This window comes from Emys orbicularis, chromosome 1, assembly GCF_028017835.1.
Source record: "Emys orbicularis isolate rEmyOrb1 chromosome 1, rEmyOrb1.hap1, whole genome shotgun sequence".
NCBI lineage: Eukaryota > Metazoa > Chordata > Testudines > Emydidae > Emys > Emys orbicularis.
Genome location: NC_088683.1, coordinates 31,561,472 through 31,683,367, shown reverse-complemented (window position 1 = coordinate 31,683,367; position 121,896 = coordinate 31,561,472). Strand labels below are relative to the sequence as shown.

Sequence of the window (121,896 nt, the reverse complement as noted above, 5' to 3'; positions counted from 1 at the left end):
TTTATCCTTTAAAGTTTTACTTCTGGGTTAAAAATAGTATTTAAAAATTCTTTTCCTGTGTTACTAATAATGCCTTAGATTACTGAAACTGAAAACTTCTAACTTTCACCATTTATATTGTTTGTTTTTCTTCATTACATTTAGCTTTGACAATGAAAACAGACTGGTCAGTTTCTCTTCCCAGTGCTCATATGCTGCAACATCACAAACTGCAGGGGAACAATTCAGTCCAACACATACACAAACCCTATTTTCACTGAATTATTTCATGAAAACATTTGTATTAATATCAGGCTTTGTAAAACCTTTAAAACACACACACACAAAATTTGAGACCTAAAACTATCTGACAGTACCACTTTATATGTCCAGCTAAGGAAAAATAGACCCACCTCCTCAAAACAAATCAAAGACTAGAACTTTCCATATATTTAACCCTATTTCACCTTTTAATAATTGTGTGAACTTTATGAAGATGAATTTTACCCTCAATAGCAATAAAAATTAAGGTAGCCTCTCTCTGCTTATCCTCCCTTTTAGGGTTAACAGGGAAATTGTTGCCCATGAGTGTTTGGGAGCTTCAGCACCTTTCCATGACTCACCTCTTACAAATGTATATGGTCAAGTCAATGGTAGCTCTCCCTACCCCAGTCAGACTATACATATCCCATCTACACAGGCCCCATCCAGCAGCCAGGCCACAGCTCCACCAGCAGCCCATAGCAGTGGGTATCTGTTGCCCCCAAGGTCATGATTACCTTGGGAATATGGATCATGACAGAAAACGTTGGATGAATGAATGCGCTGATTGCCCTTTGTGATGACCAAGGCAGTTATGTTTAAAAACGTGTTAGCTGAAGGGTTAACTATGATCCACTATCACATGGTGCAACACACCTTGACCCTGTCTATACTAGGTGCTAAATTGCCTTTAACAATGTTAGTTAAGGCGGGTGAGCTATCAGGGTGTCTAACCTTGTCCATTTCCCCAGCGCAGACGTGGCCCAACTGAGGAGCATGGCCAAGCGCAGTGCTGCAAACATTTGCAATAGCCTGAAGGAACTCTGCACTTTGTAAACAACTAGCACGATTTAGCGTTGTGGGCAGAAACAAAGGCGAGGACTGGAGCTGCTGTGGAACCCACTGTAGCTGCAGCAGCAGCTCTCCTGGGTCCGGGGCTGCAGCCCCCACCCACCTTCAGCGCCTGCGTGAAGGCGCCTCCCAGTCCCTCTCCGGCTGAAAGTTTCTTCTCTCCGGGGCAGTGCTGGGCTCGGGGCTGGAGGAGCCAGGCGCTGGGGGTGAGGAGAGCGGACACGCCGGTTTCCTGTTGGACGCGACACAGCCAGGGACCGTCTCCTTCGGAGCTCATCGTCTCCTTTGCAGGCACATAAGGCGAAGCCGAGCGGCGCTTTCTCCTGCCTCCCTTCCCGGCGCGCGCGAGGAGATGGGCTGGCTCCAGGCGTACCTTGGCGCTCTCCTAGGTAATTCGCACGGTCCCTGTTTGCCTTCTGTCCCCCAGGGCAATAGCGGGCGCAGCTTCGTCAGATCGGCCTGTCTCGCTCAGCCCAGCCGTGGGTTGGGATCCCGGATCCGAGGGTCTCCCTAGCTGGGCTGAGCCCAGCGGGCTTGGTCGCCCAGAGCCCAACTTGCTTCGGCTGGCAAGTTCCTGCCCCACCCCCGCCAGCTGCCCTTGGCCTCTATGGGCACGTCCCTGCAGCTGCTCCGGGCCAGGCAGCCCGGCCAGGTTAGGACCAGCGTTGCCTCCCGCGCAGACAGCAGGGGCAGTGGGTTCCTGGCGCGGTGCAGGCAGCTTACCTGGGGGGCGCGCTGGGCTGGACGGGGGAGCCCCGGGGAGCGGCGGAGGGGGTGTGTCTCCTCTGCCTCCCCCCATCATATGGGAAAATCCCCCCCCCCCCGCAAGCGTCGGCCCCGGGGTGTCCGCGCTCCTCGCACCCGGGACCGGCTGCGCCCTGCCCGGCCTCGCTGCCTGCCTCACCAGCTCTGCCTTCCTCCGTGCAGGGCTGTGGGCCGCCGCCCTGGCTCAGGAGCCCGAGTACAGCTACGGGTGCGCCGAGGGCAGTTGCTACCCGGCCACCGGCGACCTGCTGATCGGCCGCGCCTCGCAGCTGTTCGCCAGCTCCACGTGCGGGCTCCACAGGCCCGAGCCCTATTGCATCGTGAGCCATCTCCAGGTAAGGACCCGGCCGGCGGGAGGGGCCCCTGGCTGCGCTGCGCAAACAGCTGGCGCTGGGGAGGGGGCGGAGAGGAAGCCGAGTGCATCCCTGGGGCTCAGCTTTGTTTGCACAGTTGCATCCGTCCTGCGTTTCCTGCCCTGGGTTGTCTGGCTGCCCGGTTGGAAGGAAGCACCTTCTCCCAGGAAAGGAGCGGGGGAGTTGGGCGAGAGCACAGGGGCAGAGGCTGTCCCTGCCTGGGAATGCTGTCCTGAGGGGGGCCAAAGCACCCCCCATCCCACTGCGGGGGCTCTGCGCCCGGTGCTAGCCACTGGCACCTCCCATTCCCCTGTTCCCCCAAGCTCTGATCCGGAATCGGAGCCTTCCTCGGCCCCAGCTTTGCAAAACAGTGAGCACCCAGCATGGCCATGAAAGCCATGAGCATCACCCAGCCCTCTTGAGAGATTCCCAATCACATGTGACATTTAAAACTGGACTGCCCAAAGCCAGGAAAATTCTGTATGGAACAACCCTGCAGGGGCTGGGAGCTGGATCCCTCCACCCTCTAACAGTGATGAATCTTTTGTGCTAGTCGGATTAGAAGTATAGTAGTTCAGATGAATATAAACACAATGCCTGCATCTGTAACTTTCACTCTATGCATCTGAAGAAGTGAGGTTTTTACCCACGAAAGCTTATGCCCAAATAAATCTGTTAGTCTTTAAGGTGCCACCAGACTCCTTGTTGTTTTTATAAACACAAAATGTTCTTATATGTAATCTCGCCAATATAAAAATACTACCAACACAACACATACAAATACATTTATAAAAACTCTACATTAAATAAGATGAACAATATATTGGGTGTTATATTAAATCGGAGGCCCTTGAGTTGCTTGGGGCCCTAAGCAATTGCTTAGGTCTAGTGCCACCGCTGGCAGTAGTATTGTTGAAAAGGATTGGGGGTTATAATGGATCATATATTAAGTATGAGTCAACAGTGGGATGCAGTTGCGAAAAAGGCTAATGTCATTCTGGGGTATATGTCATATACAAGACACAGCAGGTAATTGTTCTGCTCTACCTAGCACTGGTGAGATCTCAGCTAGAGTACTGTGTCCAATTTTGGGTGCCACACTTCAAGAAAGTTGTGGACAACTTGGAAAGAATCCAGAGGAGATCGACAAAAATGATAAAAGGCTTAGAAAACATGATCTATGAGGAAAGGTTTAAAAAAATGAATATGTTTAGTCTTGAGTAAAGAAGACTGGGGGGAAGGGAGGTAAAGGAGGACCTGATAAGTTTTTAAATATGTTAAGAGCTGTTAAGAGGACAGTGATCAATCAAATGTTCTCCATGTCCACTGAAAGTAGGGCAAGAACTAATGGGCTTAATCTGCAGCACAGGAAATCTAGGTTAGATATTAAGAAAAACTTTCTAACAGTAAGGATAGTACAGTACAGGAATAGGTTTCCCAGGGAGGTTGTGGAATCCCCTTAAGAACAGGTTAGACAAACATTTGTCCTGCCTCATTGTAGGGGGATGGGCTAGATGACCTCTCAAGGTCCCCTCCAGCCCAGATTTCTCTGATTCTGTGATATAGAGGCAGTATAAATAACATGCCTAGTTATTTGCACCCCTAGTGTACTTTTACATTTAAACCCAATTTAACTTGATAAGTTAAGTAAGAATGTGGCACAGGGAGTTCAATTCATACTTCTGCAGGCTTGTACAGAGCCGTCTAGACTACTTCCTGAATCAAAGTCAGTATGTAATTATATTTATAGTTTAAATTCTGGCATTTGGGGGGGGGTAGTTAAATCTGTATGTGTCATCAAGCAAAACAATGAAAATATGAATTTATGTGGAAAAATAGTCTAGCACATTCCAGGTTTCCAAGCAGGGCCGGCTCCAGGCACCAGCCGAGCAAGCTGGTGCTTGGGGCGGCAGATTGAACGAGGTGGCATTCCGCCCAATCCTAGGGTGGCACGGCCGCTTTTTTTGTTGTTGTTGTTCCGCTCCGGCCGCCCTGTAGGGGGCAGCGGCGCGGAGGACGGGAGCGCCCTGCAGCAAGCCCGGCAGGGCAGTCCTCATCCTTCGTCGACCGGAGCGGAGCCCTCCTGGCAGGCGGTGCGGCGCGGCGGGAGGGGCCGCGTGGCAGCACCCCGCTGTAGCCCTGGCCGCCCCCCTTCTCTCTCTCTCCCGCCCGCTCCCTTCCCCCCCCCCCCCCCGCTAGCCGGTCCGCGCCGCAGGGTTGTTTTTTTTTTTTGCTTGGGGCGGCCAAAAAGCCAGAGCAGGCCCTGTTTCCAAGACAGAAGGGACTATGGATATGTGTAAAAAAAACAGTCAGTATAAATGGAGCTATATTACATTTGAAAGTAGATAAATAATCTCAACCTGAGTTTACAATGTCAAAAACACTAGCCCAAATTCTGTTGTTTTAAGTGGAGCAAGTATCAGAGGGGTAGCCGTGTTAGTCTGGATCTGTAAAAAGTGACAAAGAGTCCTGTGGCACCTTATAGACTATCAGAGTATTGGAGCTTATGCTCCAATGTGTCTGTTAGTCTATAACAGGGGACGGCAACCTACGGCATGCATGCCAAACACAGCACGCGAGCCGATTTTGAGTGGCACGCAGCTCCCTGCCGCGGTCCCGGCCCCCAGCCCCACTCAGCCCCACCGCTCTCCCCTGCGGGGACAAGAGGCAGAAGCTTGGTTCTGCAGCAGCAAAACTTCCCCCCTCCCCCGCTTCTGCCCCCAGCCTGGTGCTTTCCTGCCCCTCCTCCTCTCCGTCCCTGCGCCAATCAGCTGATGGCCCTAGCGAGAGGTAGGGACGGAGCCTGGGGGAAGGGAGTGGAATAGGACATATCCCTTCCAGTCCCCTGCCCTGAGCCACTCAGGGCAGGGGGCTGGGAGCACCCCCACGAGCCGAGCACCCCAGCCTTCTGCCCTGCACCCCCCCCACACCCCAGTCCTCTGTCCTGAACCCCCCCACCCCAACACACACCCAGCCTTCTGCCCTGCACCCCCACAGCCCCATCCCTCTGCCCTAACCCCCCCCACACACTCAGCCTTCTGCCCTGCACCCCCCAGCCCTCTGCCCTGACCCTTGAACCCCCCCACACACCCAGCCTTCTGCCCTGCACCCCCACACGCTCTGCCCTGAACCCCCCCCACCCCAACAGACACCCAGCCTTCTGCCCTGCACCCCCACAGCCCCAGCTCTCTGCCCTGAACCCCCCCACACACTCAGCCTTTTGCCCTGCACCCCCCAGCCCTCTGCCCTGACCCTTGAATCCCCCCCACACCCAGCCTTCTGTCCTGCACCCCCACACACCCCCAGCCCTCTGCCCTGAACCCCCCACACCCCAACACACACCCGGCCTTCTGCCCTGCACCCCCCCCCAGCCCTCTGATCTGACCCTTGAACTCCCCACACACCCAGCCTTCTGCCCTGCACCCCCCACACACCCCCAGCCCTCTGACCAGACCCTTGAATGCCCCCCACACCCAGCCTTCTGCCCTGCACCCCCCACACCCCAGCCCTCTGCCCTGATCCCTGAACCCCCCACACACACACCCCAGCCTTCTGCCCTGAACCCCCTCCCCCAGCCCTCTGCCCTGACCCCTGAACACTCCCCTCCCCCCCCCCCCCCCCCCCGGTCTGGGGTCCCGGCCATAGGCCCTGCTCAGCCCGCTGTCAGCCTAGGTGAACAGAACCCCAGGCTGGCAGCGAGCTGAGCAGGCTGGTGGCATAAGATCAGCATTTTAATTTAATTTTAAATGACGCTTCTTAAACATCTTGAAAACCTTGTTTACTTTACATACAATAGTTTAGTTATATAATATAGACTTATAGAAAGAGACCTTCTAAAAACGTTAAAATGTATTACCGGCATGCGAAACCTTAAATTAGAGTGAATAAATTAAGACTCGGCACACCAGTTCTGAAAGGTTGCCGACCCCTGGTCTATAAGGTGCCACAGGACTCTTTGTCACTTTTTAAGTGGAGCAAAACTCCCTCTAAAAGCAATGGGAGTCTTGTTTCATTTAGGACCATAGAATTTGGCCCAAAGTATATTGCTTCTTAGTATACTTGAACAAACGTGTCATGTCAGCTCGTTAGTTTGATAGTGTGTGCTCAGCACTTTGCAGGATTGGGCCCCAATATGGCTATAGTAAAATTTCTGACATAACTTGCAAGATTTCAAGTGTTCCCTTATTTTTATTCTTGCAATTAAATATTCGGAGTCAGCATTGTATCCTTGGTTGCTTTTGTCCCTCCCCGCCTCCCCCTCAAAGGTGCAGAGTGTGGCAGAAAAGACATGGTTAGAAGGGGGATTCTGAAAGATGCTGAGACCCCTCACCTCTCTCTGGCAAACCTTAGGGAACAGACAGCTTTGACCCTGATTTCACCGGCGGGAGGTTTGGGGCTATATTTGGGACCCCTACTCTGGCTGGTTTGGGAGTGCTCATATAACGCCAAATAATCTGACTATATGGGAAGATGATAGGGACATGCCTAAGGAATTGGGAGGATACACAGACCACAGAGACTTGTCTTGATTTGTTTGCTCATGGCAGGAACGACAGAGGGCTTGTGGAGTATGAACTCTGTGACTGGGGACTACCAGGAAAAAGGCACCATAATTGGCACTTAATTCTGTGAAACAGCATCACTTACTTTATACTATAGCAACATCTCTAATGCTCAGATCCTTGACTGCTGAGGTGCTGTTTTATTAAGGGCTGAGTGAATGTGAATGTAGTCTCCACTCTGCCAACAATGCCATCCTCAACTGTCTATTTGTCCAGTTTCTGGATATGCCCCATTGTGCTTTTTCCCATGCTGCCCCTTATGCTTGCTTGGAAGGAGCACCCAGTAAAAAATCCACAATACCACCACATTGTCCTCTTTTGAATGTCTCTATAAAACCCACCTGAGCCATGATGCTCACATAACACTTGACAATAGTTAGTGGCTCCTGGACTGTGACCAGCTGCGTATTTAAGCTGTTTTACCGTTATCTCGGGCTCCCCCTGTTGGTCTGTCATATCCATCTATTGTCTCTCATCTTAAATTTAGATGTAAATTTCTTTGGGCAGGGACTGTCTCTTTGTTATGTCTGTGCAGTGCCTATCACAAGTGGGCTCTGGCATATTAGGCACCTTTACAATACAAATGAATAGATAATAATAGCTGTTATGTTACGCTTGTTCTGTGGAGGAGGGCTAGTCACTGAGGCCCATGATTTCAAACAGGTGCAACTTGGGGCTGCATGCACAAGTTAGGGTTGCATTTGTGCTCATAACCATGTGTGTGCTCAACCTAAGTATGTGCTTGAAAATTTGGACTCAATGGTGAAATTCCACCCTAGTAAATAGGACCTACACTAAGGGTATGTCTACACTACGAGGGTATTTCGATTTCACTTAAATCGAATATGTGGAATCAATATTGCAAAGTCGAACTTGTGTGTCCACACTAAGGACAGTAATTTGACTTTGTGAGTCCACAGTAACGGGGAAAGCGTCGACATTGGAAGCGGTGCACTGTGGGCAGCTATCCCACAGTTCCCGCAGTCCCTGCTGCCCATTGGAATTCTGGGTCGAGCCGCCAATGCCTTCTGGGTAAAAAAAAAAGGGTCGAGGGTGCTTTTGGGTAATTGTCGTCATCCGTCTGTCACTACCGCCCTCCCTCCCTCCCTGAAAGCGCCGGCGGGAAATCAGTTCGTGCACTTTTCGGGTCAGTGACAGCGCGGACGCCACAGCACTGCGAGCATGGATCCCACTGCGACCATCGCTGCAGTTGTGGCACTTGTCAACGCCTCGCAGGTTATCATCCACCTTTCCCAGAGGCAGATGCAGATAAACCAGGCGAGGAGGCTACGGCACCGCGGTGAGGGCCTGAACTCTGAGAGGGGCACAGACCTCTCAGAAAGCACGGGACCCAGCTCCGAGGACATCACGGTGACAATGGGTCATGTGGATGTTGTCGAACGGCAATTCTGGGCACGGGAAACAAGCACGGACTGGTGGGACCGCATAGTGCTGCAGGTCTGGGACGAATCCCAGTGGCTGCGAAACTTTCGCATGCGGAAGGGGACTTTCATGGAACTTTGTGAGTTGCTGTCCCCTGCCCTGAAGCGCAATGACACCCGGATGCGAGCAGCCCTGACTGTCCAGAAGCGAGTGGCCATAGCCCTCTGGAAGCTTGCAACGCCGGACAGCTACCGGTCTGTCGCGAACCAGTTTGGCGTGGGCAAATCTACCGTGGGGGTTGTTGTGATGCAAGTAGCCAACGCAATCGTCAAGGTACTGCTCTCAAAGGTAGTGACCCTGGGAAACGTGGAGGTAATCATAGATGGCTTCGCCGCGATGGGATTCCCAAACTGCGGTGGGGCTATAGATGGAACTCACATCCCTATCCTGGGACCGGACCACCAGGCCAGCCAGTACATTAACCGAAAGGGCTACTTTTCAATGGTACTGCAAGCACTGGTGGACCACAGGGGACGTTTTACCAACATCAACGTTGGATGGCCGGGCAAGGTTCATGACGCTCGCGTCTTCAGGAACTCTGGTCTGTTTAGACGGCTGCAGGAAGGTATTTACTTCCCGGACCACAAAATAACTCTTGGGGATGTGGAGATGCCTACAGTGATCCTTGGGGACCCAGCCTACCCGCTAATGCCCTGGCTCATGAAGCCCTACACTGGCGCCCTGGACACTGAAAAAGAACTCTTCAACTACCGGCTGAGCAAGTGCAGTATGGTGGTGGAGTGTGCTTTTGGACGTCTCAAGGGGAGATGGAGAAGCTTACTCACTTGCTGTGATCTCAGCGAAACCAATATCCCCATTGTTATAGCTGCTTGCTGTGTGCTCCACAATCTGTGTGAGAGCAAGGGGGAGACCTTTATGGTGGGGTGGGAGGTTGAGGCAAATAGCCTGGCATCTGATTATGCCCAGCCAGACAGCCGGGCGATTAGAAGAGCCCAGCGGGACGCGCTGTGCATCCGGGAGGCTTTGAAAGCCAGGTTCCACAGTGAGCAGGGTAACCAGTGACTTTTAAGTTTCTGTACAGAGAAGCTGAACCTGCCCCCGTTTCTTTACCCAGTTAAGGATGACTATCCTCTCCAGTTACAGACCCCCTCCACCCCCTTCCAAAAAAATAAAATCAGTTTTACTTTTGTTATTGAACACCGTTGTCTTTAGTACTGTTTTCGCGGGAATCTTTGAAACCGGGGACGCAGACTGTGGTGGGGAGCAGGTGTAGTGTACTGATGCAAATGATCCTTCTAAACTCCAGGAATGACAGGATTCACAGTGGCGGACTGGTTGTTTCAACGGAGCCTGCCAGCCCTCCTGAGTGGGACTGCGTGTATGTGGGGGCTATGTGACTTTATGGCAGGGGGAGGAGGGTTACAGATCCCCTGCTGCGTGGCTCTGTGATCCAGGACAAGGACCGCTGCATACGATCTGTAACTGCCCTCCCCCGCCACAAAGTCACAGAGCAACTAACCCCCCCCCCCCGCCCCCCACAGAACATGAAAACCACCTCCCAGACTGACCAGGGTAAATAGTCACTGCACTGTGTATGTGCCCTGCTGCTGGACCTGCCCCCGCCTCTGTACCCTGCTAAAGGTGACTGTCCTGTCCAATTACCAAGCCCCTTCCCCCCCTTCAGACAGACTCTCCCTCAAAAGAGCCAGACTGAAACAGTAATGAACAGAAACGTATTTTTTATTAACAACCAGACAGGAAACTGGGGGGTGAAAGTTGGACGGGGGCTTAGGTGAGGCGGGCAGGAAAGGACTTTTCAAATTTTGGGGAATGACAGCCTTCTGGTGCTTGAGCAGTCTGCAGGGGTGGAGTGAGAGTTTTCACGGACTCTGCCGCCCCTCCTTCTTTGGACTTTGGGCGAGGGGGGTGTGGGACTTGGTGGCGGGGAAGGGCGGTTACTGATAGACTGCAGCGGGGCTCTGTCCTCCTGCCTCCGTTCCTGCAGAACATCAACAAGGCGCCGGAGCGTGTCCGTTTGCTCCCTCAGAAGTCCAAGCAGCGTTTGAGTCGCCTGCTGGTCTTCCTGCCGCCACCTCTCCTCACGTTCCATGTGTGTCCGGTGCATTTGGGACAAATTCTCCCTCCACTGGTTCTGCTGTGCTGCCTGGGCTCGGGAGCAGCCCATTAGTTCTGAGAACATGTCCTCTCGCGTCTTCTTCTTCCTCCGCCTAATGTGCGCTAGCCTCTGGGAGTGTGATGCCAGGCTGGGTTGGGAGACAGTCGCAGATGTGGCTGTGGGAATGAGGAAAAGGCAGTGAATTCCTCCGAAACATAAATGTAGTTGTGAATCAAGAACATAGTCTTTCTCTGTGAACAAGACCATGAACCACACCTATCACATGCGCACTCAGGACAAGGTCGAATTTTCGAACCTCGCCTTCAGTGCCTGGGCTTTTGCACTGCCAATCTGGGAACCGGGGCAGGACACGGTACTCTCTGTAGCAGGCAAACATGGTAAGCCGTAGACTTGTGGCTGCTTAAAACTTTAGGAGTACCACTGGCCTCCTTTCACATTGAAAGCAATGCCAGTCTCTGCTGCCAGCAATCGGCCAAGCAGGAACTCTGGCCCTGTCCCACCCCCTCGCGGATGTGCCAGGGAAAGATCCCTGGATGCTGGCCCTCTCCCGCCCCCACCGCGTGGCTGTAAACCAGCGGTCACAGTTCTGTAAAGGAACTTGTTGCAAGCAGTCCCAATACTAACAGTCCCCTACCTAATTCAAAGCAGGTTGTCATGAGCGACATTACTCTCATGAGGATCCCGGACACCGAGATCCAACGGATGCTTCGAGAAAGCCTGCAGAGACCGGGGCCCTATGCCGCCATGCTATGCAAGGCACTGATACCAGAGTACCTGCTTGTCTCCTGGCGCGGGAACGTCTCGTACTTCGGAGGACCAAGTAAAGCCGCTCTCCCCAGGAACCTGATGAACAGGCTATCCCATTACCTGCAGGAGAGCTTTGTGGAGATGTCCGTGGAGGACTATTGCTCTATCCCCGGACATATAGACAGTATTCTAATATAGCTGCAGTAGCAGGGACTAAAGAGTGGAGCAGCTTGGGCAGCACAATCATGCACAACCGGACACTGTTTGATTTTTTTAAAATAGTTGTTACTGATTACTTAAGCGCCCAGGGGGAAGAAATCATGAATCACAGATTGTTCTTAGTCTTAATATTCAAGTTTTGTAAAAAATAAAGGTTTATATGTTTAAAGCACTTACCGCTTGATCCTTCCCCTGAATCTGTGTCCGGGTTAGATGCTGGGGACGGTTGGTAGGGGATCTCTGTAAGGGTGATGAAGAGCTCCTGGCTGTCGGGGAAATCAGCTTGGTAAGCGCTGTCGACTGCCTCGTCCTCCTCATCTCCTTCCTCATCTTCCCCGTCCACTAACATGTCCGAGGAACCGGCCGTGGACAATATCCCATCCTCAGAGTCCACGGTCAGTGGTGGGGTAGTGGTGGCGGCCGCACCAAGGATGGAATGCAGTGCCTCGTAGAAACGGGATGTGTGGGGCTGGGATCCGGAGCGTCCGTTTGCCTCTTTGGTCTTCTGGTAGCCTTGTCTCAGCTCCTTGATTTTCACGCGGCACTGCGTTGCATCCCGGCTGTATCCTCTCTCTGCCATGGCTTTCGAGATCTTCTCATAGATCTTTGCGTTCCGTCTTTTGGAGCGCAGCTCGGAAAGCACGGACTCATCGCCCCACACAGCGATGAGATCCAAGACTTCCCGATCAGTCCATGCTGGGGCCCTCTTTCTATTCTGGGATTGCACGGCCATCTCTGCTGGAGAGCTCTGCATCGTTGCCAGTGCTGCTGAGCTCGCCACAATGTCCAAACAGGAAATGAGATTCAAACTGGCCAGACAGGAAAAGGAATTCAAATTTTCCCGGGGCTTTTCCTGTGTGGCTGGTCAGAGCATCCAAGCTCGGACTGCTGTCCAGAGCGTCAACAGAGTGGTGCACTGTGGGATAGCTCCCGGAGCTATTACCGTCGATTTCCATCCACACCAAGCCTAACTCGATATGGCCATGTCGAATTTAGCGCTACTCCCCTCGTTGGGGAGGAGTACAGAAGTCGAATTTAAGAGCCCTCTATGTCGAACTAAATAGCCTCGTGGTGTGGACGGGTGCAGGGTTAATTCGATTTAACGGCGCTAAATTCGACATAAACGCCTAGTGTAGACCAGGCCTAAAGCTTTACAGGGGACTTTGAGCTGCACAGGGCTTTGTCCAGGATATCTGTAATTGGGAGAAGCAAACATTACTTTACAGAGCATTTGAACTTGTTGTTTTCTGGGTCTAAGTTTCAGCATAAATCAGTTGAATAGTTTTCTGTAAACATTAATATTTACTTATGAATTGTGCTAGAGAGTACTTATTCCCAGGGATAGTCTCTGGAATTAGTTTTAAGTAAAACATACTTCCAATAAAACTAAAAGCTTATTGAATTCCTGTCATATTTTCCCCTTTGGCCTTCAATGTACATTAATTTAAGAGTAAATTATGCTTTCTTTAATTTTTAAAGTAAAAAATAAATCTTTTGGAGTCACTCTACAAAAGGCACAAAGAGCCAAACATAACATTAATGCAAAATACGTTTATCTTCAGGGAACAACTATTACTTTTTTTTGATACAATAACCAACGCTAAGTTAATAAGTTAATTGTCTTATTATTTCAGGAGGACAAAAAATGTTTCACGTGCAATTCCCAGTTCCCCTTCCACGAGACTCTCAACTATGATAGCCATCTTATTGAAAATGTGGTCACAACATTTGCTCCAAACCGTCTCAAGCTGTGGTGGCAGTCAGAAAATGGTATGTAGTTCATCTGGGGATCATTTCTAATTGGTCACCCTTGATTGATTTAAAGGTTCCAGTGTGTTTTGTTATTATTTGAAGGGTTGTCTGCCTAGTTGTTAGTGCTGCATGGAGCATTAGCGTGTTAAGCACAGATCCCTTGGTAAAGCTAGATTCTTTGATTTATACTTGAGTGGTGTTTTATTATAAACAAAGTCTTATGAACTTTAGGAGTGCTGGAAAAAGTATAATATAAACTTTAAGGAATCTCTTATTACGGTTTTTTAAAAAATACACAGATTTTGTATATTGTGCCCAAATCTCTTGTGCTTAGTGGAGTGAGCAAAGGGGGAGGAAACAGCCCCCAAGGAACATCCCAGTGCAGAGCAGCCAGAACAGCGGTACGCTGTTGTTCCTCCCAGCCTCGCCTACCATGTCTGTCAGTGGAGGGAGGAGGTGTGGCTAGAGTGCACAGTGCTCCAGGTACCCTGAGGCTGGTCCAGCTTATGCCACGGGCTGGACAGGACTCCTACAGCTTAAAGCCACTTTGGCCTCTGCCTTCAGGAGGATGGAAGAATCAGGGCCACTCTCTCAATATTCACTATCCCCTCACTTCTCTACTCAGGCTATGTATTCATCTGCCAAACAATATAAATGAACAAAGCAAGCAAATCAAAGCAAATAAAAACCACACATATTACGGTCGTTTTGTGGGGGGGGGTTCCCTCTAAAATTTCTTTCCAGCCTAAGCCATTCCTTTTTCCTTTTACAGCTATGCTCTCAGGCTGCCTGAATTTCCTCAAGATAGGCCATCTGATCCTAAAGCTCCTAAGATGCCCTTTTTAAAAAAAAGGAGTATGGAAGGCATAGTATTTGGCAAATATGTTGGCAAAGGCTCTTATTATAACTTAACGAACACTGTGATGTTTTGAAAAACTCTTATTAGCCCACTAAAAAGAAGTTTACATGATGTCCTTTTTAACAAGTGAGATTAATCCAGCTAGCTATCGGTCTCCACTGTTTCTAGTTTAGCATTCCAGATAACTCATGTTTTTTGCGATAGACTTGGCAACTTACCAGCAGAAAAGTTTTAGCTTATAAGGTCATGCAAATGTCCCTCAAAAATAAACAACAAATGATTCTTTCTTTCTCCATGTAGACATAAAGCAGCAAGGATTGTTATATTACTGTGTGTTCCACACAAATTTATAGCTGTTTAAAAATTGGAAAGTTCCATACTTTCCTTGGGTTATTCTACTTGTCTTCCTCCCCTCCCCCCCTTTAAATCATCTTATTTGTTTTTTATGCTACAAACTAGAATGTAATGAGTTTCCAGCTGTTTTAAAAGATCTTTTCACATGCATCAAATAACTGTTCTCTTCCTTCAGTATACAGTCCTAAAATTTTGATAATTTATAGTTATACGACTTGAAAAATCTCTTTCTTGCTGCTGGTAAATTGGAAAGCTTTCATTAGTGAGTGAGGGGACCTGAATAGTCAATTTCTGTAAAATTTAACCTTTCATTTGAAAAACAATTGTAGGTTTCTATCCCTTACGGTTACAAAAATAATCCCGGCAATGCAATCTCTGACTGTGTAGACAAAGGGCTCCTATGCTTCTGCTTCTGCCCATAGTTTCCCCAAGCAGCCGCTGAGTGAAATTAGCAAGAATCGGCTGGGTTTCACTGCTGATATTCAGGAAGTTGTAGGCAGGTGTAAAACTGACCAGGACAATGGCAGCTTCATTATACAGTACAGCCTCAGAGTTATGAACACCAGTGTTACGAACTGACCAGTCAATTACATGCCTCATTTGGAACCGGAAGTATACAGTCAGGCAGCAGCAAAGAGAAAAGAGAAAAAAGCAAATACAGTTCAGTATTGTGTTAACTTTCCCTTTATTTTTTAGTAGTTTAAAAAAAAAATACAAGCAGAAGTTGGGGGGGAGGGGTGTGTGTCTTACAACTGGAGAGACCCACTGCCAGAGGCTGATACTAGAACTGGAGCCCTCAGCCAGTGTCCAGCATCACCGCTATGGTATGAATTCCATCACCCTCAGTCTTATCAGCAGCTGAGGGAGGGGTCAGGGCTTCTCATCAGGGCATTATAAGGGAGGCCACTTCCAGTCCCCCACTATCTTTTTGTATCTGCCTCTATCTAGGAACTTTAGTTCTGTTATGCAAAACAAGATAAAGGTAATCCAGTCTCATGCTTTGGGTGTATGCTGATTGACACAGGGGACAGGAAAGAATCCCCCAGCTCCTTCTGTTATGCAGCATTGCGTAACTGGCTATAAGTGTAATCGATATCCTTGTAAAACTAGAATTAAATGGGCTTTGGGCAGAGGACCTACATGGGGTTTAGGGAAGTTTGTTAGTACTGACCAATAGGCTGCCCCAAACACCCATGTTTCTAGGCTGAGAGCCATTTGCAGAATTCCAGAATTCCCCTGCACGAGATCTCAGCAGTCCAGCTCCTAGCAGAAAGAATTATGGTTCATTTCCATTGCACGTCAGGCTTTTTGCCCATGCAGAGTGAAGTGAGGGCCAGGGCTTCATCCTTGGTGGACTGTAGAGTTTTTCATTTTCTTCTAAAGCATCAGATAGAGGCCTCTGCAGAAGGCCTGATACCAGACTAGTTCTGCATTGTGTGTGATCTTGTGTGTGAATCACTTAACCTTCCTGTACCTGAGTAATGGGGTACTGTAAAATGTAAATGTAAAATGGGGTAATGATACTTGAAATACCTCAAGTACGGGGGTAAAGTGAAATATGCTAAATGTCATACAGACCAAATACACGTACAGCACTGTATACGAAATAATATCTCCAATTGGCAATCCCATGTAATGTGATGTTTAGGAAGTTTGCAAACACTGTGTCTTCAGTGTCTTCACCGCAATTCCCTAATGTTTGTTATAGTGCTAATCCATACGTTGTTCTATCACAACATAACAGCCAAAGTCAAGAAAAAGGTCCTTATACTACCAGAATGAGGGTCTCTTAGGAAAATGATGAAGTTATTGCTGAGAAATGTTCCTGTTTACCGTAGAATTTCCTTTTTCTGCCTTTAGGTTTAGAAAATGTAACTCTCCAGCTGGATCTGGAAGCTGAATTCCATTTCACTCATCTCATTATGACCTTCAAGGTAAAGAATCCATAGCATTCTCACAAATCACAAACTGGAGCACTGTGTAATCTAACATCTGTCATGGAGGGCAGTTGTGGGCTTAACTGGTTATATATAATGTTCCAGTTTTGAAGATACAGGCTTTAATAAATGCATTAAAAATGCTATTAATATTGGAATGCAGGGGAGATGGACTTCATAAATCTGTTGGACTTCATAAATCTGTTGGTTTCAAATTTTTAATTGATGATCTTTGTATAAACAGATAAATTTCTGCTTTGAATAAATCCCAAAACTCATAAAATAGAAGGAGATTAAAGCTCTCTTCTGTTGCTCACTTGCATTTTGTATTTTGGGCTTTTGTAGCAAAAATGGAACTGTGGGATCTTACCATCCTTTTAGACTTCAAGATTGTGGAAGTGTGCAAAAACTGTGCTTTGGGTTATTTGTTTGCTCTTTGTGTGTTGTTTGTATTTTACAAGATCATTATCAAAATCAACATAGCAGCAAGTTTTTGTTTTGTTTTGTTAGCAACCATTTTCACTTGACAAATGAAAATGTCTCCGAGAGGACATCTGTGCCTTTGTTTCCTTCCAAACAGATGTCCTGGAATGACAGATTATGTACCATGTGTCTTAAAGTACATTTTATTATGGAGGCATTAGTAGTGACTCCATAGTTGAATGTAATCTCTACATTTTACATGCTAACTTTCTAGGACAACTGAATACTCTATAATATTCCTGGGCTCCATCTCAAACACACACCTCTGCTTCCACCACGACCCATCACATGTTGCTCTCCCACATGGTGGCCCCCCACCATGCCCCCATATTTCCTTACCAAACTCAGCTTTTAAACACCGGTATGTATAAATGTCTGTGTGTATTAGGATTTAAAAACTGAATGTTGTAGGGCTGTATGGGGTCATGGCGAAAGATGGAAGGAGAGATTTATTAAGGAGGACTGGATTGGGACATGAGGGAACAGGATCGCTCAAGGGGAGTGAGCCTGGGGAAAATTAGTCTATGCACGGAGGATTGTGGAGCAAGGGACAGGACTGAGAGTGGCAGGAGGAAGAGTGCAACAATGCAAGGGGTTGCAGGGCTATGTGAAAGGCATAGTAATAGGGTTGCCAACTTTCTAATCGCACAAAACCGAACCCCCTTCCCCGAGGCCCTGCCCCCGCTTGCTCTATCTCCCCTCCTCCGTGGCTCACTCTCCCCCACCCTCACTCACTTTCACCGGGCTGGGGCAGGGGTTTGGGGTGCGGGCTCTGGGGTGGGGCTGGGGATGAGGGGTTTGCAGTGAAGGAGGGGGCTCTGGGCTGGGGAGGGGAAGGGCTCTGGCTGGGGCCAGGGATGAGGGGTTTGGGGTGCAAGAGGGGGCTCAGGGCTGGGGCGGAGTGTTGGGGTGGGGGTGTGGGCTCCGTGACTGAGTTTGGGTGCGGGAGGGGACTCTGGGCTGGGGCAGGAGGTTGGAGTGCGGGAGGGGGTTCGGGGTGCAGGGTCCCAGCGGCACTTACCACGGCTCTCAGGAAGCAGCCACCAGGTCCCTGTGGCCCCTAGGTGCGTGGGCGGCTGGGGAGGCTCTGTATGCTGTCCTCACACCCACAGGTGCCACCCCCACAGCTTCCATTGGTCGCGGTTCCTGGCCAATGGGAGCTGCGGAGCTGGCACTCAGGGCGGGGGCAGCGTGCAGAGCCTCTCTGGCCACCCATAAGCCATGGGGCCGCCAATCGGACTTTTAATGGCCCGGTCAGCTGTGCCAACCAGAACCTCCAGGGTCCCCCTTTTCGACCGGGCATTCCAGTCAAAAACCAGATGCCTGGCAACCCTGCATAGTAAGGATCCTTAGATTATAAGATCTTTGGGAAGGCACTGTCTTTTTGTTCTATTTTTTTACAGTGCCTAACATAATGGGGCTCTGGGCTAATACTGGGGTTTCTAAGTGCTAATACAAATTATGAATAATAATACATATAATTGTTGATGGCTATTCATGTGACTAGTCATCAGATACTTCCTAAAAAGCCTGGGAAATTCCCTTCCACCAAAAAACTTGGTTAATTTTGAATGAAGGCTGCTTTACACTCAAATGCAAAACTTTACTCTGATCTTGTATCTTTTTTATGGACAAATACCACAATAGACCTTTTTAATGCTGCATGTATGCCTATTGGTTTGATGTATGATAGTCTGGGTGAAATCTGGGTGCCTTCTATGATGAGATAACTGGCTTTGTGGATGCGGGGAAAGCAGTGGATGTGTTATTCCTCGACTTTAGCAAAGCTTTTGATACGGTCTCCCACAGTATTCTTGCCAGCAAGTTAAAGAAGTATGGGCTGGATGAATGGACTATAAGGTGGATAGAAAGCTGGCTAGATCATTGGGCTCAACAGGTAGTGATCAATAGCTCCATGTCTAGTTGGCAGCCAGTATCAAGCGGAGTGCCCCAAGGATCGGTCTCGGGGCCGGTTTTGTTCAATATCTTCATTAATGATCTGGAGGCAGATGACAGAACAAGGAGCAGTGGTCTCAAGTTGCAGTGTGGGAGGTCTAGGTTGGATATTAGGAAAAACTATTTCACTAGGAGGGTGGTGAAGCACTGGAATGGGTACCTAGGGAGGTGGTGGAATCTCCTTCCTTAGAGGTTTTTAAGGTCAGGCTTGACAAAGCCCTGGCTGGGATGATTTAGTTGGGGATTAGGTCCTGGTTTGAGCAGGGGGTTGGACTAGATGACCTCCTGAGGTCCCTTCCAACCCTGATGTTCTATGATTCTATGAAATCAGAGTGAAGGGTTTGCGTTTGGGTGTGATTGTGAGGAATTAAATATGTGCATTTTGAGTGCTCCTTAGTTCAAAGTGGAAGTGAGTTTACTGTGTAGTTGTGGCTATGGAGAGCGTAGGGGTGGAAAGGCGTGAAATTTGAGATTGGTGTGGATGTGAATGTTGATTTCAGTGATGACATTATTGATTTTTAGTAATTGCTTTGGTGGGATTTGCTCTTGAACAATTTTAACTCTTAAATTATCAAATTTTAGTTTGTAGGACACAAGTTAGTAATGTGGATGATCGTTTCAGCTAAGCAGTAATACATTTTAAAACTGTGATAGAAATACTTTTGTGTTTGGCTTTTGGAGGATCTTGCCTACATATATAAACCAAATGAACAAACTATTGCTGACATTGTCCTCTAGGTGCAAGCCATATATTAAACTGATAATTGAATGTTAAAGTTCAGTTCATATTGTGAATGATCCTAATCTTTCAAAGCTTTCTACATTGGGATTTTTAAGGTGGGGGTTTGGGTTAAGAATCTTTTTTTATTTATCTCATTAGCTAATTATAATTAATTTAGTTGTTTAAAATGCTGGTAGGTAAGGAGAAAAGCTATTCATACAATCTAATCATTTCTTTATTTTATATCAGACCATGTCAAAGTTTGGTCAAAGTCAGTTAAAGCAGAGTCATTATGGATCCTGGAAGTAGAGTCTTATAAAACTGGCTGAGGATGAACTTCTCAACCTGGTGGGGAAAAGACCAGTTTCAGCTGCCTATTCAACCAACAAGACAATTGTTAGAGCACTAAGAAAGATAATGCAGACAGATTAGGGTTGCCAACTTTCTAATCGCATAAAACCGAACACCCTAGCTCCGCCCCTTCCCCGAGGCCCTGCCCCCCCCGCTCACTACATTCCCCCTCCCTCTATGGCTTGCTCTCCTCCACCCTCACTCACTTTCCCTGGGCTGGGGCAGGTGGTTGGGTTGTGGGAGGGGGTGAGGGCTCTGGCTGGGGGTACGGGCTCTGGGGTGGGGCTGGGATGAAGGGTTTGGGGTGTAGGAGGGGGCTCCAGGCTGGGGGGTGGGGCCAAGGGATTTGGAGTGTGGGCAGGGGCTGCGGGTTGAGGCGGGGGTTGGGATGCAGGAGGGGATGAGGGCTCTGGGGTGGGGCCAGGGATAAGGAGTTCAGGGTGTGGGAGGGGGCTCTGGGCTGGGATGGGGTTGGGGTGCAGGGGAGTGAGGGCTCTGGGCTGGGGGTGCGGGCTCTGGGGTGGAGAAGGGGGCTCTGGGTTTGGGGGGGCTCAGAGCTGGGGATTGGAGTGTAGGAGGGGGTATGGGTGCAGGCTCTGGGCTGGGGGTGCAGGCTCTGGACTGGGGCCAGGGATGAGGGGTTTGGGGTGCAGGAGGGGGCTCTGGGTTTGGGGCAGGGGGATGGGGCTTGGGGTTGGGGCGCAGGCTGACCTCAGGCAGCTCCCGGTCAGCGGCGCAGCAGGGCTAAGGCAGACTGCTAGCCTGTCCTGGATCCGTACTGCGCCCTGGAAGCAGGTCTGGCTCCTAGGTGGGGGTGGGGAGGCTCCGCGGCCACAGGCACCGCCCCCCCAGCAGAGAGCCGGTGCTTGGGCAGCACGCTGAGCCCCATGGCCCCCCCCCAGGAGCCGGACCTGCTGGCCGCTTCCGGGGCACAGCGCAGTGCCCCAGGACAGGTAGGGACTAACCTGCTGAAAACCAGACCCCTGGTCACCCTAAGACAGATACCACAGAGGCAGATGGAAAAATATTACCATTGTTCTGTATGTGTGACTTGACAAGAGACCAAGGCTAAGGAAGGGGAAATACAGTATGTATAACTGGATTCCCCTCTCTGTGCTCCATCGTTCCAGGCCCCGCCCGGTGTGACAGGAAATGAGGGGCCTGTTAGATCTTCCTGTGAGCCAGGACTGACTGGGAGATAAAATGAGGAGCTACAGTAACTGGGGAATCTGCACTTTTTTCACTGACCATAAAAAATAATAATCTTTCTTCAAGTATTTCTCTCTTACCTTCATTTTAAATAGGAATTTGAAGTCTTAGTAGCTTACAGTAAACAATCCTTTATTCTAAATTTGTGTGTTGCATTATGAGTATGTTTAAATGTCTGCGTACCTATAATTACTAAATATCATTATCATTCTAAAGATATTCTCTGATTTGATTTACATGATTCAAATGAAGGCCTTACCATAATCTGTCTCCAAAGACTGAGTGTGTAGTAGCAGTAGTAAAAAGAAAATTGGGAAGAAATAAAAAAAATATCAGTCTATAGAAGATGTCTTGAAATTCAGGCACATGAGTTGCTCCTTCTAATAATTGATTCCAAATAATATTTAATAGTATATTACCATTTGCTGTTCTTTGTTTTTTGGGGTTTTTTTTTGTTTTTTTTAAAGACATTCCGCCCAGCTGCAATGCTAATAGAAAGATCATCTGATTTTGGAAAAACCTGGAAAGTATATAGATACTTTGCATATGACTGTGAGAACTCCTTCCCTGGTGTTTCAACTGGACCCATGAAGAAAGTAGACGATATCATTTGTGATTCCCGATATTCTGACATTGAACCTTCAACTGAGGGAGAGGTTGGACGTTATTTTTATATATAATGAAGACTTTTTCTCTGAACAGTTCAAGATCCCTTATTTTAAAGTTGATGCTTTCATTTTTCATTTTTCTTTAGGTCATATATCGTGCTTTAGATCCAGCTTTTAGAATTGAAGACCCATATAGTCCAAGAATTCAAAGTATGTACATGCTTACTTTTCTTTCGCATTCTAACTAATTTTTTATTAATTTTTTTCATTTAAAAATACAAAAGTTACAAGCAAAAAATCAGCCCCAGTACTGCCTCAGAACTGCACCAGGAACCAGGAGTCCTCTCCACTGACTTTAACGGGTCTCCACATGGGAATAAGAACCAGTGTTGCCAACTCATGATTTTTTATCATGAGTCTTGTTACATTTGAGCTTTTCTTAAAGGCTGAACTCCTGGTGTTATGGGATTATGTGAGAATCTCTACTTCCATTTTTTTTAAAAAAGGTGTGTGTGGGGAATTCTAAACCTCATTGTTTCAGAGAAGAGCTTGAAAATGTGACCTCTCCCCCAAAGAAAGCAGATAAATACAACCCCAAGTTTATGATTATTTTTTTAAATCTCATGATATTTTTAGCTAAGCTAAAGATTTTTGTGGGTCTGACTCATGGTTCTTGGAGTTGGCACTACTGAGTGCCTGCCCACACTGATCTGATTGTAGGACTCACTCCTAAGACATTAAAATTAATGCATCAGTTATTTACAGTTATTGGGACAAAGGAATGCAAACATACAAATCTGCTGCTGTATGAAAGCATACAGTTTGAAAAAGAAACTTCTTTAGGCATTTTACCTGAATAAGGACAACAGGATTTGGCTTTAGTTTAAGTTAGTATCTAACAGTGTAAAGCTGCCTGGATGAGACAGCAAAGGAAAACAACTCAAGTAGAAGGCTGTGTGCTGGCTGCTACATTGATTCAATGTTTTCTGTTTAACCAAAGTTTAAAAAGAGAAATTTATAAGGTTCTATTTTTATTAGCTTAGGCCAAGGGTATTTTCAAACATGGGAGAAAAACAAGGTTTTAATAATGTCAAGGCAGAAAGAGTCAAAGGTCAAATTAATTGCTATAATGTTGTCTTCCTGCGAGACCTCTTCCTATGAGAACAGTTACTTTTTATTTGGTAGGATCAAGATGGTTGTTTTTCCCATCAAAATACAATTAATTATATTCAAAGGGTGTGAGGACATATAAAGAAGAGAATTATATTTGCATCCTAAGTGTTTCTGCAATTTCCAACTCAAGTTCTTCCAAACATGCACACAGTCCTTGAAGCTTGTACTCCACTTGTCAGTACTTTCTTAATATTAACCCGGACCCATTTTACATTTTAAATCCGAAATGTGGTTGAAAACTAAGGCATCTGTTGTGGCACTGATGCATGTGCCATTAATATTAATATTCTGTGGATGTATGTATTGACAGCAAAATAGATCCCAGTTTTGTTTAAATTAATCTAGCATATGTAGTGATCATATTGGGGGTGGGGGGAAACAATTAATCTCTGGCATTTGTAGTGGGAGGATCCAGTGAGGGAAATTTGTATTTAAACAAGATGAAGTCTTGTTTACAATTCCAGATATTATATTATATCTTGACATAGAAAATTGCTCTGTGTGAGGTTTCCCATAATTTATGATCTGCAGTTTTCTTGGTTTCCTTCAGTTCATAGAACTCAGTAGCTAATTCAAGAAACTGTTTGTTTGCTTTTTTCCCTGCAGACCTATTAAAAATCACAAATTTAAGAATCAGTTTCACCAAGTTACATACATTGGGAGACAACCTCTTGGATTCTAGAATGGAAATCAAAGAAAAGTACTACTATGCCATTTACGACATGGTCGTTCGTGGGAACTGTTTCTGTTATGGCCATGCCAGTGAGTGTGCACCAGTGGATGGTTTTAATGAAGAGGTGGAAGGAATGGTAAATGCTCACACTTTTTCACACTAAAACCATGTTAATATGCCTTGAGCCTGATTCTGTCCCCTTTATTCACATTGAGAAGATATATTAAAGTTAGTACTAAGGTACATCAGTAAGAGTGGCAGAATTTGGCCCTTTATTTTTCTTTTTAATTTCCAAACAATAAAAAAGTGTTCACCATTTTTGTTGTTGATCAGACACCGAGAGCTGAGACTAGTTTAAAGTTACTTTAACATCTTGAAATTTCTTCTTTCTAATTATATTAAAGACTTGATAAAAATAAAAGGCAACAGTATTGTAATGGATATAAGGGAATGTATTTTTATGCAACATTGAACTAACCTATGGACCTTGTGGCTGAAGGTTTCTATTGAAGCAAATAGCAGGGTCAAAAGGTGAGACACTTTAATGAACAAGAACAGCACTGCATTTATATTAACGAGTATAAAAAGAAAACTACAAGGGCTATCCATTTTCAGAGTTCAGTGCACATATTGATCAACAGCAGGGCAGAAGAAAATCCTGCTGCCTGCATATTATAATATTGTATAACAGGTCAGGTAAATTTTCCTTTCTTCTGTGTAGTTTTCCCCAAGATTTTTCCAAGTGGATGCAGGTAGGACTTTTGCTGGACAGGGAAAAGATTGGGTGAGCTGCCAGCCTGAAAGCAGCGTTTGTTGGGTTGCTGTTTTGGGAAGTGGAGTTGTGTGCGAGATAAGATTGTCTTGGTTAACGCAAAGTGTGAGGGAAACTTTTGAGCAGATTCATCATCTGGGAGGAAATTTTGGTCTTGTTTATGAGAGTGTAGCCTACCAGTCAGCATGCAGTGTGTATCCCCCTCTGTGCTCAGCCCACAGTAGCTATGGGTCTGTTTACAGCCCCACCTGCAGAGCTCAGATTCTAGAGACACATTCTTCTAGCTCTGGAGTTCCTCCCAAATTCAATCCATGGTTATCCAAGATGGCGGCTGTCACTGTCACAGGAGCAAGTTGTCTGATTTCCCCAGTAATTCTGTAAATGTTGAGGCTTGAGCCAGGATTGTGATAAATATCAATTATGATGTGGAAGAGCTTTGGCCCCCTTCCTCTAAAGCTTCTGTATCCACTGCTGGAGAGAAGGTATTAGACTAGATGACCCTATGTTCTGATATGGCTAATCCTATGTTAATGGATTATGGACAAGTAATGATTTTGCCCTAATAGGTTACTAAGGGCATTTTGGGTCAAACGGTGTGCTCTGTATTCACATTGGTGAGTATTTATTCACACAGGCAATTCCACTGAAGAAAATGGGACTACTTTGTGTGGGTGAGCATTTACTCACACAGGCAAGGAACTCACAGTCTGGCCCTTTTTGTATATGATTATGTCCTCTTTAAGTGTTTTTGATGCAATGGTAGTTGGTAAGGGTATGCCAAACACTCACTGGTTATACTTTAGATAGGTGGGAAATGGTGAGGTACATTCCAATTTGAATGCACTCTATGTATTGCATTGGCTTTTTCCCCTCCTTATTTTCTTTAACCAAACATATTATATTTGTTTTTTATTCTTTTAAATGATAGGTCCATGGGCACTGCATGTGCAGACATAATACCAAAGGGTTAAACTGTGAATTGTGTTTGGATTTCTACCATGACTTACCATGGAGACCAGCTGAAGGACGCCATAGTAATGCATGTAAAAGTATGTTTAAATACAATACCAATTCTAAATCCTATATTCTTATTTGCTTTTAAAGTTTGATGAATTTTACATAGGTGCTTCATGAGGTTTTTGTTGCATTAAATGAACTGTAAAGATATTATTTACAAGACTAATACTTCTTTGCTGAAAACATATTACTTCAGTAAAGCTGCTCTTTTTGTCTTGTATCTTAGAGTGCAATTGTAATGGACACTCTATCCAGTGCCATTTTGATATGGCTGTATACATGGCAACCGGAAATACCAGTGGTGGAGTGTGCGATGACTGCCAGCATAACACAATGGGACGCAACTGTGAACAATGCAAACCATTTTACTTTCAGCATCCAGAGAGAGAGATACGAGATCCTAACATTTGTGAGCGTAAGTGCAGTGCCATCACTCAGAATGTTGAAGCACATTGTGTCTATACTTTGATCACTAAGGCATTCAGTTAAAGAATTCCAAAGCAGCTGCACCTGTATTCTTGGGCCCCATTCCTCTCCTTTGAGTTACTGAATGTTCATGAACAGATGTTCTCTGCTTCTGATGGAGACCTGGGGTAAGTGTGGCCTCTCTTCTTTGCTTTTTGTTTAAAAAGCGGGAAATAGCGGCCACTTGGTGACTTCTTCACATGCAAACAAAGCCATGTCTAATGAGCTATAGCAATCAGATCTGAGAACTGTGTATTTCTTTTACTGTAGTTAATAAAGGTGTATGCAATGCTTCCTTTTTTAGCATGTAACTGTGACCCACTTGGCTCCCAAAATGGTGGAATATGTGATCGCTACACTGACTTCTCTGCTGGCCTTATTGCTGGACAGTGCCGCTGTAAATTATTTGTGGAAGGGGAACGTTGCGACCTCTGCAAAGAAGGGTTCTATGGATTAAGTGCAGATAATCCACTTGGTTGTCAATGTAAGTAGAAAATTTATGGAATGGGAGTACACTAATGTTACTTTATGTATGAGCCAAAGCACTTCCTGGAATTGTTAGGGCTTGAAGAGGAACTTCTAATTCAGCCCTTGATTTTTATTGAAGGAAGGACATGATTTGAAGATTTCAAGTGGCTTGGATTCCACCCACTTCCTTCAGAAGTCCCAGGTGATCTTACTGTAAACTCAGTTGAAACACTAGAAAGCCTGTCTTGGTTTCAATTTAAGTCCTTCACTTAGTCTACAGAAATCTGGCAGGGAGGTAGGGGAGGAATACAGACAGAAATGTGCAATAAAACTGCTCACTGAGAAATGAAGGATGGTCTTCCTGTAAATATTTGTATTAAATACTGTGAAAAATATAAATAAACTCCTATGTTCTGATTTATTTACTTGCATTTCCCAATAAAGCTTGTGCCTGTAACCCTTTGGGAACTCTTCCTGGAGGGAATCCTTGTGATTCAGAGACAGGAAGCTGCTATTGTAAACGTCTAGCAACAGGACGGCACTGTGAGCAGTGTCTGGTAAGTAGCCTTGCAATAAGAATAGATTTGTAATAGAAAAACACACTAATATGAAAGAGGCGGTGTGGCGAGTCGGAAGTGTAGCATGAGATGGTGCCAGACTTGGGTGAGTGATTGAGAGCAGACGCATGGAGAAAGAATAGATGGAAATGGGTACTTCTGAATGTAAAGTGACAAAGAACGGGTGTTGTGACGATGGATTGGAGAGTAAGCAAGACAGTGAGTGAGCAAGCCAGGAATATTGGAACACTAGCTTTCAAAGAGTCAATTTTTCAAACCAGACTTGCATTTTGAGGAGCACGGTTTTGCACCGGAAGTTCATTGTGGGAGTAAATGTTCATGTTCAGCTATCTAGCTGCCTGACTTTCCTGCAATCAGGCAGTTTACACTGGGATTATCTAATACTTGTGCTGCCCATTAACCGCAATCGCAAAACTGCCCCAGCCAAAAAGAGAGGCCTGCTGTGAAAATCAGGCCCAGGGTGCTGAGTATCTTCCCAGCCATATCCCTGTTTTTCATCAGACTAACTCCCATTACCCAAACCTCAGTCAAGGTTATGATAGCTAAGGAGTATGTGTTGTGCTGCTTTTTCCCTTATATCTAAAAAGTGAGACTTGATACTTCCCTGCTAGCACTTTTTGGGGATTAAAAAACGTGTACTAACAAAACCTCATGTGAATCAGGGCACTAAGACATTAGCATCTCAGGTACGTTGGTCTGCTTTCATAGATGACTATTCCAGCTTTGCTTTGTGTCTGTCTATGGTTATCTGCCCATAAACTATGTGGGAAATCTGAGCATGTCAATCTGTCTCCTGAGCATACTGTAGAATACTGAGCATACTGTAAGTTGGGGACTTGGCTCCCTATGAAAATTCCTCTCTTTTCATGTAAAAAGCAACAAATTAATTAAAGGGAGGGGAGAGCTGTTGGAAGGGTGCTATCCAGGAGCAACCCTCAGCTTTGGAACTGGCTCTCACCTTTACTTTGCACTTCAAAGCTTAGATTTGTTAACCTTTCAGACTTGCGGCAAAGCATATCCTCTGTTCTCAGGCCTTTGGGTAAAAGCAAGTTAATGGGGTGGAATATAGTGGTTCTGTCTTGAGGCTGTTATGTGATAGACTAGGTCTATTACTTGTGTGAACAGCTCAGTGGCTTTATAATAGCTTTGCAATGTTTTTTGTATTGTTTTTAAAATTGGGATGTGCCTAGAGTTCAAACTGAGTGCTTTTAAATCAACACCTCATTACAGCATTAATGGCCTATTGTTCTGCAGCCTGAACACTGGGGCCTGAGCAATGACATGGATGGATGTCGGCCTTGTGACTGTTACCAAGGGGGAGCAATAAACAATAAGTAAGTCTCATTTCAGTTACATTCTTGTAATCATTCACTCACTGAGCTCCACTGCATTTGCAGTCGCAGCACTCAGGCCATGTCTACAACATAGCTGTAGCAGCTATGGCAGTGCAACTGTGCCACCATCGTGCCATAGTGTAGGCACTTCCTACATCAACAGAAGAGATTTTTCTATTGATGTAGTTAATCCAGTTCTCCAAGAGCTGGTAGCAAGGTCAGTGGAAGAATTAGTCCATTGACTTAGCCGTGTCTGCACTGGGGTTAGTTCAGCCTAACTACGTCACGCAGAGTGAAATTTTTCACAACCCTTAGCAATGTAGTTAGGTCAATCTAATATTTACATGTAGACCAGGCCTTAGGGTTTGTCTGTACTAGGGAAAGTTGGAAGCATTTTTTGCTCTGATGGAAAAGGAGGAAGCTGTAGTGTAAAAAGATGGTGGTAAAAATGCCTGCCCCCTGTCTACGCTAGAGTTTCCTTCTTCCATAGCACTAGTGCATCATAATGCTTACAAATGGTTATAGTGTAGACAAGACCTTAGTCTAGGGACAAGAGTGGCTTTGCTATAAGCCCTGCATACGTAACTGCACTGTGCCAAGAGCAGTCCAGGAATTGAATTGTGACTTGGAGAGTCACAGTCTGCTTCTCGTTTTCCTCTGCACTAGTCCTATAGCTGATGCTGACAGGGGTACGCTGACGGGTGCATTGGGGTGGTGGAACCAAGGCTGTGGCTGCCTGCTTCCAGCTACATGCATGGGAGTGGATATACTAACTGGGGCTGAATGGAGACTCCTGTGTCCTCCATGTTGCTGTCTGCAGTATGGGAAACTAGTGCAGCACAGTAAGGGAGTGCAGGGTGGGCGACTGGCTGGCCCAGTATAACTTAGAATCTCATGAGGATTTCACTGAGCAATTCTTTACGTAATTAATGCACATAAGCAACACTCTAGCATTCTCATGGTGCTACTAATGGCAAAGTTAGTCATGAAATATTAAACCCACTTTTAAGTACTTTGACTACACTTATTTTAATTTGGATGATAAAGATTTAACTAAAATAAACAATCTTTAAAAAAAATCATCTCTTAGGGGGTGTTTACAAGAAAGCAATTTCCTACCCTGAGACAATCTTACTTTCCTTTTCACTCTTACCAGTCTCCTTTCCCATCAGTGGCTGAGTGATTTATTCGCACTCAGTAATGCTAATGCCTGTTATGTGGCTATTTACTCCTCCTTGCTCTTTCCTGTGCAGATATCAATTCACTGCAGTTCATATGAACACATTCAGCTCAGCAACTTTTTATGGTGGTTGTGGGAAGGTGGGGAGGGCTGTCAACCATTTTGGAGCAAGGAGTTCCAGTCTCATCCTCCTGTGTTAACTGCAGTGATTGCGAAACCATCTGGAGAGAGGGTATCATTGACTGGCGGGAAAATGAACAGATGTGCTTTCCTTCTGGCTCTCTAAATCTCCTTAGAGAACTGTGCATTCAGCCTGAAACAATGCAGTCGAACTGTCTGCGTTTCACAAGTGTTTTTTCTAACTTTACATTAGTCTTTTGGGACTGGGTGATGTTTGCCCAACCTAGGGTATTCTGTTAAATAGCTTAATAACAGTTTTCTGGTTCCCTGATTGTGGTGTGTGGACAGAACAACTGAAACAGCCAAAACTGATGTGAAAACCTCCTGTGTAATTTTGAACCTTGGACTACCACCTTGGAAGCAGGAGGGGTCTGGCCCAGGCAATGAAATCCATATCCAAATATGGAAAACATCCCTATAATGTTAAAATCTATCTTAGAGAGAACTTCCTTGATTCCCCTTTGGGACAGCTAAGGCATTCCTTATTTTCTTTCATTAGAAGGGCTTTTCTTCTTGGAGGAAATGAAAAGCAGAGTTTAAAGTTGTGGCCAGCGTCACTATTGGCTTCTGTTGCACTTTTTCAAATATTTGCAAATAAGCCTCGGAATCAGAGCTGGTTGAAAAACGGGGAAAAAATTGTAATTTCTTTTTTTCTGTTTCACATCAATATTTTTATTAAAATTTTTCATTTATCAAGAAGTATGCTGTGATTTTTGTTTTTTACTGAAAGCCAGTTTATTTAGTAAGTGAAGAATTTCAGTAATTTCAAAAATGAGTTTCATTTAAAAATCGTTGATTAAAATTTCATGAAAAACAACATTTCAATCATGTCAACAGTTTTTGTTTTGTTTTTTGCAAAAAGTTTCATTTACAAGAAAAGGCCATTTTTCATTTTTTTTGTGTGTGAAAAATTTTGACCAGCTCAATGCAAGAAAAGATCTATTATAATATTGTATGGAAACTTCCAGGACAATAAAATTAACAAAACAGACAGTCTTGGGGAAAAAGTTAGTATCTTTACTATTTAGAAAATAAAATAGCTGGTTTTGATAAAAAGAAATTTGTTGTGTTAACCTCTGTTTCAGCCCTTCTCCCAACCACCTCCATCCCCTGTGCTTGAAGAATGACACTGTCTTCTTCAGAACCTTTGGGCCCTGATTTCCCAATCTTGTAAAATATTGACTTCACAAGCCCAGAGGGAAAAAGAATATTTGGATGAAGTGCTGTTTGGAGGTGCTTCTTCCCTCACATAGTTTATAATGTAACAGTTAGAGATAAATATAGGAGTTCAGTAGAACCTCAGAGTTATGAACCTGACCAGTCAACCATGCACCTCATTTGGAACCAGAAGTATGCAACCAGGCAGCAGCAGAGACAAAAAAAAAAAAAAAAAAGCAATTACAGTACTGTGTTAAACTACTACAAAAATGAAGGGAAAACAGCATTTTTCTTCTGCATAGTAAAGTTTCAAAGCTGTGTTAAATCAATGTTCAGTTGTAAACTTTTGAAAGAACAACCATAACGTTTTGTTCAGTTACGAACATTTACGAGTTATGAACAACCTTAATTCCTGAGGTGTTCGTAACTCTGAGGTTCTACTGTATTTTCTATCTGCTTGGAGCTCTCCTAATATATGCACAACATAAATTAATTCGCCTTACATTTCAGCTGCTCAAGTGAAAATGGCCAGTGTCAGTGCCGACCCCATGTGATTGGACGCCAGTGCAATGAAGTGGAGTCTGGCTATTACTTCATGTCATTAGACCACTACATCTATGAGGCGGAGGAAGCCAACTTTGGTCCTGTGAGTAGAAAATTTTAATATGCAGGTTCAAGAGAAATGTGGAAAACTCTGCTTACCCTTTAGTTAGCATCCCATGTTTCAAAAAAGGGCCAATGTTGTAACTATTTAGTTTTTGCAAAGATATCACTGAAAAATGTAGAATTAGGTCCTGTCAGAGAACTGTCAATTCACAGCTGGTAGGCTGGGTATCGATGATAATGCATGTGGTAATTTAAAGGGAAAAGGTATTTTGCCATTGTTTTTCTTTTTAAATCCATTTCCTGACCCTTGCTGTGTTAACATACATGAAATCTGGCTCCTGGCCTAGCAGCTCTTTTATTCCACTGCACCTAGATTTGTAAACACAGCATTTCTCAAGAATCCAGGGAATTCTGTCATTGGGTCACTTTGCTTGTTTCAATAAAAATCCCACATAGAGAATATGTGGCTTTTGCAAACAGACATTTAAGCATCATAGCAGCTGTCCATTTTTGGTGTTCTACACCTAAGTGGGGTTTCTTTTATTAATGAATAAAGAGGGAGTTAAGAGACCAAAGAAGAGATTTATAGATGTTGTTAGTTATCTCTAGTTTAGTTAGCCCTCTGTGCCCAGACTGCATGTCCCTTTTCCTCCCCTGCCCCCTTATTAGTCATGAATGCAACCTTACTCTTAATTCATAGTCAGCAGCTAGACCATTATATCAATTATACCTGCCTCCAGCAAGGAAACAGGTAACTCTCTCCAAAAGCAGCAGATAGTAGTTTGCCTGAAATTAATTAACGAAGGCAGTCACTTTGCAGCATTAGACAAATTAGGCTTTTTCTACTGAGTCCTAACTTATGGAGAGACCCTACAGAATAGGGTTACCATATTAAAACATTTTAAAAAGGGAACACTCCACGGGGCCCCGGCCCTGCCCCTTCCCCGGCCCCGCCCCAACTCCGGCCCCATTCCAACCCATTCCCCCTCCTCCTCCCTCCCAGCCACGCGAAACAGCTGCCCGAGCGCTACCGGCTTCACGGTTTGCCGGGCAGCCCCCAGACCTCCAGACCCTGCGCCCCCGGCCGGGCGCTTCCCCTCCTGGGCTCCGGCTGCGCTGGGGAAGCGCCTGGCTGGGGGCGCAGGGTCTGGAGGTCTGGGGGCTGCCTGGCAAACCGTGAAGCCGGTAGCGCTCGGGCAGCTCGACTCTTTAGCTACACAGAGCTGAGGTGTCTGGGGGCAGCAGCAGCAGCCGCCGCTGCCGGAGCCGCTCTAAGGTAAGCAGGGGACAGGGATGCCGGCAAAGCATTTTCCCGGACATGTTCGGCTTTTTGGCAATTCCCCCCGGATGGGGATTTGAGGACCAAAAAGCCGGACATGTCCGGGAAAATCCGGATGTATGGTAACCATACTACAGAAAGAAAGTCAATGTAGAATAGAACTTGAAACACAACACAGGGTATATAAGCTAGTGCATGAATCTTGGTTACTGTGTAAGGATTTGCCCTGTGAATGGAAGGGTAGCTTAGGGGAAGTCTGCAGATAAACACTTGCTTGGGAAAAGAGCCATTTGAAAAATGCAAACCTATTTTTCTAAAAAAAAAAAAAAAAAAATTCAAAATTTTCAAGTGTTTGCTAATACTTACAAATGTTTCTACTAGGCAGAGTGAGATGAAATAACTGCATTTGCATGCAGGGTTCTAACACTAGACAGTGAGTTGTCTGCAAGATCCTAGGTCCTGTCCTGACTCCTTGTCACAAAGCGCCATGAGTATTCATCTCAAAACATGCCCAAAAGCTCCCTTCTCTCAGACTGCATGCGGGTAGTGTGTGACCCTTCTTGGAGGACTATGTCCCTTTGCCCAAAGCCTGGGTAATTTATAGCCATGCTGTCTTTGGAGAGTGTGAGAATGCATGATGGGGCTCTCACAGTTCAGTTGCACGTGAATTCCCCCTCTTTAGACTAGCAAAGGCACCCGCTCTCAGGCTTCTGGCTCCCTTGGCCATCACCTCTGACACAGTGGAGACCTATGTCTCACTCACTTCTGACTGGGATACTTCCAAGGTGCACAGTTGTTTCCAGCTTTCACTGTGTTAGTCCCAGCAGAGACCGGCTACCCAAGCACACCTGCTTGCTTTTGCTTCTGAGATGGTTAAAACTGTGACTGCCCAGAGCTGTAGATACAACAAACTTTTTTATGTAAGGCAAGCCCATTTTATTCTCAAGGTAAAAGCACTACAGAGAAAACATTAAAAACAATAAAAGACCATACGCTCGTGCTTACCAGAGATCACCTCAACTCTAGCATGGGCTCTGGCAGGTAGTTAGTCCTTCAAAGCCCACCAAACGACTGGGTGCTTGTTCTGAGCTGAGGCTGGTATGAACTTCCTGGTCACAAGTTCATAACGGCCTCTGCTCAGAACAAGCACCCCATCTTATGGGGCCTTAGTAGGCCTAGTCCTTCCAACCCTACCCTAAGGATTGGGGCCCTCCTTGGACCGGGGTCCCTGTCCATTTGCTGAATCAGAAAGAAGGCCCTGAGCCCGTTTAAAACCAGGCTATTTGTCCAAAAGTCCTTTCTTTGTCTGAGGATCTGTGGAGAATCCATTCTGAACTGGTCTGTGTACCTCTCCGAGGGGAGGGAGTGGCTTCAAAGGCATTACATTAGCATCCCCTTCCTACTAGAGAAGGTACATACAATGCCACAATAATACATACACAATTGCATTTTTGGTACAATGGACTCCAAAGGTATTAAACCTGATTCAGTAAGATTGAACTTTATTCAATAAAGTTCATTCAGGATATTGTGGGAAATTGTCAGTTTGTCACTGGGGCATCCTGATGTAATAATCATATTGACATTTCCTTAAAATGCATGCCTTCTTACTAACCTGACCTGAAGAAGAGTTCTGTGTAAGCTCTCACCAACAGAAGTTGGCATAATACCTCACCTTCTTCTACCTTGTCTTTCACCTTCTTCTACCTTGTCTACCTTCTTATTAAGACAGTTTTCTTTGGCATGTGCAGGATGTTGTCTTATTTTTATACAGACTCATTGGTTTTGATCTCTTTCAAACAGGAACGTTGAGTATCAAATACTTCCATATTTTTATGTAAAGTACCAGATAAAAATAGAAATTCTAGACCAAAGGAAATGGCCATGTTTTTAGTTCATAGGTTTATGCCTGTCTGCCCTGGATTCTCTATCTTTTAATGTCCCTCTTTTGTCTGGATGGTTATTGTCTGAATTTTTAAGAGGAGCCCCTAACTGCTGGTTTGGGTTGCCCAGTTCTAGTCAAACAGGTCTCTAAAAGGTAATTACACTAGCTGCCCTATTTGAATGGTAACAGGTGTGTGTTGCATGCTGGATGTGTGAGTGCTCAGCAATGATCAGATAAACTCGAATAATTACAAATACAACATGAAAAAACATGAGTAAAGCTACATCAATTACACTCTGGATTGTAGCAATAACTTTTATTGACTTTATTTATGTTTCGGTTTTGTGCAAGCTTGTTTTTAAATATGATCAATGGTATTTAGTGGTAATATCAGTGGTATTTTAAATTTAAAATCTCATTACAATGAATAATTTGATGGAGAACTGTGCAATAATAGTTTCATTCAGTCTCTGTGCAATGAAAGAAAAAGTGTTGTATTTGCAAACAAGAAGGCAAGGTGTAGATATGCCTACATCTGTGTGTACAAAAGAGAGCTTATCTTCTATATAACACGTGACTTTAATAACAAACCAAGCAACCCAGAAAACATAAATACAGAAATAACCTGTTAATCCACAGTTAGTCCGTGGAGTTTCTGTGCCTGTGAATTTCTGTTCCCACCATTGAACAGGAATGTTTTAGCTATGTTTGATTTTTTTTTTTTTTTTTAAGTATTGCAATAACTTCCCCCTCTTCCTTAGGGAGTGAGCATAGTTGAACGCCAGTATTCTCAAGATCGTACCCCATCCTGGACTGGAGTAGGATTTGTAAGAGTCCCTGAAGGGGCATATCTGGAATTCTATATCGACAATATTCCATATTCTATGGAGTATGATGTTGTGATTCGCTATGAGCCACAGGTAATTGGCCACTCTTTACATACATGTTTATCAACATTGTTACCTCTTGAGAGGGCGATGACGGGTTGTAGATATATTTAACAAGGCCTGAGTTTTCCTTGTGGAATGCTAGGAGCTGACTGGTGCAATGATAGTCTTTTTTACCTAAAAATAACTTAGAAATGCGAAAGACTTATACTGACCACTACTGTTGTTTGCATCACAATCACAAACATTATTTATTATCTTATTATAATTGTGCTATTGAGGTGCATGATGCTTACTGGACAATTAAAATTTTTTTGACAGACCCCTTATGGGACAGCTGAGGATACAAATTAGGCATAACACAGCAAGGACGACTAATAAACAAAGGGTGTGGAAACGATTGCTATGTGACATTAGGAGACCAATTGCACATGTCCCACAAGCAATCCATATGCTGAAATAGATTTACATAAAATATTAATGGGATAATTGTGAACACAGGAATAAATGTGAACCATTCCAAGGAAACCTTGATCTGTTTGTGGATAGTTCACAAACAGGACAAACCCATCAAATAAATTGTTCTGTAACCAGACCTGCGTGAACTGTATGTACTGGAGTGGAATGCCATGAATTGTGATTGTTACATGTGCGTCTTGTTAGTTCTCATTCTCATGCAGTTTTGATATCAGAAGTTTAATCACTTATCCATTGGTTAATGATGACAAATTTTTCCAGTTACCAGATCACTGGGAAAAAGCTGTTATTACTGTTTCACGCCCAGGCAAGATTCCTACAAGTAGCCGATGTGGTAATACCGTTCCTGACGATGATAATCAGACTGTATCATTATCACCAGGCTCAAGGTCTGTATAACTGTTGTATCATTCATTTTAGGATTGATAGGCTTTTTAGGATTTGGTTGCACAAGCTTCCAAACATTCTTTTCAAAACTTACCATTCATTCTTAGTAAAAATCAAACAAGAAGAGGCAAAATATTATCCTGTATGTTCCATAGAGCCATCTGAAAAGCTTTATTGCATTCAACATTTTAAATGAAAACCAAACGTTCTGTTTCCAATCCAGATATGTCGTCCTTCCACGCCCCGTATGTTTTGAAAAGGGACTGAATTACACTGTACGCCTGGAGCTATCACAGTACTCCTCCTTCGATACTGAGGTGGAAAGCCCATACACACTCATTGACTCTGTAAGTGCAAGTTACTTTATGGATGTTTTTAAAGAAAAATTAAACTTAAAATACTAAGTGTTGTATTTTCCGTTTGGGCACTGCTACGTAAATCCCACTGAAGTCAATGGGAGTTGTGTTCACTTATCCATTGGCTAAATTTGGCTATACATTTACAACAGTTTCCAGCACTGTACACATCTTCAGATTTAAAGTATGTGCCCTGTTTGGTTTCTTTTCTGATATGCGTTCTTTGCTGTATATTACAGGATCACTAACATGTTAAGTGCTGAACTGCTAAAGTTTGTATCTTTGGAGAGGCTTATTTATACAAGTGAGGCAGACACATCTTGAATATCAAACCTGATCTTCCATATTTTCCATAAAATATTAGTTTTGTGGATGCTAGACATTTTTCTATGAAAATTAACAAGATCTTGTTGTTGTTGCTGGGTTTTTTGTTTTTCTTTTACTTTAAAAAGCCAGCGTAATAAGAAACAAAGTAATATTTCGTTTAGACAAAAATGGACTGCAGCATTATAAATGGTAACGTTTTGTCATTTTATAATTGTTTCATAGCTCGTTCTTATGCCTTACTGCAAATCGCTGGACATTTTCACAGTGGGGGGCTCAGGCGAAGATGTGGTCACTAACAGTGCTTGGGAAACATTTCAAAGATATCGATGTCTGGAAAACAGCAGGAGTGTTGTGAAAACCCCTATGACTGACGTCTGCAAGAATATTATTTTTAGCATCTCTGCACTGTTACATGAGACCGCGTTATGTATGTACAACTTAATTGTAGCAGAGTAAATCACAATTTTCCAGTTGTTAGTGTTGTTGCCAAGATGTGGGTGGGAGGTGTGGGTGTATGTGTGGAGAGATGCTGCTCAAACCTGTTTTATGAGCTGTGGTGCTCTCTTTTCCAAATTCTGTCCTCTTTTCACTATTCAGCTTGCCAGTGCAACCCTCAAGGCTCATTAAGTTCAGTGTGTGACTCTAATGGAGGACAGTGCCAGTGTCGTCCTAATGTTGTTGGAAGAAGATGTGACAGATGTACTCCTGGCACCTTTGGGTTTGGACCTAATGGATGCAAATGTACGTTTAATCCATAATCTCCACATATTCATTCTAGTTAGGCAATGGCAAATCGAATAATGGGGAATATTGGTATCTAACACTTTCTAACAAGATATTCTTTAAGGTACTGTTGTTCTCTGGATCTAAGTATAACCTAGGAAATCCAGTTTAAAGTCTCCACTCTGTCGAATCTTTATATTCTAATACAATGGTAGGGTCTGGTTTTTCAGCCTTTACTGGGGCAAAACTCTCATTAGCTTTTGTGGGAGTGCTACTGGGTAATGACTGCAGAGCCAGGTCCAGAGGCTGCAACTGCATAAATGGAAGAAGAGAAGTTTTCCAACTATCATTTCTTTTTAACTGCATTTTTATTTTATTTTATTTTATTTAGCTTGTGAATGTCACTTACAAGGTTCTGTCAGTTCCTTCTGTCATCCTGAGACGGGCCAGTGCTACTGTTTCCATGGAGTGTATGGCCGTCAGTGTGATAGGTGCTTACCTGGATACTGGGGATTTCCAAGCTGTCAGCCTTGCCAGTGTAATGGCCACACGGATGACTGTGACCCATACACTGGGGAATGTTTGAATTGCCGCGATTCCACCATGGGACACAACTGTGAAAGGTATGGTCTCTTCTTATAGCTGATTTACTGGTACATTATTATACGTTGTAAGCAATATCCACTGAACCTCCCCAGGCAAAGCTAACACCCAGTCCTAAAGTCATTACTCAAGTAAGTCCCATTGAAGTCGGTGAAATTAGCATGATCAAGCACAAAACCCTGATTCTGCACTGGGGTGCCCCACCCTTATTACCGGACAGGGAACCTGTGTCTCCTGTTTATAAAGGAGAAGTGGCCCCTATGTAAATATCACATGTCCATCTTACTTGGATTTCAGCACAGAGAAATAGGAATGAATAGAAATGTCTTGGTCTGCCAAACTGGACCACCTGGGTTCAGGACAAGTCTAAAGGCTTGTTTGGGGGGGGGGGGTGGGAGGAGCTGTCTTGAAAGTGACAGTGTCCATTTATAGGAAGAGGGCCAGCTCTCACTGCAAAAATTCCTCTCATAGTGTCCACTTTGTAGTGGCAGCTGTGCAGTGGAGAGCAAGGCAGAAATTTTAAGGAGATGAACAAATCCAGGATTGTTTCAGACACCTAGATTATCACTTAATTTTAATGAGGGCAAAATGGCAGGACCAATTTTCTTCCGTCCCCAGCAAAAGAGCAATGAATATATGTTTAAAAAATGCCACTGTTGGTGAGAATATGTACAGCTGAAAGAGCTACAGAGATGAAAAGTCTGTGTAGAGTTATCACAACTAGCAGCCAAACCTTGGGCCCTGGTGCAGAATTGGCCAGAGCTGCATGGACTCTGGCCGGTTTGCAGCCATGGAGACCAAAGCAGATTCTGAAGGGAAGAGGTGAACCCCATCCTCTGTAAGCAGCTGCTGGGCACCTGTGTGGCCTCTTATCTTTGCTCCAGGCCCAGGGGCACCCATTTGAGCAAAGGAGTGTGTGTTGAGGAGGCATGAAACTGATTTCTCCATATAAATGTACCTAAACACCTACCAGAGGAGGTTTTAAAGTGTGATGATCAGAGGTAAGACATAGCATTTGAGATGGAATGGTTTGGTTTGGCATGGCATATTACTTGTAATGCTAGTATGAGCCAAAGAAAACATCTTTACAGTAGTGTTATTCATACTGTGAATAACAATTGGAGACCTATAAAAGATGTCTGTCTCCCTCATCCCTCCAGTCATTGAAAACCATTCTAGTGTGATTTCACATCAGAAGAAATAGTTTGTTCTGTATCTGCTTGCGGTCTCACAAGCCTTTATTTAATACAGGTGCCTTGGTGGCTATTATGGAGACCCTGTCCTGGGATCAGGAGATCATTGTCGGCCTTGTCCTTGCCCAGATGGCCCAGAAAGTGGGCGTCAGTTTGCCAGCAGCTGTTATCAAGATCCTGTTACTCTGCAAATTGTGTGTGTCTGTAACGTGGGATACATAGGTAAGTACCATGTGCTTTAAAGTGCATCTACTGAGTTTTAATCTGGCTACAGAGAGGGACTATGTAGTGCAGGGCCGGGCAAACTTTTTGGCCTGAGGGCCACATCTGGGTATGGAAATTGTGGGTATGGGGTGCAGGAGGGTGCTCTGGGCTGGGACCGAGGGGTTCGGAAGGCAGGAGGGGGATCAGGGCTGGGGCAGGGTTTTGGGGCACAGGAGGGAGTCAGGGTGGCAGGTTCCGGGTGGCACTTACCTCAAACAATTCCCAGAAACAGCGGTATGTCCCCCCTCCAGCTCCTACATAGAGGCGCGGCCAGGCAGCTCTGCGCGCTGCTCTGTCCGCAGGTGCCGCCCCTGCAGCTCCCATTGGCTGCGGTTCCTGGCCAATGGGAGCTGCGGGGGGCAGCGCTTGTGGTGGGGGCAGCGTGTGGAGCCCCCTGGCTGCTCCTACTTGTAGGAGCCAGAGCGGGGACGTGTCGCTGCTTCTGGGAGCCATGCACCCCGACCCTGCTCCCCAGCTGAAGTGCCGGAGCAGGGCAAGCCCCAGACCCAGACCCCACTTCCCGGCGGGAGCTCAAGGGCCAGATTAAAACGTCTGGAGGGCCAGATGTGGCCTCCGGGCCATAGATTGCCCACTTCTGACGTAGAGGGAAGTAGAAAGCACCAGCATAAGCACTGGCAGAAATTACTGTAGTACCAGTATTTGTAAGTGTTGTCGTTTTTATTTACAAATTAAGGGCCAATCTCTGGCAAGCAATGCATGTAAGCATTCACTGGAAAATCAGTGGGAGTGAGAGAAGTTACCCACCCCTATTATTCCTATATCTGCCAAATCTCTCCACCTAGTGTTTGTTGTTCAGCTTAATTTAAATTGTAAGCACCTTAAGAGCAAGTCTTTGATTTTATGCATCTATGAAGCACCATGTACCCCTGTAGCAATATATAAATAATGAAGTTATAAGAACCACTCCCAGCCAGCAGGCAAATACTGCAGGTAGGAGTGGCACTTTGAAAAAGCTAGGAAAGAACGTCTTGCATAGCAAAAATTTCTGTCTCTCTATACATTTTAATGAATGTTTATGATGCTAGAAGTTATTTGAGTCCCCAGCTCAAGCAAAGCATCCCTATTGAGGACAGTACTGAAGTCAATGCACAGGCTTAAAGCTAATCCTATGTTTAAGTGCTGTCCTGAATAGGGATGCCCATTAACACATGTTGCAAGTTCTTCCCTGAATCTGGGCCTTGAATTCTGAAATCCATGAAAAGGAGCTGTATCCTACCCTGCTATAAGTTGTCTCAATTCCATTGAAATCAATGGATCTACTCAACTTAGATTTGCTGAGGATCCAGACAAGTATTGTATTTTGTTTCTCTGAATATATTCAACTCAATTTCCTTTCAACTACTCACCTTCAATCTCTTGTCACACTGTCTTGCTGTTTATTGACTTGTTTGTTAACAAGCTATAATAATAATTCCTTGGATTGTTTGTTTAAACAGGAAGCAGATGTGATGAGTGTGCTTCTGGTTTCTTTGGAGACCCTGAAGAGACAAGTGGAGTCTGCCAGCCGTGCCAGTGTAACAACAACATTGACATGACTGATCCAGGGGCCTGTGACAAGCAGTCTGGAAAGTGCCTGAAGTGCTTGTATCAGACAGAGGGTGAAAATTGCCAGCTGTGTAAATATGGGTACTATGGACATGCATTGCAACAGGATTGTAGAAGTAAGTGGGGGGAGGGGTCTTCCCATTCCTCACTTCTATAGCACTGGCCAGAATTCATTTACCTGCACTAAACTCTAGAATATCATTAGGCGTAATAAACTGTGAAGCTGTTGATTTTGCAGGTGGCCTCAGGACATTAATGGAGAATGGCAGATAACCTAAAGTATTTTAAATTTACCAGGAACCATTTCTGATTAAACGGATGGTAGAAACCTAATTACCTCTGGCTAAACATTGGGTTTGCAGCTTTTCTTGTGTTCAGTGTGATTCTTCAGGGGGCAGGAGTCGTTTAGTGTAACGGGGGAGAGACGAGACACCTAGCATTTACGTGCCCAAACATCTGAAAGGATGGGCTCTTGTGGGATAAGGATTTCTTGCCTTCTTGTTAGCATTCATTGTTTCCCTCTTATCAAGAGATGGAGCATGGCCATTTCCTGCTGCTTCTTAAGCCCTGAAGACATGGCTTTTGTTTACACAAACATTCCTGGGATGTTAAAGAACAGCAGGGGTGGGTTCCTGAAAGCTCAGCAGGAAGGGCTGCCTCAGGGAATGATAAGTGTTAAGTGGGGTTATAGTCCCATAATGGTGTGTTGTTCTGTGTTTTTTAAAAAGGGAATCTCTTACTCCAGAATGCTACTCTGTGCTTATCCAGAAAGTTAGTCAGAAAAAAGTGTTTTTTCTTCTTCTTTTTTTACTATTTCTATTAGCAGAGCAAACATCTCCTGGAGGGAGGGAGGGAAGGAGCTGAGTTCTATTGTGGGTCACATACCATCCCCCGAATTTTTAGAGATCTGTGTTGCAAAGTCTCTGTTTCTGGTGGTTATGTGGGAACCAGAAAGAATACAGCCTGACTTGCAGATCCCAGGGTGTGTTTGCAGGGTTGGCACTTGGAAACTAATAATCTCTTTCACTTTGTAAAGAGAGCACATTTATATGGAAGACAATGTATACCCCAAATTAAGAAAAACAGTAAAAGAACTAAAAAAGAGCCACCGTGACTTAACAACCATGTAAAAGAAGCAGTGAGAGATAAAAAGACTTCCTTTAAAAAGTGGAAGTCAAATCCTAGTGAGGCAAATAGAAAGGAGCACAAACACTGCCAACTTAAGTGCAAGAGTGTAATAAGAAAAGCCAAAGAGGAGTTTGAAGAACGGCTAGCCAAAAACTCCAAAGGTAATAACAAAATGTTTTTTAAGTACATCAGAAGCAGGAAGCCTGCTAAACAACCAGTGGGGCCCCTTGACGATGAAAATACAAAAGGAGCGCTTAAAGATGATAAAGTCATTGCGGAGAAACTAAATGGATTCTTTGCTTCAGTCTTCACGGCTGAGGATGTTAGGGAGATTCCCAAACCTGAGCTGGCTTTTGTAGGTGACAAATCTGAGGAACTGTCACAGATTGAAGTGTCACTAGAGGAGGTTTTGGAATTAATTGATAAACTCAACATTAACAAGTCACCGGGACCAGATGGCATTCACCCAAGAGTTCTGAAAGAACTCAAATGTGAAGTTGCGGAACTATTAACTAAGGTTTGTAACCTGTCCTTTAAATCGGCTTCGGTACCCAATGACTGGAAGTTAGCTAATGTAACGCCAATATTTAAAAAGGGCTCTAGGGGTGATCCCGGCAATTACAGACCGGTAAGTCTAACGTCGGTACCGGGCAAATTAGTTGAAACAATAGTAAAGAACAAAATTGTCAGACACATAGAAAAACATAAACTCTTGAGCAATAGTCAACATGGTTTCTGTAAAGGGAAATCGTGTCTTACTAATCTATTAGAGTTCTTTGAAGGGGTCAACAAACATGTGGACAAGGGGGATCCGGTGGACATAGTGTACTTAGATTTCCAGAAAGCCTTTGACAAGGTCCCTCACCAAAGGCTCTTACGTAAATTAAGCTGTCATGGGATAAAAGGGAAGGTCCTTTCATGGATTGAGAACTGGTTAAAGGACAGGGAACAAAGGGTAGGAATTAATGGTAAATTCTCAGAATGGAGAGGGGTAACTAGTGGTGTTCCCCAAGGGTCAGTCCTAGGACCTATCCTATTCAATTTATTCATAAATGATCTGGAGAAAGGGGTAAACAGTGAGGTGGCAAAGTTTGCAGATGATACTAAACTACTCAAGATAGTTAAGACCAAAGCAGATTGTGAAGAACTTCAAAAAGATCTCACAAAACTAAGTGATTGGGCAACAAAATGGCAAATGAAATTTAATGTGGATAAATGTAAAGTAATGCACATTGGAAAAAATAACCCCAACTATACATACAACATGATGGGGGCTAATTTAGCTACAACGAGTCAGGAAAAAGATCTTGGCGTCATCGTGGATAGTTCTCTAAAGATGTCCACGCAGTGTGCAGAGGCGGTCAAAAAAGCAAACAGGATGTTAGGAATCATTAAAAAGGGGATAGAGAATAAGACTGAGAATATATTATTGCCCTTATATAAATCCATGGTTCGCCCACATCTCGAATACTGTGTACAGATGTGGTCTCCTCACCTCAAAAAAGATATTCTAGCACTAGAAAAGGTTCAGAAAAGAGCAACTAAAATGATTAAGGGTTTAGAGAGGGTCCCATATGAGGAAAGATTAAAGAGGCTAGGACTCTTCAGTTTGGAAAAGAGAAGACTAAGGGGGGACATGATAGAGGTATATAAAATCATGAGTGATGTTGAGAAAGTGGATAAGGAAAAGTTATTTACTTATTCCCATAATACAAGAACTAGGGGTCACCAAATGAAATTAATAGGCAGCAGGTTTAAAACAAATAAAAGGAAGTTCTTCTTCACGCAGCGCACAGTCAACTTGTGGAACTCCTTACCTGAGGAGGTTGTGAAGGCTAGGACTATAACAATGTTTAAAAGGGGACTGGATAAATTCATGGTGGCTAAGTCCATAAATGGCTATTAGCCAGGATGGGTAAGAATGGTGTCCCTAGCCTCTGTTCGTCAGAGGATGGAGATGGATGGCAGGAGAGAGATCACTTGATCATTGCCTGTTAGGTTCACTCCCTCTGGGGCACCTGGCATTGGCCACTGTCGGTAGACAGATACTGGGCTAGATGGACCTTTGGTCTGACCCAGTACGGCCTTTCTTATGTTCTTATGTTCTTATGACAATTAACCTGGAACCCCATGGTGTTCCCCTTCTTACAAAATTCACTTTTCAGAGTATAACTGCTCCCTGTATCTGCTTATTATATGTAGTCCTAGTCCTGCAAGATGTTAGAAATCCTCAAGTCACGTACTGTGCATATTACAGGAGCACTTCACAAGATTAAGCCTTAGTTACACGATTGCTCAAATTAACTTGGAAACCAATGTAGCAATACTCTGAGATCTGTCTGCATCTTTGCAAGGTTAATAACTTGCAGCATAAGTTATGAAAAATTAATAGAGGCATTTGAATGAGAAGGCAGTTTACCATACTGGGTATTTATACTGCACTTGTCACCATGGCACATGTACCCAGACAGGCTTTAAAGGATGCTTCATTAGGTTTTTCCTCCCAAACCATCTGTTTTCTAAGGCTGTGTCTACACTACACAGCTTTTAGAGACAGGGCTGTGTCGCTGCAGCCGTGCTGCTAAAAGTTGTGCAGTGTAGCTGCTGTTTGTCGGCTCTCCTGCCGACAAAGAACTTCATAGAATCATAGAATATCAGGGTTGGAAGGGACCTCAGGAGATCATCTAGTCCAACCCCCTGCTCAAAGCAGGACCAATTCCCAACTAAATCATCCCAGCCAGGGCTTTGTCAAGCCAGGCCTTAAAAACCTCCAAGGAAGGAGACTCCACCACCTCCCTAGGTAACGCATTCCAGTGCTTCACCACCCTCCTAGTCAAATAGTGTTTCCTAATATCCAACCTAGACCTCCCCCACTGCAACTTGAGACCATTGCTCCTTGTTCTGTCATCTGCCACCATTGAGAACAGCCGAGTTCCATCCTCTTTGGAACCCCCCTTCCACCTCCAACGAGCGGCGGTTTTGCTCTTCTGCTGACAACGCACTGTTCACACTGGCACTTGTTGCAGCAAAACTTTTGTCTTTCGGGGAAGTGGGGAGTTTAACACCTCCTTAAAGACAAGTTTTGTCATTCAATTGCCAGTGTAGACATAGCCTAAGTAACTTACAATGTCAGGACATGCCGGTAGGGATGTCTGTGTAACTTTCCCCATTTGAATAGGATCACATCTCCCTGGAAACCATCTCCTCTTTTGGTAATACATCAGTAACCGACATTTAGGTTTGGACTCAATTTAATGTGGTGTTGTGCTAGCATAGCAGAGTTAGGCTGCCTGCTCTTCCATTACAGAGTGCGTCTGTAATTACTTGGGAACAGTGCGAGAGCACTGCAATAGCTCAGAAGACTGTCAGTGTGAGAAAACAACCGGTCAGTGCCAATGCCTTCCCAATGTGACCGGGCAGAACTGCGATCGCTGTGCACCAAACACTTGGAGACTGGCCAGTGGAACTGGATGTGAACTGTGCGAGTGCGATGTTGCTCGTTCCTTCGAGCTATCATGTAATGAGGTAAGAAATGCATAGGGCCTCATTAGTCTTATCCAGCAAAATACTCCTCTGCATAGTTATTGGCTGTATTCATAGGAAAGCTGCACAATGGCTCAGTAAATCAGATTGCAAATGTTGCCTTCCAGAAGAGAAGGTAACGTTCTCAGTAGGCTGTATAACTTCTAGGGCTGTGGGAAAGTCATGACAAAAATGGCAGTTCAGGGACAAACACCAGAGGAATTTAAAGACGGCACAGGCATTGTCTCTATGCCCCAAATAATATTTCTTTCCCCAGTGCACACATGACAAGAAAGGCTGGGTTGTCAGAAGTGCTGAGCACCCAACTCTTATTTTTAAAGTCAAGGGGCACTGTAGGGCCCTGGCAATCATGAAAATTTGTCTCTAGTCATTCAGTTCTAAAGATCATGTTCTGCTAGATAGTCCACACTGGGGCGAGCTTTTTAGGATTGGGTCCAGAGAGATAGGAAGCATCACAATTTTCTTAAATTGTTTTTATCGTTCAGCTTCAGTCTGTGTCCAGCCGTGTTGCTTTCTGTTAGTGAGCTCGGCTGCTGAGTCTTTGTCAATATATGAAGAGACCAAAATAACACTACCTGAGCATGTTCCTAACAAGCTGCTGGGAATAGTTCCAAGAGCTTTGCTGGTGATGTTCCCTTCCATATAGGAAAACCAATTCACTTTCTGTTCTACTCCTATTTTTAACAGTTCACTGGGCAGTGTCAGTGCATGCCTGGGTTTGGAGGCCGCACCTGCAGGGAGTGCCAAGAGTTTTTCTGGGGTGACCCCAATGTGGCATGCCAAGGTGAGTCTAATTTCCCTGCCCTCTATTCCCTTGTTGTGTTCTGAATTGCCCATGTACACTTTCAGTGATTGGAACCCTTAAAACATCTATTCACCTTCTTTTAAAGGGGTCCTCCTGACCAGTTTGTGTAAAAGTTGTTTATGTTGCCCTGAATGTTGCAAGCTCTGGTCTGGTTCTCCAGAGCGATGTTGACCACTTTAATTAAGTTTGTTCACATTGAAGGAAACAAAAGTGCATTCATTTCAGCAACTCCATATGTTCATATATGCCATGGCAGTGGGCATGCTTTTTGCATACAGAAAAAAGAGATCAGCAGGGGAAAATATGTCAAGTAGTTAAGGCATTATAAACAAGAGTAAGGTTTTCTTACAGTCTTTGGCAGCACCTTTCTTAATGTTGTGATGTTTGCATCATAATGGTTTAAAGAAACATGTCCATGTTTGGTTACACTGGCATGCTGTTTTAGTAAGGATGGGCAGACCCAATGCAATTCTAGCAGGAGTCTGGTGTACAAGGTAGATTTGTGTAGGGAATAAGTAATAAAGGGATAGATAATAGGACAGAAAATATCATGTTGCCTCTATATAAATCCATGGTACGCCCACATCTTGAATACTGTGTGCAGATGTGATCGCCCCAGCTCAAAAAATATATATTGGAATTGGAAAAGGTTCAGAAAAGTGCAACAAAAATTATTAGGGATATGGAACGGCTTCCGTATGAAGAGAGATTAATAAGACTGGGACTTTTCAGCTTGGAAAAGAGACGGCTAAGGGGAGATATGATTGAGGTCTATAAAATCATGACTGGTGTAGAGAAAGTAGATTAGGAAGTGTTGTTTACTACTTCTCATAACACAAGAACTAGGGGTCACCAAATGAAATTAATAGGCAGCAAGTTTAAAACAAATAAAAGGAAGTATTTCTTCACACAATGCATAGTCAACCTGTGGAACTCCTTGCCAGAGGATGTTGTGAAGGCCAAGACCATAACAGGGTTCAAAACAGAACTAGATAAATTCATGGAGGATAGGTCCATCAATGGCTATTAGCCAGGATGGGCAGGAATGGTGTCCCTAGCCTCTGTTTGCCAAAAGCTGGGAATGGGCAACAGGGGATGGATCACTCGATGATTACCTGTTCTGTTCATTCCCTCTGGGGCACCTGGCACTGGCCACTGTCGGAAGACAGGATACTGGGCTAGATGGACCTTTGGTCTGACCCAGTAGGGCCATTCTTATGTTGTTAAGAACTGGTCTTTATTTAGAAATAAACCTATTTAATTAGGATTAAACTATTGCTTAACCTTTATACTATAGCAATTTGTCCAAATTGTCAAGCAACTACTGTGGCAAGAGGACATCTTAAAGTAGCAGGATTTATGGGCTTATATTACCAAGTTTTGTTGCCAAAAACTGCCTTTTGGCGACAAAACAGCAAGAGCATACACGCTACAGTGGGACTTTTGTCACGAGAAACACCCAGTTTTGGCAACAACAAACTTCCATCCCTCCGAGAGACTTTTGTCTTTTCCCCTCCCTTTACTGTCGACAAAGAGCCAGTGTAGACATGCGCCCCTACCCTTTCAAAGCTCCAGGAAGTATCTGTGTGCTGCTCCGTTTGGGGAACAAACAAAGAGCAAATCATTGGAATGCTCCTGTTCTGCCGGGCACTAGGAACACAGCGGCAGGCAGACTGCTGCTGCAGGGGGATGGGGGACAGACTGCTGTGCTGCTTTGCCATTCCTCAGCACGGAGAGCTCACAGAGCTACCCATGATGCTGCTCTCGGAGCTGAGGGGGTTGTGGGAGAACTCGGAGAGAATCCCAAGATGCGCAGCAATCGGCTCTTCTTTCCCACAAAACTGGACTGTGGGATACATACCCACGTGATGATGGTGTCCCCAATGGTGACATGATCTATTGACAGAGGGAGCAAGTGTGAACACCCTTTGGCGATTTTTGTTGTGTTGACTTTTGGGTGTCGACACAAGTTTTGTCAACAAAACTTGGTAGTGTAGACAAGCCCTTAGTGTATTGGAGTTTTCTGTCTCTATACATCCTCTTATGTTACTTAGGCCATGTCTACACTAACAAGCTTGCAGTAGCTGTACCGATACAGCTGTGCTGCTGTAAGATGGCTCGTGTAGCCGTGTTATGCCGACGGGAGAGAAACTAGCTCAATGGGCAGCAGTAGCTATGTTGTTGGGAGAGCATCTTCCCCCGACATAGCATTGTGCACACGAGTGCTTATGCCGACAAAACTTATGCCGGTCACACCCCTGAGCGACAAAAGTTTTGCTAACATAAGTGCTAATGTAGACATGGCCTTAGACTATGTTTGAAGGAATTTTACCGAATACCTAAGGTATTTAATCTTTTAGCAAAAGATTATTCTCTTTGTTTCAAGCTACATAAAGGCACAATGCACTTAGCTAGTCAGACAGTATGCTGACGATACGTCTGTTAGTCTATAAGGTGCCACAGGACTCTTTGTTGCTTTTTACAGATCCAGACTAACACGGCTACCCCTCTGATACTTAGTCAGACAGTATTCTCCAACCAGCAAAATACCAGAACCAGATTAAGTGGATTGTTTAGAAAACTGAGTTGTGTGTCACTCTGTTATAAGCAAGTCTGTTAATTTAATAGGGGAAAGAAACTTCAGACATTGTCCAGACCAGAACAAACTTGTGTCTGTGATCTGTTTAAATGGGAGACTTGGCCAGGAGGGTTTGCAGCAGCCTCCTAGATTAGATTAAGGTATGTTTCCTGCAGGGAAAAATGTACTTGCTGTGATCTTTTAATAAATCCTTTTCAACTGATCTTCCTTGGAATCCCCTACCTAAACAGATGTGGGTGTCTCAGCTATTCAGGAACTGGTTAGGGATAAAGATAAAACACTCTTGAAGTTACTTGGTGGTAGGGCATGTATTAGATTTCTTCTGAGCAAACTAGCATATTAATTGCTTTCCCCAGGGCTGCATGTGTTCCTCTGGTTAAATGCTGCTGACTGTGCCTTCAATCTCATAATGCTTCAGGGCAGTGATTGTCTCCTGATATCAGCTCTCTCCATCAAAGCTGGTTGATGGAATCCATCAGTACATGTTATCAGCAAGACTTGGCTGTGTGCCAGCATTTCTGACCTTTTACTTGGTTTCTGCTCTCTCTTGAACAGGGGAAAACCTGCTTTATAATGACTCTAAAATGAAAAAGCAATAATGTATTATTCAGAAAACCTTTTTTCAAGGTAGCTTTAAACTTTCTATTCATCTAATAACCTCACCCCCTCTATTTTATAGCAACACAGCAGACTTGCTTAGCTATAAAATTTCATCTTCCTTGGGGTCACATCTAGCAGAAAGCATCCATGCTTTTGTGAGCCACATAGCCTTTGAAAGGCCATAGATACCAGCTCATCAGTATGCAGGGGTTGGTCCAACCTGGTTTGGATGACCCAACCTTATGTGCCAAAGAACTCCAGAGAATTCAGCTGCTCCCTGTCCCATGGGCCGATCTGTAGTAACTTGCTCTATGACCCCAAGAGGTCGTGATGTAGAAATATCAGCCTGCCCATGGGCTTTTTCTAGTTATCTTGCATGCTGCGAATCTCTGGGACTGAGAAAGGAGAACCCTGCCTCCCCACTCCACTCCATTGGGCAGGAGCCGAGGTTGGTTTCAGTTCCACTCTGTCCTTTTATTGACCAAGTGCCTAAATGGTTAAAGTTTACTAGGCTCTACTAGGGCTTGGAATGTGATACAAACCTAGTCTGAGTTTTTTGAATTTGTAACAAATGCCTAAACCACTGGAGTGTTGTGTGGTGATGGAATTCATTGCTTGCATTTTGCAAGTGCTGAGAGAGGGGCATTTGGCCTGGGGCATAAGAACTGCCATACTGGGTCAGACCAATAGTCCATCTAGCCCAGTATCCTGTCTTCTGAGAGTGACCAATGCCAGGTGCTTCAGATGGAATAAACAGAACAGGGCAATCATCAAGTGATCCATCCCCGTCTCCATACCCAGCTTCTGACAAACAAAGGGTAGGAACAATCAAAGGGTGGGGTTGCATCCCTGACCATCCTGGCTAATAGCCTTTAATGGACCTATCCACCATGAACTTATCTAGTTCTTTTTTGAACCCTGTTTTAGTTTTGGCTTTAACAACATCCCCTGGCTATGAGTTCCACAGGTACACTGTCTGTTGTGTGAAGAAGTATTTCCTTTTGTTTGTTTTAAACTTGTTGCCTATTAATTTCATTGTCTGACCCCTAGTTCTTGTGTTATGTGAAGGAGTAAATAACACTTCCTTATTTACTTTCTCCACACCAGTCAAGATTTTATAGACCTCTATCATATCCCCATTTAGTCCATCTCTTTTCCAAACTGAAAAGTCCCAGTATTTTTAGTCTCTCCTCATACAGAAGCTGTTCTGTATGCCTAATCATTTTTGTTGCCCTTCTCTGTACCTTTTCCAATTTTTTTTTTTTTTTTGAGATGAGCAACCAGATCTACATGTAGTATTCAAGGTGTGGGCATACCATGGATTTATATAGAGGCATTCATGATATTTTCTGTCTTTATTATCGAACCCTTTTCTAATGGTTCCTAACATTGTTAGCTTTTTTGACTGCCACTGCACATTGAGTGGATGTTTTCAGAGACCTATACACAATGACTTCAAGATCTCTTTCTTGAGTGGTAACAGCTAATTTAGACTCCATCGTTTTGTATGTATAGTTGGGATTATATTTGCCAAGGTGCATTACTTTGTATTTATCAACATTGAATTTCATCTGCCATTTTGTTGCCCAGTCATCCAGTTTTGTGAGATCCATTTGTAACTTGGACTTAACTATCTTGAGTAATTTTGTATTCTCTGCAAATTTTGCCACCTCACTGTTTACCCCCTTTCCCAGATCATTTATGAATATGTTGAATAGGACTGGTTCCAGTACAGACCCCTGGGGGACACCACTATTTACTTCTCTCCATTCTGAAAACTGACCGTTTATTCCTACCCTTTGCTTCCTATCTTTTAACCAGTTACTGATCCATGAGAGGATCTTCCCTTTTATCCCATGATTGTGTTATTTGCATAAGAGCCTTTGGTGAGGGATCTTGTCAAAGGCTTTCTGAAAGTCTCAAGAACGCTGTATCCACTGGATCACCCTTGTCCACATGTTTGTTTGAACCCCTCAAAGAATTCTAGTAGATTGGTGAGGCATGATTTCCCTTTAGAAAAACCATGTTCACTTTTCCCCAACAAATCATGTTCATTCATGGATGTCTGTGGAACTGGATCCTCATCCAGCTGCTGCAAAAGGCTTCTGTCTGAGACTGTGAAACTCGCATGGTTTACCACATCAGCCTAAGTACACTGTGCTCTGAAGCCTCTGCAAGAGATCTTGAGTCAGTGGACTCCAGTGGAAACCAGATCTGATTGTTGATGAGAAATCATTGGGGAGATCTCTATTGCCCACACTGCTATGACATCCTTTATAATTTTAAATATGATAGGTTTAAAAAAAATAACTAAGGCCAAGATTTTCAGAAGTCCGCTAGTGAGTTTGGTCACCTCCATTTTAGGGTAGGAAAGGTCTTAATGGGCCCTGGTTTTCAGAGGCCAGGTTGGTGCTTGATATTCCTAAAAATCTAGCCCTTTTAGACCTCTCACGTTGGGCCTCCCAAATCACTGGTCACTTGTGAAAACCTTGGCCATCATACCTCTGAATCAGCTTTCTACTTCTGAGCATTATTGTGGATCATCTATCGATATTGAAGAGGCTCTGTGGAATGAGACCATTCATTCAAAATGGAGTAGTTCACGTCTGGCACCATTGTTATAATACTAGTAGAGAGACACAGCAGAGGTGATGCGTGGGCAGGACATGCGGGGTCATGTGCCCCACAGGTTTTTTGGCTGCATCCCTCCCCCAGCCCAGACACGTTGCGTGGCCCCCTGAGGTAAGTCAGGGGTGAGGTGGTGCTCCCTCCCCGAGCCCTGCTGCGGGGCTGGCGTGAGCTGCCTGGTGTTGCCGCTTATCCCCACCCCTGAACATTCCTCCGCACCCCCCTAGGAGGGCGTGCACCCCACATGGTTTGAAAACCTCTGTTCTAGATCCAGAGGCAACACGTGGGGCAGTCACATGCCCCCCCATAAACTTTTAACTGTGCACACACACACACACACACACCACTATCAACAGTTATATGTTGCCTTTGACACACAGAGTTCAGTCCTATGGAATGGAAAGTCTGGCTACACATGTCACGGCAAAAATAAATTCTACATCTGTGAGTGACTCCATTCTGAGACTCCAAATATTCCACATGTCCTCCCCCGCCCAGGGGATTGCACCAGATGGGATGCGTGAGAAGGGAATATTGCTGGGTGTTCAGCGGCTAAGTAGGAGGTTTGGGCATATTGTCAGGGAATTCTGGGGAGTTATTTTTAATTACTTAAAAGAATTGCATAGGTGGGGCTAAATCCAGAGAGGGCCCTTGTATTTCTCTGCTGGAAACCACAAACTCAAGAGCAGGAGTAGGAGAGGTTTCCTCTTCTCTGTTGTTGTTAGTGACTGTGTCTAGACTGCACCTCTGAGATCAGGTTGGTTGGTTGGTTTGTTTTTGGTTTGTTCCCTAGCTTTTTTGTAAAAAGAAATTCAAATCTAGAAAAAAAAATAGATATAGACAGACTTGGGGCTTGACCCTGAAAACTGTTACTGAGCATAGTTCTTACACCTGAGAATACTTCTATTGACTTCAATGGAGATTACACACAGTAGTAAACACTACCTCCAATCATAAGTATTTACAGGATTGGGGCCTTGGTACCGTTTAGCCCATATTCTTGAAAAGTAAATGAGATAAATAGCTTATTTAACTTTATTTAGCTTATTACGCCTAAAAGCAGAGCTAGGAAATTATAGGGTTAAGATTTGCACCTATGCAGAGTCCTTGTGTGTCCATCACATATGATCTTGTGCAGGTCCTGGGGTGATTTTCACTCTGTGAATTAAAATATAATTCTGTCCTCCAGTACTGTCTAGAATCAGGTAAATGGTAATGCTGGCCCACTAGAAACACTCCTTGTGCTTTTGTTTAATCTTTGAACTGTATGTAGCTCTGTGTGTGTACACACGCACAAAAGTCTTTGCTAAGGTAGTGTTAAGATTACAGGTTTCATCAAACACAAACTTCCCAGCAAACCTGCTGGGGCATTTCCAAACCCTAGCAACCAAACAGCAGGGTTCAGTGCATGAGCCCTGCAGGGTCCCTGCTGCTCTGACTTCAGCCGAAAAGCCTGAACTCCTGAGAAGTAGTTGGGTTATAATGAGGCTCCATATATATATCTTGAACTGTGCACTTCTGCAATAATATTTATCAAATGTTTATCATGTTATATATGGGTCATTGCTACCACAGTTGTAGAAAACTAGAACAAATAGATGGCTATTGGTCAAGGACCCCTGGGAAGGCAAAGTGATTTGTTTGCGTTATATAAGACTTGTTTAAAGAAAAGAAAAATGGAATTTCTCCAGATGGGATGGATGAAACTAGGTATCTTGATTATTTGAGAGTATATATAGAGTGTACATAGCCATGAGTTTATGGCAGGGGTGGGCAAACTCCACACGGCTCCTGGAAGCAGCGGCATGGCCCCCCTCCGGCGCTCCAATGGGAGCTGCAGGGGCGGTGCTTGGGGGCAGCGTGCAGAATCGCCTGGCCACGCCTCCATGTAGGAGCCAGAGAAGGGACATGCTGCTGCTTCCAGGATCCGCTGGGGGGGGGGGGGGGGGGAGGGATAGCTCAGTGGTTTGAGCATTGGCCTGCTAAACCCAGGGTTGTGAGTTCAATCCTTGAGGGGGCCACTTAGGGATCTGGGGTATAATCAGTACTTCGTCCTGCTAGTGAAGGCAGGGGGCTGGACTTGATGACCTTTCAAGGTCCCTTCCAGTTCTAGGAGATAGGATATCTCCATTGAATAAGCGCTGCCCGGAGCCTGCACCCCTGAGCCTCTCCCCACACCCCTGCCCCAGCCCTGATACCCCTCCCACCCTCCTGCACCTCAAACCCCTCATCCCCAGCCCCACCCCAGAGTCCACACCCCCAGCCAGAGTCTGCACCCCTTCCCGTACCCCAACCCTCTGTCCCAGCCCTGATCCCCCTCCCGCCCTCCAAACCCCAAACTCCTCATCCCCAGAGGCCACAACCCCAGCTGGAGCCCTCCACCACACTTCCCCTCCCCAGCCCAAGCCCCCTCCCACACCCTGAACTCCTCATTTCTGTCCCCACCCCGGAGCCCACACCCCCAACCAGAGCCCTCACACCCACCCGCACCCCAACCCCAATTTTCTGAGTATTCATGGCCCTCCATACAATTTCTATTCCCAGATGTGGCCCTCAGGCCAAAAAGTTTGCCCACCTCTGGTTTATGGGGATGGCATTTCAGCCCTTTTGTGGAGTATCAAATGCCCTTTGACACATTTAGAACTGATACAAAACAGCTATTGTGCCTTGGTCTAACTTACGGCAGTATGCTTGGCCAGCCACAGAGCTGAGATTTACTGTATATACTCATTCATAAGCCGAATATTTTTGGTAAAAATGTGACGCATCAAAGAGTGGGGGTCGGCTTATAAACAGGTCTACACCAAGATTTGATGATTTTAAACTCTATGGCGCACCACTTCCCGCAGCTCCCATTGGCTGGGTACAGCGAACCGCGGCCACTGGGAGCTGAGGGGCTCCATGCCTGGGAACGCTCCAGGTAAACAAAACGTCCAGGCCTGCTAGAGGCTTACCCTAACGGGCCAGGAGCCAAAGTTTGCCAACCCCTGAAATATAGGGTCGGCTTATGAAAGGGTCATACAGTTTTTGCTATTTTTACCTAACCAGCTTGGGGGGTCAGCTTATAAACGAAGGGGCTAATGAACGAGTATATACGGTATATCTTTTCGTAAATCTGAAGATTGCGTGTGTGTTGCTCTACTGCCGTATCTAGACTAGAATATCATGCCCTTTGGAAAGATAAAAGAACTTGGCTGCTACTTGAACTAGTATAAGAGAAAGTAACATTTATATCAAGTGCTGAAAATAGAGGAGGATTTTGACAGAAGGTTCTTTCCTCTTTTTTAGATATTTCTAGGGTGCCTGTCACTGTAATACAGGGGTGGCCAACCTGAGCCTGAGAAGGAGCCAGAATTTACCAATGTACATTGCCAAAGAGCCACAGTATTATGTCAGCAGTCCCCATAAGCTCCCCCACCCCCGCTCCCAGCGCCTCCCACCCACCCACAGCCCCACTGATCAGTGCCTCCCCCTCCCTCTCCACACCTCCTGATCAGGAGGCTCTGGCGGGGGGGGGAGGAGTGAGGGCACGGCAGGCTCGGGACGGGGCGGGAAGGGGTGGAGTGGGGGCAGGGCCTGTAGCAGAGCCTGGGGTTGAGCAGTGAGCACCCCCCGGCACATTGGAAAGCTGGCGCCTGTAGCTCCAGCCCCGGAGTCGGTGCCTATACAAGGAGCTGCATATTAACTTCTAAAGAGCCGCATGTGGCTCCGGAGCCACAGGTTGGCCACCCCTGCAGTAATATCTGTTGAAGTACTTGGGTCTTTACCTGTGGTTAAATACTTATTTAACTTGCACACTAACATTCTTAGTTCTAATTCATCTTTCTATAAACACAGTTCCTAAAATACTCTAACATATGCAATGGTTCAGTTCCAGGAAACTGCCCTTAAGTAAGATATGCCAGCACCTTCTGATACAACATAATTCTTATGTCTCAGCAGCCCCTGTAAAGTCAGCTATGATGTTTTGCATTCGCACTCAGCACTGAAAATTATAATGCTGAGGATTTAGCAATATGTTTATAGAATAATTTGAATCAATGGCTAACTATTCAAATGCACATACACACACGCACTCCATTTATTTGTTAGCTATGCAAAAGCTAATGCACTGAGTTTCAATCTTACAAATTACTGTATAGTTTGTTGTCATAATGGATCACTACAGTCAGGAGGTCCCGCCGAGTCTGAACAAACCAGTTGCTGTTTTGCTGTGGGGACAAAACATTTAATGGTCTCCAGCCCAGTTTAAAGGTTGAAAGAAAAATATCTATTCTGTATAGGTTCATGTACCAAGCTCAGCACCATAGTATCTGAGCACCTTCCAGCAGTGCATTAGGTGGCTAACATCGGTCACATGTTTGATTTAGTTAATGCTCCTCTCAAAGAAGGATACAGTCACCGTTTCTGAAAAGTTGAATGAGGTCAACTATTTTCACCCCATTCAGACTTAGCTGCTTTTCTAAGATGTAGCCTCTGGCTTTTCAAGATGAAACCAGAATTCCTGAGCTTCTTGGAGTTTCTGTAACAAATATTTACAAGGAGGTCACTGACACTGAAATAATTGTTTTGTCTAAATTAAAATGTTCCGCAGGAAAACGTCAATTTCAATGAAATATTTTAATTTTCCAATCAGAAAACTCAAAGCAAAAAAATGTAGTTCCCAACTGACCTTTCAAAACAAGATGAAATGAAAACTTTCACTTCATTTCGAAAAATCCGTGCTGAGAATCTGAAACTTTTTGGTTGAATAATTTCAAAAGGTTGTATGCAGTGTTGCAGCTGAGTTGGTCTCAGGATATTAGAGAGACAAGGTGGGTGAGAAAATATCTTTTGTTGGACCAACTTCTGTTGGTGAGAGAGACAAGCTTTTGAGCTTACACAGAGCTCTTCCTCGGGTCAGGGAAACACGAGACCTGAGGAAGAACTTTGTGTAACATAGGTGCTGGAACTAGGGGTGCAGGTGGTGCTTCTGCAACCCCCAGCTTGAAATGGTTTCCATTGTATACAGGGTTTACAGTTTGGTTCAGTGGTTCTCAGCACCCCCACTATACAAATTGTTTCAGCACCCCTGCTGTGTAAGATTGAAAAGCTTTTATTGGACCTACAGAAGTTGGGGTGCTTTTTCGAGCCCACAAAATTTTCCACAGGGAAAAATTTAGATTTACTGATCCAGCACTACTGCTCAGGCTAGAATGCGTATTCTTTAGCTAATAATAATAAGAGTTTTGATCATCGTATCCCTTTCCACTTACCAGTGGCGCTGGAACCCTTTTAATAGTGGGGGTGCTGAAAGCCAGTCCCCTTACCCCTGTCTACCCCTACCCACCCACCCCCCAGTGGGGCCGGGAGCAGTGCGGGGCAAGTGGCCGGGTCCCAAGCCCCGGACGCAGGGCATGGAGCCGGGAGCAGGGCCAGCAGCTGGGACTCAAGCCCCGGGCTGGGGAGTGGAGGCCTGGGTGTGGGGCTAGCGGCCCCGTGTAAAATCTGGGGGTGCTGCAGCACCCCCCCGCACTCCTAGTTCCCACGCCTATGCCATTTACTAAAGAATATGTTTGATCATCCTCTTGTAACTAATCCTAATCTGCAAAGCAAGCAGTTTTCCATGTATTAATTTGCAGCTCTTTACCCCACCCTTGCCTTTCTTCCACCAATCCATGTGGAAAGAGAACAATCAATTATTTGTTTTAAAGGCAGTTACTAACCATAGCTGGTTACGGCATTTAAATCTGTTTTGGGCAGAAATGTAAAGACCAGAGACTGCTTCGTAATATCGGCATCTGTGTGGTTTTAAAGTGAAGAATGAACCATTCTCCCCCAATTTCTAGTCATGTGAGTACAATAACTTTACCTTTGCTTAAAAGGGCCTTCAGTGCTCTTCTCATCAGATTTGCAGTATTAGCCTCTAATACCCACTCTCCTAAGTGACCTCTGGGAGCGATTTCCAGCAATTAGATATGCACTGAAACACTCTTGTGTCCCTGGATGTCTCTGATTGTTTCTTGTTCTTCCTGGGGAAAATCAGATGACTAGGTTTAAGCTAATAACTTTGTATCCTCATCTTGTAAACTAGACACTGTACAACTACAGTGACAGTAAAGTGTAACTTAAAAATCTGAGACAGTGGCTGGTACCTCTTCAGCTTGTCGATAGGGTTCTAAGTCCCAGGGATTCAGCTGTGTTTTCTAGGCTGGGGGTAGGCTCTGTAGGTGTATCTTGCAGGGTCAGATACTGATACCCACAGGTAGAGGTGGGTATTAATTTACACTTTTGCAGGCTACGTGAATCAAGAAGTGTCACAATTTGGTTTTGGTGTATACCCACCCCAGATTACTTGTGATAATAACTAATACCACATTAAGCCCTTTGACTAAGGGAGCATGTCCATCATTAATTTCTACGAATTCTAGTGGCGGGGTGATTTTAGCTCTCCAGTTGCTGTCTGATGATCATATTACAGCATTAACTTTGGGCTTGTCTACACTGCAATGTTAAAGCGCTTGTGTGGTCGCGGCATAGCGCTGGGAGAGAGCTCTCCCAGTGCTCTAAAAAAACCACTTCCACGAGGAGTGTAGCTACCTCCCAGTTCCAGTGCGCTGTCTATACTGGCACGTTACAGCGCTGAAACTAGCAGTGCTCAGGGGGGTGTTTTTTCACACCCCATAGCGAGAAAGTTGCAGTGCTATAAAGTGCCAGTGTAGACAAGCCCCTAGTCAGGTTATTAACATCTGTGTCTGGGCAGGAGGTTGCAATCTTTCCTTTTGGACGCAGACCATGCCACTGTCATCTGTGCTTTTGATTACACTGTTGTGAGGCACGCTGGCTGGGACTACACCGTAAAAAGCTGGTTCAGAAAGCAGTGGGCTGCTTATTGAATGGGGCGGCATCTCCCAAGATGCACGTGATGCCAGTGCTCCAAAATCTGCACTGGCTACCCATTGATCTCCGGGTGGAGCTTAAGGTGTTGGTTGTGACCTCTAAAGTTTTAAATGTCCTGGGACTGGCCTGTCCTCCACATGCCACCCAGACACAGTTGTGGTCCGTAGAGGCATTTGAGCTCAATCCCCCTCTCTGAAGGCTCCAGGACTGGAACTTGCTCCCACATCCCGCTTGGTGTGAAATAGCTCAAATTCAGTGGCATTTTGAGCATGCTGCATGAGACACCTGTTTGATGGAGTTTTTGCAGAAGGGTTTGTTTCCCCACAGTGTGATGGAAAAAGAAGTTTCTGTAGGTGTCTGGCTACCTGAATTCCTGTTGAAATGATTAATGCTGCTAGGATTTTATTGTGTTAATGATGTGTCAGGGAGCCTAGGATGGGAAACTTTAAAAAATTATTTTACATTTAACTAAATAAAAATTATAATAATCAAGTAGTGTTGTGTGGGTGGAGTGGTGGTTAGGTTACTGAAAGTTATATATAAGTAACAAGGTAAACAGGTGATTTATTCCGCATGAGAATTCAAGAAATAGAAACCGAGTGGGGGCTACCCAGTTTATTGCAACCAATGCAGCATGTATGATTACCTGCCCTATGGGCGGGTGGCGTATGTGTGCATTCGATGCAAGGAGCTCCTGGCCCTCAGAGAGTGTGTACAGGCTTTGGAGACCAGGGTGGCTGAGCTGGAGGAGCTAAGAGAGGTACATAGATGAGACTTTCCAGGACACAGTAGAATGGTCCCACACCCCGTCTGACAGCCTCTGTGCTGTTGTGGAGGATGAAAGTTTCAGGGAAGGAGAACATCCAACTGGAGCAGAGGGAAACGATCCCAAAGTTGGGACCCTCCTTCCAGATGATGTTGTGGTATCCTCTCTCACTGGGGACAGAACTCCAGTTATTAGGAAGAGACAGGTATTAGTAATGGGCGATTCGGTTATTAGAAACATAGATAGCTGGGTATGTGATGGCCGGGAGAACTGCATGGTGACTTGCCTGCCTGGTGTGAAAGTTGTGGATGTCTCGAGACATCTAGATAGGCTTCTGTATACTACTGGGGAGGAGCCAGTGGTCGTGGTACATGTAGATACCAATGACATAGGGAAGGATAGGAGAGAGGTCCAGGGGCCAAATTTTGGCTGCTAGGTAAGAGATTGAAGTCCAGGACCTCCATGGTGGCATTCTTTGAAATGCTTCCAGTTCCACACGCAGAGCCAGTTAGACAGGCAGAACTGCAGGGTCTCAATGCGTGGATGAGACGATGGTGTAGGGAGGAAGGATTTAGATTTATTAGGAACTGGGGAAACTTTTGGGAACGGGGGAGCCTATACAGGAAGGATGGCTAAACCAAAACCAAAAATGGAACCAGATTGCTGGCGCTTAAATTTTAAAAGGTCGTAGAACAGTTTTTAAACTAAGGGCTGGGGGGGGGGAAGCCAACAGGTGTGGAAGAGCACGTGGTTCAGACATCCCTTAGGGGAGGATCTATAAATGGAGATTCCCTATTTCCTAATAAGGAGGAGAAAGATGGAAGATGATAAAATACAGGTAGGATCTGATGAGAAGCAGTCAAAAAAAAAAAAGAAGAGTCCCATTCAATTACATCATGTAATGGCAGACAGCTAAAAAGTGACAAGTTTTTAAAGTGCTTATATACCAATGCTAGAAGTCAAAATAATAAGATAAGCGAACTAGAGTGCCTCATATTAAATTAGGATATTGATATAATAGGCATCACAGAAACTTGGTAGAATGAGGATAATCAATGGGATACAGTAATACTAGGGTACAAAATATATTGGAAGGACAGAAGGACAGGTCGTGCTGGTGGGGGAGTGGCACTATATGTGAAAGAAAGCGTAGAATCAGATGAAGTAAAAATCTTAAATGAACCAAACTGTACCATAGAATATCCATGAATAGTAATTTCATGCTTGAATAACAAGAATATAGCAGTAGGGATATATTACAGACCAACTGACCAGGATGGTGATAGTGACTGTGAAATGCTCAGGGAGATGAGAGAGGCTATTAAAATAAAAAACTCAATAATAATGGGGGATTTCAACTATCCCCATATTGACTGGGTACATATCACCTCAGGAAGGGATGCAGAGATAAAGTTTCTTGACATCTTAAATGACTGCTTCTTTGAGCAGCTAGTCCTGGAACCCACAAGAGGAGAGGCAATTATTGATTTAGTCCTAAGTGGAGCACAGGATCGGGTCCAAGAGGTGGACCACTTGGTAACAGTGACCATTATATAATTAAATTTAACATCCCTGTGGCGGGGGAAACACCACAGCGGCCCAACACTGTAGCATTTAATTTCAGAAAGGGGGACTACACAAAAATGAGGAGGTTATTGAAACAGAAATTAAAAGGTACAGCACCAAAAGTAAAATCCCTCCAAGCTGCATGGAAACTTTTTAAAAACACAATAATAGAGGCTCAACTTAAATGAATATCCCAAATTAAAAAACATAGTAAGAGAACCAAAAAAGAGCCACCGTGACTAAACAACAAAGTAAAAGAAGCAGTGAGAGGCAAAAAGGCATCCTTTTAAAAAGTGGAAGTTAAATCCTAATGAGAAAAATACAAAGGAGCATAAATTCTGGCAAATGAAGTATAAAAATATAATTACAAAGGCCAAAAAAGAATTTGAAGAACAGCTAGCCAAAGACTCAAAAAGCAATAGCAAAAATTTTTTTTAAGTACATCAGAAGCAGGAAGCCTGCTAAACAACCAGTGGGGCCACTGGACGATCGAGATGCTAAAGGAGCACTCAAGGACGATAAGGCTATTGCAGAGAAACTAAATGAATTCTTTGCTTCGGTCTTCATGGTTGAGGATGTGAGGGAGATTCCCAAACCTGAGCCATCCTTTTTAGGTGACAAATCTGAGGAACTGTCCCATATTGAGGTGTCAATAGAGGAGATTTTGGAACAAATTGATAAACTAAACAGTAATAAGTCACCAGGACTAGATGGTATTCACCCAAGAGTCCTGAAGGAACTAAAATGTGAAATTGCAGGACTACTAACTGTCATCTATAACCTATCATTTAAATCAGCTTCTGTACCAAATGACTGGAGGATAGCTAATGTGATGCCAATTTTTAAAAAGGGCTCCAGAGGTGAACCCCGGCAATTACAGGCCAGTAAGCCTGACTTCAGTACCGGGCAAACTGGTTGAAACTATAGTAAAGAACAAAATTTGTCAGACACATAGATGAACAGAATTTGTTGGGGAAGAGTCAACATGGTTTTTGTAAAGGGAAATCATGCCTCGACAATCTACTAGAATTCTTTGAGGGGGTCAACAAGCATGTGGACAAGGGGTATCCAGTGGATATAGTGTATTTAGATTTTCAGAAAGCCTTTGACATGGTCCCTCACCAAAGGCTCTTAAGCAAAGCCATGGGATAAGAGGGAATGTTCTCTCATGGATTGGTAACTGGTTAAAAGATATTTTTAAAAGGGTAGGAATAAATGGTCAGTTTTCAGAATGGAGGGAGGTAAATAGTGGTGTCCCCCAGGGGCCTGTACTGGGCCCAGTCTTATTCAACATATTCATAAATGATCTGGTAAAAGGGGTAAACAGTGATGTTGCAAAATAGTTAAGTCCCAGGCAGACTGCGAAGAGCTACAAAAGGATCTCTCAAAACTGGGTGACTGGGCAACAAAATGGCAGATGAAATTCAATGTTGATAAATGCAAAGTAATGCACATTGGGAAAACATAATCCCAACTATATATATAAAATGATGGGGTCTAAATTAACTGTTACCACTCAAGAAAGAGATCTTGGAGTCATTGTGGATAGTTCTCTGAAAACATCCACTCATGTGCAGTGGCAGTCAAAAAAGCAAACAATGTTGGGAATCATTAAGAAAGGGATAGATAAGACAGAAAATATCATGTTGCCTCTATATAAATGCATGGTACGCACACATCTTGAATACTGCATGCAGATGTGATCACCCCATCTCAAAAAAGATATACTGGACTTGGAAAAGGTTCAGAAAAGGTCAACAAAAATGATTAGGGGTATGGAACAGCTGCTGTATGAGGAGAGATTAATAAAACTGGGACTTTTCAGCTTGGAAAAGAGATGACTAACTGGAGGATATGATAGAGGTCTATAAAATCACGACTGGTGTGGAGAAAGTAAATAAGAAAGTGGTGTTTACTCCTTCTCATAACACAAGAACTAGGGGTCACCAAATGAAATTAATAGGCAGCAGGTTTAAAACAAACAAAACAAAGTAGTTTTTCACACAATGCACAGTTAACCTGTGGAACTCATTGCCAGAGGATGTTGTGAAGGCAGAGACTATAACAGAGTTCAAAAAAGAACTAGATAAACTAATGGAGGATAGGTCCATCTCTGGCTATTAGCCAGGATGAGCAGGGATGGTGTCCCTAGCCTCTGTTTGTTTGCCAGAAGCTGGGAATGGGCAACAGGGGATGGATCACTTGATGATTACCTGTTCTGTTCATTCCCTCTGGGGCGCCTGTCATTGGCCACTGTCGGAAGACAGGATACTGGGCTAGATGGACATTTGGTCTGATCCAGTATGGCCGTTCTTATGTTCAGTTACTGCTACACAGGAAGCAAAAAGTGGGCTCTAGCTGGAGAAACCATACCACAAACATATAAAAATTCCTCCCAAATTAAAAAGTGACTGAAATAAAGCTCTGCTTTTTGTTTCTGTTGTTTCTTATTATGCTAGTCCTTGGGGAGGTTTTACTTTGCTTTCCCTTAAACCAAGATTGTTTTACTTAGAAATAAACGTGTGCTTTATCTTCTGGTCTGGATAAGTAGCAGTTTGTGACTTAGGTTACAAAACATCACAAATAACACATAGTTAAAATGTAAAAGTGTCATTTTTACAAACCATTTTCTAAGCATTGGATTTATTCCCTTGAGATTCTATAGATTTCTGCTTTTCTGTGGTCGATAATGGCTTCTTAGATACTATATCTTAGCAGTACTTAGTACGTTTGTGCTGACAGTTGAAGCACAGAGCTTGGTTATCCTGAGAAAGTTTGGGGACTGGGAAATGCTTAATTTCAGCCCCCTTTTCCCCCTGCTACATCCTCTATTGTTTTGTTTCTCTAAATCTCCAAAGTGGAGCACTGTGTTTGGATGCACTTTATCATGTAAATGATGGTGCAGGAGTTATTTGCCTGCTGTGATCTGGTTGGAAAGCCAGATTAGAATTGCCTAAATGGTTTTAACTGATTGCTTTTTAAATCTGCAGATAAATTATAAATAAAACAGTGATCTGATTTGCTTAATTCACATGTAATACATGTAATATAATACATGTAATATAATCTAGGGCTCTTTGAGGGGGAAAAATACATACCATGTACACTACTTTCTGTTACATCGGTATAATGGAATTTGGATAATTGACCACTCAACTGAGTGTCTTATTTCCAGGAGTAATAGTTGATGAAAGGGTTAACTGACCTCCTTCAAATAGGAGCCTGAGGATTTGCCTGTGGGGAATATATTCCATAGCAAATTGCTGTGGGAATACTTAAGCGCTTTGATGTAAAGTAAAAACAATCTCTTGTGTTGGAGTACAATTCAGAGAACAAAAGGACCATTTTGCTAAATTGTGCAGACTTAAACTGACTCGCCCGGAACAGAAGTCATTTCTGTATTCTGGTATCTGTTGTATCCATGCTCTGTAAAAAAGCAGTTTCTGTTTATGAAGCAATTTGATCCTTTAAGGTCTTTAAAAAAAAAAAAAAAAAAAAAAAATAATTAATTGGTTAAGGACGGAGGATGTATTATGAAGTAATGACATGAAAGCAAGCAGTATAGATCAGCGGCTCTCAACCTTTCTAAACTACTGTACCCCCCCCAAGAGTCTGATTTGTCTTGCATACTCCCAAGATTTACCTCACTTAAAAACTACCTATTTACAAAATCAGACATACAAATACAAAAGCATCACAGCACACTATTACTGCAAAATTGCATAATTTCTCATTTTTACCATATAATTATAAAATAAATCAATTGTAATATAAATATTGTACTTACATTTCAGTGTATAGTATATAGAGCAGTATAGACAAGTCATTCTCTGTATGAAATTGTAGTTTGTCTGACTTCACTAGTACTTTTTATGCAGCCTGTTGCAAAACTAGGCAAAGATCTAGATGAGTTGATGTACCCCTTGGAAGACCTCTGCATACCCCCCAGGGGTACCACCCCTGGTTGAGAACCACTGGTATAGATGACCTGCTTTATTTTGCTTCCACATCATTTTCAAGGGGGACATGCCTGTTTAGCAAGAACATGGACATTTTCAGAAGGGACTTTAACAATAGCCTATAACTCTGCTACAGGAACATACATATGGCCCATAAATCCATCAAGAACACAGTATTAGTATGTGTTACATTTATGAGGTATTCTTGAAAGATGTGATGTGTAACTGAAAGCTTTCATCTGCTGGGTGTCAAAGTCCTCTTGTTAGATGTTAAAGGAATGTACGTTTGATCTATTTTGGGTTCATTTCACCACGAAGATATGAATGGCAGTTCCAGAATAGTTGCAAGGCTTCTCCCTTTTGTTCTTTGCTGCCATCCCTTTATTAAGAGCTTTAAAGATTGGTAATTTCCTCTCTGCTTCTCCTACCTGGCTATTTAGGGAGAGGTCAGGTAAAAACTCAAACTTCCGCTGCTTGTAAATTCTGCTTCTCTTAGACAGTTTATGTACAAAATGCAAATATGTTTTAAAAACCCAGCAGTGTAGCACATCAGTTTAATAATCCTCTCACGTGTGGATTAGGGCCAACTAGAAAGACATTTGTTTAGTCAGTTTGTAGACCCGGGGTGCCCAGAATTTACCATCTGGGCCACAATCAGCAATTCACCAGGAACTGGAGAGTTGCACCTGATTTGCATAGAAATGTAGACAAATGTTTGTATACCAGATAATTGCATTTGCTTGTACTTGCCCCTTCCTGATTAGCTCAATAGAAATTGCTTGTCATCTGAATTCACGATCAATAAAAAATTGCCTAGGCTCAGCTTTGTCCTCCCTCTACAATTACGAAGAGAGTGTGGTCTCTTGTGACATTTGGCACTTGCGTGGTAGAATTTTAGGACATTTGTCTGCCTTTTCCCCGTTGCAAACAAGGTTTTTTTAATTCCCAGTATTCCTTACTTAGCTAGTGTTTCTTCCTACCTCCCTTCCCTTGCCCTAATTCGATCCTATCCATATATACATACATTTTGGACCAGGCTCTGGTAACAGTGGATCCACAACTCTCTCTCTCTCTCTCTCTCTCTCTCTCACCCTCCCCCCCCACACCCACACACCCACCAAGGGGCCTGGGTCATTTGAATGAGGAGAGGGCAGGGAGGCCAGAAAAACAAAATCCCCTCAACCTTTGGTCACAGATTCCAACTTAGTCCAGTTCCAAATACACTGTAGGCTGGGTCCATCCCTAATACACATTGTGACTTTTTCTGAGTCATGTGAAATGAAATTAAAAACCTTTCTGGATTTCTTCCCTCTTTGTATCACTTTGTCCTCCTTTTATAATACTTGGTCCTGGCATTCACAGCAAGGTAACCCTGTCCGGATGTAGCTGACTGCTGTAGTTTGCATACATGCTGATTTCACATTCATGTAATTATGATTAAAGTTCTTCTGTTTGTGTCAGGGAATATATATTTTTCCTTCCAACTTTATCATCATTTTCATCCTGCTGCTGTTACTTCCCCCTCACAGCTTGTGATTGTGATCCCCGTGGAATCCAGACACCTCAGTGCAATCGCTCCACGGGGCTGTGTGTCTGTAAGGAGGGTGTTGAGGGACCCCGCTGTGACAAGTGCACCCGCGGCTACTCCGGCATCTTCCCTGACTGCGCGCCATGTCATCAGTGTTTCGCTCTGTGGGACGTCATCATTAGTGAACTGACCAATAGGACACAGAGGTTCCTGGAGAGAGCAAAAATCCTGAAAATCAGTGGGGTCAGTGGCCCTTACCAGCAAACTATCAACACTATGGAAGAGAAACTGAATGAAATTAAAAGTATCCTTGCTCAAAATCCAGCTGCTGAGCCCCTTAAAAACATTGGAAATCTCTTTGAGGAAGCAGGGTGAGTACAGTACATGTTCTGTGAATATTTCCAGCTCAGTTAGGGCTCGATACTCCAGTGTGCTGAGCACCCTCAACTCCCCAGTGAGAGCTCAGAGCGCTCATTGTCTGGCAGGAATGGGCCTGCAGTGCTCTTGGTCAGATTCTACTGAGCGCAAACAAAATGCAGCTGGGACCCCAAACTGTCATGATCTTTGAAACTTTGGAAGGGGCGGCCATGCTTGTATTTTGTCAGCCTGCCAACCAATTAACATGGAGCCAGTCATGTTGATTCCTTGTGATCCCCCAGGGCAAAGGACAAGCACAGCTATTATGTGAGAGAATGCAGGGACAGAGATTGAATTCTTGGAATTTTGTTTTATAGCCATCTAGATAGCAATGCAGACTTCTTTCTAATCTAAAAAACTAAACATTGTCAACAGAAAACGCCAGTGTTGTAACACTGGTTGTCTCCATTTCATGAAGTGTAAGATGCAGAAGTCCTGTATTCATTGTATTTAAAAATAAGGAGATGGAGAAGGGTGAGCCCCTGTGAAATCTAGGATGGTTAAATACCAACAATCTTTACAGTTATTGATTGAAATAATGTAAAGCAGTTGATGGAATATGAGACTTTTCCATCCACCTTTAAAACGTTCCCATCCAAACCAAAAGGGGAGGCTAAAATGCTCGTGAAGAGGTTTTGTAGTTAATGATTTGTGGCTGCTCCCCAGCTCCATTAACCTGTATCCCTGGAGAGTTGTTATACTTGGGTGCTGGTTTCCAATAGAGGTGAGGGCATGCAGAGGAACCACTCTACCTCTCCCCTCCTTTATAAACCACCTCACTTTTGCTCCCTTCCATCTGGCCTGGCGAAGGGGAGAGTGGTGCCTTGCCCCAGTGATGATGGTCCTAATCCAAAGCCTACTGAGGTCAGTTAAGTCTTTCCATTAGTTGAGGCCTTATAACAGCCTGCTACTTAGAGCTGGATGTTTTTTGGTGCTGGAGGTCCCAGGTTCAGGTCCCATTGATGACAATGTACCTATGTCAATGAACTGTGGCTGCAATCACATCTCTGGTTCCACTTTATTAGACCTCACAACAGAAGTCTGGGATTTTTGTTGGAGCAAAAAGACTGGCAAGCAGGGAATGGCTTGCTGAACAGAGAGGAAAGAGCTGATATCGCTCACCTTTTACCTTTCTTGCTGGAGGTGGGATGTTTTCTCCCACCTCCACCCAGAAGATGCCATTGGCAAAAGGGAATCTTTATAAAGTAGTTAAAAGAATCCATTGTGTTCAGAGAATTTTTGTTTGTTTCTGACATTCAGTTGTAGTAATCAAAAAATGCATTTGTAGCTGTGTGGGATGTGAAGCAAATTATGTATGGATCATAGTAGTTGACACTCTGACCTATGCAGTTGCCATGGTTCAAGAGCATTACACCAGTGTTCTGGAATCTGGCTCTAGTTAATCTTACACAAAGCAGCTGTTTTCTGAGCAATTGGGTGCTTTGAGTTTATAAATGTGTTGTAGATTAAAAAGTAGTTTTTGTGATAAAGGAAACAAAACCAGTATTCTAGGAAGGCAAGCTGTTACAAATTGCTTACAGCACTGATTGGGGAGGGATGGAAGGATTGTAACTACTGTACAGCTTTCTTTATAAAAAAAAATTCAAGGCTAATAGATTTTTTTCCCTCGAGTAAATGTAGGTTCTGTGTTTTGCTTGCAGCAAGCTAACAGCAGATGTTACAGAAAAGATGGCTGAAATAGAAGATAAGCTCTCTGTGATAGCGTTAAAAAGCAATAACACGGACACTCACCTGAGGGCCCTGGAGACAGATGCAGAGAGCCTAGACCTCGTTGTGAAAGAACTTGCAGAACAACTCGAGTTTATAAAAATCTCCGATATCCGGGGTGAGGTGTCTCATGGGGAAAAAGAAAAAAGCCAGGGCAGCAAATGATTAAATAAGTGTATGGTTTTAAATATCAGGTTAATCTTCTAAACAGTAATAAAACATGTTCTATGAGTGCAGTTTCCTTCCGAGTCTTGGCAGAGTTGCTGATCTAGCAGGAATTTCTTTGAAGTCTCTGTTTTTGTGTGCATTGCAAAACTAGCTCAAGAACTTAGGGAACAAAGTCACCTTAAAACCTCTTAATGTATAGAAGTTGTAGACCAGTTACATGTACCAACAGTAAGTCCAGTGGTATACTTGCATTTTGTTACATACCACAATTAAGTACACAGACAGATGTCTGAAGTTACTTTAGTTCACATTTAATTACATGAGATTACTAAATTTCTGTATGAAAGACTGCATGAATCTTTGTGAATAAGAGTATGTCACACTTTAGGGTTAGATTCTACCACTCATACAGAGAGTGACATTAACCCCTGTGCAGAGAGCCTGCACAAGGATTGGCCAATATGTATTCCCCAGCAAGCCTGGACTTCAGTGGTGTGTAGGTCTTGTGCTGGACCACTGCTCGTGGGTGAATTGCACCTACTCACCAGGCAGTTCCGTGGATTCAATGAGTCACAGAAGTAAATAAGCTCTATCTTTATAAATCTAGGGCCAGATCTTCCTTTGCTTTCAGTGGGAGCGGGATCAGACCCTTAGTCTGGAAGAATTTTCAAACTTTTTAATATTAGAGAGTCAAATTCTGTAGACCATTGAAATCAAAGCATCAGTGGGACCATCAATGGGAGGTTTGTTTGATTAAGAATAGCAGAATTTTCCCCATACATAGTTCAAGCATACTAACAGTAATAACGTTTGTATAACTTTGTATTCAGTTTAATAGAGAAATGGCCTTATACAATTTTGTCATCCACTAGATTCCCCATAACAAATTGTTTGTACTATAAATTCAGCAATGAGGGCTGATTGCTGAACAGTTGGATCTAATTTCTGCAGGAGCCTTGGATAGTATCACCAAATATTTTCAGATGTCCCTGGAGGCAGAAGAGAGGGTCAATGCCTCCACTGTTCACCCTGATAGCCTTGTGGAACTGTCAGCTCAGACACGACAGGAAGTGGAAGACTTAATCAGTGAGCAAGAGGCCCAGTTCAAGGCAAAACAAGAGGAACAGTCACGCCTTCTGGATGAACTCGCAGGCAAGCTGCAAAGTCTGGACCTTTCTGAAGTGGCTGAGAAGGTACGTGGTTAAGATTTCTTTGAGTGTAGAACCTGCAGGAAAATATCAGTGGTGCTGTTGCAGAAATGACAGGCAGGAAGGCAGAGCCTGCTACTTTGTTGAAGGGGGTTTTACTTATGGAAAAATGCTTGTCTGGTGTACTGAGAGAGATTGTGAACTGGAACCTGTTCCATGACTTGTGGACCACAAGGGGTGCACTAGCTTCCAAACCCCACCCACTTCACCTGTCCCATTTCCAACCCCCTCTCCCTGACAGTACTCAGTCATCCCATTGTTTCCTCCCATGACCCAAATCCCACAGTCCTTTGCACCCACAAAGAATTATCAGACTTGGTTGATTATAAGACCAGGTTTTTGGGGTCATGAGCCCCAAAAGTAGGGTGACCAGATGAGGGAAAGAAAATATCGGGACACATGGGGGGAGGGGAGGTGCAAAAAAAAAAAAAAAAAAGCCGTGTCAGTCAATTTTATCGGGACGTCTGGTCACCCTACCCAAAAGATCAAAAACTACTCCACTAGGCCTCTGCAGCACTCTTCATCAACAAGTTTCTTCCCTGAGCATCACTCTGGCTAATGTAATGGTTTGGATTTACAGGAATTTTCATTGGGTGCATCTATATTTTCTCTCTCTCTTTTTTTTTTTTTTTTTAACTACACCTCTACCCCAATATAATGCGACCCGATATAACATGAATTCGGATATAACGCGGTAAAATAGCGCTCGGGGGGGGGGGGGGGCTGCGCACTCTGGCGGATCAAAGCAAGTTCAATATAACGCAGTTTCACCTATAACACGGTAAGATTTTTTTGGCTCCCGAGGACAGCGTTCTATCGGGGTAGAGGTGTATTGTCCTACAGTTGTGTAGTACAGTAACTCCCCACTTAAGATCCTTTCGCTTAACGTTGTTTCGATCTTGCGTCCCTGCTCCATTACAGGACATGCTCGTTTAAAGTTGTGCAATGCTCTGCAATGTCATTTGGCTGCCTGCTTTGTCCACAGCTGGCAGCCCCCCCATCAGCTCCCCTATGCCCCCCCAGCGCCTCCCACCCGCTGGCAGACCCCATGGATCAGCACCTTCCCCCTGCTCTCCCCACCTCCTGCCCGTGGCAATCAGCTGGTTTGCACCGTTCAGGAAGCAGGAGGGAGGAGCGAGGACTCTGCACGCAGGCTCCCCTTCCGTCCCCTGTCTCCTGAGCACTGGGAGGGGGAGGGGCGCGGCGTGCAGAGTAAAGGGGGAAGAGCTGGGGGGGAGAGAAGAGGCGGGTTAAGGGTGGGGGCTTGAGGGAAGGGGTAGAGTGGGCAGGCCGAGGGTTGAGTCCCCCGCACCTGGTGCTTGCACAGTAGGGGAAGCTGCGCAACGTGCTTCTCCTAGCCTATGGCACCTTCAGCCTCCTTGCCTGCCTCATTGTCTGCAGTGCCAGTGAGCTGTGCCTGTGTGGGGTAAGGAGGGGGCACCTCCCATTGCTTCATACTCAGCAATGATGATTGTAGTATTAAATTGTTACTTTAAAATTGTTTAAAACTTATACCTGTATTAAACTGCTTGTTTAAAATGTATATGATGCCTTTTGTCTGGCAAAAAAAAAATAAAAAAAAATCCCTGGAACCTAACCCCCCCCCCCCCCCCCAAATTTACACTAATTCTTATGGGGAAATTGGATTTGCTTAACATCGTTTTGCTTAAAGTTGCATTTTTCAGGAACATAACTACAACGTTAAGTGAGGAGTTACTGTATTTAGCTAGATGCATGCTCAGGGAGGCTATTCGTCTAGCGTAAAGCCCAACAGTTCATGTTTTGTGGAGCACTGTCCCTGTCCAGTAGGATATGGCACCAGACGTGGGTTTGTCCAGTGAAAATGAGAGGAGAAGACTGTGGATGCAAGATGCCAATAGAGGTGGGGATGACAGAAGATGTGCCAGTGGCCACTTTATGCATGCTGTGTGCTTGCCCTGGACTTCTCTGATCTAAGACAAAGCAGACCTTTTTCTGAGCTCTTGAGTCAAAAGGACACTCTGAGAAGCAGTCTGGTGCTTATTCTCTGCACAGCGGTAAAGCTGAAGTAAATCTGAGGTAGGGTGACTTTTTCCTGGGAGATTCACAGTGTTCCTTCTGCAACTTTCCTTTGAAGTAAATCAGCTGCAGTTGGAAAACAATTCAGCCTGCAAATATGGAGAGGGCATATTTATTAACTTAAGTGGTTAGGGGTATCAGTAAGTTACAGGATGATTTCTCTAAAGATTGCATTGTCCCTCCTATTTTCTCCCCCCATGTCCCCTTTTAGCAACTGTTATCTAACATGTTTCAGAGTAGCAGCCGTGTTAGTCTGTATCCGCAAAAATAACAGGAGTACTTGTGGCACCTTAGAGACTAACAAATTTATGTTATCTAACATGACACTGCTCCTTTTTCTTGGGGGGGGGGGTGAAGAGACTTTTAGTTGGAACCCCTCCCCCACATTCCTGTCCCGCAGGTCCATTGGCATTGAAACTCTTGTTTAAATAAAGTTTATCAAGGTTCTAGGCAGTATCATTAGTTGCTGGGAGCCTTAAGGAAGTGCAGCCCCTGCAGGACATTCTGCTTTCTAGAGCAGTGGTTCTCAATCAGACGTATATGTACCCCTGGGGGTACACAGAGGTCTGCCAGGGGGTACATCAACTCATCTAAATATTTGTCTAGTTTTAAAACAGGCTACAATAAAAGCTAGCAAAGTCCGTACAAACTAAAATTTCATACAACTTGTTGATACTGCTCTATATACTATACACTGAAATGTAAGTACAATATTTATATTCTATTAGATTATTTTATAATTATATCGTAAAACTGAGAAAATAAGCACTTTTTCAGTAATAGTGTGCTGTGTGTTTTTATGTCTGATTTTGTAAGTAAGTAGTTTAAGTTGAGGTGAAATGTGGGGTATGCAAGACAAATCAGACTCCTAAAAGGGGTACAGTAGTCTGGAAAAGTTGAGAGCCACTATTCTTGAGAATAGTGGATTGCAAACATCAGGGAAAGAAAAAGGTTAAGGCTGTTTGTTAGAGAAAGAGAACATTTAAAATTAACCCGATTCAGTTTTGTGTAACTTTACTGGGGGGATATTGCCTGCAAAATGTTTATTTTCGTGACTGTCATCCTTCCTTCCACCCCCTGCCAAAAAAGGAAAACTTTGTCCAACCTTCCATCTTACTAAAGATTTTTTTTTTTAATGATTCCATTTATTATCCAGACTCTAGGGGTAGTTCATTGATAGAGCTGGTTAAACATTTTCTGATCAAATGTATTTACATTACAAAATGCTGTTTCTTCAAAATTAAACCTTTGCAGAGGAACATGTTGATTTTTGTCAAAATTTCATTTTGAGAAAAAAGCATTTTGATAAAGTCACACTGGAACACTTTGATGTTTTTGTTCTGAAACAACTTTTTGAGCCTTTATATAAAACTTTCAACGTCAAACTCAGGATGAAACATTTTGATTTAAACAAAACATTTTACTTAGATAGACCCAAAATGGTATCTTTTGGAAAATTTCATTTGAGGAAATTTCAAAATATTTTTGGATTTCTTCCAATTTGGAACAAATTTTGAAATGTCATAATTTCCCCAAGACCAAGTTTGAGTTTCAGCCAGCTCAATCCATAGGTTTGCCTTCAGGAGGGAAGGGCCCTCCTCTTCCCTCTCCATTTTTAACAGAAGTCTGAGGGTAATTTTTCCATTGAAAGAACCAAGTCTTTGCCGATTTCATGTCATTCAATAAGACAGTGCAGGATGGATGACTGTCTTGGTACTGCCATTATAACCCAAACTGCTTGTGCCTGGAGGGCTGTGTGTTACATACATAGGAGCTTCCCTTCCCACATCACTCTGCACTGGAACAAATCTCACAATGATACACATGTGAAGTAGGGAATGCCCTAGTTTTTGATGCTGCAGTTCAGCAGCTACAGCTACCATTTATTTCTCAGGCGTTCTCCTGAGATTTCACTGCTAGGGGTGCGGGTACCACTAAATGTTTCCAGCATCATCAGAAACCTCCTGGTCCACTTTCCTTCCTCCCCCTCCCACCCATCCCCCAAAGCAAGGGCAATTAAGCGTGACTATTTCTTGTCGATCTATTGCAGACATGTGGAACTCCCTCCGGGGCTTCCTGTGCTGACTCAGAGTGTGGCGGTCTGAACTGCCGAACAGATGAAGGCGAAAAGAAATGCGGAGGACCAGGCTGCGAGGGATTGGTTACTGTGGCTCACGGTGCGTGGCAGAAAGCCATGGATTTTGACAGAGACATACTCAGTGCATTGGCGGAAGTTGAAGAACTCTCTAAAATGGTAATTCTTTCCAAGTAGATCACTAAACATTAATTTAAAATGAAAGAAATTTCCCCAACAGGGATATGATACAAAACTACAGAACATTTTCCCCCCAGACATTCATTTTAAAATGTTTCTTTCCAGTTGCATAACTTCACCAGCACTATCCTTTAAAAAAAAAAAAAGAGCCTCATAAAGTGGACTTGTTTAAACTGAAATTCCATGTGTAATCCATAAATATTTGTCTGAGTTGTTTAAAGTAACATTAGTGTTGTGGAAAAGCATTCCGTGAGTTTTATGAGAACAAGTTTCCCACAGTGCTTTGGACTCCAAATATCAATTGTCTTTTCAGAATTGCATTTTGGTTTGCAAAATGGGCCTTAATGTGCAAGGAAGCGTGAAACCAGGCCACCTTATTTACCTCCTCCTAGGTCTCCGAGGCAAAACAGAGAGCAGATGAAGCAAAACAAAATGCACAAGAAGTTCTGCTCAAAACCAATGCCACAAAAGAACAAGTGGACAGAAGCAATGAAGATCTGAGAAACCTTATTAAGCAGATCAGGGAATTTCTGATGCGTAAGGATGATCTTTACCTTAGTTGACATTAGTGATTTTTATCTTTATGAGAAATTCTGCTAGCTTATTTTTAGAGGCCTTTATAAAGTTAGGATGTTGTACATTTTTGTAACATTTACAGATGCAAAATAGTAGACTCTTCCAACTCTGCACATAGCTTTTCTCATGCATTTCTCTAGGTAGCTGCCTAACCTAGTCTTAAAATCCTTTCTGAATACTATCGTTTCTGTGAATCTTGTCTTGATTATGCATTTCATTTAAGTTTAAGATTTTTATAAGCAGCGGGATCCATTTTCAGCTTTATAGGTGAAAGGTGAGGTTACCAATACAGATTGGCAGTTGATTCTTTGCACAATGTTGTGAAAAAAATGCACCCAGTGAGGAAGAGAAAGGCCTTTCAGTTTTATCTTGATTGGAACTTTAACAGACTTTGCCTTCTCCTCTGCAATAGAGCTGATTGGTGGTGGAGTGGAGTGGTTTAAAACTTACTAGGAGATTGTCATGCTACTCCCATTAATTTCAAGGGAACTGTGTAGCTAACTCTCCTCAATCGGCATTGAAATTTCAATCATTAGCTGTGCTAACCTGTGGAGAAGTGCGAGATCTTTTGGAAGATGGAGGACAGTCTCCATTGGGGAGGTCTGTTATGTGCAACTGCTGGCCTACAAACATCAGTGTTTTCTTACGTGCTAAGAATGTGTTCAGTCCTGTGCAAACACAGGAAGAAATGTTTAGATACATGTAACAGCACCACAGGACCATCTGAGCAATAGAGGCAACTTTTGCTTAAATCCCAATCCCTGAGAGGCATAAAATGCTGCTGTTACATGTATCTAAACATTGTGCATGGCCCTCTTTCACTTTAGAAATGTATGAATGTGCACCAAAGGAATGACTCTTATTCCATTTCAGTTCATAATATTTTGTACTTCACTAGCATCTCATATTCATAGCACTCTACACAGCACTACAAACGTTGGACCAAATTCATCCCTGTTGAACTCCCGTGGATTTCAATGGAACGGGGGTCCATTATCTAATTGATCCTTACAGCTTCCAGGAGGCTGTCAAATTATCTTTTATAGCTGGAGAAATGGAGGGCAGACAAGGTCTGAGATTGCACAAAGCCATGCAGTAAGTCAGTGTTAGGAATTACACAGTTCTACTGATTCCCAAGCTGCGCTCAAGCCACTGGAGGCCAATGGGTGAAAAGTACCCCTCAAGAGGCTGAAATGGGACTTAAGCAGGGCTCTACGCTCTGTGGTGGCATTCTGCATAGGAGTGAATTTTACCCTAACTGAGCATACCACCTACTTTCTACATATTTTCTGCAAATTGTGGTGGTGGTGTTTCGTTTGCCATGACTGTTTGTCAGTTTCTTGCTTTTAAGGAACCGCACTGACAAGGATTTCAGTAGTGTTATTTGACATTGGCATGGATGGCTTGCTAATCCTCTCAACTGTCTGCTTACCCTGTTGCATTTGTGCCATCTTAGAGGATAGCGCCGATTTGGATAGCATTGAGGCAGTTGCTAATGAAGTGTTGAAGATGAAGATGCCAAGTAGCCCCCAGCAGCTACAGACCCTGACAGAGGATATCCGTGAGCGTGTGGAAAGCCTTTCTGATGTAGAGATTATCTTACAACAAAGTGCCGGAGACATTGCCAGAGCTGAGATGCTGTTAGATGAAGCGAATAAAGCAAGGTAACGTACTACACTGTTTTGTATCAGCTGTCTTTTTAAATCAGTGATTTTGAACCAGACTATTGATTTCATTCAAATATTTTTCAAAAACATAGTTAGCTAAGTTCATCCTGGTGTAAATTCTTATTCATACCACAATGAAACATTTCTAACGTCACATATTATATTGTTACTTCTGCTCCACAGCAAAAGTGCAAAAGATGTTAAAGTCACTGCAGCTATTGTGAAAGAAGCACTGGAAGAAGCTGAAAAGGCCCAAAATGCAGCCGAAAAGGCCATCAAACAAGCTGAAGAAGACATTAGAGGAACGCAGGATCTACTTACCTCAGTAAGTCCTAACTATATATAAAAAATATTCACAGTGTACCTAGTTTGATGCTAGGTAACTGCTTTAGCCAAGGGTACGTCTATACTTACCTCCGGGTCCGGCGGTAAGCAATCAATCTTCTGGGATCGATCCCGGAAGTGCTCGCCGTCGACGCCGGTACTCCTGCTCCGCGAGAGGAGTACGCGGAGTCGACGGGGGAGCCTGCCTGCCGCGTCTGGACCCGCGGTAAGTTCGAACTAAGGTACTTCGACTTCAGCTACGTTATTAACGTAGCTGAAGTTGCGTATCCTAGTTCGAAGTGGGGGGTTAGTGTGGACCAGGCCTAAGAGAAGAGGAGCTCTTGAAACAGCAAACTTCTCTGAATTAAGAGAAAAACAAAGAGAGCTTTCCACCCCACTAGTCAATCAGTGCTTTGCTACTGACTTCAGTGGGTGCAGAAATGGTGCCAAGAATGAACTGGGCTGTGCCTTCCAACCCAGAAGGTATTCTCAGATCCCCAGGAAATCCTACAAGGCAGGTGGTATATCATCTGGTAGCTGAGCCATGCTGCCAACTCTCCCACCCATGCAAAACACTTTGCCAGTACCGTGTGAGAACACATGAGCATTAATGCTTCATTGAAGCATTAATTGTTGTGTTTGTCAAATGATGTCATTGCAGAGCCCCATATGCATGAAGTGTGAATATTTAAGTAAAGGACTAATTCATTATTAGTAATAGTGTCCAAGTGTGCTTGCTCGATGCTTTACAAATAACGAGAAGGGCCCTTCCCAGTCATAGAATAAGCCCACCCAAGTACCTTCTACACGAATAGTGGGCTTTTATAAGAATTAAAGATTTTCCATTAGAATTAGAACTTTTTCACTCAAGTTTGAAGTCTTCGACCATTCTCATTTCATCAAGTCCAGTTCATAAAGAACCATTTCATAGATCGTCCCATTGACAAGACTGTAAAGCACTAACATCTGATAGTGTCAATATTCAGCTTATTAGGTTCCTAAGCTACCCAGCACTTCTTTATCCACTGCTGAAAGGGTAATTAACACAGCAGTGATTTCTTTCCATTTATATGAACAATAATGGATCTAGCTGAGCTGTTAATTTCAATAATGCCTTTCACATTTCCAAATCTGGAATTTTTTTGCCCTGGAAGCTGAGCGATTCCTGACATGTGTAAATGCTTGGTGAAATCCCATGTATTTCATGTGAGTTTACAATTAATTGAAGCCAAAGACTGCAGATGTCTTGGTGACGTCTTACACTGAGATGCATCTCCTCCCCCCCTTTGGAGTATCAGATGTGCATCAGGAATGCTCTCAGAAGTTAGTGGAACTCTATCCTTACCAATTACAAACACATTACAGCTCCAGTCTTGCATTCTAAGACATTCAAAAGTCAATGATTTCAGCCAGCTTGGGTTGTACAAGGAATGAAAGGTTATTTCTCTTCATTTCATAAGATATGCTTTTAATGACATACAACCTAGTTCACTTTCAAAATGGATTCCCCTCTTACTTCACTTGAATTGTAAATTGTAATTCGTACTCTTAAAACCCTCACATGTCATTTCATAGTATATTGGTGATATTTCAGAGTTACATAATGCTAGTTTGAGGATAGACTTTGGAGACCAACATTTTAAATAGTTGGTCAAGTCTTTTCTCTAGAAAGCTGATTTCAAAAATCAACGCATACATTTGTTGGGGGAATATTTAAACTGTTCTTTCATTCCTGGTTAGATTGAATCTGAAAATGCAGCATCTGAAGAAACCTTAAACAACGCTACCCTACGTATTACTGAGCTAGAGAAGAGTGTGGAAGATCTTAAACAAAAGGCTGCTACAAATTCAGAGAATGTGGAAGAGATTGAAGAAACTATTGCTACTGTGAAACAAAATGCCGAAGAAGCTAAAGAGGTGAGATACCTACTTGCCAGCTGACTTCCTCAAAAACACAATCCCTGGGAGTTATATTCGGGATAAAAGCATTTCAGTGCTACTGCCAGCTTTATCCATAATCTTGTCATGCTTGGGCACCAGGTGTCAGCGAGCTAGCTGCCCAGGAATATTACTGGCATCATTCAGTGAACTAGGTCAGACTTGTTGCTCCCAATTCATTTATTAGTAAGGTAATGCTGGGTCCGTTTGCCAATACATTAATTTCTACTTGGTTTGGTACCAACCTACATGGCAGAAAAAGCCTGCCAACTTCCAATTCCTAGGCGAGCAGAAAGCTGTCAGTCATGGAGAGGTGAGCGATCTCCATATTCTGATGTATTTAAGTGTAGGGTTATAAATTGGTAAATCTCAGTTCTACTCTCAACTGCCAGTGACTTTTACCTTGGGCACCACTTCCCTGTGCCTCAGTTTCACCATCTCTAAAATGGATTTAAATATAGTTTTCTTATTCTTACACTTCTATGAAGTGCCTTGGGGTCTATGAATGAGAGGTCACTGTGTGTACAATACATTATTCAGCTGTCAAACAAGGTACTTGTAACTTGGCACTTTTAAGGGAATTCGCCCATTGCTTCAGTCACTGGAGAAAAGATTCCATCTCTCAATGTAACACTTGCCAGCCTGCTCCTCTAGTTAGTGTTTGGTAAGCAGTTATCTAAAGTGTCAAATGTTCTGCAAACATAGCAGTGTCTTTCTAAGCCGTGTCTATATGGAGTCTCTTCCAAAGTCAGTACCTTTAAGAAGGATTCTGATTTATTTCAGCCTTCAAACAATTGAAAACAAAAGTTCTGTGTCAAAGGAAGTCTCACTGCTCCAATCTATTGTCCACAATAAAGTCATCTGTCTCAAAGGAGCCTTCCCTTTCCCAAAAGAGTGAAGATGTTGGAATTAACCTTTAAGCAACACTTGGTTTTAAACAAGGGGCCTCTGAAATGCTGCTTAATAACAAGTACAAGAGTCTGATTATTTAGCATCGGAGGAGGAAAGACAGAAAAAAGAGTGATAACAGATGTTGTCAGGAACCTTGCCGTAGTAGTGACAATTTCCCTAGATCCTACCCATGCTGTAGATGGCCCATTTCATGCTGCTCATACTGCTGGTGAGTTTTCAGGATTCCAATCTACAGACCAGATTGTCTGGTGCATCCACTACCTGTCCCAACACTTGCCCTGGCCAGGGATTGCAGGGAGGGAGGGAGATGTAGGAGCTGACTTTGCCAGCTCTACACCTGATGGGGCCTCCTCCCTGCCAGGGATATTTGGAGACTTGCAGGAGATTTCTGCGCTGCAAAAAAGTGAAGTGCAGCTGAGACACTAGCCTTGTGTTTTCTGTAACATCTGGGAAGTGCTTGTGACTTCATGAGTCACTATAGGTGAGAACCACCAATTCTAGAGCTGTTCATGATTATTATATATATATATATATATAAAAAAAACACGGTGCCCTATTTTCAACTCCATCTATTTGACACTGCTCCTGTCTGGCAATTGTCAACAATAGGAGCGATGCCATGGTCACTTCTGTACTGAATCTGCACTTCTCGAAGCAACACCTGTTAATCACCCTTAAATTGGAAAGCTGTGCAGGATTTGCTCTCACTAGTCACGAATTCTGTGGCTGAATCCTGTACAGCATATGAAAGTTTAGATATTGAAACAGACCAGCCACATAACTAGAAAGGGTGGATGATCACCAGAAGTGTCTGCCATTAGCAGGCATTAAACATGAATGAGAATGCTAATATTAAGGGGGGGGAGGTAACTAAAGCAAAAGCTGAATGTTGGGACAACTGAGCCAAGAGCTGCACTAATACTAGAACACACTTTGTGCTGTCAAATCTTTCATTCCTACATCCTCACTAGTAATGTCTCAGTTCCACAGAAGCAGCAGAAGTTTCAGACCATCTGTTCAAGTGGTGAAACAGGCATTTGCTTTGCAGTTTTCTGAGCAATAACCCCACCTTGTGTTGTGAATTTGAAACTGCAGGTACTTGACAGTGAACTGCATGCCAACTATAAAACAGTTGAAAACCTAATTGCCAAAAAAACAGAAGAGTCTGCTGATGCCAGGAAAAAAGCTGGAATGCTGCAGAATGAAGCTAAATCATTGTTAGCTCAAGCAAACAGCAAACTCCAGCTGCTCAAGGGTAAGACTGCCTGCATGAGAAAAGGGTTTCCTTTCAGATTTTGAAGTAATGTTTCATGTTGCAGAATGAACTGTGCTAATGTTCAGCAGCTGGAGAAAGGAAATAAAATGAACTTTTAACCAATTACATTAATTGTTGGTGGTTCACACACTTATGTACACAGTATATGGAACACTTTTCTAATGATCCAAACATCCTTTTACACACTTACAGAGATCAATTCACCCACTAGTGTGGTGCAACCACTTCTTGGGAGAAATGCAGTCACTGATCAACAGCACATAACATTGCACAGCTCTTTGAGGAAAGAAAATGAAAAACGTATCCAATTAAAACTTCAGCTGGGAGGATTAGGTAGAACATAATTTATCCTAACTAATTTGACTAGGCTAATATATGTCAAGTGCCATGGCACCTTGAAAGACTAAAAGTAGTGATTTCCTGCAGCACCTTAGTCTTGGATATCTCCCATCCAAGCACTGTTATTCTAGAAAGATCTGTCACGATCATAACCCAAAGTGATACTGGCAGAGTTGCTTTTTAAAAATTGAAGTTAACTCCAACAGAACAGTTTTAAGAATTCCACATTTAGCGCTGTACATTGAAACAGGAGGGGGAGCTCTCACCTTACCAACCAGGGCGGAACGGGAACTTTGTCTGCTTTTACCAGACATGGGGAAGCTGTACTCACCCCCAACCACTCTTCCTTACATCAATCCCTTATTTGCAATGATTCACTGAATAGTCTGACCATAACTAAGCCAACATACTCTCTAGTGTCCTTTCAAGTCTGTGCAGAATCCCTAAGCCATTTTTACAACATGAATTAAAGGACACAGTTGTACGTTTTCATTTATAGGTAAGTACTTCCTCCCCATTGTTTCCACAGTATTATGAGACAAGTTGTCAGGCCCAGATTTGTATCATCTAATCTCAGGCTTTCTATCTCAAAGATCAGAAATAACACTTTAAATACGGGTATGATTTTACTGCCCAAAAAACAGCTGATAGTCATCTGTTGATAGTTTTTCTCCCTTTTCCCTGCAGATTTGGAAAGCACATATGAGAACAATCAGAAAGTCTTGGAAGACAAAGCCAAACAGTTGGTGGAGCTAGAAGAAACAGTGCGCTCCCTCTTACAGGCAATCAGCCAGAAAGTTGCAGTATACAGCACCTGCTTGTAACTTGGGAAACAGTCTGGACCCAATGTATCCTGGATGGGCTTAAAAGTATTAAGTTTGATAAACTAGTTCTCATTGACATCACACTAAGACCTGGTAATCTTGACAGGTTTCTCACTTTTTAAAGTTACAAAACCAAAGAGTAATTTTTTCTTATGTTGAAAATAAAAACAGTACTTTTGTACCACTGTATGTATCTAGTATGATTAATTAACTTCATTGTTACTGTTACTAGCTGGAATAGTAAATCAATTATTTCTTCAGCTTATACAAATCTTGTTTAACCCAATTAGAGTACTGTTCTAATAAAATCTTAGCTCCAAAAGGTGGGCTTTTAACAAGTTAATTTTGACTAAGGCGGCTCCATTTTCTGTGAAATACAGAAGGGTGACTTAAAAAAAAAAAAAAAAAAAAACACCACACACATTTTGGGCATGTCTACACTTACCAGTAGATCTGCACTGCTGCAATCGATGCAGCGAGTGTCGATTTAGAGGGTCTGGTGAAGACATGCTAAATCAATGGGAGAGCACTCTCCCATCAATTTGTGTACTCCACCTCCCCAAGAAGCATAAGGGAAGATGATGGGAGACACTCTCCTGTCAACACAGCACCATGTAGTGGATCTAACTCAGTCGACTTCAATTATGTTATTCACATAACTGAAGCTGTGTAATTTAGATAGATTTAGCGTGGTAGTGTAGACCAGCCTTTAGAGTGAAGAACTGGTGTTCCTGCCTAAGTTTTGGGGGGTGAGGGGGAGTTGTTTTACTAGTCAGCATTTCTATTTGAATACTTACTTTCTACAGGATGTTCACTTAAATTCAAATTAGCTGGTAGTTTTGACACACAAGTTTCACTTCATTGTTCACAAACAATGTTTCTCATGTGGGTTGAAAAAGTCAGTATTGAGACCAGTTTGGATTTCTAGCACCACAGTGTCCAACCTCTTATTCCATAAAGAACACAGGACAAGATGAGCTTCTGGGACCAAAACTTTATCAAAAAAGATACCAAATCATGTGAATGGCTTCACCATCCTTTAAATGAATTTGCCCATTTGCCTTTGTACAGAGGCCTAGTTGTATCACATCTTGGTTTTCTCTGCAATAGAGGGCAGAGCCCACAATGCCTAAAGACTAATGCACACAAACAAACACTGGTAGCCTGCATTGTACAGGTATAAAGATTGAAAGACAAAGCGATGAGTATTAGAAACATATACAAGAAAATCCTGCTTCAGTCATTTGAAAATGTTTGCAGCAGTCAATGTGGTCTTCAACCATGTTAGCCAGTATCCTTCTTGACTGCAGCATGAGTTTAGCAAGTGGGTGAGGTAATATCTTTTACTGGACCAGCTTCTCTCGGGGGGAGAAAAGTTTTTGAGCTTACAAAGAACTCTTCGTCTCTCATATCCTGGGACCCACATGGCTCCATACAACACTGCATACATGAGTTTAGGGAAGTCTATTAAAACATACTGCCAGTCATAAATTTTTCCCTCGGCTTCAGTTTGTTTAAAACTGTTACATATTTGAGAAATTCTTAAGTACATGGCTATATAGCAGCCATCTCCTACTAAGACTTTCCAAAATGTGTAACTACATGCACTGCATATTTTGGTAGTCAAGACGTAACTATGCTTCACTCACTAATACTTTAACTAATGTTGGTGAAAATCAGAGTTTGACTCAAGATCTCCATTGTATGGCACTGAAACAAATATTTTTGGCAGGAAAAATAAGTTCAGCTAAAAAAGTTTTACTCCAATCTCTATTCCCACTTAAATTGGATACTTACAGCAATGTAATCTGCAAGGTTTTTTGTTGTTGTATGTATCAACACTCACATTGTGTTTAATTTCTTGCCAACATCAGGCATTTGTTAGAACAGTGCTGAAGCATACAGACCTGCTGTCAGTTATTCCTTTAAATGTGGTTCTTAGTATTCTCATTTTACTTCTCTACCCTTTACAAATATTCCTTTGTATGAGTAGTTGGGGCAGAATGGCATGGAGAGAGAAGAACGATACATTAACAAGATGTGAGGGCTTGAATTTTATTTATTTAGAGAGGTCAGGGAGAACCAGACCTCCAAACAAATTAGTAAGTAGTAGAGCTAGTCAATTTCCTAAGTTTTCTGTTTTGACAAAAACAAGATGAAATTTGTGGAAAAATTCACGCTGGTGTTCAAACAGGCAGAGAGACCTTAAAAAAACCATGAGTTTTTCACAAGATTTTGTGAAAAAGTTTCCCATTATTTTGGCCAGCTCTAGTAAGTAGAGAGCAGGCATTCTGCAGAAGGGACATATAGAAAGCTTGCAATATGCCAGGGGACGACTCCAAAGAATTTATCCAAAAGACAGAGGTGAATTAGAAGTAAATGTGTCCTGGATCCACTAAAATGTAAGGCTTTTTTTTCCATTCCAGGTGTCCCAGATCTTTCTTCCTCCCTCCCCAGTTTCACAAAACACACTTAATCTTTGCTTCCCTCGGGGACTCCTTGCTATCAACCTCCACGTAAACCCACGTTTATTCTGGCTCTCTCACCAACTCATGGGTGCATTCAGCCAGCTCAGAACACTGAGACAGCCTCAAAAGAGGGCGCTGGTCTCAATCCACCTCCGCACATACTGAAGACAGGTCAGAAGAGACAGAAAAGAATATTAATTTCAGAGTTTTGCTATTGTTTACAGTTTCCTAAAAAATACTGAGTAGCCAAATGCTGATCATATTGCCATTATTCAACAGAGAACATTAATCAATACAGAGATCAGTAGCTGGAGGATACAGCTACCAAAAGCCTCATCATGCAAACACAAAGTTGAGCAGCTCTTGTTTTTTTTGTTTTTTTTTGTTTTAAAAGCATCAACTGAGCATGTTCCCTCCCATTAGGGTTTAGAAGCAATGACTGCATCTGACACCAAGACCTATCAAATTTATGCTTTGGGGATCAGGACAAAACAAGAGCCCAGTAAATGAAGGAATGAAGCCCACAAGGAAAACAAACAAGTTGCTACACGTGGGCAGTTTCCCCTCACACAAAATCATTGTGCGAACTGCAGCAGTCCACAGTGATAGACTAATTGGCTTATCCATTTGTGCATTTCATTCATTCATACCCAGCAATTATCTATCCCCTGCACATAAGAGCTTGGCTGGTTTCAGGGATAGACAGGCACATGCATTACATGGGTCTCCAGAAATTCTCCCACCAGTAGTGCAGCTCTAGACCAGTTCTGATGACCTGGTGGTAAAAACACCAACAGCCAGTCTGCACTTGCACCAGTGAAGCAGAGCCTGTGCTAGAGCAATGGTAGGAGAATTTCAGAAAATCCTCAGTGCAGACGAGCTGAGGGAACCACGATAAGGAGTGCATGGAGCTAGCTGCAGAGAGGAACTCAAGAGCTTAATAAACGAAACTAACCCTTCTATATCAAGCTCTCGGTCAAGCCACCTACAAACACTTGAATTCCCCAGCCAAAATATGAAACATTCCTGCTGTAGGAAAACAGATATTAAACAGTAGAGGAGAGAACAGACAAAACAGAAATGAAAAGGAGGGAAAAAAGCACCCTAGAATCTGCTGGGGAACTGACATGGCACCACTGCAGCCAGTATGTTTGGAAAGAGCAGAGAGGTGCCTAACCCCATCTTTGTGCAGGGTGCCACTGCACTTAGATCTAATGTTGCTTAGCCTTCCACAAATGTATGTTTTTAAAGCACTTCAGGATAATTTTAACCATCTCTGAATGATGAAAATTCCTTAGAAATGAGAAGACTGATTCGATTACCGTATGTGGCAATAACATTCAGTTAATTTTCCTCCACTGAATTTTCATTTCTCCATAAACGCTTGATTTTTTTTGCAAGTTAAAGTAGAATTTTACAGACATGTTTTCAATATGAAAACATGATGCATGGAGATAAAGGGTACAAACACTGCCAGACTAGCTTTCTACAAATAAAGATAAGCTTCAATTCACCCGCAGTAAATGGCCTCATCCAAGTAATCCCAACTCTACTAGATCAAAGTAACCAAAAGGTTTGGTTTCTGCATTTCAGGGGGAAAAAAAGAGTTACTATATAGTGAAAGATTTCACATAAAAGAATGCCACAACGTCTTTGTGCACAGGTGACAGTGGCATTTTTAAGTGCCAGCATTCCACTGGAATATCAGTATTTCAAATAAGAATATACCAGATACCAGGACGGTATTAGCCATGAGTTGTGGCCAGCGTTCCTCATTATGCTGTGCAACAGTGACGTGTTGGGTTTTTTTAATTGTTGACTCTTAAGCTTGTTTTCCGAAATACCCATGATGCACAAACAAGTTTCTAAGTGTATTAATATACAGCGACTGGATAATTCCACTTGTTCCAAACCAAATGTGTTTAAATATTTGATGTTTAAACAAAAGAAATTCACTTAATTCAGTTCTAGAAATACTCAAAGACCCAGTCTTCTGCAAAAGCCAACAGTCCATTTTCAGAAGAAATGTGCTATGTATGTACAAACGATTGTGCTTGCATTTTAGAAGTTGATAGCTTTGCCAAAAGATGCTGCTAGGTTTGCTTCCCTGAAGGCTTCTGAGACAGTCTGTAGGAAGCAAAAACAAAGGTAAAAGTCATTAGAACAGAATGAGGGAACAAGTATTTAACTCCTATGTAATTGTATATACTATACACCAAACACTAAGAAAAAAATTACAGAATGATAAATTACTTAATGCCAACTTACTGGATGGGCATGGCAAACTCTGGCTACATCTTCACATGATGCTCCATATTCCATAGCAAGAGCAGCTTCATTAACCATCTCCCCAGCACCCTGTAAGTAACACATGTATAATTAGTGCAAACTGTACAATTGCAAAGACATGTAAACTATGCATAAGCTTTTCTAACTTACTAGCTGGCTATGAAACAGCCAGCTTGCCTGTAGGCTTTGTCTTTTGCTAAAAAACTAATCACATTCAGCAGTGCTAAGTATTAGCATCTGGTTAATTTAGTCAATGACTCTACCCACACCTGTCACACATACACAGTATAGTTGAGAAAGGATAAAAATACAAAACAGTTGCACTGTTCTATACATTGACTACCTTGGACTGCTATAATTCACACCAGAGTAAATAATGACAGAATGCAAGTGTACATTCAACCAAAAACTCGCTCTTGATATTGACGGCAGTGGTGAACAATACCCCAATTGTATACAAATTGCCAGGAAGGCAAAAGAAATGTCATTCTGACCCATGCTTCTCTTGGTGGTTATTGTTTGAGATGCTAGCTCAGTTTCCATGGCATGGATCAACACTTCACATTGTTCTGTACCGCCCCCTCCTGGAGACTCAAGGAGAAGACCTGATTAACCCAAAAAGAAATGGCATCCAGCCTTCCTTGGCCAGAAAATGATGAGGTCTAATTCAGAGTTAATAAAGTATGTAAAATAAATACTAAATACAGTGACTTCAAGAGACTCAAAGCTTGGCCTGATTTTTTATTTATTTATTTATTTATTTTTTTGAAGGACACTTCTGCCTCTCAAAACCTGGTAACTAGAAGATTAACATTTTTCAGATATACAAAAACACAATTCTTAATTTATAAGTTATCACCATTGGAGCCTAGAAACTGGGAAAGAGGTTCCCATCTTTTATAATACTCACTGCGCCTAGAATGTGAGCGCCCAGCATCCTGTCTGTTGTTTTCTGACTAAGTATCTTCACCAAGCCATCTGTGTCAGCATTAGTCTTAGCTCTGCTGTTAGCAGCAAATGGAAACTTTCCAATTTTGTATTCTGTCCCCTATAGAATATAGGTATGGGTCACTGACAATTTACACAGTGTACTGCAGAAACACAAAGGACTAGTGAATGTGTAATTGCAGGAGTGGGTGGAAGTTTTATTGTGCAGACACTGTTCAAATACATAGAAGACAGTTCCTGCTCTAAGGTGCTTACCTAATATACTCAGCATAAATTATATTTGTACACATTCATAAATTCAGGTATACTTCATTTTTCACTTGAAACTGTAGCTTAGATGACCTATTTGACTAATGTAAACCCTTGGTTAGCTCCCACCTGACTGACAATTATTACATTGTACTATTTGCATTGCTCTCCATTCATAAAACACTCACAAATGTTTAACACCTGTTACCAGTATTAGATAAAACATGACTCAAGAATAGTAGTTCACTAGCATGAATTGTAAAAGAGTAACTGCTCCATCTTACTTTGGACATGAACTAAAGACATTCAGCACCATTTAAATTACTTCTCACAAGAGACCAGTTTAGAGCTCTTAAATTGTTGCTTCATGTTTGGAAAAATCATTAAAGAGAAACCATGAATTCGAATGTAAATAATTAGAACAGGTGATGATTTCAAATCAAATATTTTCTTACTGCAAAGGAGTGTTATACAGATGCCAATTTATCAAAAAACAAACCAACCAACCCACCCCCATAATCTCGCATTCCCAGCTAAACAAGACATTTTTAACATTTACAGGCCTGAACAAAGCCAATCCTGCCTGGGGGCAGAGTAGCTGCACTTGGAGAGCAACAGGGAGACTGCAAGAGGACATATTTTGGTGTGGCACTATTTACTATCCCTGGTGCCCTATTCACAGGGCCAGCTGTACTCCCACTTCCAGCAGGAGTAGTGGCTTTTCAAGACAAGGTCTGCAGCAGATCCCATTTTGATGGCACTAAGGCCTCATCTGCACTAACTACAATATGCACTTGCAGACTCTTCCCCTAATATATGCTTTTCAGACCTCCAATGACTGTGCAGGTAGACTCAGTATGCTAGGCATAGTGTGCTTTGAACGACAGCGTGCAGTTGCATCTTACACGCATGCTGAATGCACTGCTCAGTAATAGCACATATCTCCCCAAACACCCGTGATAAAATTAAGCCACAAAAAAGATGTCATTTCAGACTAAACGCTTGTTATAAACTGTGAAGAGTTTTCTCCCGGGTTATGAATTGCATCTGCTTTACACAACGTTGGCAACAGGGAGAGATGAATATCACCAATTAACAACTATTCGATAACACATTGCTAATGGGTGAACTTTCACAATGACTCAACCCTGTTTGATGCTGAGATACCAGCCTTATTAAATCAGAGCACTGAGAGTGAATACATGATATTTTTCTTGGAACACACATCTATGGTGATTCAGAGCAGCCACAACCCATAAATGCATTTACTTTAACTTAACCAAGACCCTAAAGTAATATGATCCAAAGAGAACCAGACAGTACCTCCTCTTTCAACTGTTCCTCTGATTTGCCAACCCAGGCAACTTCAGGGTGTGTGTAAATCACTGAGGGCACACAGTTATAGTCAATGTGAACTGCGCCTCCAGCTATCCCCTCAGCGCAGATAATGCCTTCATCCTCAGCTTTGTGAGCCAACATTGGCCCAGCAACTACATCGCCAATAGCATAGATGCTATGAGACAAATGAAAAAGAGCAAAACATGGCTGTTTAAAAAGTACATATGGAGAATTTTAGATATATTATATGATAAATGTAGTAGTTTAAACATGTTTGTAAACAGAAAGTCTAACAAAAACAGATGAAAATAATTACCCAATGTGTATTGCTTCTGTACTTAATTTGCTAGATTAGCCCTCCAATTTAAGTTGAACAGCTATTTTCTATAGATTAGCGTTAGTTATATTTTTTCAAATAACTTTATAAACTTTACTGTAATTTATGAAATGCTTACTTTTCATGTATGACCTGATTTAACCCAAGAGAAAACTAAAGGCCACATCCTGTACACTGCTCTGCCTCCTTTGTGCTTCTAAAACGCCATAGGCGGTAGCAATTTATTTGGAAGTGTAAATTTGAATTTTCCTTTCCTTAAACAAGTTAAACTATAGTCAGCCACTATTAAAAACGAAAAGTAGTATTTTTGTAGGGTAATTAACCTTTTTCTTTCTTTCTTTTTTAAAAAGATCTCTCATGCTAAATAAAAATTCTGTTATCTTTGCTAGGAATATGTGAAGTAAAATGTGACTATTTGGAAGCTAATGAAAATTGTTTTAAACATCTTGCTTACTTTGGAATTTTGGTTTGGAATCTGGTATTGATTGGGATTCTACCCTTGTTATCAAGTTCAATTCCAATATCTTCCAGCCCTAGGTTCTGAGTAAAAGGACGTCGACCAATGCAAACGAGTAATACATCACAGGTGATTACTTCTGTCTTTCCACCAGCAGCTGCTTCAATACTGAAGGATAGGGAAAAGAAAGAAAAAGTAACTGTCAACAGATACCACTTACAAGAAAACATGAAGATGTTAAATATAATTGAGACCTGGTAACTTCTTTGACTAATCACTAGATATAGAGATAGCAGTGAAGAGGAACGGGCATTGAAAGGTCTCAATAAAATGCAAGAAACTATTTCAAACTATAGTATGCTTAAGAATATCAAAACAGGACTTGCGGTTTAAGTTCACCTCATATTACAATCTCTTGTTACAATTAAGTGATATACTAAACTAAAGCATAAACTATGAGTTTCATAAATTTACACAATTACTTGAGTAATATTTTATCCTGCATCCTCTGTTTTTATACTACAAATACTGAAACAACAGCCACAGCATTGTACCTCTAAAGTTAGACAGCATTGTGGAAATGCTTGAAATCACTCTATTGAGAGATGATTTTGTTTAGATAGCCCACAGTTGCAGATGGCAGGGATCTCAAGATCTTTTCAGAGTTCATCTGTATCAGAAATCTATAAAGCACTGCTACTATATTATTATTGAGTTATACTATTTTATTTAGGTCCATAAGCTGCTCCCATCACCACAGTATCTGAGTGCTTCTGTGGTATCCATGCTCAGTAGTTCATTTACTTTCAGTTCTACCTCTCTGAGCTAAGGACAAGGTTATACTGTTTTATTTCTATATTTGTTATGGACAAGTGTACAAAGTGTAATTTCTGTGTACAGTCAATGTAACTGTTCATTTTTCATTAATAAACCAATACTGTTCATTAATAAACCAATACTGCTTTTCTATTTAAAAAAAAAAAAAAAAGACTGTTTACTCCTTATGTTCCTTCCTACACCTGAATTCATAGTCATTTGCAGTGGAAAATTATGTAGTAAGCGTTATATTGTCAGACAAAATTTTGACTTCTAGATGGGACAGAAGCAAATAAGTTCTGAAGACATTAAAATTCATATTTCATGTTAAGTTTCCTTGGTGTGCTAACAACATACAGGGAGAAAATCTGAAAATACAGGTAAAGCATCAAAGTGTGGGTTTTTTTCATGAAGTATCTGTTCTGTATGTTTTCATATCAGCATTTCTATTAGAAATCCGTTCTGTGGGTTTCAGTTTAGTTATGAAAATGCACTACTGGAGAGTTTACTACCTTCTATTCTGGATTGCTCCGTATACCTCTCCTTGCCTCCAGAAAATTTATAATGGACAAGATGACCCTTACCTCAACACCAGTTACCAAAGAGTCAAGAATTAATGGATTCACGGAGATGCATCCTCTGAAGAATAAAAATACTTATTTTGATGCTGTATCAGAGGGAAAGTCTTCCAATAAAGGTGAGGTTTTGATTTTGTTTTTACTATTTTCACTAAGACACCAATGTCTTTACCCTGGCAATTCTTCAGACTGAAGTCAATGGGAGTCTTGCCCGCAAAGTGACTGTAGGATCAGGGAAATAAAGGCCTAATTTAAACTTCCAAACTGTAAGGTACTCAGTAGGGACTGAAATTGCATCCTTCATTCACCCCGTCTGGCATTAAGATAGATACTGGAGTTCCAAAAAACTATGTAATTTTATATCCCCACGTGCACTGTAACAACTGAATAAGTTAGGAATACAGTTTAAACCAGCCTTAGCTTTGAATTTAGTTGATGTTTGGATTCATGTCCCACTGTCATTGTTTGTAGTTTTATTTATACAGTAAATTATACCCCAAATCTAAAGCTGTACTTTTAGTTAGATTTCTGGTAGGGAAGGATATATCAGTCCTGTATTTCATGTGTTAAGCACTTACGAAACATCAATCTTTCCATCTGGCCTCTTGGTGGCACCAGTAACCTTGGTATTTAGTTTAAATTTGAGTCCTTGTTTCTGAAGGATGCGCTGAAAGTTTTTAGAGATCTCCATATCAATACCCATTCCACCAACATGGCCCAAGAACTCAACAGCTGTCACATCTGCACCAAGACGCTGCCAAACTGAACCCTGCAGTCAATACAATAAACCATTATTTTGTTTTTAAAAAGAAAAACACCTTTGAAAGAGAAACTGCAATCTTCCATGGTTTAATATTTACTGCTTAGATTGTAAGTTCTTCAGGATGGGGCAATGCATAGCATAACAAGGCCTTCATTGGGGCACTACAATGGTGCTAAACATGATATGTGCCCATAACTCCACCTGGGAATATGTATGTATTAGATTGTTTATATGTATTACAGTCACAGGGACTGTGACCATGTGGTGCTAGGTGCTGTACAAATTTGTAATAAAAAGTCAGTCCTTATCCCAAAGATCTTATAGTCTAGGTCAGGGTCTCAAACATGCAGCCCATGGACCAGAGTTATTTCCTGCAGCCCGCCATAGGCGCCGACTCCATGGGCAGCCAAGCTCCCCTCCCCCCCCAGCACGCTGCGTCCCCACTCCTCCGCCTACCTCCCAGCACTTCCCACAACCAAACAGCTGTTTGGTGGCGCTTAGGACTTTCCGGGGGGGGGGGGGGGGGGGGAGCGGGGACGCAGTGCGCTCAGGGGAGGATTTGGGAAAGGGGTTGGAATGGGGGCAGGGAATGGGTGGGAAGAGATGAGGCAGGGGCAGGGCCTCATGGACTAGACAAGCAGTCTGAGGTATGAAGTTCAGCATGTATGATTCTTTGCTGTGAGTAGTTGGGAAGAATGTTTGTTAAAAGTGGCAAAGTATTTTGTATGAATAGTTATGTTATAAAGTTCCTGCCATTACAGCTATGTTGATAGACTGTTTGTGTAGATAATCATCAGTATTACTGACCACATAAGGAATAGTTACAGGTGTTTATATTTTATTAAAACCCCTCTTCGCATTACAGTTTTTAAAAAGTTAATACATTGACTTTTAATAGCATACTATATTACTCTTCATTTTTTTCATTTTTGACTATACTTTTGTACCGTTGTATGAAAAGGTTTCAGTGATGCGGCCCTCGGGCCAATGTACTAGTCCTCATGTGGCCCTCGTGGTGATTTGACTTTGAGATCCCTAGTCTAGGTCAATAAGATGCAAATGGTGTATGAAACAAACATGCAAAAGTTGGGGCACAGGAATGGTGAAGGGAGGACACACAATAACATAAGCTCATTTCCATGTAGACTAGCTGTGCACACTACTTCGCTCACTGGTTGCCTTGGCAATAGAACTAAATGTTGTAAGTAGATACCTATCAAAACAATGCCAGATAGCTTTAATTTTACTTAAGAGAACTCACTGTCCAAGTCACTGCCCCAAAAAGTGCATAAGCAATTGCAAAAGCAAGAGCTATAACCATCATCATCACCCTTGCAAAAATCTACCTGTCTTAAGCAAGTCTCCCCCACTCACACCCATACACTTCAGAGAGAAAGTAAAATATTGCAGTTTTTCCCCATTAAAATCAAGGTAAAAGGCTGGTGAGTAGATTTTGTGCCTGGGCTGGGGATGGCATGAGCTGACCAAATTTTCAAGATAGTTTTGTAAGGCCAAATAAAATATTTTTAAAATATTAGATCTATGTGGGGATGGGCAGGGTACAGGGGGAGAAAGGAGACAGACCTAGAAGTGCTGCATGGCCTCTTTCAATCCCAAAATGTTACTCCATTGGTTATTAGCTATGATAAACAAACAGCCTATCAACAAGATTTCCTGATGTTAAATGCTGCAAGTGTGTTTATGCTTTTAAAGGTGCTAAAATGACAGCCCTTTACAGTGAAGTTCTCTATTAATGTACAGAGCAGGTTCAGCAGGGGCAACTGCAGTGCAAGCTTCCCCATAACACTGAACTGGGAGAGCTTTACAGGCAAGAATGTACTTCACCCTTTATGCTCATCCAATCCCCCAACTCTCTGCTGAGACTGCCAACAAGTTACAGTAGTTTTAATAATGTGGACACTTGTCCACTGAGAACTGAACTACAACCTGGCTTTTCATATAGACTATCACTCAGCCATCAGATCATAACTCTTGCTCACTGCCAATGTGGGATGATCTAACCAGTGACTTGGAGAGGAAATGCTCGCTCTCTCTCTCTCATTAGAAATTCCCTCAGCCATATCATCCCCTATTAAATACTAACACAATGTACAGATTAACATTTGTAATTCCAGATCCATCTGTGCCAAATGGTTACATCCTGTTTCTTTATCTACTAGAAGCATAAGTTGTATAAATAAGCCTCTTACCAACTCCACACCAATGACTCCTGCACCAATTACAACCATCTTTTCAGGGACTTGTTTCAGGGATAGTGCACCAGTTGATGATACAATTGTGTCTTCATCAATCTAATAATGAACAAAGGAGAAAGCTTTTTAGCTCCTCAAGAAGGAAGTTTACACAGATTTTCTGTATACTACATAAAAAATTCAAACTGTCTAAAGTAGCTATCTCACAGCAATAACTAATAAGCTATAGAAAATTGTTACTCAATAATGACAACCAGTAATAACACAATAATGAAAAACACTGTACCATTAAAGGTTACTATTTAAATTATACCGTAATTCCAGGGAACGGAGAAACTTCTGAACCCGTGGCTATGAGGATATTCTTTGTATTGATAACCTGAGTGCTACCATCCTCTTTGGATACTGTGACTTGGTTTTTGCCAGTTATTTTTCCAAATCCAGGCACATGTACGACCTTTACAAATGAGAATACAGTAAATACAAACTTTCACAATTTAAATTAATGCATAAATATTTTACAACCAAAATAACTTGAATCTCAATACATCTCTAGCGACGCATGAATTCTCCACGGATAAACTAACCTTGATATCACTACATTACAAACTGGAAAATAATGTGACATCCTTCTTTTAAGAAAAGGAAAAAATAACTCTAAATATAAAAATAGTGAACTGCAGATAATCAAGTCTTCCAAAAGTGAAGTGGTCAAATTCCATTACTGCTGATCATTCATTACCCATTCTAATTAATCTCTGAGGTGAAAAGTAGATTTAATAGAAAAGGAGAAATTTACCCAGAAAAACAATATGACAGACAAACAGCCCAAACTAACCTTGTTCTGTTTAAACAAATGGGCAATTCCACCTGTCAAGGACTTCACTGCACCACTTTTCTGCTCCATCATCTTCTCTAAATTCAAGTGGAGTCCTGTAACTATAATTTTTTAATACAGCTTTACTTTTCCCTTGTATTTCAGTGTCTTTATCCATTTCTTAACTTAAAAGTTATCTGAAAACAAATGAGTTCTGTATGTCACAGTAAGATGTGCGGAATGACCCCCACTAACTGGGCTAAAGACAGCATTCAGCCATCAAAATACAAAAAATAACCTTATATTTTTCAAATATGGCTAGAGGCCAGTTCTATTTTGTTACAGCAATAAATGAAACATTCTAAGTCAAAATTATCCAAGAAGCTGATTTAAAGGAATAGAAACAAGTCTCTAACATTTCAGTTGATTTTGGAAAACCTGCTAAGTTTTCTTACTACCTATTAAAGCAGTTAAAGTAGTCAAAGATTTGCATATTTAAAAGACACTGCGCGAAACCATGCTTGTTTGCAATACCACTAACTTGTACTGCATACTCACTTTCAATTCCTCTACTAGCAAAATCCTTTCCATGGGCCAAATGATACAGATGTGAGTTGTTCAGCAAAGCCTATTACATAGAAAAAAAGAATTCATTTAGTATAGAATCAGATCATATCATATTAAAAACATTCAAGCAGCTGAGATCACTGTTCATTCCAACATCAGCAGAAATTATTTTAGTACTAATTTTCAATAAACACTTTCACCATTATCACTACGAAACCTTTATTCAAAATTAAAAAGGTACATTAGGACACAATTTCATTTTATGTAGTATATTTTATACAAGCCATTTTCCAAATTTGTTGGGCATTAAACACAGTTACAAAGTTAAACTGCACACAGAGGGAGAGCAAAATTAAGACATAATTAAACTAGAGAAAGAAAAGCCAAATTCAAGCCTCATTTAATTCTGCTGACTTTAACAGAGTTAAACCAGGCATGAATTTGGCCCACTAGATTATCATTGAGAATTACAATGTTATGGAGCTTCAAGACAGACACAATTAGGATGTTCCAGAGACAAAGAGCTGCAGAGGAAAATTGTCTTGTTCTCTGCCCTACCGCGTAATCTCACATCTGAGGGAACATGAGGATATAGGAAAACTTGGAGGAGGAGCAGGAAACAGACCTAGTTAAAAAAACAAGTTATAATTGTCCTTCTGATACAGTACTACCTCAGAGTTACAAACTCCTCGGTAATGGAGGTTGTTTGTAACTCTGAACAAAACGTTATGGCTGTTCTCTCAAAAGCTTACAACTGAACATTGATTTAGTACAACTTTGAAACATTACTATGCAGAAGAAAAATGCTGCTTTCCTTTTTTTTTTTTTTTTCTGTTTTTTTTTTTTTAGTAGTTTACGTTTAACACAGTATTTGCCTCTTTTTTTTTTTTTTTGTCCCTCCTGCTACCTGATGGCATACTCTGGTTCCAAATGAGGTGTGGGGTTGACTGGTCAGTTCGTAACTCTGGTGTTCATAACTCTGAGGTTCTGCTGTAACAAGGACAATTCTAAACTGTACTCTGAAGTGGAGAGCCAGAGGAGATGCATGAGGATGACGTGTTTGTACTTCAGTGAATCTGCAACAGGGCAAAGGAGCAAAAATCTGCAGAATGCCAGAGTATAGAAAACTGGGACTATGGGAGGCTGCAAATGAACCTCAAAAATACATAATTTATATTTGCGATAATACAGTTTATGTATATATTCTGAGTAAAACTACAGTTTGTCAGGCTGAGATAATCAGGTTTGTTTTTGTGAACCAGATAAATGTAAGCAGCGTCTATATGCAAAACTAACATTTTTATCAAACTGTTTTTTTAAATTTGTGACTACTTAGAAATTACTCTCCGGTCGGCATCACCACTGTGTAAGTCTTCAGCAATTAGAAAGGAAAATTTTTTATGTTAGATAAGCCATGAACAAACACACACCAACACTTCTACTGTGATTGGATTTTGGCAGAGAACTTAATAACTTACTATTGCCTTAATGAGTACGGACTATTCTCCCCTTTTATTAACAGACCTTTTTTCTCCTTGTTCAAAAATAAACTGTGGATGGCATCTAAGTTTAGCCGTGAGGTTCAAACAGCATGTACATAAAAACCTTAAATGAGGATAAATTCAAGACATAAAAGAGTGAAAGCTCCTTAATCAGATCCTAAAGGTCATTTCCCAACTGCTGTTCACCGCTAAACCTGATTTGCAACAGATGCCTGGAAAGGTTTTCACTACAATGTATAGAGTTAAGCTATTACCTTTATTAGAGATTGTTATGAAGAATGCTCAGCTGACTTACAAAATTAAAAAACACATGTGCCAGTATTTATATTAGAATTCTTTTTCTACTGAACTTTAAATGCACTGAGCCCTTCTATGTACCTGGCAAAACTTCTTGCTTAAACCACCCTTTCACTACATTCAAAACTTCTTGCTTAAACCACCCTTTCCTTAACTAGGAGACAATGCAGGCAGAAGCCCAGCTGCAGAGTGGGGGCTATCCAGTTTATTGCACTGAGTGCAGCATGTATGATTACCTGCCCTGTGGGCGGGTGGCATATGTGTGCATTCAGTGCAAGGAGCTCCTGGCCCTCAGAGACCATATACGGACTTTGGAGGCCAGGGTAGCGGAACTGGAGGAGCTAAGAGAGGCAGAGAGGTATGTTGATGAGGCTTTCCGGGACACTGTATAATTGTCCCACTCCGGTCAGACAGCCCCTGCGCTGTTGAAGAGGATGAAAGGCCCAGGGAAGCAGAGCAGTCAATGGGAGCAGAGGGAAACCTTCCCATAGTTGGGACCCTCCTTCCAGATGGTGCTGGGGTTGCCTCTCGCACTGAGGTTGACTCTCCGGGGGAAGGAACTCCAGTTGCTAAGAAAAGGCAGGTGATAGTAATGGGAGATTCGGTCATTAGAAACGTAGATAGCTGGGTTTGTGATGACCGGGAGAACCGTATGGTGACTTGCCTGCCTGGTGCGAAGGTTGCGGATCTCTCGAGGCATCTAGACAGACTTATGTCGTGCTGGGGAGGAGCCGGTGGTCGTGGTACATGTAGGTACCAATGACATAGGGAAGGGTAGGAGAGATGTCCTGGAGGCCAAATTTAGGCTGCTAGGGAAGAGACTGAAATCCAGGACCTCTATGGTGGCATTCTCAGAAATGCTCCCAGTTCCACGCGCAGGGCCAGGTAGGCAGGCAGAGCTTCAGAGTCTCAATGCGTGGATGAGACGATGGTGTAGAGAGGAGGGGTTCACATTCATTAGGAACTGGGGAAACTTTTGGGATGGGGGGAGCCTATACAGGAGAGATGGGCTCCACCTAAACCAAAGTGGAACCAGACTGCTGGCACTAAACATTAAAAAGGTTGTAGAGCAGTTTTTAAACTAGGAGATGGGGGAAAGCCGACTGCTGCAGAGGAGCATGTGGACCGGACAGCGACTTCTCTTAGGGGAGAGTCTAATGATAGAGAATCTCCAGGTTATAGTCAGGAGCAGAGGATGGAAGAGGATAATGTAAGGGCCAGATCAGATGATAAACATTCACATAAAAAAGAATCTGACACATCAGAAAAGGGCAGACAGATAAACAATGACAAGTTTTTAAAGTGCTTGTACACAAATGCTAGAAGTCTAAATAATAAGATGGGTGAACTAGAGTGCCTTGTGATAAAGGAGGATATTGATATAATAGGCATCACAGAAACCTGGTGGAGTGAGGACAATCAATGGGACACAATCATTCCGGGGGTACAAAATATATCGGAAGGACAGAACAGGTCGTGCAGTGGGGGGAGTGGCACTATATGTGAAAGAAAATGTAGAATCAAATGAAGTAAAAATCTTAAGTGAATCCACATGTTCCATAGAATCTCTATGGATAGCAATTTCATGCTCTAATAAGAATATAACATTAGGGATCTATTATAGACCACCTGACCAGAACAGTGATAGTGATGATGAAATGCTAAGGGAAATTAGAGAGGCTATCAAAATTAAGAACTCAATAATAGTGGGGGATTTCAATTATCCCCATATTGACTGGGAACATTTCACTTCAGGACGAAATGCAGAGATAAAATTTCTCGATACTTTAAGTGACTGCTTCATGGAGCAGCTGGTACGGGAACCCACAAGGGGAGAGGCAACTCTAGATTTAGTCCTGAGTGGAACGCAGGAGCTGGTCCAAGAGGTAACTATAACAGTACCGCTTGGAAATAGTGACCATAATACAATAGCATTCAACATCCCTGTGGTGGGAAGAACATCTCAACAGCCCAACACTGTGGCATTTAATTTCAAAAGGGGGAACTATGCAAAAATGAGGGGGTTAGGTAAACAGAAGTTAAAAAGTACAGTGACTAAAGTGAAATCCCTGTCCTTTTTAAAGACACCATAATAGAGGCCCAACTTCAGTGTATACCCCAAATTAAGAAACACAGTAAAAGAACTAAAAAAGAGCCACCGTGGCTTAACAACCGTGTAAAAGAAGCAGTGAGATAAAAAGACTTCCTTTAAAAAGTGGAAGTCAAATCCTAGTGAGGCAAATAGAAAGGAGCATAAACACTGCCAAATTAAGTGCAAGAATGTAATAAGAAAAGCCAAAGAGAAGTTTGAAGAACGGCTAGCCAAAAACTCCAAAGGTAATAACAAAATGTTTTTTAACTACATCAGAAGCAGGAAGCCTGCTAAACAATCAGTGGGGCCCCTTGATAATCGAGATACAAAAGGAGCGCTTAAAGACGATAAAGTCATTGCGGAGAAACTACATGGATTCTTTGCTTCAGTCTTCACGGCTGAGGATGTTAGGGAGATTCCCAAACCTGAGCCGGCTTTTGTAGGTGACAAATCTGAGGAACTGTCACAGATTGAAGTGTCACTAGAGGAGGTTTTGGAATTAATTGATAAACTTAACATTAACAAGTCACCGGGACCAGATGGCATTCACCCAAGAGTTCTGAAAGAACTCAAATGTGAAGTTGCGGAACTATTAACTAAGGTTTGTAACCTGTCCTTTAAATCGGCTTCTGTACCCAATGACTGGAAGTTAGCTAATGTAACACCAATATTTAAAAAGGGCTCTAGAGGTGATCCCGGCAATTACAGACCGGTAAGTCTAACGTCAGTACCGGGCAAATTAGTCGAAACAATAGTTAAGAATAAAATTGTCAGACACACAGAAAAACAAACTGTTGAGCAATAGTCAACATGGTTTCTGTAAAGGGAAATCGTGTCTTACTAATCTATTAGAGTTCTTTGAAGGGGTCAACAAACATGTGGACAAGGGGGGGATCCAGTGGACATAGTGTACTTAGATTTCCAGAAAGCCTTTGACAAGGTCCCTCACCAAAGGCTCTTATGTAAATTAAGCTGTCATGGTATAAAAGGGAAGGTCCTTTCATGGATTGAGAACTGGTTAAAAGACCGGGAACAAACGGTAGGAATTAATGGTAAATTCTCAGAATGGAGAGGGGTAACTAGTGGTGTTCCCCAAGGGTCAGTCCTCGGACCAATCCTATTCAACTTATTCATAAATGATCTGGAGAAAGGGGTAAACAGTGAGGTGGCAAAGTTTGCAGATGATACTAAACTGCTCAAGATAGTTAAGACCAAAGCAGACTGTGACGAATTTCAAAAAGATCTCACAAAACTAAGTGATTGGGCAACAAAATGGCAAATGAAATTTAATGTGGATAAATGTAAAGTAATGCACATTGGAAAAAATAACCCCAACTATACAGACAATATGATGGGGGCTAATTTAGCTACAACAAGTCAGGAAAAAGATCTTGGAGTCATCATGGATAGTTCTCTGAAGATGTCCACGCAGTGTGCAGAGGCGGTCAAAAAAAGCAAACAGGATGTTAGGAATCATTAAAAAGGGGATAGAGAATAAGACTGAGAATATATTATTGCCCTTATATAAATCGATGGTACGCCCACATCTCGAATACTGCGTACAGATGTGGTCTCCTCATCTCAAAAAAGATATACTGGCACTAGAAAAGGTTCAGAAAAGGGCAACTAAAATGATTAGGGGTTTGGAACGGGTCCCACATGAGGAGAGATTAAAGAGGCTAGGACTCTTCAGCTTGGAAAAGAGGAGACTAAGGGGGGATATGATAGAGGTATATAAAATTATGAGTGATGTGGAGAAAGTGGATAAGGAAAAGTTATTTACTTATTCCCATAATACAAGAACTAGGGGTCACCAAATGAAATTAATAGGCAGCAGGTTTAAAACAAATACAAGGAAGTTCTTCTTCACGCAGCGCACAGTCAACTTATGGAACTCCTTACCTGAGGAGGTTGTGAAGGCTAGGACTATAACAGCGTTTAAAAGAGAACTGGATAAATTCATGGTGGTTAAGTCCATTAATGGCTATTAGCCAGGATGGGTAAGGAATGGTGTCTCTAGCCTCTGGGGCACCTGGCATTGGCCACTGTCGGTAGACAGGATACTGGGCTATATGGACCTTTGGTCTGACCCGGTACGGCTGTTCTTATGTTTGCTCAGAAGCTAAGTATCACAAAGCAGTGCAAACTTTTGTTTAGATATTAATGGATCTCTTGCTATGAATGCATACCATGGAGATTTAGTAAAAGCTTGAATTTGAAACAGTGAGAGACAGTTTATCATTATGCTTATCATGATGTCTGTTATGTTATTCACTTGCATGCTGTGAGCACAGTTTGTAATGAAAAATACTGCACATGTTCTGAGTGTTGCGGTCAATCTGGTAGTTTTGATCCAGTACTGCTTCCTATTCAGCACTCCCTATTACACAGGGCAGTGACAAATGGCCTCAGGAGAAGGCCTAGAAGCTGGGCATAAATCCCACTTCACAACTCTTATTCCATTTCTGTAAGTGGAGAAGCTAGGTGGCAACCACAGAGCTAACCATATAACTATAGCTAAGGCTACGATTTAATCACGGGTATTTTTAGTAAAAGTCATGGACAGGTCACGGGCAAGAAACAAAAAAAATCACCGCCCATGACCTGTCCATGACTTACATCATAAATACCCCTGATTGAATCGGGGGGGGGGAGGGGGGGAGAGTGGGGCGCCGCAGGGGGGAAGCCCCAGGGGGGCCAGCAGCTGCTCCAACCACTGCGGGGGGGAAGGGTGGAGATGGAGCAGCCCCGGGGGCCCGCTGCTGCTCTGGCCGCCACCGGGGAGGGGAAAGCTATGGAGGGCCTGCTGCTGCTCCAGCCGCTGCTGGGAGGTTGCATGAAGTCACGGAGCCCTAACTATAACTCCCAAGTGACAGATAAAATATATCTTGCATTATGTTCTGCTCCCAAAGCCTCTCATCTTGAAGGATCTCCAAGTGCTTTAGAAACTTAAAAAGATAAATTCTATACAGGGATCACTTCATTCACCACTGAAACAACAGCTCTTTCAACAGCACAGAGCAACATTTCTGCACCATAGCTTAAATCGGGAGCAAAGATTATTGTGTTCAACTGAAACTTCAAGGGGAATTTAAGTAAGTAAAATTTAATTACCCAGACTGGAAATTTGTCCAAAACACCACTATTGACACCAGGAACGAAATGGGGATATTTAATGACTGTACGCATTTAAGACCTTGGGTTTAAATTCCATCAAAAAAACAAAACCAAAACAAACCCCAGAGATATTCCTCCCAACCAAGCGGGCTTTGAAAGACTGGTTCAGATGGGAGGCCTGTAATGATGTTTTTTCTTTTTTAAGCAGACAAAGAAGTCAGAATGAGAAAACAGAAATAGTTACCAATGTGGCAAAGTATGTTATCAGATGACAGGAAATACCTTCACAAAGCAATTTTTTTCACAACAGAAAAGGAAAAAGACAAGTTAGGTTGTTAATCTATATAAAATATTTGTAAATACATTACAACAGACCATGGGGCAATATTAGCTGCAGTATCCCAATAGCAAATCATCTGAAATGGGAATTTTCCTTTCCACGAACATCTCAAGATGACCATTACCACAGCCAACAACAACCTGAAAATAGACACTAAATGACTATGAACCGTAAATGGCTCACTCGTTTATAAATGCAGAAACAGCATTATGCCCATCTTTGACTTAATGCTGCAAGCCCTTTCAGAATAAGCTCACTCATGCTAGAGGTTTAAAGAATTGATCATCTGCGGTAATCATAGTGTTTCTAATAGAAGAGCCTTGATTGTGTTTAGTTGGTTAACGCCATAATCTTGTCAGCTCATTGGCGCTCTGAAATAAATCTGTTTCTCTCTCCTTGTGTTGCTATCCGTTCCCCTTCTTTTTCCAGTCTAGTGAATGGAACTATGATAATGACAATGGAACTATGACAATTTACACCATCTGAGGATCTGTCCCCTGGGCTCTTCACACTGCATCACTATTCAAATCCACAGTGAAAAAATGATACAAATTAGAGATAAATGCACACTTGCCTTGGAAGGAATGCAGCCAACATTCAAACAGGTTCCACCCAACGTTTCATTTTTCTCCACACAAACAGTCTGGAATAGAAGAGGAGAAAACCCTTTTAGAGCCATACTACATTTTTATTTCCTAAAAGCCAGATTTGAAAATCTCAATGAATACCAATGACAAAGGAAAATTACTCATCCTGTAATTCTACTTCTCACAAGATATTGTGCAGGATTCTCGTTCCTGGGTTTAGCTGGAGACTGATTTGAACTCCCCTAGCTATTCACTCTCTCTCTATTTTTTTAAAACAAATACTTTTTGAGCAATGACAGCAGGGTAACCCACTGTCACCATTTATACTTGTAAAGAAGTATAAACACTGCCCTCCCCCTTCAAGTGTTTCAATAAGTTATTTCAACTGAGCAGGAGTTGAAGCTCTCTGAAAGATGATTGCCTTGAATTAAATTGACATAGGATCAAAAAATGCCTCAGAATAATGAAAAACAAGGTGAAATAGGGAAAGGCAAGTAAAAAGAGAACCTTTAACACTGAGGGGAATGGATTGGTGAGTAAATCTTGTGAAATGATCTTCTCCACCTTGAGAGAAACAATTACAAGGCAAGTAATGTTTCCCTCTATAAAAATACCACCACCTTGTGGGATTCTCACTTCAAGAGTAAGAAGTTCTAGGGATATCCCAGAAGAAAAATGAAAATAAAGCTGCTCTGAGCAGCAATAACAAGGCCAATGCCAACTGTTTAAACAGGGAGGAAGAAAAGATGGATAGAAGAGATCTCTCTCTTCAAAATCCATCATCAGACAACATACATCCAGAAAGGCATCAGTCAGGAACAACACCCTGTGCAAAAATTGGCTAACAAAAAAGGGACACTTGGAAAGAAAACAAAACTTTTCTTGGAAACAAGAAATCTTGGCCTCTCCTCCTTGCAAACAAGTTCTGGAGTGCACAGGGTTCAACATGGGAGTCCCTCATTTTGGGAACTGTAAGTTTAACTCTGTCTGGAGGAGAATATCCGGGTGAAGTGCTTCAACCATATCCTGCCAAAGCAAATGAGACGTTAGCATTAAAATTGCTAAAACAAAGTTTAAGGCCCTTTCCCTTCTTATATAATAGTATAATCATTGATTGATCTTTTCCGTTTTGGGTGTGAAGACCAAAACCACTCCTGAACCAAGCTGATGTTGAAGAGCTGCTGGAAAGCCCAGAACAGGGACTTATTGAAGCTATGTTTTGAAGCTAAAACTTTTATTCAGCTGCCTTCAAGACCATAGCAGCTGCATTCAGCGGCGCATTATTCATGGGCTGGTCCAAAACAGGATACAAAGGCATGGTAACCCTTTTGAATGGGGCTTCCAGGCCAAGATACCTCTAAGCTATAGTCCTTGTAGATTCCTTGACCAGCTTCAATTAGAAGTAGCTGTCTTGAACAGTTTCTGCAAGGATTGAGGAAAGGCAGGATTCTCCCCTCCAGACTCACTGTCTTGGTGCTTCTCCACAGTGATGTATTCAGTATCAGATGACTTTTCTGTCTCATCTGAATCCAAACAGCAGCTCTCATCATCCTAACTGTCAACAAGCCCTTAGTCAGGTGACTGGAATTCACTAGGCAAGGGTGTCATAAGTGCTTTGATAAGAACCAGTGATGGCTGTGCCAGTGCACGAAGCGCCAGTGTCAAGGCCAGAATTTCTTGCATTGAGCACAGATTCCTCCCATCGCCCTTCAAGCACATGAATGCAGGCGGGGCAATCCAACATCTTTTTGACTGCTGCCTTAAGGAGCTACTGGCTCCCTTCTGGCACCTCCTGCCTTTATCTCATGTGGAGACTGTCTCATCCAGTGAGCCATTTTTCTAAGTACCATCAACTACAAGTGCCAAGGCCTCACCTAGTGCAATGAGAAGCCAATACTTATTGGAACCCTCTGCTTCAACCACAGCACATGCTGCTTCAATAGTAAAGCCACCACACTGGTCTTAATGGGGACCACGGCCTATGTCAATGCAGGCAGCACTAACACTCAATGTTGGGGTGCAATGGATTTGGCTGAATCAGGTTTTTGCTTTAAGGGCTTAAACTTCAAAGAACTCCGTTCCTCCTTATGCCAGATTGAGAGGAGTCTCCCACTGGATCCCCTCAAAGAGGGCTTGAAGGCACTCCGCATGTTTCTTCAATGCTTAGCATGACACATCCAAACATATTCAGTACCCCTGCACACCACAGATGAGTCTGAGGCAGACAATGCAGACTGATCAGGTTTGAAGCCTCCCTCCTTAGATGTCACACCTATGACACAATGCATCATGTATAAATGTCTCGAAGGGAACACTGGACCAAAAGAGAAGTAGGCATAGAGCCACAAAAAGAAATGTAGCATCAAAAGAATGGAACAGGAACTAGGGAGCCAAGTAGCCTTAAGGCTCCTAATAAAAGCTGTAGTGCTGAGCACTTTAATTCAGGTACTGGTGCATCAATTCTGGGAAACACCAACAAACAAAAAACCTCAGTCATACCAGGGTACTGGCCACCAACACACAAAGGAAGGGTCAAGGCAACAGAACTATTTGCACTGAAGCACTGAGACAGGGGCCAAAGTGCTAGAGGCAATGGACTCTCATTTAGCACAATTGTACCAGACCTGCATAGAAAGCAAAAGGATACTAAAGGATTCCTAACAAGGCATCATTGAGATTAAAAAAAACTGGCGCAATGGCCAGTGAGCCATACGATGCTGCAGGGACTGTGGTCACAAAAAGAACCTATCAGAACATTCAGAGGGCAGCATTTATACTTGGGTGGAGTTGGAACATGACAGCCAGTAGGGGCCTGGAAAATAATACTCTGCAACTACCACCCTCCAGGAGGTTAAAAAAACCAAAAGCGCTTAAAACTAAGGGAGTTCCACCAGTAAAGCTATGTTCATGAAGTGAGAATCGTGCTGAGATGTGACACACTGACAATAGCCTGCAATATCCTGAACAAACCTTACTGAATTAAGTTAAACCTTACTGCTAACTGTTGAAGTAAGTTAAACCCCAGAGGTGGGGTGATGCCTGGCAAGCTTATGAGCAGATGTGTAGGTTCTTTTGTTGTCTTAATATGTTTTCTCTGTAATGCTTTTTACCTTAAGAATGAAGTAGGCTTGCTTAGAAAGAACTGCGTGGTAACATCAACCCAGAGCAACCTCTGTTACCGGTCTCTGAAGAGAAAGCAAGTAGGTCTATTTAGGCAGACTATCTTTGCTGGGAAATACACAGTGAAAGCAGGGAACTGTGCAGCCTGGACATATCCTGGTCACAGGGAAGTGAGATGCGGGTCTCCATCCAAGAGAGGCAACAGCTGGGAAGCTAGAAACCTAAGAGTGGGTGCCCTTGCTGGACCACTGAGGGGAAATGTAGGGTAGTTGTTCTGAACTGTGATAATATCTTTAGGAAAATATATTTTCATCTCTCAATACTTTCAAAAATTACTCTAGAAAACTCATTTACTTCCCATTGTTCAGAGAGTGAAACAGAGGTCACTTGAATCATCTGTCTAAATTATGAATAACTAGTGCCCACTACATGAAAGCTGCTTTGTTCATAAAGGACATTCAAAGGAGGCAGAGGAAATAGCAAAAAGAACAAGCTCATGCATATAAGTTACACCCAGGATAATCTCTCTCTATAGTCTCATCTCCAACATTCAGTCCATGTATTTAATATAGCCCCAAGTCATCTTTATTCATGTTCATGACAAACAGTACTTAACCGGTCACTCTGGCATTAAATAACTTTGGCTTCATTGCAGGGGCACATTTCCACTGCTCTTCACCACACTAATGATTCTCTCTTTCCACCAATTTGTTTTTCAGAATAAACGAATGTGGTGATGAGTTCCAGGAAATTCTGCATTTACATATGAAAAGCGCTACATAAGACTTGGGTATTATTTTTATTGGTGTTCTCTCAGCCAATTTCACAGAATCTCTCAGCAGTCAGGCACTACATTTGTTATTCATTCTGATCCTTTTTGGCAGATTGCCTAAAAGTTGCTTTTGATTAGAACCCAGCAGTTTTGTTTTTTGGGAGAAAACTACTTTTCCTCTTGGCATTCTCTTTACTACTTTTATAAATATGCTTCCCTCTCCAATCCAATTCATTTTATTTAAAATGTAGCTGTTACACCTCTTACTGACTACTGTTTACCATTGGTTTCAGTCTAATCTATAAATTCTAAATAAAAATTAAGCTAATTTGACAGCCCTAACGCCAAGTGACAAAAATCAACCATGACTTATTTTAATAATCACAGTTCAAAAGATACTAACAAACCAACATGAAAAATGGTGCCTCTACAGTCAGTGTCTGCTTAAGACAAAGTTAAGGACGTTAATCTACAGCATGGTCTAGTAGTGGATACAGCACTGGCTTGGACATGGGAAACCTGGGTTCTAGTCACACTTCTGCCATGGGCTTTCAGATCAACTTGGACAAGGCACTTCCCCCTATCTATGCCTCAGTTTTCACATCTGTAAAATGGGGGAAATGATACTGACCTCTGTAAAACGCTGAGCTCTAATGATGAAGAACACTATATAAGAACTAGTTATTACTATTAATCTGGAAATGAAATCAAGTTCTCACAATGTGGGTGTCCCAAGCTACAAACAGCCCTGGGAAACCAGAACAGATGCTCCCATTTAGCCAGTTAAAAGAGCGAGCAAGCATGTGTGGACTACATAGGACCAGGGAGAGACTCAGTGAGAGGAAATCCCTGAGAATCTGAACAGACTGGTTCTATTTGGAAGGGCAGGCAACAGATGCCTGGGAGAGAGAGTCTACAGAGAGTAGAAAGCTCTGTAGGCTCTCCTTGGAAAGAGGGAGGAATTGGCTAGGAGACTATGTTTGAGAGCTGAGAGAAGGATAACAGCAACAGGAGTTTGCTGGCTGGGCCAGAGGGCTGGAGTGGTCTCAAGGCAGGAGGAGCAGCAACGGGCACTGCCTGCTGTCCGAAGTCTCGGGCTGAAGGCAGGGGAGCAGCAGAGGGGCTTACTCACTGACATCTTCAGGGCTAGGGGGGTGGACCCACATGAACCATGAGAGGGCCAGGAGGAGGGATATTCCCCTAAAAAGGATGCTCCCAGCAAGGTGTTTCCTGCTGGGACGATCAAGTTTGCAATTCAGTTGAAAGGGCTGAGGTGGACTGTGCTGCCAGAACACAGCCTGCATCAGGAGGGTGCTCCCACTCGGGGTTGCCCAGTGACAGGGAACTTCATTTTTCCAGTGTTGCAAGAACCCCTACTGAATTTATCTGGATTAGTGCTATATTACCGGGTTTATCCAGCACAAGTTCCCTCTTACCTTAAAGCCAAGTTGAGCTGCTTTGATAGCAGCAACATATCCTCCAGGCCCAGAACCAATAACTGTGATGTCAGCATCAGCTAAAAGAAAAAATACAAAACTTTAAAATGTTTTCAAGTTACTTTTCTTGCTATAATTTAGGTTTATTTTAGTTTTACTATAGGAATACCTAGCCTGCAACATTCTGGGATAGTTCCACATTGACTATCCACAGATTGAGAGAGAATATATAGCTAGTTTTTAAAAATGATGGTGCTGTTCAGTGAATTTAGACACGTAAATTTTGACTACTGAAAGCAACCTCCTGAATCAAAAAATGGAATGGTTCATGGACACTATTTGTTCTGTAAATAAAAACAACCACTCTTACAGATTTGAGACAAAAGCACTGTAAATGAGGTAAAGGGACTGAATTCTGGTCTGACCTGCACTCCTTGCATCTACTCTGGGATTGCATATGCTATAAACCTTTGTAGAATTTGGCCAAAGGTATTTGTAGTTATGTTTAACTGCCTTTGAAAAAACTGTTACAAGAAAGGACTTGAACGTGTCATGTGGCATTATTACAGATATTAAAAAAAATAAGGAGAATGCTGATAGACTAATGTTACACCTTTACATTGTCCTGTGCGCGAACAGGGTTAGGTCACACATCTCATGCTCAATAATCTGGAGAAACTGGGATATGAAGCAGAGTCTTCATATTTAGCTCCCAGACCATAGAAAGATTAACTTGTGATCCACAAAAGCAACCCTTCCACATCATTTGTCCAATGTAAGAAAAATGGCATATCTGATTATTTTAACCTCTAACAATAATAATGTATAAATGATTAGTATAGTCAATCCAATCCACTGCATGCCATCACCTGATATCTATGTTGTAGAACAGGGGTTCTCAAACAGGGGGTCACAAGGTTATTACCTGGGGGTTGTGTGCGATCAGCCTCCACCCCCAAACCCTGCTTTACCTCCAGCATTTATAAGCGTTATAGACTAAAAAACACATTTTTTTTATATTTAAGGGGGTCGCATTCAGAGGCTTGCTATGTGAAAGGGGTCACCAATACAAAAGTTTGAGAACCACTCATACCATCAACCCTGATGGTACAATTGTCTCCACGTGGATGGGCTCTTGTGGCTGCAGAATCACTTGTAAGATTGGGGCCTCAATTTGAAATACAACTTTGTCTCCTGAAAGCTATTTTACAGCAATCAAAATTTACCTAGATCAGCATAGCTCCTCAGCGACACTGCACAAATCCCCTGTAGGCCATGATGGATTCGACTAAAATGGCTTCTCTAGAGAGGGGAAAAAACAAAAGTTTAACTTTCTCCATAAAGAAAATAACTGTATACGAATCAGCAACTTCTCACAATCTGTTTCATTAGAAAATCCAATTACATTAAAAATAGGTAGCAGTAGTGAGCTCAGTGGATAGCGCACTGCTCTGGGATACGGAAAACCTAGCTCTGCCACTAATCTGCTGTGCTTCCTACAGCAAATCATTTCATCTTTCTGTACCCCTGTTTCCATTCTAACCTTTATTGTGTCCACTTAGATTGTAAGATCTTCAGGGCAAGAACGGTCTCTTACCACATGCATAGCATCTAACACAAAAGAGTCAAAACCTGTTTCACAGCACAAACCAGCTACTAACTGCTAGGATTAAGAAGAAACAACCCTTATTATCCTGTAACTGTTAACTACATGGTATCTTGCAACTTCCTCTGAGCATCTGATACTGATCACTGTTGGAGAAGAACTCCAGACTAGATGCGCAACTGGTATTGTAATTCCTATGGAAAACAAAACCTATATAAATACATTTCGCATATGTGGCTAGAGAATACCTTTGATCACTCTACTAATATGCTATACTCCTTTCCCCATCCTCTGCTCTTATATTGTGAGCACCTCAGAGCAGGGATTGTCCTTTTCTTTTAGGAAAGCTACTATACAGCAGGCATTATCAGATAGTAAATAATGGCAGCACAGATTACAAAACTCCATTCAACCTTTTCTGTGGAAGGACTGTGGGGCAATTCGATAATAGACCATCTTATTGCTCTATTTTACGGTTACTTCCCGAATGGGAGACAGGTAGGGAACAGTCATTTTACCCCTTATCCACAGTTCAGTTGTCTAAGAGGATAAACAACATTTCATCTTATCTCACTCACTCACAGTACCTATAAATATGGGGAGAGGGTAAGACAGGCTTTGGTTTAAACCTAGGGATAATTACGAAGAGTGTATTCAGGGAAAGGAACATAAAAAATCTAGGGCTCTCAAGCAATTAAAAAAATTAATCACAATTAGTTGTGCTGTTAAACAATAATAGAATACCATTTATTTAAATATTTCTGGATGTTTTCTACATTTTCAAATATATTGATTTCGATTACAACAAAGTGTACAGTGCTCACTTTATTTTTGAAGACAAATATTTGCACTGTAAAAAACAAAAGAAATAGTATTTTTCAATTCACCTAATACAAGTACCCTAGTGCAATCTCTATCATGAAAGTTGAACTTACAAATGTAGAATTATGTACAAAATAATAACTGTATTAAAAAAAAAACGTAAAACTTTAGAACCTACAAGGCCTCTTAGTCCTACTTCTTGTTCAGCCAATCGCTCAGACAAACAAGTTTGGTTACAATTTACAGGAGATAATGCTGCCTGCTTCTTGTTTATAATTTCACCTGAAAGTGAGAACAGCTGTCCCCATGGCACTCTTGCAGCTGGCATCGCAAGATATTTACGTGCCAGATGCGCTAAAGATTCATATGTCCCTTCATGCTTCAATCACCATCCCAGAGGACATGCGTAATAAAAGTCTTGGGTAATAAAACCAATAGGCCCGTACAATAGCCCTAAGAGTTATTATGGAGCTGGCTGATGGAGAAGAGGGGCTCAAGCAACAGGCTATATCAAGGATGGCAAAACGTGGCTCGCGAGCCACATGCAGCTCTTTTACAGTTAAAGTGCGGCTTGCAGAGACACCCCCCCCCCCAACCGCTCCCCAGTTCTACACCTACCAGACTTGGGCAGGGAGCTCGGGACCTATACCTTGAAAGGTGTGGGGATATTCATGAAAACTTGGATCCTGGTTTTGCCTGAAAACCAGCAGCTCTGTCAAGGACTCAGTTCTTGGGAGCAGATCTACTTTATTAAAGAGGAAAGGTAACCCTTAAAAAGTGTAGACCTAGGATTGTGTTTTATGCTTTGTTTTGTGTGTGTAACCAATTACGTTTCCACTTACCTTTTCTCAGTATGACAAATTGCAGTCTTTGTTAATAAATGTGATTGCTTTCACTATAAATATATTTCAGTGCTGTAATGTTACAAAGAACCTGATCCTGAGTTGTATCAGTCAAGCCGTGTGTACATTGTCTCTTTGGGGACAGCTTACCTGGTAATTACTGTGAGTGTCCAGTGATGGGCTGGATACTGCAGGGAGCACTGGGAGGACCAGGGGGGGGGGGGGGGGGGAGGGAAGGGGGAGAGAGAGTTGGTGTATACCAAGCACTAGCCTGCACAGAAAGGGTTAGGTCTGCATAGACCTGGAAGTAAGAGCTTGTGGGCCTAGAGGCTGTTGGTTTCAGGGAGCTGAGCCACACCAAGCATAGACAAGACTGCTTCACACTAAGGGCAGGTAGTGGTGAGATGTCTTACAACCTTGGCTAACCCTGGAGCATGTCACACTGTGCCTCTTCCCCCCTCAATGCTCTGAGCTGCGTAGAGGGGATCTTGATGCCTGTTGCTTGTGCCCCACTTCCCAATGCCCTGAGATTCTCCCCTTCCCCGTTTTTTCTCCTGTGTGCTGGCCCCACATTGTCTTCATATCCTCACACTGACTTGAAAAGCAAATGTAGCTCACACTGTGCTGGTTTTACTATGCTTAATCTACATATCATATGATTTTAGGCAGACGTGACTATACATCCATGATTATACATCCGTTTGTCTGGCAAAACCAGTTTTTCACCTCTAGTGGGGAGTAACACCTTGACATCAACCATAAGGACATATTTCCAGTATTATATTATCAGTATAGAGACAATTTTTAAAATATATTCAATACATACATTTCACAATAGTATTAAGGACCAGCATGATCATGGCTTTCATTTAATATCTCATGCAATGTTCTATATAAATACGGTGACAGCAAAGTGTTAGGTGTACTGAGTTTGTCAGCCCTCATAAGAGTTGCTGCCGTTACAGAACAGTGAGCCCTTTGCCAGTTGGCACCCAAGGGGCTCTTAGGGTCACACACAGGCACCAAGGTGGCCCCTGCCCAGCTCAGGGGACGGGGGCACCGGGACCGACACCCCCTCTGCCCAGCTCAGGGGACGGGGGAACCGGGACCCCCTCTGCCCAGCTCACGGGTGGCGGGGGGCGGGGGAACCGAGACCCCCTCTGCCCAGCTCGCGGGGGGCGGGGGAACCGAGACCCCCTCTGCCCAGCTCACGGGGGGCGGGGAAGGGCTCACGCAGCACAAGCTGAGGGGAGGGGTCACAGAGCAGGCTGCATCCCCCCGTGCTCGGAGCTAGACGGGGGACCTCAACGTCCGCACCCTGCTGACCCGCCCCCGGCCCAAGGGGGAAGGTGGGTGCCCGCTGGCCTGGCCCAAGGCCCAGAGCGAGGTAGAGGGTCGGGCCCCCCCGCTCCCGTAGCTCGGTGTCCCCGGCCGGGCCTGCAGGGCCCAGCGCCGCTCCCCCCACCCGCGCTGGCCGGGCCGCTACCTGGGCGAGCGCGCAGCAGACCCGGCTCCAGCTCTGCATTTTCCGGCCGCCTCAGCTTTAACCTCGCGTCCGAGCGCCTCGTCCCTGGCAGCCGCGCCTCCAAGGTCTCCGCGGACTCGCGCAGGCGCACTAGGCCCGGCGAGGAGGCGACGACGCTATGACTGAGTGGCGTCGCCTGAGCCCCGCACAAGGGCGCAACACTCCCCCCTGGCGGAGGCGGCCTGCTGGTGCAGCTCGTTGGCAGGGCGCGCCACAGTGGGCGTGGCTATGTAGATACGCCTCTTAAAGCTACAGAGCCTAGACATTTTAGACGCGGCCTAGAGAGGGCTGCTGCCGCTCAGCTGCCCCACCCTGCCTCCAGGGCCCAGTGCAATGTGACGTCCAACAACTACCGCTCCCTGCCCCCGGAGTCCCAGGGCTCTCCAGATTTCATTGGGCCAACTCCTCATCTCTTAACATGCCTAGAGGAGGGGCCCTCCCTTCAAAGTCTGGTGCCCCTGGTCACACTACAAAGATGGGGGTGGGGTGGGGTGGGGGAGGGCAGCAGCCATACACCCTGGCTATGGTGCGTATCCCTGTCCATCGCCCATACTGCACTGTTGGGTAGGCACTGTACCACATACACAAAATTTGAGAAAACATGGTCCCTGCCCCGATTTGCTCCTCACCCACATAAGCATCACTAATGTAGTGTCAAAGCAAGCTGATAGAATGATATCTACTGGAGTCACTGGACGCTGACCCATAGACCACGTCTTGTTGCCAAAGCCATGAAATAGAGACCCGTCTCTTGCCAGCACGCCTGTATTATAGATGTGTTTCATGCAATATTGTAGCAGGACATCATCCTGACAATGTCCGGAAGGGGATAGGTGAGTTCCGAAGCAACATCGCAATGGGATGATGTTTTAGAAACATCATGTTGACTTTTTTACCCACGTAGTGTGAGGACATCAAACATGGTTTGTCTGATATTTAATTGTACTGATTCCTTCCAGTTACATACAGGTGCACAATGTCTCCTCGGAAATCTCTGGGATATTCTAGCACAGAACTGCCATGTGCCTCAGCAATAAATCAGCAAGACCAGAATAGAGTGTCCAGTGCTGAAATCTTGACCCATAAAGATGTTATGATTGATAACTAGCCCAAATATAGAAAAATGACATTTTCTGGCTCTAGCCTTTGTTCCATGGAAACAATCTATGTTAAAAACAAAATGTAAAACTTGCTGACTTTCCTTTACTCTTCTATTTGAAAATTAGAAACTTTCTTTCTCCAGGCTTGCCAAATCACATGAGAACAAACAGAACCAGAGCAGTTAACATTGCCTCAAAGTGTTAAAGGAAAAGTATACTGAAATCTTGATTAATTACAAATTCAAACGTCATACAGAATAAAAAATGGATGGAAAAGCAACAAGTTGAAGTATCAGAAAAGGGATGGTTACACATTGCAAGTATGTCTTGCAGAATACTACTACACTGTCCAATTTAAAAAAGACCCAGTAGCAAACCCTCTTTAGGTGGCACCTCAGCCAAACAAGTGTTGGGAGATGTATATTTAGGGCTCCTGATTTTGGATTTTAACTGATAAACACTGATAAAACACCCCTGATTTAAAAAAAATGAAATAGGTGTTTATCCAGGTATTTCACTAGAAATGGTTACTTGTATCTATGGATTTATGTACATGGAGCAGTAATGCAAACTATGGGGGTATGATTTCTGAAGCATACTAACATGTTGTGCATGAATTGGCTCATGTAGACACACTGGCACACACGAAAGGTTCCCTGGTGCACTTTAATATACCGCTGTTTGAAACAGTACTATGTTAAAGCACACTAGGCAATGTTACAAAGAGATTACTCATTATAGTGTATACTACTGCATGAGTAATGTCTATAATATACAATACTCATTACAGCATATACAGAGAGAAAGCCCTGAAAACCCCTGATTTTTGGAAATCTATGTAAAACTCAAAAATTGCTAAAATAAACCCATAAAAATTAAATACCCCCTTCAAAAAACAAAACAAAACAAAAAAAACAGAATTCTGAATTCATGGAGGATATGTGCATCAATGGCTATTAGCCAGGATGGGCAGGGACAGTGTCCCTAGCCTCTCTTTGCCAGAAGCTGGAAATGGGCAACAGAGGATGGATCGCTTGATGATTACCTGTTGTGTTCATTCCCTCTGGGGCACCTGCATTGGCCACTGTTGGAAGACAGGATACTGGGCTAGATGGACCTTTGGTCTGACCCAGTATAGCCATTCTTATATTCTTATTTAGGAAGGCCTGCTGGACAATAATTTCATCCTGCTCTGTTAGAACTAACTTTTGGAGAAAAGATGGGTATGATTTTCGGTTCATTTTAAGAGAAGATCTGAATATTGGAAAAGTTGCAGCTCATTTTGGTACTTTACCAAGCACATTTTCTCTGGCAACAGGGATATATTACAGGGGTGAGCAAACTTTTTGGCCCGAGGGCCACATCTGGGTGGGGAAATTGTATGCAGGGCCATGAATGTAGGGCTGGGGCAAGGGGTTGAGGTGCGGGAAGGAGTGCGGGGTGTGGGACAGGGTGCGGGGTGCAGCAAGGGGCTCAGGGCAGGGGGTTGTGGTGCAGGAGGGGGCAGAGTGTGGGATGGTGCTCAGGGCAGGAGGTTGGGGTGCAGGAGGGGTGCAGCAGGGGGCTCAGAGCAGGGGGTTGGGGTGCAGGTTGCAGGAGGAGTTTGGGGTGCGGGCTCTGGCCCGGCGCTGCTTACCTCGAGCGGCTCCGTGGTGGCAGCGGCACGCAGCGGGTCTAAGGCAGGCTCCATGCCTGACCTGGCCCCACGCCACTCCCAGAAGTGGCTAGCATGTCTCGCAGTGGTTCCTAGGGGTGGGGTGGGGCAGGCAGCTCTGCCATGCACTGCCCTCGCCTGTGGGTACCACCCCCAAAGCTCCCATTGTCCGCGGTTCCCCGTTCCCTGCCAATGGGAGCTGCAGGGAGCGGTGCCTGCAGGCGAGAGCAGCACACAGAGCCCTCTGCCCCCTCTCCCCCAGGGGCCACAAGGACGTGGTGCCGGCCACTTCTGGGAGCGGCGCGGGGCCAGGGCAGGCAGGGAGCCTGCCTTAGCCCCGCTGCGCCATGGGGCTGGGAATCCCATGGGCCAGATTGAAAGCCCTGATGGGCCAGGGCCGGCCAGTGGGCCGTAGTTACTTGAATCATGTGGCTACATCGTTTGAAAATGTAAATCATCCCATTGCCCATGGAGGAAGAGTGGTAGAAGCAAGACTAAGTTGTTTCCAGAGTCTACCTCACCTCTACTAAAATGTGTGAACTAAATTATTATGTTCACATTATGTCACGGACATCTAAATGTAACTCTGTATGAGGAATATGCAGTTGCCTAATATGGCACTTGCCCTGTGTATGCCAAAAAGTGAGAATATTTTCTGTGAAGAACTTTAATAAAAATAGTTGTTTTATTTTTAAGGAGCACTTAGGACTACTGTCAATCATTCATTCTTTGCCAGTTCTCATTTCTTGCATAGCACAAAGGCTTCTGTAAGGTGGCAGTGCGTTTACCACGGCCTGGCTCCGGCTTCCCCAGGGGGAAGAGGAGGAGCAGGGGCGGTGTCATAGTTCCAGCACCAGTGGCATGCCCACTTCTACACAGGTTCCAGCACTCCTGTAGGGCCCCCAAATTGGCCGGGGCCTCTAGGCATGGGCCACATGGCCACATGGGCCTGTGCTTTAATCTGCCACTCTCTGGGTTGTACAATGGATTGTTACATGAGTCTGAACTGTGTAAACACCTGGCTTGGGAGGTGCCCCTCTCTTTCTGGTCACTCACTGTCCTGCTGTGAGGTGGAGCTGAAGTTTATGATCACAGTTCACTATATACACAAACACATAAATTCATAACGAGAGCCTGTTTACATACCTCATAATGTTTAGCAACATTACAAGCTTTCATAAAAGACCTTACTCAACATATGTTTTATAGCACAATACCACTGAATACAATCAGCTGAGTCAATTGCTTATTCTTTGGGGTTCAAACCCCCTGTTCTCCCTTTGGGATGCTGGTTGTCACAGCTGTATTATTTTTTCCACAAAACCCTCTCATTCCAAATGCTGGGAGCAACCACAGCCAAGAGAAATCCTTGGTAGGGAAGTTCCACGGCTGGTGTCTGCCCTGCAAAGAAGGGGGTTCCCTAGAGGCCGCAGTAGCTCCAGGGGTGCACAGATGGCCACAGACACCTGTAGATCCCCTAGGGAACCTGGGGATATGCCAGACTGTGGAAAGGCCCTTCTGCATCTTCTGTGGGGAGGCAAAACTCACCATGCTGATGGAATGATGTAGGGGAATTTCCATGAGATTTCCTCCCCCAGAGCCTTCCATGCAGGTTTTTCCACATGAGAAGAGTAGTCCCACCCATTGTAACTGGTACTGTCTCTGCAAAGAGTGCAATGATGGAAGGATGCAGTGAATGTATTAGACACAAAATACTGATACACAAAACCAAAACCAAACAAAAAAGCTAAATCTTTATATGTCCATCAACTGATGGATATGATATAAAATAAAAAATATATATGGAGATATACCTATCTCATAGAGCTGGAAGGGACCCTGAAAGGTCAGGGAGTCCAGCCCCCTGCCTTCACTAACAGGACCAAGTACTGATTTTGCCCCAGATCCCTAAGTAGCCCCCTCAAGGATTGAACTCTCAATCCTGGGTTTAGCAAACCAATGCTCAAACCACTGAGCTATCCCTCCCCCCATGACATTAGAGCCAAAAGAGCTGAGAGCCCCAAAGAAAGTTAATGCCCCATTCTTATTCTTTATTTAAATGTTACCCCAACATAGCTTCACTTGTGATGCCCATGCATTTCCTCAGAACAGTCATATACACCTTCCTGGTTCTCTTGGTCAAGTTTTCCCATGAATTTAAGAACTGTCATCCTTATCCTACCCTTTACATTTTCCCAGCAGAAATTAAGCAATATTCCCGCATCCATTGACCTGGCAACTGCATATGATTTCAAAACATAGTTAGTTATCTGGTTCGCTCTCATTTGAATCACACAATCTGAACCTACTGATAGGTTTTACCGGTGTTTGGGTCTGGTAAAAATGTTCTCCAAAGAGTTTACAGCTGTGAGTCATTGTCACCAGACCATAAAGATCCCATTCTCAACACAATTATTTCATGACTCTTGTGCAATAATTAGCCATTTTAATCTGAGTGCTTTCAATTCTGTTGCTTTTAAATCTGACTTTAAGAGCTGATCTTTATTCAGCTTTTTCCGGCTGCTGTCCCTTCTTTCACCAATAAAATTAGAGCTGGAGCTTGCTGGTATAATTTCACTCTTATACCACTTGCAGCTGCTTTGTTTAAAATGTAATTTTTAGTGCTCATGCAAGGTGTCAGACTAATGGTCCTGGAGAATGAAACCATCTGGATAATGACAGGACAGGGCAAGCAGGGCAGCAGCAGTGTGGACTTCTCCATGCTACCCTACCAATGTGATTTAGATTTGGAGCTTGGGGAAGAATGATAATGCAGCTATAAACTTTAGCCAATAGAGGGCAACATGATTACACACAATAGTCCATAGCACATCTGACAAGGATGTTCTTGAGGAACACAAGCACATATCCAACTATGCTGGAGGAATGCTATTGGTTACACAGTCTGCCACACTACAAAAACTGTTCAGATGTGTCTGATAACCACACCAGTAGGAAGCATCAGTGCAAAGGCTGAAACTCCATCCTTCTGCCACCCCATTGTGCTCAGGTAGTGAAGTATATATATGACATGGAATCAGCAATTCTAATTCTCTTCACTTTTGCTGATTTGAGTCACATTCTTAACACTGCATAAGCCCTCAAAGTATTGTAAGATATTGATTTGGACAAAGAGAGAGAGAGAATTTGCCACACTGCATCAGGCCATTGTTTTATCTAGTCCAGTGGTCATCAACTTTTTCCATATTGTAATGCCATGTTAAAAAAGAAAAAAGGTTCCAGGCCCTCCTCTCAGGTAGCCATGAGGAAAGTGAGAGTGGTCACAACTCCCTTGGACATGTTCTTGGCCCCCAGGTTGAGTACCTATGATGTAGTCCGGCATTCTGATTCTGGCAGTGCCTAGTATCTGAAACTTTAGAGGGAGGCATCAGTTGCTCTGTGTCGTAAAAGGGGAGCAGGGGACGCTTCTCTTCTGAAGCACAGGTTCAATTTATCATCTTGAATCCGTGAGGTGGAAGGAAGGAAGGCACTCTACCGCCAGTGACTCAGTCCTTCCCACCTAGGAATATTCACCACTACCAATATGTTTGTAATAATAATAGTGAATAGCTCTGCATGCCAAAATATCATTCACTGTATATAGTGTATCATTAATTAAAATAATAATTGTTTGCAGTGTTGTAGCCGTGTTGGTCCCAGGATATGAGACGAGTCAGGTGAGGTAATATCTTTTATTGAACTCCATTTTGTATTATGTGTCGAACACATGTTGTCTAATCTTGCCTTAGTGCAGGTTATTGTACTGCATTCCAGACAGTTCCCCTACCTGGGAAAGTTGCTTGACACCTTGTCGAAGGACTGTCATGGAGAAGTCATCCAGACTGCAATCTAGGACCATTGACTGTCTCTCAACTGCTGGCCTATGCTGGAACAATGTTTTTTCTACACAGGGGCTCACAGGTGGGGCAAGCGTGACAAAGTGGGAGGGAGCTGGAGAATCTCTGGGGAGCACATAGCAAAAGAGGCAGAGACTATACTTAAGAGTGGGGTGCTGCTCTGAGTGGGGAGCCAACCATCACCACACACATGAAGGCCTTGCAGGACAGAGGGGGCAGGATGGACTCTGCTCATCCTGAAACATTGACAAGCCTTGGACTCACAGAAGGGGTGAGAACAGTGTAGGGGAGGATGCATCTCAGGACTTCTGTTGTTTTCAAAGATCTGTAACTCTTGAGTGCTTAAGAGTAAAGTCTCTGATTAAGAAATTCCTTTGCTAAGCCTAACACATTTATTTGGGCATAAGCTTTCGTGGGCTAAAATCCACTTCATCAGAATCTGATTAAGTGGGCTGTAGCCCACAAAAGCTTATGCCCAAATAAATGTGTTAGTCTCTAAGGTGCCACAAGTACTCCTCGTTGTTTTTGCTGATACAGACTAACATAGCTACCACTCTGAAACTTTGCTAAGCTTGTGTTCTTTGCTTTCCTGCCATGTTGTCCCTGAAAGGATTAA

At 43.3% G+C, this 121,896-nt stretch overlaps 2 protein-coding genes across 2 annotated transcripts; one reads left to right on the top strand and one right to left on the bottom strand.

Annotated features, from left to right (window-relative positions):
- The first annotated feature begins 1,444 nt into the window (after positions 1-1,444).
- LAMB1 (laminin subunit beta 1) lies at positions 1,445-83,102 on the top strand. The gene is made up of 33 exons (XM_065399488.1): positions 1,445-1,481; positions 2,020-2,192; positions 12,914-13,049; positions 16,105-16,178; positions 21,369-21,557; positions 21,656-21,719; positions 23,289-23,491; positions 25,056-25,176; positions 25,371-25,559; positions 25,914-26,093; positions 26,522-26,634; positions 27,910-27,989; positions 31,018-31,153; positions 35,039-35,197; positions 35,903-36,030; positions 36,252-36,375; positions 36,934-37,138; positions 37,309-37,452; positions 37,826-38,057; positions 39,289-39,452; positions 40,952-41,176; positions 45,496-45,713; positions 46,419-46,515; positions 67,063-67,432; positions 69,140-69,324; positions 70,326-70,567; positions 74,691-74,894; positions 75,308-75,452; positions 76,948-77,155; positions 77,342-77,483; positions 79,223-79,399; positions 81,428-81,587; positions 82,635-83,102. The coding sequence occupies exons 1-33, from the start codon at positions 1,445-1,447 to the stop codon at positions 82,769-82,771; spliced, it is 5,361 nt and encodes a 1,786-aa protein (XP_065255560.1). The 3' UTR covers positions 82,772-83,102.
- Positions 83,103-85,632: 2,530 nt separating this feature from the next.
- DLD (dihydrolipoamide dehydrogenase) lies at positions 85,633-114,755 on the bottom strand. Its single transcript, XM_065399051.1, has 14 exons — positions 114,631-114,755; positions 111,101-111,176; positions 109,875-109,954; positions 104,534-104,602; positions 96,603-96,672; positions 96,066-96,166; positions 95,541-95,684; positions 95,225-95,326; positions 92,830-93,020; positions 90,855-91,025; positions 90,049-90,238; positions 88,439-88,576; positions 87,508-87,597; positions 85,633-87,366 (listed from the first exon to the last, which is right to left on the bottom strand). The coding sequence occupies exons 1-14, from the start codon at positions 114,667-114,669 to the stop codon at positions 87,301-87,303; spliced, it is 1,527 nt and encodes a 508-aa protein (XP_065255123.1). The 5' UTR covers positions 114,670-114,755; the 3' UTR covers positions 85,633-87,300.
- Positions 114,756-121,896: the final 7,141 nt, after the last annotated feature.

Coding starts and splice junctions, on each gene's coding strand:
- LAMB1 (XM_065399488.1), top strand. CDS start 1,445: ATGGGCTGGCTCCAGGCGTACCTTGGCGCTCTCCTAG. Junction 27,990..31,017: donor GGGGGAGCAATAAACAATAA/GTAAGTCTCATT, acceptor CTTACATTTCAG/CTGCTCAAGTGAAAATGGCC. Junction 69,325..70,325: donor AAAAATCTCCGATATCCGGG/GTGAGGTGTCTC, acceptor TAATTTCTGCAG/GAGCCTTGGATAGTATCACC.
- DLD (XM_065399051.1), bottom strand. CDS start 114,669: ATGCAGAGCTGGAGCCGGGTCTGCTGCGCGCTCGCCCAG. Junction 90,239..90,854: donor TTCCAAACCAAAATTCCAAA/GTAAGCAAGATG, acceptor TTTGTCTCATAG/CATCTATGCTATTGGCGATG. Junction 87,598..88,438: donor GCGCTCACATTCTAGGCGCA/GTGAGTATTATA, acceptor TGTTACTTACAG/GGTGCTGGGGAGATGGTTAA.